The following is a 144,179-nucleotide window of genomic DNA, read 5'->3' as shown; positions in this document are numbered from 1 at the left end:
CGGAGAAGGTTCAAACGTTTTATTGGCCAAAGCAAACTCTACAAAGAGGAGCCTCATCGATCCTCACCCATCAGGTGCGACGAGGAAGACTGCTGGCTCCTTGACAAAACCACACTTATATACATAACGGATTCAGCATACAAAGCCTTACAAGTGGAAAAATACCATTTAGTCCATGGGCTCCTGAATGAGCTCATACAGTGTTCAGTTTCAGCCTTACACAAAGGGTTGCTATCTATACAGAGGAGGTCGGCAGGGTGAATCCCTTTTCGTCCCAGGGCCTGAAGGAATTTCGCTTGATACTCCCTACAGCAGATGTGACCTTGGGCCTCGGCCATAAATAAAACTAACCTGTCTCTGGGCTGGTACAAACTAAATCATGAAGATGGTAGGCAAAGGAAACCACGTGATCTGAAACGTGGTCTATCACAAACCAAAATGGCTACAGTATGGTTTTCGGCCCTTTTGTCGTGCAGTGAACAAGTGAAAAGAAATAACGCTTCTTCTAGAGCGTATCAATATATGTTTATGTGATCAGAATACCGTCATAGATACATTGTGCTAACTTTACATGGTGTGAATAAACAGAACAAATGATTTTTATCCTTCAGGTGTAAAAGACACACTAATGGTTTGATCATTGGTACCACATAATTAACTCCGGTGATGGTTTGCCTTTGTAAATATTGAGATAATATTTGTGTTCAGGGTTGTATAGTTCTTGAAGCTTTTGAACATAAGATCTCCTGTTTTGGTGGTATGTGTTAAGTAAAGGCCTGGTGGTTTTGAATCATTGCACAGCTGTGTGGCATCACTGAATCATGTACTCTTTATGTCACTCCTTTCATAACCCACATGACCGTCAAATGAATGTATTAACAGCTTTTTAAAGGTGTGAGCCCAATTCTGAATACCATCAACAATTCCACATCAATGGCAAGCTATCTGCTGAATTCAGATATTTCTTTGTAGGGGGATGTGTCCTTCCATCTCTGCATGAAATCAAAATACTAGTTACTGTGTTGAACTCCACACTCCACTGTAATGGCAAATAATGCATTTTAATTTGCAGCTATTAATAGAAGCTCTTTTTTATGCTTCAAATATTACTATGGTATAATGACAGGGTCACTGTAACTGGGACTTTTTCCTATGATAAAAATAATGTATCCAGCATATTGTACTTGAGATTCCAGCATTCACAAAATTAAGCAGAAAGGACATTTGGCATGATGGTTATGAGAAATCATTTTCCGTAGGCTCAGTTTGTAGTGATTTTGGGTTGCACTGTAGATGAAATTAAAATGGAAGCAGTCATTCACAAAGACATATGGTAGAGGGAATTGATTAATTTAACACATTTATTTTCTTAAGAGTCTCCACTGAAGTGCTATGTGCAGTATTAGGTCCCATTTTGAACATGGATGCATTTATTTAGGTGGCAAGTGGTTCAGGATCTCTTTCAGCTGCCCGGATCAAGTTATGGAAAGGCTTCCTCAATAATTTATGGAAGGAAAAAGAAATTAAAAACATCCCTTTATGCTTAGTGGTTGTTTAGGAGAAAGGGAAAAAATGTGTACTACAGTATGCAATCGAAAAACACTTTGTTCACCTTCAGCATTCAATAAATACCACTTTACTCTAACACATACTATTGAATACCATAGATATAGTTCAGTATAAGCGAATGCTAATACTTGTATGTATTCTCGTATTTCCTCTAGGATTCAAATACATCTCTGAAAGACTACTGTGTATCTGTAAGAAATTGATTATTTGTTGAGAGGGGTGGAAGCTCCGCTCAAATAATAAACACAATTCTTGTTAGGGTGAACCACAAAAAGTCGCTAAATTAACCTGTGTTTAACTCTCTGGTAACTTGACACAAAAGCAGTAATAAAGAGTCAACACAATAGAAGAAACATCCCACACCAAATTAGAAAAATAGAGTCAGTGGTATTAAATGAATTGACACCAAAAAGAAAAAACTCCAATCAGTTGAACCAGAGTTTTATATATATATATTTTTTTTTTCAGTAAAATTAGTGCAAAAAGAACAAAATGGCAACTGTGGTTAACTGTTGCACCACATTGGGACAAAGTTACAAGTTACAAAATTTCATCTAATTCGGACAAAGTTATAAGTTACAAAATTACAAGTTCAGGCTAACCTCAATGGAGCATGGGCTGGATGCAGGGATGAGGTTAGTCCCACTGACAGTTGTACCTTTTGTCATTGGTGCAAGACTTTGCGATGATCAGTGCTGGTTCTGATTAGGACTGGCGCAGTGCTGCTATGCAAAATCCTGTGTCTAGTTGTTTAGCTCTGCATTGGTTCCAATTAGGAGCTGAGAGGGCTATGATGGGAGGTCCTGCGTCGAGTTGTGTCATGCTGTGTTGAATCCAATAATGAACTGGGAGGGCTGCAATGCGAAGTCCTGCAACAAGTTGCATCACACTCTGTTGCTTTCGATGAGGCTGCTGATCATGAGCTATGAAGGGCTGCAATGTGTGGTCCTGTATAAGACCGGGCGTAGTGCTCCGCACTGCCCAGGGAGTATACGTAGCGCTGCCTGCTTCGCGGTCTACGAAGTAGGCGTAGCAGGCAGTGCTACACACACGCCATGGCGAAGCAGAGCTGCCCGCCCGCCCGCCCGCCCTCATTTTAAAATAATTTAAAGAATTTTAAAGTAAGTAAAATGCCTTACCTGCGGTGCGGCGTCCCGGGGCTCCCTCTTCCTGGTTGACGGCAACTTCTTCTCACAAATGCGCATGCGCGGACGCCCGCGCATGCGCATTTCTTGCTACTTTACTGGGTGGCACAATGAATGCTGTATGCTCACTATTAGCATTTTATTTATAGGCCCTGGATACTTGTTGTGCCGTTTACCAGGAAGTAAAGCTAATGTGCCAATTCAGTTTAGGTCAATCTTACCATGTTTTATGAAGAGGACACAAGCACTTCAGCACTGGTTAGCAGTGGTAAAGTGCAAAGAATTAAAAAGCCCCAAAAAATGAATTGAGTAAAAAAAGAGGAGGAGGGAGAAGGCAAAACATTTGGGGGACTAACACACCAGGGAATCAGGTATAACAGTTTTCTTGATATATGGAGTGCTATTAGAATATCAGACAAAATAGGATTAGAGATACATACATTATAATTCTCTCAAGATATACTAGATTTATATTACTCAATATATTGCATTTGGACGACTTGAAAATCTCTGCTTAGGGTGAAACACATATCAGCCTAGTGACAGCTACTATATCAGTTATTAACAATGAGATACATTAACCCAATGATAAAATAGGAGCGAAATACACTAATTAATAAAATTTAATACGCTGTTTTATTCATTTTAACACTCCTATTTACACAATACGTGATTACAACACTAAAGCACCGTACTGCGTGCCATTAAAAAAAAATTATATTTCTTGTACCACGAGTCTACGATTTTGAATATTTTTGTTATAGTAAATCACACCCACTTCTGGTGGGAGCAGCTCAGCTAAGTTCCACATCTGCCTTTCTTGATTTTTACTGATATGATATTTTAGAAACATAATAGATACATGTCTAAACAGGAAAAACTTTTTCCTGTTTCAGACAGTACTAGGATAATAGTGACTGGATTCTAGTAGCACCCTCAGGGCTATCTTGCACAACGGGCCTCTGCACCACAGGTGGCCTCCAGAAGTATTTTCCCAGTCCTAATGTGTATTTCCTTGTTTGCACAGAGAAAAATCCCAAGCGCCCATAAAGTTAGTTAATTATCCTGAGCTTACTCTGCAGTTTCCAGGCCTGGGTCCCCCTTTAGGGAACTAAACAACGGGATACTGATTACATGAGTATTCTCACCCAGAAACACTGGTCTATGATTGACCCAGCAATTTCAGATTAATGGCCATGATGGAGAAGGCAGGCTTAGCATATTCTCATCGTTTCCCCTTCCTTAATGTCTGTGATGTGAGGTGGAATACTGTGCCTGATCATGATACGCTTAAACAATGGCTAAGGAGCTTGATCTAAAATAACGTCACCACTGAAAATAATGTCATTTTTTCCCTGATTATTGCTATGACCTCGGATAGCCACAAGATGTGAAGAAGATAAATTATATTTTGAAGAACAGTAACCGGGAATGGAGAAAATTTGCTTTTGACTAAATCATTGCAGGAGATAGCTATTGAGCATCTATTGTTGTAAAGTCAAATGTATGTGACCAGAATCTGTACATAAAACCCAAACTGCAGTCATTATATTTCCATGTGATGCTTTCATACGTGGCCAAAATGGTTGTTTCACTTTGTATGATGGTACATTCTTGCTCATTGCACGCTTGAGCATTCTTGTTCGTTTACTTATTTATCTATTTTCATGTGGAACAGGTAGAAGATGCAACATATTTCCAAAGCCTCCGAGGCCCTCACCATTGTAGGTCAGGTATGATAAACAGAACAGCAGAGGCGAGAAGGGAGAGAAAGAAAAGCAGATTTGCTGACATTTGTGATAGACGAGGAGGAAGCTTTTTTCTTCTAGATTTTGAATAAAGGAAATCCAGAGACAGACAATTCTGAACAAAAACCCATTGCCAGCATCAGAAACAGACATGATGTTTATTTTATATCAGTATGTTATTTCTTCTTTATTCTCACCTCCAAGTCTTGGTGCTAGATAATAGCTCGCTTTAAAGAGATATGGTCAACTTTGCATGTTTTCCCTGTACAAATTGAATGTAAGTGACAACTCGTTTTAAAATTCCTTATATCATAGATCCCAAAGTTATATCTCAAATTTTAAACCAATCCAATCCAAATTTTCTTTATTTCGGCCAATTAGGCCATAAAAGATGCAATCACACAATACATTTAAAACAATCAGTAAAAATACAAGCAATTAATAAAATCAGTAAAATCAGTATACAAAAGGTTACGGACATCTAGGCAATGGAATTCATTAAACAGAGCAGTTCTTATTTAAATTAGACCTTATATGCCACATAGCCGTTAAAAATTTTGCAACTGCAAAGACTATGTGCGGATCAGTGTTCGTTTTCAGTATTCTGTACACCTGCAGATGTCTCCTAATGCCCAGATTTCTGCATAGCGGGGCTAGCCAGTATCTTCTTGGTCTATTATAAGCTGGGCAAAAGAACACAATGTGGGTTTCTTCCTCATCATGAATGCAGCAGCCTGGACAGATTTTATCATTCTTTTTTGTCCAGTTGCGGGTAAAAATTTTAATAGGGAGAGTCCCTAGCCTCCATTGTATAAACAGTTTTCTAGATAAAATGGGAAAAATAATGTCCATAAATCCCTCAAACTGGTAATAGTCCTTGAAAGTCAAAAATCGATCAGTCAAGGTCCCTTTGTTAGATGCAGAGACCAGGGAGGCATAACGTTGCTCCCTGTATATACCCACAAGGCGTTTGCGAGAGACCCCAAGACAGCCTTGCTCGGGCGATTCCCATAATTCGGGGAGTCCCAGCCGATAGAGTTCTTTCTTTATGGAGGCTAGCCAGGTAATTTTATCGCAGGAATTCAGATTCATAACATGTACAAGCTCTTGCCTATAATGTGAAAGCTCAACAGTAGACCAGAGCCTATGCCAGAACCTTAATGGCATAAGTTCCAGGTCCTCTTTTATAGAGGGTAGACCCATGTCCATTCTTAGGGGAAGAAGGGGTGTGCCTCGGGGGAGGGCCAGGAGACGCCTTAAAAAATAGTTTTCTACATTAATAATTCCTGTGCCCGCCGTGTATCCCCAGAGTTCTCCACCATAGGATGCGGCTGCTTTGGCTTGCGACTTGTACATTACGACTGCCGGGCTGATTGGTTTGTAGGTGGAAGAATTTGCCACCTTCAGAATTCCCCCCGACAGTTGTGCAAGTTTCAAGCGACTGATTGCTACGTGAGGTTCCCATGATAGGTTCTCATGCAGCGTTACCCCTAGATACTGAAAGGTTTTTACTCTCTCCAGTGTTACTGAACTCAAGGATGGGTTTGGTCTAGTTTTGGCTGTAGGGTTGAATATCATAAACTTGGTCTTCCCTGTGTTTATTTCCAGGCCATGTTGGCTACAGAAAAGGCCAAAACCATCTAAAATCCGTTGGATCCCCATCGGAGATTTGGACAGCATTTTCTGTTCCTGGTGTTCCAAGTGTGCATTCATAAAAATGCCATAAAACATATTCATTTTCTCCGGGTAATGCTAACATTTAGCCTTGCTGAGCTGCTAGGGTAAAGGTACTTTGGGGTTGATTACGATGGCGGAAGGACCGCCACCGCCAGCCATGCGGTAGCGGTCCTTCCGTACGCTGACTGTGATTTTCCCCAGCCAAATTAGGATGAAGGCTGTGATGCCAGAAACCGGTCCCCGGAAGCTTGTTTCCTTCCCAGTAAAAGAATTGGCTTGGTAGTTTGGTTTGCCCTGTTCCCATCATGCACTGGGACAGGTACAGACTAATTTGCATGTAGCCGGGTTCTGAGCTGGGATGGTGCAGTGAGCTAAAAAACGGTGATGGATTAAAACCATGATCTCTTGACTTGGTAAGAGTATTCTGCATCATTCAGAAACTCTGTCCATCACCACCCCCTTTTTCCCAAATCAATTTTATCCACACTCAGTGTGGGAGGGTATGCTCAGACGTGAGTCCCTTGCTCATTGCACCATCAGGATTCAGGCAAGCCGGGCTGATGAAGGCTGTGATGCCAGAAACCGGTCCCCGGAAGCTTGTTTCCTTCCCAGTAAAAGAATTGGCTTGGTAGTTTGGTTTGCCCTGTTCCCATCATGCACTGGGACAGGTACAGACTAATTTGCATGTAGCCGGGTTCTGAGCTGGGATGGTGCAGTGAGCTAAAAAACGGTGATGGATTAAAACCATGATCTCTTGACTTGGTAAGAGTATTCTGCATCATTCAGAAACTCTGTCCATCACCACCCCCTTTTTCCCAAATCAATTTTATCCACACTCAGTGTGGGAGGGTATGCTCAGACGTGAGTCCCTTGCTCATTGCACCATCAGGATTCAGGCAAGCCGGGCTGATGAAGGCTGTGATGCCAGAAACCGGTCCCCGGAAGCTTGTTTCCTTCCCAGTAAAAGAATTGGCTTGGTAGTTTGGTTTGCCCTGTTCCCATCATGCACTGGGACAGGTACAGACTAATTTGCATGTAGCCGGGTTCTGAGCTGGGATGGTGCAGTGAGCTAAAAAACGGTGATGGATTAAAACCATGATCTCTTGACTTGGTAAGAGTATTCTGCATCATTCAGAAACTCTGTCCATCACCACCCCCTTTTTCCCAAATCAATTTTATCCACACTCAGTGTGGGAGGGTATGCTCAGACGTGAGTCCCTTGCTCATTGCACCATCAGGATTCAGGCAAGCCGGGCTGATGAAGGCTGTGATGCCAGAAACCGGTCCCCGGAAGCTTGTTTCCTTCCCAGTAAAAGAATTGGCTTGGTAGTTTGGTTTGCCCTGTTCCCATCATGCACTGGGACAGGTACAGACTAATTTGCATGTAGCCGGGTTCTGAGCTGGGATGGTGCAGTGAGCTAAAAAACGGTGATGGATTAAAACCATGATCTCTTGACTTGGTAAGAGTATTCTGCATCATTCAGAAACTCTGTCCATCACCACCCCCTTTTTCCCAAATCAATTTTATCCACACTCAGTGTGGGAGGGTATGCTCAGACGTGAGTCCCTTGCTCATTGCACCATCAGGATTCAGGCAAGCCGGGCTGATGAAGGCTGTGATGCCAGAAACCGGTCCCCGGAAGCTTGTTTCCTTCCCAGTAAAAGAATTGGCTTGGTAGTTTGGTTTGCCCTGTTCCCATCATGCACTGGGACAGGTACAGACTAATTTGCATGTAGCCGGGTTCTGAGCTGGGATGGTGCAGTGAGCTAAAAAACGGTGATGGATTAAAACCATGATCTCTTGACTTGGTAAGAGTATTCTGCATCATTCAGAAACTCTGTCCATCACCACCCCCTTTTTCCCAAATCAATTTTATCCACACTCAGTGTGGGAGGGTATGCTCAGACGTGAGTCCCTTGCTCATTGCACCATCAGGATTCAGGCAAGCCGGGCTGATGAAGGCTGTGATGCCAGAAACCGGTCCCCGGAAGCTTGTTTCCTTCCCAGTAAAAGAATTGGCTTGGTAGTTTGGTTTGCCCTGTTCCCATCATGCACTGGGACAGGTACAGACTAATTTGCATGTAGCCGGGTTCTGAGCTGGGATGGTGCAGTGAGCTAAAAAACGGTGATGGATTAAAACCATGATCTCTTGACTTGGTAAGAGTATTCTGCATCATTCAGAAACTCTGTCCATCACCACCCCCTTTTTCCCAAATCAATTTTATCCACACTCAGTGTGGGAGGGTATGCTCAGACGTGAGTCCCTTGCTCATTGCACCATCAGGATTCAGGCAAGCCGGGCTGATGAAGGCTGTGATGCCAGAAACCGGTCCCCGGAAGCTTGTTTCCTTCCCAGTAAAAGAATTGGCTTGGTAGTTTGGTTTGCCCTGTTCCCATCATGCACTGGGACAGGTACAGACTAATTTGCATGTAGCCGGGTTCTGAGCTGGGATGGTGCAGTGAGCTAAAAAACGGTGATGGATTAAAACCATGATCTCTTGACTTGGTAAGAGTATTCTGCATCATTCAGAAACTCTGTCCATCACCACCCCCTTTTTCCCAAATCAATTTTATCCACACTCAGTGTGGGAGGGTATGCTCAGACGTGAGTCCCTTGCTCATTGCACCATCAGGATTCAGGCAAGCCGGGCTGATGAAGGCTGTGATGCCAGAAACCGGTCCCCGGAAGCTTGTTTCCTTCCCAGTAAAAGAATTGGCTTGGTAGTTTGGTTTGCCCTGTTCCCATCATGCACTGGGACAGGTACAGACTAATTTGCATGTAGCCGGGTTCTGAGCTGGGATGGTGCAGTGAGCTAAAAAACGGTGATGGATTAAAACCATGATCTCTTGACTTGGTAAGAGTATTCTGCATCATTCAGAAACTCTGTCCATCACCACCCCCTTTTTCCCAAATCAAATTAGGATGGCAGCGGGAATTTCACCGCGACGTGGCAGTCGCAAAGACCGTCTGCCATGGAACCGGATTTCCTGGTGGAGTGGTCTTCACCGGTAAAATGGCGGCAATGCCTAGCAGGCACTGTCTGCCAAATTATGATGAAGGCTGGAGACAGCCTTTCCGTGGTGGTGGAACCGCCCTGGAAAGGCTGGCGGGGATTGGATTTGGGAGCCCTTTGCGGGCCCCCTTTGTGTTGGGGGAGGCTAGGGTGCAGTTGGAGGGTACCCATGGTACCACCCTACATTTCACAGCACTACGTGACAGGCACCGTGTGGTGCCTGCCACGTAGTGCAGTGAAATGTACAACATGGCTTTTTTGCATCACAGCGGGTGCTGCTGTCAGCAGCAACCGCCACAAAGTTAAGATGCAGGATCCGACCGCCATGGTGGTGCTTGCATACTGATCCAGTGTGCGGGACTGCCGCATGCATGGCAGACGGTCCCGGTTTACACCAGGATGGCGGATGGACTCCAGTCCGTCCGCCATCCTAATGAGCCCCTATGTTGTAACCATGTGATATGGGAATTCAGTGCCACAGAGGGGACTGTGAGAGGAAGGCTGATGTTTGGATGAAAATTAAGGTAACAGAATGCAGAAAAGTTTTAATTTATTAGAAATTAATAATTAATTTAGGAACCCTAGTTAGAATGCTGCATTGAAAATCATTCACATGTATTGAAAAATAAATATGTTAGCTTATTTTCATGAACAAGCTTTCTATGTGCATATGTCTCAGAAATTCATCGAAAATACAGCCTCAGTCATGGACTAATCTAATGTCCTTTGTTCTGGGAAGAAGAGAGAAGGGTACTGCTTGTAACAATGTCAAGGCCTCTGGAAGCCACTAAAGCTGTGTAGTCAAAGGAAGCTATTGTTCATATGGTGTGAGCTCACATCCTCAGTTAATTATGCACTGCCATAACCAATAGGCTGTAATAGGAAGTAGGTGTTGCAGGGATGTCAAAGAAACTAATAGTGTATTTGTCTATTGTAATTAAAACATTGGTTCTTTTGACAATCATGTTATGAAATGCATGAACCTGCTGTTCCAAATTTATTATAAAATGACATCCTATTTAGAGATGAGTCAGACTTTTGACTGCAGACGTTTTAGACTTTTAAACTTTTTTTGCTATGGGATAGCTGCTCAGAGTCCTTTGATTCGAGATTTACTGCTCTGCTCTCAGGACTATTAAAGCTTATCTCCGTAGAAAGCCTTTCCATCAGTCTGCTTGCTAATCTATTTACTTTATTAACTTGAAACACTATTTTCCTTCAGTAGTGAGTTTGATTTTCTACCCTTTCACCGGTAATTAGACACATGTTATGTGTTATTTGTTTTTGGCTTTATTGAATTATTGTGATTGAGTAGTTGTTTGAAATACTATTGTTATTAATCATGAGTGTATTATGAAGCTTGTTTTACTCTGCAATGGGTGCAATTTTGGTAAAGCCTAACAATTCATTGTCACAAGAAGAGGTTTTACCCCATATTGGTAGCCCTGCATATGAGATGCTCTTAGATAATGGTTTTCATTCTAGTCTGCGGATCCTAAACTGGCAAAAAGCTAATGTGAATGATAAAAAAAGAAACTCGATTATCTGAGGTATGGGAGGTTTAAAATGGAACCACAAATCTACACAGTTTGAAACACTTAACCCCTCCTATGCGTCAGACGCGCAGGAGACTTTACCCCCCTAGAGCCTCGGGAGCTGGGGAAGATCTTCCCCAGATCCCGAGGCCCCCCTGGTTTTCCTGAAATGACGATCAGCACGCACGTCATTTCAAAGAAATCGAAAATGAAATGAGCCAAGAAGGTAGAGGTATCATTGGAAATGGGAGAATCTCCCCTCCCCAATGGATCCCTGCTTGTGTATCGCCCCAGGAGGGCGATCCCCAAGCAGGGATCCACCCACTAGGCATCAGGGAGGGGGGAGCGGCCCCTTGGGCAAGGGTCTTTGCTCTCCCATATGAAAATGGCCACATTTAGTCTTTCTGCCCCCCCCTGGGGGGGCAGATGGGGCAGTTGCCCCCAATCTGTCCCCCCTGGGGGGCCAGAAAGCCCACTAGATACCTGGGATTTTTGTTTACATATTAATTAGGGGTGGGGGCTGCCCAATATGGGCATGCCAATGCCCCCACCCCCACTGCAAAGTACAGTCTTTCTGTCCCCCGAGGGGCAGATCTAGCCAGTAGATCCCAATCTGCCCCCCCTGGGTGGGAGAAAGCCCAGTAGATACCTGGGATCTTTGTTTACATATTAATTAGGGGTGGGGGCTGCCCAATATGGGAATGCCAATGCCCCCACCCCCGCTGCAAAGTACAGTCTTTCTGACCCCCCTGGGGGGCAGATCGGTACAGTAGCCCCCAATGTGCCCCCCCGGCGGGGCAGAAAGCCCACTAGACACCAGGTTTTTTGCACCCCGAAGAATTTAGGGGTAGGGGTTGCCCAATAAGGGCATGCCAATGACCACACCCCTCCCCCCACAAAATTCCAGTCTTTCTGCCCCCTCCGGTGGGTAGATGGGTGCAGGAGTCTCCAATCTGCCACTTCGGGGGGACAGAAAGCACCCTAGACAACAGGGATTATTTTTTGTAGGCCCGGGGTGGGGCTGCCCAGAATGGGCATGCAAATGCACCCACACCACCCCCCAAAGAAAACAAAAGAATTTCTGCCCACCCAGGAGGTAGATGGGGGCAATAGCCCCTGATCTGCCCCCCGGGTTAGCAGAAAGCCCACTAAGCGCCACAGATGTTTTTTTTTAATATAGTTAGGGGTGGGGGCTGCCCAGAATTGGCATGTCAATGCCTCCACCAAAATAAAAAATGCTAGCCTTTCTGCACCCCCCTGGGAGGCAGATGGAGCAATAACACCTTATCTGCACCCCCGGGGTGGCATAAAGCCCACTAGCCACCAAGGATTTTTTTTCTCCAAAGTTCGGGGTGCGGGCTGCCAAGAATGGACATGCCAATGTCCCCACCCACACCAAAAAAGATGTCACAGTCTTTCTGCCCCTCCCAGGAGGCAGATGGTGGCAATAGCCCCTGATCTTCCCCCCCGGGTGCAGAAAGCCCACTATGCCCCAGCAAATATGCTGCCTTTTTTATACGCAGGGGTGGGGGCTGACCAGAATGGGCATCCCAATACCCCCAACCCCCCAAAAGGATAGCCACAATCTTTGTGCCCCCCTCGGGGCCATATTGGGGCAATAGCCCCTGATTTTCTCCCTCCCCAGGGCGGCAGAAAGCCCACTAGGCACTGCCTATTTTTTCAGAATGTGCCTACGTGTGTATTTTGGGTCCTAGCGCAGCCGGCACCTAGGGATACATAGCAAACCTATATATTTTTGAAAAATAGACACTGAGGGAAATCCAGGATGGGGTGACTTGTGTGGCTCTCACTAGGTTCTGTCACCCAGAATCCCTTGCAAACCTAAAAATTTGTCAAAATAAACACATTTTCCTCACATTTCTGTGGTGGAAAGTTCCGGAATGTGTGTGGATCCACAAAATTTCACGCACCTCACGTTCAACAAAGTCTTCCGAGAAAAATGGTGCCTCACGTGTGTGGGTAGGCTTAGAGCCTGCGACAGGAAACAGCCCAAAACGCAACGTGGACACGCCACATTTTCACAGTGAAAACAGACCCTTTGTTTGCAAAGTGCCTAGCTGTAGATTTTGAGCCCTAGCTCTGCCGGTACCTAGGGAAACCTAGCAAACCTATACATTTTTAAAAACTAGACACCCATGGAAATCCAGATTGGGGTGACTTGTCTGGCTCACACCAGGTTCTGTTACCCAGAATCCCTTGCAAACCTCAACATTAGTAAAAAAAAAAGACATTTTCCTCACATTTCTGTGGTGGAAAGTTCTGGAATGTGTGTGGATCCAAAAATTCAACCCACCCCACATTCCCCAAAGTCTTCTGAGAAAAATGGCACCTCAGTTGTGTGGGTGGGTCAAGTACCAGCGACAGGCAAGGGCCCAAAACATATTGAGGAGACATCAAAATGACCTATCACAAAACAATCTGGTTTTGCAAGGGGGGGTCACCTGGGTTTTTGGCCCCGGGCTCGGTGGCCATCTTGGGAAACTATCAAACCTACACGTTTCTGAAAACCAGACACCTGGGGGAGTGCAGCGGGGTATGACTTGGGTGGGTCCCCTAACATTTCCCTACCCAGAATCCCCTACAAACCTTCAAATTGTGTTGAAAAACATAATTTTTTTCTCACATTCCTGTGTGGCGAAGGTGTAGGATCACCGGGTAGACACAAATTTCTTACCACCCAGCATTCCCCCAGGTCTCCCGATAAAAATGGTACCTCACTTGTGTGGGTAGGCATAGAGGCTGCAACAGCAAATGGCTCAAATCGTACTGTGTAAACTTCAAAATTACCTATAAGAAAACTACCTTGTTTTGGGGGAGGCACCTGGTTCTTTGGCCCGGACTTGCCACCATCTAGGGAAACCTACCAAACCCACACATTTCTGAAAACTAGACACCCTGGGGAGTCCAATGAGGTATGGCTTGCATGGATCCCCCAATGTTTCCCTTCCCAGAATCCCCTGCAAACCTCAAATTTAGCTGAAAAAACACATTTTCCACATGTCTTTGTATGAAATCACCATGCCGGCACAAATGTCCTACCCCACAGTGTTCTCCTTAGTGTCCCGAGTAAAGTTATACCTCACTAGTGTGGCTGTCCAATGCAGAATTGGCTAAAAACATATATTTTTTAAAAATGTAGCACTTAGAATTCTCTGTGCTATACCATTATTCCCTATGTTTTGGGCTCTTCCCAGTCACAGGCCCTTGCACCACCCACACAAGTGAGGTATCTATTTACTCGGAAGACTAAGGGGAATGCAATGGGGTAGGGCATAAACAGAACATCTTCTGCTCCCATCTCTCCTCGCCCTACAGCTCAACTCACCTCCATACACTCCATCAAACCTGTCAATGCACCAGTGATCATGGGCATCAATAGAATCCCTTCCCCTCCCATCTCTCCTGTACCCTCAGCTCAACTTTTGCAAACCTGTCCGAGACAACCCTAATCCCCTCTCTTGCTTTCTCATTAATTGCCACTCGGCAGTACGACATGATATGGAAATAACAGAAACTATCCTCAGTGAGGCTATTGACATTGCCTTCCTTTCAGAAACCTGGCTCAATGATCACTCGACGGCTATCCTGGACTTACTCACCCCCCCTGGTTACTTCATCATTAGGAAAGACAGACCCAACAGAAAAGGGGGTGGACTAGCCATAATCTATAGTAAAGGAACTCCATCTCACCACCTTAGAAAACTCTGATCATTCAACTTTTGAATACCTTGGTGCTGAACTCACCACTCAGGGCTCCCCCGATTAGATTTCACAACATCTAGCACCCTCCCAGCGAACCCTTTCTCTTTGCTGACAAATGTTACGACCTGCTTTCCTCACTCCTCCCTTTCTGACTCAAAAAATCTTTTACTAGGAGACTTCAACATCCACTGGAATAATCTCGAGGATCCCACTGTCAGTCGCCTCACTAACCTTCTAGAGATTAATGACCTACAACAACTATGTCACGAACCAACCCACAACAAAGGGGCCACACTTGATGCCATCATCTCCAACCCAGACCTGACCTCCTTTTATAATATCATCCCCACGGACTAGTCTTATAATCACCTTATCCTATTTAAGATAGCCTCCAATGTCCCTCATCCCCCAACTACACACACAAATCACTTGAAGTGGACCAGAAACCTCAAACTAATCCCCCTGGTGTACTTGAAACCAAACTCCAAGCACACCTTCATCCCCCCCGCTCCCATAACCCTAACAAACTCACTGAACACTTTAATAAGACCATCAGTGATGCACTAGACCAAATTGCCCCTCTTAAATTGAAGCAACAAAGAAAAATTCACTCCAAATCTTGGTTCAACCCTGAACTCAACCATGAAAGATGACAACTTAGACTGACAGAGAGAACATGAAGGCAACACCCCTCTTCCGCTCATCTCACCCTCCTCAGATCAGCCAGATCTACCTATAAGAAACACATTTTCACTGAAAAGGCTACCTTTTTCTGAGCTCAACTTAAACGTATGAAAAATAGGCCCAGAGAACTGGTCAACATTGTCAGAGAAAACAAACGACATCCACCCCTCCTGAGTTATTGGCATCAACCGAGAGATGCAAAGAAATTGCTAACTTCCTCACAGACAAAATCTCCAAAATTGACCAATCCTTCCATCTACCTCCTGTCCTGTGACTGTCTAGTCCCCATTATGCCCTTACTGCTACCAATAACATGCTGTAGTAATCAGGTCCACTCAGTTGAGATGATTCAAAGAGGTTTATTTCAAGTTAGTAAAAGATCACAGGTAGATTATAAGTAGATTGGATCAAGTCTAGTTCAAGACTATATCAAGACCCCACCAGGAGCAGCCAGCAGGCAGCTCAGCCCAGTCAACTGTCCCTTCTCTGACAGAATCCCCAACGTTCTGATAGCATCATCACCTTAACATTCCAATTGTGGTAGAATAACATTGGATTAACATTAACAGGATATAACATATCTCCTTTTCTTATACGGGAAACAAAAAAACTAAAAGCATAAGAGAAAAACCTGAGAAAGTGAGAAGTGAGAAAAGCAAAAGAAACAACAATAATAAACAATCCATCAAAAGAAGCACCGTGTGAGAACAAGCATAGAAATGAAAGCAACCAAGAGAGAAATCCAGAAACAGAGAAGAAAGAAATCAAACATAGAAACCATCCTCCCTTCTTACACAACAGCGAAGAAAAACAACAGCATTAGAGAAAGACAAGAAACAGAGAAGAAAGAAATCAAACATAGAAAAAACAACGACATTAGAGAAAAACAAGGAAGATGAGGAAAAACAATTAAGGATAATCCTCACCTACAAGAAACACCATCATCAATAACATTTTCAAAATACAATCTAAAGACAACAGTGTATAATAACATTCTAAACTAGATGTAAGTGTTTGAAAAACCCGCATTAATGCAACAGGACTGTAACCTTTGAATGGGTACACCCTGTAGACGGGTACATTTGAAACCGTAGCGGTAAAAACCCACAAAATGACTAATACGAAAGAACCTACGCATAGACACACAATGTAGACCGGTACATTAGAAAACATACGAGTGAGAACCCGCAAATTGATTAATGCGAAAGGACTGTAACCTTTGCATAGACACACCCTGTAGACAGGTACATTAGATAGCGTACTGGTAAGAACCCGCAAATTGATTCATGCGAAAGGACTGTAACCTTTGCATAGACGTACCTTGTAGACAGGTACATTAGATAGCGTACGGGTAAGAACCCACAAATTGATTCATGCGAAAGGACTGTAACCTTTGCATAGACGCACCCTGTAGGCAGGTACATTAGATAGCGTACGGGTAAGAACCCGCAAATTGATTAACGCGAAAGGACTGTAGCCTTTGCATAGACACACCCTGTAGACAGGTACATTTGAAGAACATTTGAAAGTGTACGGGTAAGAACCCGCAAATTGATTTATGCGAAAGGACTGTAACCTTTGCATAGACACACCCTGTAAAGAGGTACATTAGAAATAAACAAAGGTTGTAGCTTGTATAAATCAGGTGTATATAGAGATAACATTGCTACAAACGTAGATGTTATTGTGTGTGAGAAAATATTACCAAAGAAACATGTACAAGTGGTGTGATGACACGCTCAGTCTAAGAATTTGATTGAAGAAACAAAATCCTGGCATCAGAAGTCATGGATACCAAGGCTTGCACAATGTACTATTACAGTTTCGAAAACCACACAACCTGGAAATCAAGTACAATGTCAATATATGGGCAGCTGAAACATGCACCTGGAATCATGCTCGATGTAACTAACGTTGAATCATAAATGATGAAGAGCCAGTCCGGTGCTGCTGGCATTGACACGCTGCATTTTTCCCATAGTGACGAGTTAGTCTCCACAACACATGAAAATTGAGAGCCAGAAAGTTTGTATTCCACAAAATTGCAGCTTGCTTCTTGGCACGACATTAGAGTTGAGCATCGATGAGCACGAAACAACATGAAAACCAGGCGCGTTCTGAGTAAACGTGGTTGGCAAAAGCGGGAGACAGAATACAACAGAGTGGTTGCTAAACGCAAGATGGCGGTACGTTTTTGACGCCATGCAGGGTGGCTCAAGGCACGCTGGTGCATGCGGACGTGAAATGACAGCAGAACAGGACACGGAGTGACGGGCGTCATCGAGAACTGAGGAGAGCAAAGCGCAACCAAGCCACGCTTCCTGCACGCGACTCAAGAAGTCAGGTGAAGCGCGCACACATGTACTTTAAATTTGAAAAATGCGCTGCCGTTTGTTGAAGTGGAGATCCACCTCAAATCTTTAGATAAATAAAATAAAATGTGGAGACTCACAGAAAAAGGTACAGCCCTTGCCACCACAAATATTGACCTCACGAATATGCACATATGCTCACCGAAAGTGCCGGTCCTCCTGCAACCAGTTGCACGGCCAGTACCTCTAAGAAGGCCCCAGGGCTGTTGAAAATAAACACCATCACAGTCCCAAACACATTGCCCATCGACAAACACTGACGCCTCCATCTCTGAATAAAACAAAGCCCGCCGTCAAAATCCAAACAACCAGAGAAAACAGCAGGGTGATCAGGCCAACTGCGTCTCTGAGTTGTATCTGAAAAGGCTGCATAAAATGGTAGACTCCAGAGATGCTCAACACAAAGATGACGATTCCTGTGTGAAAAGGCAGCAATGAGGGAAAGCTTCACAGAGCACAAAAGACGCTGTAGAAACAGAAGGAACTGCATGTAAAACATCACATGTCGATAGAAACACTTTCCAGCATGTAAGAATGTCACTAGTAATAGATGAATGAAACGCTGTCACTTGAAGTAGATAAACAAGTTCCAGGGTACCCTAGAACACCTTTTCTTGCATGTTGAGGTGCTACGCTAGGAACCAGGTAGAGGAATGAGTTGCTTTGAAAATTGAACTGGCACTTGTGATGTTATTGAAAAAGCAAGTAGTGACAGGAGTTGCTAATAGACTTGAACTGGCACTTAGCTTTGAAGGCACTCTGTGCTGTGCATACAGGAACTGGTACTTTGATATGAAGACACTCTGTGCTGTGCAGATAGGAACTGGTACTTTGATTTGAAGACACTCTCTGCTGTGCAGACAGGAACTGGTACTTTGATTTGAAGACACTCTGTGCTGTGCAGACAGGAACTGGTACTTTGATTTGAAGACACTCTGTGCTGTGGAAACTGGAACTGGCACTTTGATTTGAAGGCACTCTGTGCTGTCTATATTTGAACTGGCACTTAGCATTCAGGGCGACCGATGGCAGGTCACTGGTGGGGTCAAGAGCGTGAGTTGAAAGCGGTGCCAGCTTGAGATGATTGAAGATTGTTGAGGTGGAAGTAGCAGGCTCTTTAAGTTCAAATCGTCGCCAACATTGGATTAACATTAACAGGATATAACACATGCCTCTCTCTTTAACTCCACCCCAAACTCTCAATCTTCCCACTTTCCCACCCACCACTAATTCTCCTGATGACAACCCTTCCAACGTTCCTCTGAAAAGCGATGCCTTCTGGCATAATTTTTGCCCTATGACTGAGCACGAAGTGTTCAATATCATCTCCAAACTAAAACCTACCTCACATAATAAGGATCCTCCCCCTTCCATCCTTGTTCAAGAACTAAATCACATCATTGCCCCTGTTTGGACTAATATCATAATCTTCTCCCTTGCCACTGATTGCGTACCCGACTCTCTTTAACTCGTTCAAATCACACCCATTTTAAAAAACTTCACTGCTGACCCCACGATCTCAACAATCTCCGCCCTATATCTAACCTCTCACTTTTATCTAAAGCCCTTGATAAATGCTCACTGCTTCAACTGGACAAACACATTGGTACTTTCAATTTACTTGACTCCCCTCAATCCGGCTTCAGAAAAGGTTGCAGTACAGAAACTGCTATGCTTAACATTGTTGAAGACATTCAAGGTTCCCTCGACAATGGTAAGACATGCCTTTTACTCCTTGACCTCTCTGCAGTCCTTGATACTGTTAACCACTCCTCTTTACTGAATTCACTTAAAGCTTGCTTCGGCCTCAATGGCCAGGTCCTCAAATGGTTTGCTTCTTTCCTTCAACATAGAACTCAACAAATCAAAATCAAAGACTGCTTCTCCAACCCCACACCTGTCTCCCTGGGCATCTCCCAGAGCTCTATTCTCTCCCCCTTCCTCTTTACTCTCTTTATGGAACCCCTCGCCCTCCTTTTGTAAAAATCTGAAATCAACTACCACCTTTCAGCCAATGATACCCAAATCTACTACAAGATTAGATCCCACTCTGACATTCTCCATCTCAACAGCACTATGAGTAGGATCTAAGCCTGGTTCTTCTCGAACCATCTCAAACTGAACCCCAAAAAAACAGAAATTATTCTCTTCCCTCCAAAAAACAACTGAATCCCCATCCAAAGCTGGTTCACGGACCTTAATGCCCTCAATTGGCCGCTCTTCTTATCCAGTTCGGCAAAATCACTTGGTTTCACTCTTGATAAAAACCTTACTCTCAATGACCATATCAAAAACTCGGCTAAAGGAGCCCTTTTCACCCTCCGATACCTGAAGAAAATAAAACCCTTCATTCCATCAGATGACTTCAAAAAGTTGTCCAATCTCTAGTTCTCTCCAAACTCGACTATGGCAATGCTATCCTCACCAAAACCCCCAAAGTACACTTAGTCCCCTTTGGGCTGTGCTCCACTTGGCTGCTAGGCTCATCACTGACTGTAAAAGATTCAACCACATCTCTCCTTCCCTCAAAGCCCTCAGCTGGCTTTCCATTGAAGGTAGATGCCTCTACAAGACTGCATGCATTACACACAAAGCCCTCTACCAGCTAACCCCTCCTTATCTTACAAACAAACTCAACAAAGTAGGATGCTCCCTACCAATGAGAAGCACCAATGCTCTCCTCCTCATCCCACTTCTGTATAAAAAAAATCCACCCAATCGCTCTCCTTCTCAGAGAATGCACCGATGATCTGGTACTCACTCTCTAAGGACTTGTGCTTTAACTCCTCCTACGTCAACTTTAAAAAAGATATTAAATCCTACCTCCTCAACAAATACTTTGATCCTTAAACCCTTCTCTGAACCTACTCTCTACCTCCCCTCCACTGATGATCCCTCAGGTCCCCCACCCCCTTGCTCTCACTTTTCCTCCCACACCTCACACCTATCCTCCTAACATCAACCTGCTCCCCCACTCTACTCCTGCCCCATATTCTCTTTCCCTACCCCCTTTTACTTCCTTCTATCTCTTCTCCACCATGTATCTCTTCTACTCCTTAAGCTTGTTCTCGCCACGTATTCTCCTAAAATGCTCATTTTACATTTCTCTGCCCAGACTTGTAGCCCCCTCTTTATTCAACTGCTTGAGCTCTACCTGCATATTTTTATTACATTTGTAAAATTACCTCACCTTAATCCCACCTCTCATGTAAATTGTTCTTCCCTGTCCCACTCTGTTTACAACTTGTTTTTCTGTTTTAATTGATTGTCCGTGACCTACCCTTATACCCTCTCTCTTGTAAATTTCTTTCTCCCCGTCCATGTTTTGTTTCTAACGCAGGTGTGTTGTTGTAATTCACTGTTTATGATTTACCCTGATCAAATGTTTAAAAAAAATATTTATTTTTTATTTTTTTTATTTCCTGTACTGTGTTCAGCTCCTGGTAAGCTCCCTTTTATTATCTCTAACTCAGGTGTGTTGTTGTAATTGACAGTGTATGCTATACCCTGATCAAATATTTGTATTTCCTGTTCTGTGTTCTACTCCTGTAAAGCGCTCTGATACCCACGGGTCTAGCCAGCACTATATAAAACCTTTCAAATAAAAATTACGCAGCAGTGCTTTACTCTTTGTAGTGATATGTTTAGATTTCAAAAAACATACATTTCAAAGTGTGAAAATTGTTAGAGAAGTGTAATGTTTGAAATATTTTATGAAATGTACAGATGTGTATTGTAGTTTGTTTTATTGTAATGAAATGATCTATGAAATAGATTGTGCAAAGTTACATGTGTACATTGGCAGATGGATTAGTGATTATGGTAGTTTGTATGAGTGTGTGAGAAGGAGCAGATGTAGTATGCCACCTAATTCAAAGTCCATTATGGTCTAGTGACTGAGGTATTTCTCTACTTGCACATGTATGCTGACATGTGTTATGCCTATGAAGATGGTAGAGGGATAAAAAACAGGTATACCTCTATTTGCATGTTTCTTTTAGGTATGATGTCACGAGTAAAGGGACAGAGATATGCATGCATACTTTTATGAATATAGTGAGAGTTACAACACACACATGCAAAGGATTGCTATTTTATATTGGCTAGGTGCAACACTCTAAGCAGTTGTTCAATAGTGAAGCTGTAGCAGAAACGTGAGGTTTAAGACATGTTGGTAGAGGTATTAGTGATAAGGTTACCTCGTGTCACTCTATGTAAAAGAACAGTCCAAGTACACCTTACTAACTTAGATGTCTCCTTGAAATGTGAAGTGCAGTTTGTCAGGTTTCAGGGACTTTATGGTCTTATGGCTGAGATACGTCTCTACTTGCACATATATTCTCACACATGTTATGCATCTGAAGATGTTAGATGTATAAAACACAGGTATACATCTATTTGTATGTTTCTTTTATATATTATGGCACATGCAAAAGGTACAGACACATGCATGCATGCATGCTTTTAGGAATATAGTGAGACTTTTAACAGACAGATTGAAAAAGTAGCTGTTTTGCATTTGGCTAATCTCAACACTCTCAATGGTTGCAGAATAGTGAAGCTGCAGCATAAAAGTGAGGTTTAAGACATGTTGATAGAAAGATTAGTGATTAGGTTAGCTCGTACTGGTCTATGGAAATGTACACTTTAAGTATGCCACATAATTTTAGGTGTCTCTTTGAAATGAGAAATGCAGTCTCTCAAGTTTCAGGGACTTTATAGTCTTATTACAGGTATAAGTCTGCTTGCACATGTATTCTCACGTATTATACCTATAAAGATGTTAGAGGTATAATACATGGGGATACATGTATTTGTATGATTCTTTTATATATGATGCCACTAGGAAAAGATACAGACACATGCATGCTTGCTTTCTGGAATATATATTGAGAGTTACATCTTTGTACTCAAACATTAGCCATGCACTGATCTAAGGAAGCAGGTTTTACTCTTGGACTCATGAATTCACTTAGGCATTCTTCTAATCACTCAAACATTAACCATACATACATATAATCACCCAGACATTACTATTCTACTTTAACATTCACTCACGTAGTACCTATGCATTCATCTATTCACTCAGGCACTACTGATGCACTCATGCAATGGCCCAAACATTACCCTAACACTCATAGGGCCATATTATCAAGAACGGCGATAAGGGGCTTGATTATATGCCCTTGAGAATTCCAATAGAAGCCCAGGTTTGATGTCCTTCACACCAGAACCAGAGCTTCTATTTGAATTCTCTATGGCATATTATCAAGCCCCTTATCGCCGCTTTAGCGCCAGTTTCCTGCGGCTAAACCGGCGATAATGTTCTCGCCGTTCTTGATAATATGGCCCATACTTTATTTCAGATATTTCCCATACACTCACACAATAATTCAGCTACCACCTCTTCAGTGATATAATCACTCAGGCAGTACCCATGCACTCATCCATTATCTCAAGCTCTACCCATACACTCATGAATTAAACCATGTATTAGCCTTGCACTCATAGTTTCTCTCAGGTATTTTTCAAGCACTGATCCAATCACCCAGGCAGTAACCTTGCGCTCATTTCAATCATCCAAGCACTATTCTTGCACTGAACTATTAACTTAGGCACTACCCATCCAGTTATCCATTCTCTCAGGCACTACATATGCACTCATCCAATGGCCCAACCATTACTCCTACATTCTTCCTTTTAGTCAGGCACTAACCATGCACTCATGCCGTCAAGGAGGAACTATCTATACACACATTCAATCAATCAGGTATTACCTATGCAATTTTGCAATCACCCAGGCAGTACTTTTGCACTCAAAGATCTACTCAGACAATATCCATGCACTCATCCATTCCCTCAGAAACTACTGTTGCACTCATACAATGACCCATGGATTACTTTTTGAGCCAACCTTTTATGCAATGATCTGAGGAGGCAGATATTACTCTTGCACTCATTCATTCATATAAGCACTACCAATGCACTTACCCCTCATCCAGTCGGTATCCCTGCACTCATGGAATCACCCAGGCACTAGTCCTGTACTCATGAAATCACTGACGTCCTACCCATATACTCATACAATTAGTGAATCAGTACTGTTGCACTAAACCATTCTCCTACACAGTACCCATGCACTCATCAAATGACCCAGGCATTATTCTTACAGTTATCCTTTTACCCAGATACTACCCATGCACTGATGTAATCACCCAGACATTACTGTTCAAGTCATAAACTCACTCAGGCAGTATATATGCACTCATCCTATCACACAGACAGTATTTCTCCACTTCATGTAATCACTCAAGCATTACTCTTAAACTCAGCCATTCACTCATAAACCACCTATGCACTCTTTCAATGACCCAGGCATCAGCCTTCCACTCATGCAATCATTCAAACACTATTCTTGCATCTTTCTGCACTCCTCTTTCCTCTTTCTGTATCCCTGTTGCTCCTTTCTGTAATTCTCTTGCCTCTTTCTACATTTCTGTTTCTTCTTTCTTCTTTCTGTACTTCTCTCGCCTCTTGCTGCATCCCTCTAGCCTCTTTCTGTACTTCTCCCACCTCTTTCTGCAACTCTGTTGCTTCTTTCTGCACTACTCTTCCTTATTTTTGTACCTCTCTTGCTTCTTTCTGCACTCGTCTTGCCTTATTCTGTACCCCTTTTACCCGTTTCTGCACCTTACTTACCTCTTTCTGCACCTTTCTTCCTCTTTCTGCACTTCTCTTGCTTCCTTCTGCACATCTCTTGCCTATTTCTGCACCCCTGGTCCCTCTTTTTGCACCTCTCTTGCTTGTTTCTACACCTCTCTTGCCTCTGTCTGCACATCTGTTGCTTCTTTCTGCATTTCTTAAATGTTTTCAGTAGCTGTGCTTTTTGAGTATTTCATTTCACTGTTTCTAAACCTTTCTTTTTTCTGTCTCTTTCTTTGTCTGTGAGCACCTTTTCTTCTGGTTTTGAAGTTGTTTTACTTCTTTTTACACTTTTCTCTGTTTATTTATTATAAATGCAATAGCAATGTAATTGTAATTAGGTGCTTAGTTGTTATTTTCAATATTGATATGTTAATAATTTTAAATAGTAAATTGATGTAGCAAACTAATCACACTATTCTTTGCTTTTTTTTAAAAAAAGCATTTTGATTGGATTAGAAATAGAAGATGGCAAGAAAACATGAAAAGAGAAGAGAACAAAGAAAACAGAAGTTCCTTAATAAAAACTAGAAAGAGTGGACTAGAAAAACACCAAAATGTTACTGAGTATAAAGTCTCTTCCGGTAAGAGCTCTAAACAATTTAGTTAAAAAGTTGCAGGCAGATTAAACAAAGACAATAGTAATCAAATGATTTTTTTTTACCACAAAGCACAAGCAAACAAAGAGATGCAATGAAAAAAAAACATTCACTTTTGGAAAAAGAACACATGTCACAAATAGACAGAAACTATTTAAAGACATACGTGTACGTATGTTTCAGAATCGAGTACTTCAAAATTTATAAAAAAGATTGTAAAAAGTATAAAAAGAAGATCAGCAGCATATAAGAAGAAGCAACAGATTGAAAGTGTAGTAGATCCTGCTTTTGAATTGAAAGGAACATTATTTAAAGTGGTATTGAAGAGAATGGAAAAATTGAATAAAACAATGCACTTTATAAAGGAGAAAAGCAACAGAAAAAGATTGGTTAATAGAAGCAACTTTTGCAAAACTTTTACTGGTGAATGGAAGCATACTTCTCGTACCAAGCCTTTCTTTACTGAAGAAAGCTATTTTCAACAGAATACATTACTTCATGTAGTTGATACTAGTGGTCGATGCTATGAGATGAAAGATGGCTGTCCCATTGCAAAAGAAAAAATGGTTCCTAGGAATGTTGAAGAAGTAATAACTGGAGAAGTTCAAGGGTGCTGTGTATACAAGCTCCGGTATATAATTCAGATTGTAGTAGTATTTGTAGTATTTGATAGAAATCTATTGCTATATTATGAGTTTTGTTACGAGAGTATGCCAGAAAAGTCTTAAACAGAAGATTAAGATGTTACAAGGACTAGAGCCATGTTAGTTAAGAAAATATACTAAGTTGCAGGGTCATTCTCTAGCTTGTCTTTCTAGAAAAGTGTGTAAAAGTACATTTCATCATTTAATGATGTTAGCAGTACACCACTTAGAAATGCGGAAGTTAGTAGGGAGACTGTGCTACGTAAAACATCCTGCATTATCTTTAAGTGAAATAAACACAGCTCTTTTGCATGGTTCAGCATCGGATGTAAAAAACAGTTTGTGATGATATGCAATTTTGTTCTTTGGTTCACAAGAGGAGTGTAGAGAAAGGAAGAGCTTGATAAGTGTAGGTGTTGAAGTGCAGGTGGAAGATATTAGTACTGACATGTTTGCATAATAAATTACAAAGTTTAAGATAGTTTCATCTGAAAAAACAAACTTTGTTTGAATTTGTTGTCAACTTACTCACTATAGAAGTCAAATTAGGAATGTTGATGTATATTTAAAAAGTGAAAAGGAAAACAATGATGAGTGGGAGCAATTTGATGCTTATATGTTGGTGTAAGGTCATTTTGAGTTGGATACTGACCAACATATTTGTAAATATTGTTACAACAAATTAGTAGAGAACAAAATGCCAGCTAGAGCCATACAAAACAACTTAGAGTTGGTAGCTATTTCTCCAGAACTGGCAGATTTAAATGCATTTGAATCAATTGTTATTCAATCTGGGAACCTGTTTCAGGCTATAGTTCATAAGGAGCCTAAAACAGGTAAGCTGCCTCCGACAGATTTACAAAGAAGTCTGAAAGGAAGAGTTGAGTACTTAACTTTAGATTTTAAGAAAAATATTGAAATTGTTGGTATAGAGAGGAAGGAAAGTGAGTCTGTAGTTATTCCAGGTAATGGTGTACCAACAAAGAGTCAAAAAATATGGCAAGAGTTAGTAGATGTTAACAAACTTCAAGAGGCTACATTATATCTTGCAGTGGACAATATTTATTATAAAACTGTAAATGTGGAAGAACAGGAAATAAGTTTAGAAGATGAAACAGAAATTTCAAGTGGCCAAATACAAAAAGTCCAGGAGTGAAGAGATTTATGAACATTACAGTATACATCCTCAACATTTAAAAAAAGTGATTGGAAATATTATTGAATTATTTCAAATGAAAAAAGCAAAGGGAACTCCTATGAATGTATGGGGAAAAGTTTAAAAACACATTGTTTTCCACAGCTGTTCCACACTAGAGAAGGTGGACAATATGATGAACAAGCAGTGCAGATTCCAGCTACAGAATATCAGTCAACAAGATTGTACTCAGAAGATCCAAGATTTTGACATTACATTCCATATATATTTTGTATTCTATTTGAAAGTGATTTGTCTGCACTTTCATATTCAGTGAACCACATATTAAAAACAGGAGTTCATCTGTAATATGTTTTAGCAAAATAATTCAGGGACAAAGTTCAACAAAGAGATGAACATTTAGAATCTAAGTTAATTAATTTGAAGGCGTGTCAATGTGGTACCAATGAGTATTGGTATAATCATCACGGAGAACTTAAATGTATGTTAAGAAATGTAGGTACCCCTACATGATTTATAACACTTAGCTGTGCTGAATATGCATGGGACGATTTACTTGCATTTCTATTAGAAGCAAATTAAATTTGTTAAACATATTGAATTGAAGACACCTGGAGAACTCTGTTCCTTGGATCCTGTAAATGTGTGCAGGTATTTTAACCATAGATTTTGAAGTATGATGTAAATTATCTGCAATAAAAATATTCCTCCTCTTGTAGAAGTTACTGATTTTTTTGGGCGAAAAGAGTACCAAGCCTGAGGTGCTCCTCATATACACATGCTATTATGGATCAAGAATGCTCCAAAATGTTGAACTGATACTGACGAAAGTGTTTTGTCTTCCATTGAAGAGTATGTTACCTGTGCCATTCCAAAAGAAGGAGTAAAAAACTGATTGAGAGAATAAGTTTTACGGTTTCAAAGTCATCGATGTAGAAAATACTGTAGACAAAAATACAGGTCTAAGGGAACATTTTATACAAAGTGCTGTTTTGGATTTCGACTTCCAATAATTTCAAAAGGAAGAGTAAATAGTTTTATATCAGCAGTGAAGCACACACTAACTTGAAAATCTCCAAAGAATACATACAACTAAAAAAGAACCGAAGATTCAAAGTATTGTAATGACTACAATCCAGTGAATTTGAAAATGTTGAATGCAAACATGGATAGTCAATATGTTGCAGATAATTCATTTGCTGGTGCTAGCTATCTTGCGTCATATATACCCAAATCTGAAAAGACAGAGAATAAAGAAATGTGGGAAGAAATTTCACAGGAAAAGAGTCTTAGCGAGAAATTGTACAGATTTAGCTTGAAAATGCTTTCCCACCGAGAGATTGGGTCCTATGAATGTTCGGATCAGTTGAGCTCTGCCAGTTTATATTCAAAGTCAAGATGAATAATTTGGGTGAGTTTAGGTCTTGCCTGTACACCACTGAAAACATTGCTTGAAATCGCATACTTAGCATTCAATGTACCAGAGAGTACAGATATTGTGAGAACTAATATTTTGGATACATACTATCCCAAAAGTAGTCCACATCTGGAAAACCTATGTCTCTATGAAATACTTCAACATTACAGCTTTAAAAGAAATGTCACAGAAAATATAGATGAACAAAAATATGCAGTAATTGAATGTGATGGGTGTTTGGTAAAACATGCCAAAGGAAATCTTCTTAACCACAGAAAACTCAGCTGCCAAAGTCCAGATAAGCGGGAATGTTTGTATTTAGCACTTCTGCAACTGTTCAAGCCTTGCCATAGTGAAACGGAATTACTTGGAGATTTTGACTGCTTTGAAGATTCTTTCAATGCATGTAAAGATAGCATTCAAAGCACAATTTTCCCAACTTATCTACAAATGTTAAATGATGAGATTGAACATGAAACTACTATTGCAGGTGAAATAGCCAGAGACAGTTCTCAAGATAGTCAAAGTTCGGATGCACTAAGTCAAGATCTACTAGGACAACCAATTATCGAAAATAAAGCAGCAATTGCCATGACTGAAGTAGAAACTGCAATGCAACAAGCACAACAGGATATTATCCAGTTAGAAAAGTTAGAATAACAACATAGAACTTAAAGAAATAAATCAACACGTGTCACAATAGATACAACATGGTTTGCTGCATGAAAAAATAAATGCCATTGTTCATCATTTAAACCTATTCTAATGTACATCAGTGGTCAAGCTGGAACAGGAAAAAGTTTCTTAATTAACGTTTTGAACAGTTCTCTACACAAAACTACAGAATCACATTTATCTTGTGTTGTAACAGCTCCAATTGGATTAACAGCACACAACATTAAAGGGAATACTTATGCTACCAATATCAGAAGCTATCTGGAGAAGCTTCTTATGAAGTTTCAAGAGAATTGAAGAAAATGAAAGTTCTAATCATTGATGAGCTGAGCATGGTCTCAAAGTTAATGCTTGCCTTTGTACAATTGAGGATGCAACAGATTTTAAAAACAGATTACGATGTTCTGTTCGGAGGTAAACATGTAATTGTATTCGGAGATCTCCTAAAACTAACTCCTGTAAAAGTAAACCTGTTTTTAAAACACTTGTCCACGAAGACACTAGGAAATCTTTGTGAAATATTGGAAATGTGAACATTTGGTCACATTTTGAATTTAAAGAACTTACTAAGAACATGCAACAAGCAAGTCATGAACATTATGGAAATATTCCTCAAGATATAAGAACTGGTGTATTGACTATTGACAAAACATGGTAAACAAGCTTTGGAAAGTCAGCTACTAAGGAACTTTTTTACAACTGGAAACACAGCGGATGAAATAATGTACAATAAGCTTGGAGAAAAAAAGTCTATAGTTTGCCTAATGCCTACACTGCAAGAGTGTTCTACATTTAATCAATAACTTTTGAAACTGGAAAAACTGGAAATAGTGAAATTAAAGCTATTGATAAAATTGAACACCAAGGAGTGACTGTTCTTCTCACAGACAAACTACAGTCTAAGTTGGATTCTCTGGAAAAGCCTGTATCTAAAAAGTCAGATTTAGAAAAGACTTTACATGCATGTGTAAACTGTCAGGTAATTTGATGGCATAATTTGAATGTAGAAGAAGGTTTAGTAAATGGAGCAATGGGAAAAGTTGTTGAGTTTGTTAATTTTCAGAACAGAGATGGAATGGAATTTTTGAAGAAAAATGTGATCATATTAAAGAGGTAAGACAGATTGGGCATTGTGTTGTATGTTTTTTGCTTTCAAAAGACTTCTATGTTCGCAGAAAACAGTTTCCTCTGCCTTTAGCATATGCAGTAACTATTTATAAATCTCAAGGTTTAAGTATAGACAGTGCTTTTGTAACTATCAAAAGTACAGTGTTCAAAGAGGGAATGGTATATGTTGCATTATCTTGAGTAAGAACATTATGTGGTTTGTATTTGATAGATTTTGATAGGAAAAAGGTTAGTGCTAATGCAAATTGTGCAAGAGATTATATTTGTTTAAGAAGACTTTATGCTCCTGTTTAGGTGAATATCCCATATATGAGAAATGTATAGTCTGTCCAAAATAGAAATATGTCAAAGATGGAATTGAGGTTGAAATAAAGAGAAATAAAGGAAGAGAAACTTGAAAACGTAAAGAAAAAAAATAGAGACTGTTGATGACATTGTAGGATTTCAGTTGGAAAAAAGTTCAGGTGTCAACTGCTATGCAAATGTGATTCTGAATGTTGTGTTTTATCTAGAAGAGCTTTGTTGTGAAATCATGGAAAATAATGAAAAAAGATGTTGTTCTTTATTACATCATGTATTTCAAGAGTTGGTAAATGACAGAAGTAAAATCCATACAGCTTCTGGCGTTTGGCTTCTTTTGGATATATTTAGTGGTTAACTGACATTTACTCTAATGTACAACACGATGCACAAGAACTTTTAACCCCTTCTCTGCCACGCCCTTTCCCCCTCCTGTGCCGGGCGTTACATTAGTGGGTGGGATTCATGACGAGATAGTCTCGTCATGGGCACAGCGCGACCGTGCTCCATTACGAGACTATCTCGTCATGGGCACTGAAGAGGTTAATGCTTATGATTGGATTGTTAGAACATGAAGTAATTCAGATTGAAAACTTATTTGGACTAAGTTACAGATGGGATCATAAATGTGAAGTGTTTTCATTTACTACCATCACTGGAATAGAAAAAGAATGATTCATATACTTGACGATACCAGACAGTAAATCAGTGCCTTTTAACAAATTGATTAAAACAGCCAATCAGGACATGCAATGTTTACATCATAGATGTTGTCTACATTACATATAGAAAGATATGGGAAATATCTCATTTTAATGCTACAAGGCTATAGAGGAAATGGAAGAAAATTGGAAACGAAAATTTTAAATTTTGTTGCAAGTCAAATATCTACTTCAGGAAGAAATTTTATAACAGTGGCTATTATTTTCCATGATGGACCTACTACAATATCTGGACACTATACTGTGTACTTAAAGTGTAATAAAAGATGGACACATTGCATTTCAAATCTAGGTTGCCTTACGAATAACCTAATTAATATTTGAAATTTGTGAAACCAAAGTTTTGAATACATCATTCAGCCTATTGGGAAGATATGTACATGAATTAACAAATTTATGTTGGCTATTTTCTAAGTGAAAGTTTTAAATACAATATTCGGCCTATTGGGAAGATGTGAACAGAAATTAGACAGCATTAAAACAATTACTATTTATAAATAGTGTTAATTGATATTGCATTTGTTTAAAAGCAAATAGTTGATATGTTTATTGTCTATATTGTACCAGATGCAAATGAGAGAGTACATTTTAGCAAATGTAGTTGAGAGAAATTATAGACTTAATGTACCAGACGAAGGTAATTAAGAAACTGTGGAAAGGTAAACACATTGCCACGCATACTGACAATAATGATCTGTGCTGATTTTCTTTTTTTTTACAATCTTGTTGATTGTTATTTCCCCACTGTTCATTGATGATACTATGTTGAAATCACTGGTTATGGTGAAATTCAGTAGAATGTGAGAACAGCAAAAAAGGGAAACTGAAAATGTTATGTGATTCTAAAATTATAATGTTCTTAAAAACATAATATAATTTCTGTAATACATAACAGTTTTCTTCTTCTTGTTTACAGTACGCAATGGTGAAGTTTGAAAAGAGTTTTAACGCTGTTTACAACAATACTACTCTAAAATATTTCAACACAGTTATGTATCTAAATTACTTAAAAAAAGGTAAGAATACATAACATAATATGCATGATAACGTGAATCAATGTTTAAAGTTCATTTATATGTGATTTATTTCTAATGAAATTAATGTTGATCCTTTACACTATTTAAAAACTTTTATTATGTTGCTGATGTCATCGGCCAAATAGTCATCCTTTCACACGAACATGTGGAAGTGTGTGTAGACCTAGGAATCAGCGAGTGGGTATGTAGTAACTGGTATTGGTGTTTCTATGATTCTGAAAATGGTAGTCTTTATTTTAGAGTTTGTATATTCAAAGTTATATTTGAGTGTGTCAAGGCGCATCAGATTATAACGTGGATGATGTCATCAGTGATGTCATCAGTGAATTTGTTTGAGATGTCATCAGTGATGTCACTAACCATGTCATGAATGATGTAATATGTAATATGTGACATCATCAGCAGTGCTGAAAGCCCACTGTTCCCACATTTCTGTGCCAGTGATCAAGAGCAAATAAATGCTCGAAATGCTTATGGCCAAGGCAGAATTCTGATTAAGGAGGCATGAGGGCAGACTGGATATGGCGGCTGTCAGTGGGGTGATAGCGGTAACCCCTTCAGGTGTGATGTCTCCTTAAGGGCAACCTTCTTTGAGTGATATTTAGCGGCTAACACGGTCGCGGAGATGTCCTGCCACCGGAGAGGCGAATCTAAGGTGTTTGGACTGTACGAGCACCAATAAGAATGAAGGGGAATCTGCTGCTGGATTATGTTGGTGCACTCAACAGCTTGTTCCTACCTGCCTCGACCCACTGTGGGGACATTTGTTTTAATATTCCCATTCAGGTATCTAATTAAGTTTGAAGGATCAAGTGGCACCCACTGGGGTTTCGGATGAAGCTGAAGTCTGGCACTATTTAAATGGACTACCATATCCATCAGGCATTATTGGTAATGCCCACATGGGTGGGACTTTGTTGTCAAATAAAATTCAGTCTCACTGAAAGCCTGCTGTTACCGCATTTCTGTGCCAGTGATCAAGAGCAATCAAGTGCTCGAGCACGTACGGCCAAGGCAGAATTTTGATTAAGGAGGCATGAGGGCAGGCTGGATACAACGGCTGCCAGTGGCGCGAGAGCGGTAACCCCCACATGATTGATGTCTCCTTAAGGGCAACCGTCTCTGTGTGATATTTAGCGGCCAGCCAGGTCACGGAGATGTCCCACTGCCGGAGAGGCAGATCTAAGGTGTTTGGACTGTATGAGCACTGATAAGAATGAAGGGTTCCCGCTACTGAATTATATTGGTGCGCTCGACAGCTTGTTCCTACCTGCCTCGACCCACCGTGATGACATTTGTTTTAATTTTCCCCATTCAGGTATCTAATTAACTTTGAAGGATCAAGCGGCACCCACTGCGGATTTGCATGAAGCTGAAGTCCGGCACTATTTAAATGGACTACAATCTCCATCAGGCATTACTGGTGACACCCACATGGGCGGGACTTTATTATCAAATAAAACTGCAGTGTCATTGAAAGCCCACTGTTCCCACATTTCTGTGCCAGTGATCAAGAGCAATCAAGTGCAATCAAGTTCTCAAAACGCATATGGCAAAGGCAGAAGTTTGATTAAGGAGGCATGAAGGCAGCTGGATATGGCGGCTGCTGGTGGCGTGAGAGCGGTAACCCCTTCATGTGTTATGTCTCCTTAAGGGCAACCTTCTCCGTATATATGACTCGTTTCTACTAAGTGACTATCATTATTGAAATGAGATTTACGAGTATTAAGGCACACTCACTGAGAGATTGAGGATGAACTATGCATGTCAAAATGGCGGACTGAGTAATGTTCAATGAAGAGGAGACAGGAGTGTTTTAAGTTGGGCAATCCTCGATGTTTGGAACTTTGTGGATTCCGGAAGTTTCCATCACAGAAATATAAGGTAAATGGGTGATTTCAGGCAAAGGGTAAGGTTTTCAGTGCACTGTGTTCAAGAAAACCTCATGGGGATCACACAAGGAACACCATGCTAAAATATCCTGGTTTCAACTTTTAAAAATGTCTGTGATTGGTAGGTTTTCATGGAAGGCTGACAAGCATAGCCCCAAATCCCGCAGAAACCCCTATTGCTAATCTCTCCATGTAGCACTTTAGGGTCTGTTGTGTCAAGGTCTCTTTTCCCAACCACACAAGTGAAGTACAATTTTTATCAGGCGACTTGGGGTAGTGCTGTGTGACAGGAAATTTGTGGTTCGCCACAGATTCCAGAAGTTTTCCTCACAGAGATTTTGAGGTTTGGAGGGCATTTTGAGTAAGAGAATGGTGTGGGAAGCATGTGAAGCACACCACCCTTGACTCCCCTGGGTATCAAGTTTTGAGAACTGTCTGGGTCTGGTAGGTTTTTCCAGTGGAAGCTACCCAAACCCATAAAGTGCAACCCTTCACCATTGAAAGCGGGATGATACTGGGAGTTAGCCAAACTTTCCTGGTCCACATCTAAAAACAACACCCAAAAGAACCAAGTATCCTCTTGCTTGCCATTTGGATGGGATGTTTTAGCCTGCAGGGGAGCAGAAAGACTTTTAAGGTTTTAGGGGTGAGGATGAGGTGTGATGTAGGCTGGGAAAGACCAACACCATTATTTTCTTATAAATATATATTGTTACCATACAAAGGCTTTCTGCCCCCCCTCTGGGTGATGGATCGGAAGTAATAACCCCATTTGACCTCTGGGGGAACATAAAGATTGGTGCCCCAATTACTTGGGGGGCATGCTCATGCCCGTGCATGGCAGCCCCTAATCCTATATTTAAAAAATACATTCCCTGCCATTTAGTGGGCTTCCTGCCCCCTCATGGGGGCAGATCAGGGGTAGTTACCCCAATATGCCTCCAGGTGGGCAGAAATAGTGTTTACCCCTTTAGATGGGATGGGGCATAACCGTGCCCATTGTGGGAAGCCCCCAACTCCATATTTAATAAAGAAAACCTTCCCCTGGAGTTGAGTGGGCTTTCTTGGGCCGGGGGGGGGGGCAGATTAGGGGAAATTACACACTTCTTCCACCTAGGGTGGCAGAAATATAATTTCCACATTTGCTTGGGGTTGGGGGACAGTCATGCCCATGCTGGGCAGGACCCTCCTCTATATGTAAAAAAAGAGCACATTCCTGTCATCTAGTGGGATTTCTGCCCCCTCTGTGGACAGATATGGGGTAAATACCCCCATCCTCCCCCAGGGGCAGAAAGACTGGTTCGCATTTATTCGGGGCTGGGGCATGGCCATGCCCATGCTGGGTAGCCTCCACACCTAAAATCTTATAAAAAAAATGGGGCAGAAAGACATATATATAAAAATAAGCAAGGAGGCACAAGCCCTTGCCCAAGCAGGGATGCATTGGGCAAAGGTGCCTTTGGAATAGGGAGACTCTCCCCTGTCCAACGATACCTCGGCCATTAGAATCAGATTTTAATCCGAGCACTGATTCAGTGAAAGTAAAATGAGTCCATCGGCTTGTTTTACTTTTAGTGCACCCTGCAAGCCAATCATTTTTGCAGTTAAAAGAAATTAGACTGCTCTGGAAGCTTTTTCCAAGCAGTGTGATGTTAAAAAAACATAAAGAACACCATCTGTTGCGACACACCAGACAGACCTTTATTTACCTCCCCAGTGTTGGCCAATGAGTGACACATGCACTGGGGAGGTGGTGCAGGTGTCGGGCATTGGCTGACATCCACACCTAAAAGGTTAAAAGTTAGCTGTAGAAGTGTATACTAATATATTTATTTGTTGTTTTTATGTAGCAAAAACAAAAAGAGGTGGATGGCAGAGCAGTTCTATTAACAGTTTCTTAAAAGTAAAAGCTGATAGTGACTATACAAACCGAAAAATGGAACATACAAACTAAATACTGCATAAATAATGCAAATTGTCATAGGCTGCCCAGCATGAGATTGTTTCACAATTCAAAATGTTGTTGAAAAAGAAATGCTTTCTGGTTTCCTTCAAAGGTTATATAGGATGCAATAGCTCTTATCAATGACGTCTGATATTGCTAATTTTTGTGCACTTTAGATGGAGTTTCTAGAAATACAGCCTTGTCATTGATGATGGCAAGTTTAAAGATCATTCTTGCTTCAATTGGGATTTACTTCAGATAAAAAAGAATTGGTGATATGAAGTCATATTCTATGGTGCCCGAGACCAGTTGAATGGCAATTTTTTATGGAAATAAATGTATGGTAGGTATTCCAAATAGGAAGGCATTTCTATAGCTGATGCTCAAAAGCACAAGCAATTGGATGATTACTTTAAACTCTTTATCCACTACGATAGATTTGTTTCATGCAGCAGTCTAATTTGCAAACATCATTCTAGTGAGCTTGAAAATTACGTTTTGTTTTAAGATAGATAGCAAATGATATCACCCACTGTAGGATTTCAATTGAGTATTCCAAGTGAGTTGAACCAGGATTGAATTAGGGTAATTCCGCAGATAATAAGCAATTCATTGTTTGTGGGATAGGTTGTAGGTGAGTATGTAAAAATAATGTTTAGGATCCTCCAGTACCTGCAACTTGTGTTTAACATCTTCTGAGGAAGTGATTCACAATTAGAGATGGGTATCATCAGCTTAGAAACAGAATGATATTTTATTATTGCTGTGGATGGAGGCTAATGCACTCTGTATAGATTGAAAAGTGTGGGTGAGAGGATAAGAAAACCCTGCAGGACAACTTGCTGAATAGTTACAAGGTAAGGTATCACTTTTGGTGTATTGTCTGCAATTTTCCAGCTAGGAGGAGATCCACTTAAGGACAGTGCATTTTTCAGCACCATACTCTCATGAATTAAATTTGTGATGATCATGTTGTTTACTGTGTTAAATGCATGTGCAGGGTCAGGAAAGTTAAGGAATCAGAGGTCAATTTCGTCTGGAATACAGAAGGCATCATGAACTATTGTGAACATTACAGCCTCAGTACTCAAACCTCTAGAGAATAAAAGCCCAGTAGAAATCTGTGTATATCCTTTGGGACAGCAACTTACTTTTTAATCAGGGCAAAACATATTTTTAAGTACTACAGGAATTTGTGCCAGGATTTCATCCCTGGTAGAAGCGTGGCAAAAGGGAGCAAGGTGGGGAACATTATATTCCCCAATATAACAAATGTATCGTATATCACCAATGGCCCGGAATGGAAACTTTGAAAAGACAGGGCAGTAGCATGCAAGGCTAGCTAGACATCTAAGCTACTTGAAGGTAGTGGTACATGGTGTGGTATCCCCTTTCGGATTAGAATGGTCCAAGAGAGTACTTAGCCTCATTCTGAACAATGCTCTCTGCCTGGCAACATTTCATGACTGCAATTAACTTACTTGCTTTTGCTAGTTGTTGCTCACCAGTAGCCCTGTTTCCTGCTTGTTTGTTGGTCTGTCTTATGTTATCCTGTTTGGAGCAAAATTCCTGCTCTTTGACATTCCTGGGGTCCACACTGGTATCCTACTCAGCATTTGAGTTCAACCCAGCAACTACAGTTGAGAACCAGGGTAAGCTGACTACACTTTTGATTTTAACACTGGGGTATTTCTACTTTACGGGTAGTACTACATATTTACCATCCATTTGGGTCTTCCAGCTTATCCTCCAAAAAAACCCTCAACTGCTGTCCAGACTTTATTACTACCACCCTGCAACCTGAAGAGCTCCTGTGTTCCTCCTTGACCCAACCCTTAAACAGTAAAGACACAAATAATAATGACAAAAATAACATTCAAGATTATCTAAAATACATAAATATCTGAACCAAAAAAAAGAACCATCAAATATCGCCTACACATTAAAACTAAGAAAAAATAATACTTATGACAAAAATCTAAATTACTTTAATAAAATTACTCTGATAAAACAAAACAGTATTAGATAAAAAACATATACATATAAAAAAAAAGTCCAGTGAAATGAATGTACATTAAATACATAACAAAATCTCTAATTCCAGTTTACCATAAAGAGTGAAAGTGAAATTCTAACTAGTCTCCATCCAACTGATGAAATTAAACTTAAAACAGTTAACACATAGAAATAGAAAAAAAATATTAAAAGAAGTATCAAAACCATAAAATCACAAGAAGCTGCTTCATAAAAAGAATTACAACAAGATCGCTTTCCTCTGCCAGATTGCAAACCTACAAAAAAAGATTTCAACACTGCAATTAAATCCTGAACACTACAAACAAAGTACATTTGACAATAAATGAAAGTCAACAAATGTAATAAATAAAACAAGCTATGGTAAAATAGGAAATAATTAAACTATGCTACATGTATATTTCTTCAAATTGCAGGTGCATTCTCTATGAGACGGAAAACAATTCTAAAATGAAAAAAAAAGTAGATACCGACACAAAATCACTCAAAGTAAAAAAAGCCATTTTGAAAGTAGGTATTGTACCAAAACCCAAAACTAAAATTAAGGTAACAATAACTCTTTAACATATTAAAAAGTAGATAAAACAAACTCTCAAATAAATGTTATAACAAAAAAGAAACCAGCACAGCTAATAAGTTTATAAATCAACCAAACAAACAAGTAAAGCAAATATCTTCAACTATAATGAAATAATGACAATATTAAAAACATGAGTTAAAATCTGCACCTGCAATGTAAAAATGTTAAATTAAAAATATCATGTAATGATTCTTCAAATAACTAATATGTAATTAACATGTATTTTCTAATCTTTACAAACCAATGTTGAAATGTTTTAAGCAGCGAAATACATCAAATCCCAAAAAGAGAATGTGTTATTAAATTATAGAGGATACACTTAAAGTAATGAGAGCAATACCAGTGAAAAAACACTCCAAATATTAATTAAAAGCATGCTATTGAACATCTGACACTAAAAATAAAAGCATAGAATGGGTTAAGGAATGTAACTATCCTCCAAATATTACTGTACTAGAAGTATGAAATATTTTACAAGACCTGAACGAGGCCAATATGAGCTCACAAGAGCCAACAGGATCAATACTTAAAATCATTATGTATTCCTGAACAAGCACCCTGACATACGATTTTATTTTATGCTATCAATAAAAACGTACTAATGTTAACGCAATATGACACATGGAATATGAATGCCCTTTTTAAGTCATGCCCACCACCATTAAGTCAAATATACACAATGCATGGTTAATATCAACATGCAAACATCTTATTAGTGTGAATACACTGTTACCTAACAAACAAACAAAGCACAACTTACAATGAAAGGCAAACACATGTGAAACAAGAAACTAACAAATATAATACCCCAAAAATCATTATAGATTTTGAGCAGGCAATGATTTTGACCATACTTAAAATATACTCAAACACTGCAATTTGGCGGTGCTACTACAAGTACAGGCATGAAAGTGGAGCAGCAGGGTCTAATGCAAAGGAAAGTCGCATTTTTGCATTACATCAACAGTGTTATACAATTTTTATTGGAGGTTTGAGACGGCAGTCCACATGGGCTCCACATGGACTAAAGATCCCAGAATCACTTGGCACACGTCGCATACTCACCTGAGTGAAATGAAAATAAAAAAGGGGATGTGTACTGAAGTAGCCGTTTATAACCCTGGGCGCGACACTACGCTTCGCCCACGTAGTGTACGTAGCGCTGCCTGCTTCGCAGTTTTCGAAGTAGGCGAAGCAGGCAGCGCCTACGCACACTACGTGGGCGAAGCGTAGCTGCCTGCCGCCCACCACCCGCCTCCCGCCCGCCGTACTTTTAAAAGAAAAAATTAATTTGTAATAAAGGAAATTAGGCACTTACCTGACGCGCGGCGTCTCCCGGGGCTCCCTCTTCCTGTTTTTCAATTTTCCTGACTAATGCGCATGCGCGGACGCCCGCGCATGCGCATTTCTCACAAGAAATGCGCATGCGCGGGCGTCCGCGCATGCGCATTTGTCAGGAAAATTGAAAAACAGGAAGAGGGAGCCCCGGGAGACGCCGCGCGTCAGGTAAGTGCCTTTAATTTGCTTTATTACAAATTAATTTAATCTTTTAAAAGTAGGGTGGGTGGGTGGCGGGTGGCGCGTAGTGGGGCTACGCGAAGCGCGTAGTGTGCGTAGATTTGGGCACACTACGTGCTGCTTCACGTAGCCCCACTACGCCCACTACGCCCACCCTTAGCCGTTTATACCAGCGTGCCTGTGATAAAGGGCACAATGCTCGAAACGCGTTGACTTTTGAACTGCTGTTAGATGTGGGAAATCCGAATAAAGTGCTTTCTTACAGAAAACAACCTGCTGAGAGTGCACTCTATCTGGGGGCAACCTTCTTCTGACATAATTACGGCCGGCCCGGCCGTTGTGTGCACCGCCGAAAGAAGAAACGTGGATCCACAGCTTGTTTATTGGGACAGGCATTAAAGTGGAGCAACAGGGTTCCATGCAAAGGAAAGTCAAATTTTTGCATTCCATCAACAGTGTTCTACAATTTTTAGTGGTGGTTTGAGACGGCAGTCCACATGGGCTCCACATGGACTACAGATGCCAGAATCACTTGGCACACGCCGCATACTCACCTGAGTGAAATGAAAATAGAAGAGGGGATGTGTTCTGAAGTAGCCATTTATCCCAGCATGCCTGTGATGAAGGGCGCAATGCCCAAAATGCTTCAGCTTTTGAACTGCTGTTAGATGTGGGGAATCCGAATAAAGCGATTAATTACAGAAAACAACCTGCTGAGAGTGCACTCTATCTGGGGGCAAGCTTCTTCTGACATAATTACGGCCGGCCCGGCCGTGGAGTGCACCGCTGAAAGAAGAAATGTGGATCTGCAGCTTGTTTATTGGGACAGGCATGAAAGTGGAGCAGCAGGGTTCAATGCAAAGGAACACATTTTTGCATTCCATCAACAGTGCTATATAATTTTTAATAGTGGTTTGAAACAGCAGTCCACATGGGCACCACATGGAATACAGATCCCAGAATCACTTGGCACACTCTGCATACTCACCCGAGTGAAATGAAAATAAAAGAGGGGATGTGTTCTGAAGTAGCCGTTTATCACAGCATGACTGTGACAAAGGGCGCAATGCCCGAAACACGTCGGCTTTTGAACTGCTGTTAGCTGTGGGAAATCCGAATAAAGCGCTTTCTTACAGAAAACATCCTGTTGAGAGTGCACTCTATCTGGGGGCAACCTTCTTCTGACATAATTGCAGCTGGCCCGGCTGTGGAGTGCACCACTGAAAGAAGAAACGTGGATCCGCAGCTTGTTAATGAGACAGGCATTAAAGTGGAGCAGCAGGGTTCCATGCAAAGGACAGTCACATTTATGCACTCCATCAACAGTGTTATACAATTTTTAATGGCGGTTTGAGACAGCAGTCCACATAAGCTCCACATGGACTAAAGATTCCAGAATCACTTGGCACACTCCGCATACTCACCCGAGTGTAATAAATATAAGAGAGGGGATGTGTTCTGAAGTAGCCATTTATCCCAGCATGCCTGTGACGAAGAGCGCAATGCCCGAAACGCGTCGGCTTTTGAACTGCTGTTAGATGTGGGGAATCTGAATAAAGATCTTTCTTACAGAAAACAACCTGCTGAGAGTGCACTCTATCTGGGGGCAAGCTTCTTCTGACATAATTATGGCCGGCCCGGCTGTGGAGTGCACCACTGAAAGAAGAAACGTGGATCCGCAGCTTGTTAATGAGACAGGCATTAAAGTGGAGCAGCAGGGTTCCATGCAAAGGACAGTCACATTTATGCACTCCATCAACAGTGTTATACAATTTTTAATGGCGGTTTGAGACAGCAGTCCACATAAGCTCCACATGGACTAAAGATTCCAGAATCACTTGGCACACTCCGCATACTCACCCGAGTGTAATAAATATAAGAGAGGGGATGTGTTCTGAAGTAGCCATTTATCCCAGCATGCCTGTGACGCGTCGGCTTTTGAACTGCTGTTAGATGTGGGGAATCCGGATAAAGCGCTTTCTTACAGAAAACAACCTGCTGAGAGTGCACTCTGTCTGGGGGCAACCTTCTTCTGACATAATTACGGCCGGCCCGGCTGTGGAGTGCACCACGAAAGAAGAAACGTGGATCCGCAGCTTGTTTATTGGGACATATTTTAAATAACAAGAGCAACCCATATGTCCCTGTGAGCCGGGTAAGTACAAAGTACACAACAATGTTCACAAGGAACTGATTTCGAAAAGATGTGTAATCTGCGACTTAAATTGTCGCTCAGAATTAATCACACTCATATATTTCAATTATGACCTTATGTTAAATCGTAGTATTAATCATGTATGTATAACATTCATAATAAGCCCACACATAACCTTTTTCCTTTAGAATTATACCTAACTTCAGCCGAAGTTGGTATTTTTATTCTTCAATTGTCGCCTGTATCACGAACCTAATATAAAAAATTACATATACAAAAAAAATATACATTTATTCTTAACATTTACAGTGATTTTGTGACCCCAAGTGAAAGAACCATAACCTATTATAGTGAAATTATGTGACAAATTACAAAAAGCTAAAACCGTTATTGGAAAATTATACAAGGACAGACTTAATACAATCTACAATAATTAGATCAAAGCTGTCTCTTTTATATATTGTCGACGGCGTTTCGACCCACTCTAGATATCGGGTCTCTTCAGGACTGTATTTCTGGGGACTAAATAAGGAAAGGAGATAACCTTAATGATGTATTTTAATAAAAGGAATTATTACTTTGGGGGGCAAATGATTGTGGCTTACCAATATAGTGCATACATGTGTCCATGTAGGATCCAGTATGTAGTTGATAGGTAGATTGATAAATATCCAGACCTGTAATCATGGAATAGAATATTTCAGTTCTTAACTTAATTCGATTCAATTCAAATGGCCACCCAGGTGAAATGGAGGATCCGACTTACTTTTTAGTCTTATTTTGCCACAATATATCTGAATGATAAATGTATTCCCTGTTGCAAAAGGAATCTTCCAAGATATAGATTCCTTAAGGAGTAATCACTCAAGCGCTCTGTAACAAATTAAACGAGGGTTAGAGTATTTCCTACACCTCTCATTATCGGAGGACACATAACTCGAGCATGTACGCTAGGCGCTGTACTTACTCGATATCAGTCGCCTGTCTCCTTATTGCATAGGAGTCTTCCAAATGTAAAATTTCCTTCAGTAGATAATTATTTGGAACGCTGACTCACTGAAATAAATTGGACGGGGGTTAGCGTGTGTCCTCCAACATTCAATATCGTAAGACACAGCATAACGTTAGACGCTAAACTTACTTAGTCTCAGTCGCCCGTCTCACAGTCAAGATACTTCCGTATATTACTCCGGCCGGCAGACTGACGCTATGTTTACTGGAAGCAGGAAGTTCCTATATATATGAAACCTAGAGTGGTTCTTCTAGATAAATTAGAGCGGGCAAAGAAGAAACATGTCCGTACAGAATTACACGCTCGAATGTTAACTGACTATCTACGAGCAAATATTATCCCGCAAGGGCAAATAGTGAGAAATATTCCAGGAATTTTTAGAGAAGACAAGAAATTTAAAGGAGGCTTCTCCCATATATCAACTACATGCTGAAGACATTGGATGGTCTTGGGCATAGAGACTGCCTTGGAGCACAGTAAACAAGAACTGATTGAAGTTGAGAATCTAGAAAAAGAGCTCTTTGTATGTGACAATATTGAAGAATCCAAGTTAGCCCTTGACAAATTGAATAGAACTATACAAGAGTTTAACTCTTTTGAACTAAAGAAAAAAGCCGACAAGGTCCAGAAGGATATTAATGCCTACAGCAAAGAAAAAGCCTTCCCCTATTTACAAGAAGATTTTTATATTCAAAAGCAGCAATTTAAGAAAAGTGTAACTTGGGGACGGATTAAGAATAATAACCTTGTAGGTTTCTCGGATTCTTCAGCAGGGTCAGAATCTTCAGATGACGCGGGTGAAGGCATACGTGTACAACAATGGAAACAGCAGCAGCCTTTTTTAGGACAGGTACTGAGGGGCAGAGGTGCCAACCGGAACCAGAGAAGGGTTTGGCACCGGTTTGCAGGAGAAAGACAAACGCGCCGCCAATATTACACATGGGGACCAGAGAGCTAGTGACCTGTGTAAGAGAAGGGGGTCAGGAGGAGAATATGACTTCGGAGAATAAGACTTCAGATGGTATGGTGGACAGGGGGTCTGTGGAAGAAATAAGACATGTATTGAGTAATAACATAGAAAGACCAACTAACATTGACACAGTAGATCCCGTATGTCTGGACATAGATGGTACTATACCAGTTTTTAATTTGTCCACTCACATAATGAACAGTCTTGAACTATCACTCTTAAGTAAGGGGTTATCATTTGTTTTGACTGAAGCAACAGATTTTTTTAAACTGCAAACTGAATTACATAAATTCATTAGGTCCCTGCGACTTAGAGTGTTCTTCAGTAATCATGATGAACCTTTGCCTACCCCTAGATCACTGATGCGCCCTAAATCCAATTTCATACCTACCAATGGTATGATGCCACCTGAAATCTTGGCATTTGAAAAAGGCGTACTAGAAAATGTCCTGAAACTAAAGGAACAGAGAAAATGTACTCCTTTCAATATTTCAAAACCTGAACGTGATGCTTTGATTTCATTAAAAAAATAATGAAAACATTATTTTAAAGCCAGCAGATAAAGGGGGAGGGATCGTAATTCAAGAAAGGACTAAATATGAGGCAGAAATAATGATACAGATTAGCAACACAGAGCATTATAAACAACTGCCACGTGATCCCCTCATAGATGTTCAGAAGTCGATACAGGTAATTACCAAAAAAGGACTAGATGAAGGTTTCCTGAGAAAGTTGGAATTTGACTTTCTTTACAAAAGCTGCCCCGGAACTCTGGTCCTATATACTTTACTGAAAGTACATAAGGACATTGATAATCCACCAGGAAGACCGATCCTTTCAGGATGTGGGTCAGTAATGGAACCATTAGGTCACTACATTAACAGTTTCATCAAAGAATATGTTCCTATTCTATTCACCTACGTTAGGGATAGTACCTATATGATTAATTTGGATGAGGGTATGGAGTATGATCCCACGGAAGAGACCCTGGTTACCATGGACATTAATTTGCTATATACGAGTATTCCACAACAGGATAGTATTAATGTCATAAAAACTATTATTGATTTGTTGAGAATCGCATTGACAAAGAATTATTTTAAATTTAATTCTGATTACTACCAACAATGTTCGGGAACATCAATGGGAGCAATTTTTACCCCAAATCTGGCGAATCTCTATGTTGGTGACATAGAAGAAAAATACATCAATAATGTTAACAACCCCTTCTTTACAAACATAAGATGCTGGAAGCGTTATATTGATGATATTTTCTTTATCTGGTCTGGAATTGAGGAAGACTTGGATTCATTTGTCACATATTTACATACATGTCAATCAGCACTAACCTTTACATGTCATAAAAACAAAGAAATGGTACCATTCTTGGACCTGAAAATAAGATGTCGTGAGAACCGCTTGAACGTAACACTGTATCAGAAACCTACAGATAGGAACACCTTGTTGCAGTATACTAGCTTTCACCCAAGGTCTCTAAAGGATGGCCCACCCTATGGCCAATTCTTGAGGCTTAGGCGCAATTGTACAGAAAAAGATGACTATTTCATGGAAGCTAACATATTGAGCTCTAGATTACGCGATAGAGGTTATCCGAAAAGATTGGTAAAAACCTCGATGAAGAGGGCTTGGTTTTGCCCCCGGGAGGCGCTGCTAGACAAGACTACTAGAGAAAATACGAAAAGAACTGTGTGTGTAACTACTTTCTGTCCTTTGAGTACACAGATACAGAATACGATTAAGAAACATTGGTCTACACTAAATACTCTTGACTCTTGCCGTGAAATGCCTATGTTTTCCTTCAAAAAATGTAAAAACATCAAAGATCATCTGGTCCGTTCAGATACCAGCATATACCATAACAAAAGGACCATCCAAGATCTATGGTCACTACCTGCTCCAGCAGGTCACTATCAATGTGGGAATTGTGTGGCCTGTGGCTTCAGTATGGATACCAAATTTTTCATACATGGAAATGTTAAAGTGAAACTGTATGATTTGACAAACTGTGCCACAACGAATGTCATCTACTGCATTTGGTGCCCCTGTGAACTGATATACATAGGCCAGACTACCCAACCGGTGAGAGCGCAAATTGGCCAACATAGGAGCCTTATTCGCTGTCAAGTAGAGAATGCACCACTGGCGGATCATTATAAAGAGAAAGGCCATTCTGCTAATGATATGCGATGGCAGGTGGTAGAGAAAGCTAAAATGCCACCTAGAGGTGGAGACATTTCGCTCATTTTACAATCATTGGAGTGTAAATGAATCGAGAAGTGTGGATCCATTCGCAATGGACTTAATAGTCTTGAAGAATGGCATAGATTTATAAGTTTACACTAGGATCTCTCATGTGGGCTTATTCACCTACTTCCTGAATAGACAGGGCTCTGTCTAGGTATAATGAGAATTATATACACAGTAGTAATGCCAGGAGATATACTGTATACAGGGTATTCTGTCTAGAGTGCACTGTAATCCTAAAATTAAATTGTATGTGGAAGACTTGGTATAACCTTATTGTTCACGGTATATATTTTGGCGCTTAATATTAGATATAGTTGTTTAAATGTGTAAGATGAACCCTTATGATTATGTAATACAGCACATAAGAATAACGATTTAGATACTCGGTCCTTAACACATGTCCGCATAATGGATCTGTTTGTCTTATGTTTGAAATGGAATATGTTACTGTGTATATCATTAATATACCTGAATGTCATGATGGTTATATCACCTAGAAAGCTGATAAATAGAATGTGTAAAATTGAATTTTATGTTACTCGTGAAATTGAAGCAATATTGTATATAAAAAAACTGTACATTATGAAAAGAATATCCTTTAATATCAGTTGTATAATGTACGTTGGTGACTGAGATGAGCTTTGTAACCACTCCAAGATGGCTGCCGACATGATTGTTCAATTGGCTTCGGAGGAACGCATAATACATGTATGTAGGTACCGTCTTTTTCCGGTTAATAGAGTGATAAATGTAAGCTGTAGGATAAATTGGGATCAGCATCAAGTGAGAAAGGTGATTGGGATTCATTGAGTTCAGTGTATACCTGAATTCATGTTTTACAACTATGAGTGCATGGGTTACCCAGAGGTGCTTTATAACCACTATAAGATGGCTACCCATTCCTCTGATTCCGTTACTCCACGGTTCCCTAGGTTACATATATATAGGAACTTCCTGCTTCCGGTAAACATAGCGTCAATCTGCCGGCCGGAGTAATGTATGGAAGTATCTTGACTGTGAGACTAGCGACTCGGACTAAGTAAGTTTAGCGTCTAACGTTATGCTGTGTCTTACGATATTGAATGTTTGAGGACACACGCTAACCCCCGTCCAATTTATTTCAGTCGGTCAGCGCTCCAAATAATTATCTACTGAAGGAAATTTTACATTTGGAAGACTCCTTTGCAATAAGGAGACTGGCGACTGATATCGAGTAAGTACAGAGCCTAGCGTACATGCTCGAGTTATATGTCCTCCGATAATGAGAGGTGTAGGAAATACTCTAACCCTCGTTTAATTCGTTACAGAGCGCTTGAGTGATTACTCCTTAAGGAATCTATATCTTGGAAGATTCCTTTTGCAACAGGGAATACATTTATCATTCGGATATATTCTGGCAAAATAAGACTAAAAAGTAAGTTGGATCCTCCATTTCACCTGGGTGGCCATTTGAATTGAATCGAATTAAGTTAAGAACTGAAATATTCTATTCCATGATTACAGGTCTGGATATTTATCAATCTACCTATCAACTACATACTGGATCCTACATGGACACATGTATGCACTATATTGGTAAGCCACAATCATTTGCCCCCCAAAGTAATAATTCCTTTTATTACAATACATCATTAAGGTTATCTCCTTTTCTTGTTTCGTCCCCAGAAATACAGTCCTGAAGAGACCCGGTAGCTAGAGTGCGTCGAAACGCCGTCGACAATATATAAAAGAGACAGCTTTGATCTAATTATTGTAGATTGTATTAAGTCAGTCCTTGTATAATTTTCCAATAACCGTTTTAGCTTTTTGTAATTTGTCACATAATTTCACTATAATAGGTTATGGTTCTTTCACTTGGGGTCACAAAATCACTGTAAATGTTAAGAATAAACGTATATATTTTTTTGTGTATGTAATTTTCGATATTAAGTTTGTGATACAGGCGACAATTGAAGAATAAAAATACCAACTTCGGCTGAAGTTAGGTATAATTCTAAAGGAAAAAGGTTATGTGTGGGCTTATTATGAATGTTATACATACATGATTAATACTACGATTTAACATAAGGTTATAATTGAAATATATGAGTGTGATTAATTCTGAGCGACAATTGAAGTCGCAGATTATACATCTTTTAGAAATGAGTTCCTTGTGAACATTGTTGTGTACTGTGTTTATTGGGACAGGCATGAAAGTGGAGCAGCAGGGTTCCATGCAAAGGAAAGTCGCATGTTTGCATTCCATCAACAGCATTATACAATTTTTAATGGTGGTTTGAATTGAGACGGCAGTCCACATGGGCTCCACATGGACTACAGATCCCAGAATCACTTTGCACACGACGCATACTCACCTTAGTGAAATGAAAATAAAAGAGGGGATGTTTTCTGGAATAGCCGTTTATCCCAGCATGCCTGTGACAAAGGGCACAATACCCGTAACGCGTCGGCTTTTGAACTGCCTTTAGATGTGGGGAATCCGGATAAAGCGTTTTCTTACAGAAAACAACCTGCTGAGAGTGCACTCTATCTGTGGGCAAACATCTTCTAATACATATATATATATATATATTCACTGAAAAATACATAGGTTTTACAGACGTTATAGTTAGGAATTAGGATTTAAAAAACCTTAGAAATTCACTGAAAAAAAACATAGTGTTCATGGACTTTATAGTTAGATGGGCATTTGACTCATATAAAACCAGAGAAATGTGCCCGTTATAGTTAGTTGAGCTAACTATAACTCATGCGCCCGCAATGCACTGGTGATGACGTGACATATTACATCACTCATGACATGGTCAGTGACATCACTGATGACATCATTGATGACATCTCTAATGACATCACTGATGATATCACTGATGATATCATCCAGTGAAAGTGTGTTTCTGTAAATGTTAAATATTTTTCATATATATCTGTGCCAAGGTGTATTGAAGAAAGAGTGAATTTACAAGTCCCTGAATGGATTATTTATTATGTGCGTGACTGACTGTATAAGTGAGTGATTGAACATGTGTTACTGAATGTATGGGTTAGTGACTAAACTGTGTGAAAGTCTGTATTAGTGTCTCAGTTGGTGTATACGCGGCTGCATGGGTTGCTGAGTAGCTACATGAGTGTCTATATGGGTTATTGATTTGTTGTCTGTATGAGTGCCTAAGTGTCCGTGTGGGTGGATGGGGGGGTGTGACTCTGTGCATACATGTCTGAGTGGCTGATTTACTGGTTGAATGGATTCAAATGTACATCTGGGAAGGGCTGTATGGGTGAGTTAATGTGTGTATGGGTGTGTTGGTGAGTGAATGAATGTCTCACTGGTATATGTGTGAGTAACTACATATGTTTTAAGGCAGTATATTTGAGTGTTATAGTATATAAATGACTACGTGAGAGTAAGTTATTTGAAGAGTGGTTGTATTAAAGAGTGTCTGCTTGTATCAGTGAGTGTATAAGACAGTAAGTATGTGTTAGAATCTGCATAAATAAGTGATGTGGTGTGTGTATAAATAACGCAGTTGGTGTGTATAACTGTATACATGAGTAAATGGGTATGTGATTGATTCTTTGCATGACTGACTAGGTGTGAGTAACTCTATGGATGAGTAGTGGACTGTGACTGCATGTATAGGTGTATGAGTGCATTTTATAGTACTGTATTGATGAGTAACTGCATGTATAAGTGAGTGTAGACCTAGGAATAGTGGGTGGTATGTAGTATCTGGCATTGTTGTGTTTATGGTTTTAAAAATAGTAGTCTGTATTTTAGAGTGTGTGTATCAAAGTTTATATTAGGACATCAGTATGAGCATCAGATTATCAGGTGGATGATGTCATCAGTGATGTCATTTGAGATGTCATCAGTGATGTCATCAGTGATGTCATTGACCATGTCATGAGTGATGTAATATGTGACGTCATCACCAGTGCATTGCGGGCGCGCGAGTTATAGTTAGCTCAACTAACTGTAACGAGCAAATTTCTCTGGTTTCAAATGTCCAACTAACTATAACGTCCCTGAAACCTATGTTTTTTTCAGTGAATTTCTAAGGTTTTTAAATGCTAATTCCTAACTATAACGTCTGTAAAACCTGTGGTTCTTTCAGTGAATTTCAAAGGTTTTTTAAATGTTAATTTCATATTTTAATATTTATAAAACCTATATTTTTTCTATTTTTTTTGTAAGATTTTGGAACTCTTTTATCCTTTTTTTTATAATTTCTTCCAAAAAAGTATGTATTTCGTATTTTTTGTTGTTGAGAAAACTGAAGTCCCATACTGGTAGTGTACCAAGCTCAATCAGCACGTGAATCCTATCTGCCATATTGCTAAACTCGTAAAGGATGCTCATTTCGTATCCGACGGGTTCGTGGCACCGCGTCCCGCGTAACATCATATAAATATGCGGTTGCGCCAGCTGCTACTTTGGTATGTGATGGGTACGCAGTACCAAGCCGCACCTTACGTCATGTACGTATGGGGTCATGTCTGCTGCGCGACGACTGCACGCTGCCAGGCCTTATGTTACATCATAGACGTATGGTGTCTCGCCGGGAATGCCATTCCCTAATTTTCTTTTGTCTCAAAGCTATATCTAAATACGTTTAAAGTGTATGGGCCCGATGCACAGAATTAACTTAAGACAAAATCCTAAACTTACTACTTTTGGTATTCACAGAATGCACTTACTACTTTTGGTATTCACAGAATGGATTTACGACTACTAACTATACGTCCGCACTCGGGCTGGAAATTCCGGCCCGGAGGCGGATTCCAGCCCGGAGGCGGGACTTCCGGCCCAGGGGCGGAGCTTCCGGCCCAGAGACGGAGCTTCCGGCCCGGAGGTGGGAATTCCGGCCGGTGGCGGAGATTTAGCCATGGCCGAACTTCAAGTAAAATACTCTCCCTTTTAAATATGAACCTCCCATTACACTTTGGGAATTGTTACACAATTTTCAACACATCTGAAATTTAAGGTCTGGCACACTTTTTTAACACTGTCTCCTCCGGCCGTCTCACAGGTTTTCAAACTGTTTTTAGTCTATTACCAGATTTCATTCATTTCATCATCTCTGGAATAACAGGAGCAGTGCCCATAATTCTCGCTCTGTTTGCAGACATCTTACTACTATTTTAGTTTGTTAAAAATGGCTGCGCTCCCTGTGATAACAAGCATGTCCGACAGAATACGCCTCTACGCGAAGCTACATCAATACCATGAAAAAATGCAACAACTTTTCGGCTGCCTGCCTCTATCTATTATCGGAGCCAGCTACAACATGACATTTATTTACACATATACAATCTGCGTGCAACCATCTTTTTATTGCAAAACTTGTCCAATCGACTGGTGAATGGATCTATGCCTTGCCAACATCACAGCAAACGCTCCCGATGTCCAGCAGGTAATGGAGTATCTTGAAAACCATGAACTTGATTGTTCGGGCAGTGGAGCAATGGCGGATGCAACGCAAAAAGGTATCCTGGCGGAATGGGATTTCTGCGCAGCCGCGAAAGATCTCCTGCAACGTGCGACCTTTGACAACATCGCAGATTGCCTGCCAATTCAAATTGCCGCTCCATTATTCGAGGAACATTACTGTCCCTTCGAGGAAATGAATTGGATCGCTTTGCTTTTCTCACACGATGGCAACAATCGCCTCTTGGAACATTACGTATCTCAAGCCGCTGAAGAACTACTCCGGACTGCAATCTCCAAGACTTGTAAAAAATTCACTTTCTCCTTGGATTGATTTTTCCAACTTTTTTGACTTTTTCCTATAACATTTTTTAATACTATTTTCATATAATAACTTTCTAAGTATGCTTAGGCATTTGAACTGTGTTTTCATTATTTGCCCTTACGTCTTCACACTAGCCAGGGATGGATGAAGCATGGCCTATGCAAATACGCTATTTACTTGCTTAATTAGCTTAAACCCGACATCCATTTTGAAACCATATCTATTCCTTGTATACACTTCTCTCTGCCTGCCTGTTATCAACAAAGCCCTTTCACACAAATTAGCTCATCCTCAGCCTCTGCTCACGAGCTGGCGATCAAGATCAAAAAACACGGCATTGTTTAGGAACTGGTTGGCACAGTGTGGTAATACTATCCTACCTTTATTTTCATTCTACAATTTACAGTCATTCATGTCGAATAGGTATTGTTTATGTCACATGGAACTGTAACATGTAATGTGGAATTGACTGAAGCAGGAGCTTAGGTTTGAATACAGCAGAAGCGGTTGGAGTTGGCCTCAGCTGGATGCCTTAGCTCTTGCACCAGTGGTTCCATTTATGGCACTTAAATAAAGACACTTTTTATATAACTTGCAGACTCCATTGCTTTATCCCACACAGCCACTTTCTTAAACAAAACACACTGGATTTCACCATTTGTCTTCTGTGGCATTGCAACCTTCTACATTATATTCTTCATGATTATTTCTTTATTCTTGCTTGCTAAAACACTCCATTCAAGTCTTCAGACCGGTAGGGGTGAGTAGTTTGCGTCCCACTTCTATAGTCTAAACCCATACTAACACCTCTTGCACAGCTATGCTAGAGCAGCCAGTATGCTACAGCACCCAGAGCACATCAGTTTACAGCAATCAGCTCATGGTTTCATCCCCGAGTGTTCCGGCACCTCACCTCAGCACCATCTCACTGTGTGCAAAACAGCACTTTCACACCGCTAGGGGGTGAATACTTCGCTTCACACTCCCTCTATAGCACACCCTAACCACCCCACAGAGCTCACAGTGCTACAGTCTAAACCCATACTAACACCACTTGCACAGCTATGCTACACAGAGGCCAGTATGCTACAGTGCCAGGAGCACATCAGTTTACAGCAATCAGCTCCCGGAGTGTACCGGCACCTCACCTCAGCACCATGTCACTCTGGGCAAAACAGCACTTTCACACTGGTAGGGGTGAATACTTCGCTTCACACTCCCTCTATAGCACACCCTAACCACCCCACAGAGGTCACAGTGCTCATACCCTCCTCTTTCCTACTCTTTTCACCCATTTTTCCCCTTACTCGCTTCAACGGAATCAAAAGATGGCTGCCAACACTTCCTAGTTGCAACCGCTCGCACCGTTCGCAGCCAATAAGTAGCAAGCTCGTGCTCGGCACCCCTCAGCCAACCAGAAGGCAGAATTCCCAAATATCGATATCTGTAAATTTCGATATTTCTCCAAAACTACTGAACGGATTTACACCAAATAAACAAAAGCGTGCTGTCTAGACCAAGAGCCTTCTCTCAAATTTGGGGTAATTCCGTTACCCCGTTCGACCTGTAGCCTTGTCTAAAGTTTCCTATGGAAATGAACATGGAGAAAACACATTTTGGGACCCCCTTTTTTCTCGCCCCCCCCTTGATGAATCACCCCCAAACTTTCAACATAGGATATGAACAAAGAATTAGTTTGGAAAATTTCATTAAGCTTCATCAAACAACACCAAAGTTATAAGCAAAACAAAAAATGCTCTTCCTATGGAAACTTGGTCCTAACTATAACTACCTACTGGCGACCACCAGTAGGTTACATATATATATGATGTCATCAGTGATGTAATTAAATTGACCTCATTTATATATTAGCAATGAGAACAAAGAATTGCTAAAAAACGGTGGTAAAGTGGGAGAAAATAAACAACAGGCACTTTCAGTATGTTATTACAACCTTTATTGAAATTTGTGCAAAGTTAAATTGTTTATGCTGGCCAACTTATTCTATAAATGTTTTGGTATCAATACTTTCCATTTAAAACAACAAAATGTACAAAAATATGCACTCAAGCTAAGTATTATTGTTGAAAAGCATTTCAGTCATGTATTTTCTCTTTCTCTACAATCATGTGCAAACTATCTACCTATCACTGAGCACTGTCACTTTATAAAATGCAAATGATGACAATAACGTTACCATGTGATCAAGACTCTTAGGAGTTGAAACGTGTAATGGCGGCGGCATCAAGAGAATAAATATTTAAATCTTGCACCAACTTTGTGGTCCGTGTGTGGCGAGAGGAAGCTGAGGACGCTGCGTATATATATATATATATCAATCCAAATGTATCCGCAAATAAGCAACGCACTCTCAGTAGCAGTAACGAGTAACGAGTTTAATTCACACTGTTACGCGTTTCGGGAGTCGCGCTCCCTTGGTCACACACATATATATATATATATTATCTACTGGCGGTCGCCAGTAGATAGTTATAGTTAGGACCGTGTTTCCATAGGAAATCTGAAAATTCTATTTTGAATAACTTTGGCGCCGGTTGAAAAATCCTCGCAAAACTTTCAAAATAGGTGGGGTGCTCCGCTCCGCTCCTACCCTGAAAGTCTCGGGGGGATTCGTCAAGCGGGGGCTGAGAAAAAAGGGGAGTCCCAAAACACGTTTTCCCCATGCATTTTTCCATAGGGACCTTTAGTCCAAGGTACAGCCCGAACGGCTGAACAGAATTACTTTAAATTTGGCAAAGAGGTAGTCCTCAGGTCAGGGATGTGCCTTTTGGATATCTGGAGTCAATCTGTTCAGTAGTTCCTGAGAAAATTGCAGTTAAAAGTACATACATATCTATAGGCGCACACCACGCGCGTACGGTAAGCATACCGTACGCGCACGCTGCCGTACGCGAGCATAATTCTGATTGGTGGTTACATGACAGTAAACATTCCAGTCGGTCAAAATCAGGAAGTGTCGGCCGCCATTTTGTGTGTCTCACACTGAAATACAAAGGTAAAGAACGTGAAAAGGGGGCAAGGTAGAGAGTTGCAGACCCCCTTTGTCAGGGGGTCTAAGAAGGACCCAGAAGTGTGAAAAATACATTTAAATTTTTTTTAAAAAAAATTGCGGGGTAAGCATACCGTGCGCGTACGGTAAGCGTACGGCGGTAAAAAAACATAAACAAAAAAGAATTAAAAATCAAAAATAAATGTTTAAATGTTGGTTGGCTCTAAAAAGAGCCGTTGTGTTTATTGAGTTTTTTTTTGTACCTACAAGTAAGTACTGATGCAGAGTCTAAAGTTCAAGAGGAAGACTCTGTTCCCTTCATCATTGAAATGTACACCGTCTCCTCTATAAATGCCTTGCATGTTGTAACGCAAGTTGTTGTGGTATATAGAACCCATACCATAGTCTCTGAGGAAAGCAGAAACAGACTTATTGACATGCTATCTTGCTTTGTCAATCTGCGGACAATGTTGGTAGGACCAGTTCCACTTTTGCCTTTGGCATATATTAGAATATACAAAGGCAGTTTGTGGAAAAAGTGACATCAATTGCACAAAGGTGTCCTTAATAAGCATTTCCAGACCTACCCCAGTTAAAGTGCCTAGGTCATTTCCACCACAGTGCACAATAATAAGGTCAGGCTGTGGGAGATGTAGAAAGGTTTTCACCAAAGGAATTAATTGGTTCCACTTTAACCATCTCTGACCAATCCATTTAATGTCTACGTTTGGCAAAGCAAGATCTTTCACAATACCTCTTTTTTCTGCAAACTTTTCACTCCAGAAGACATAGCTGTGACCTACAATCCACACTGTGAACATCTTTCAAGGAGATCTGGATTTACTCAGAAGGTGTCTTTCAGTAGAATGGCAATATGAGAAAAAAGGTAGTTGTAAAATGGAGGCTAACACACTTAAAAAAAAAAAAAGAACTGATTGGCTGATTCAAACCATTTTACAGTTAAAACTAGGCTGTATGTTTAGATTTTTACAAGCATGTTTTGTATTGGTAAAGAAAAATGTGTTCCCACATAACATTACTTTGGATTTGCTGTTAGGTTTGAAAAGTCAAGCACTCTTGCTCTAAGGAATAGAAACATTATGTGCTGAACTTCTGACCTCTATGCTCACCCCAGTGTTCCATGACCTGTTGCTATGGTAGCAGGCAGAAGTCATGTTGGGGGAAGGGATCATTTGGAAAGGGTTGAAATTTGCAACCAATAGAAATGTGTGTTTCCATTTGAAATAAATGTGGGAAGCACTGTGATTTGGAGTTAACCTGTATATGTGTGAAAAAAGAGAGGGAAACATTGCCATTAACTGGTTCTGGTGAGAGGAGAGAGGTGTACAGCTCAGATATTCTGGCTCTGATAATCTGCTGTTTGAGTGCCACATTTCTTTCTGAACTAACTACTTTTAAAGGTGAGTTATGAATTTGAGAGGGAATGTATGTGGTGCATTTTCATATAAATAATAGAAATGTGATTGTTCTTTTAAAGTTGTTTTTCACATTTTGTATTTTGGGAGATATTTAACTGTCTTGAACTTGTAAGATATTATTGAGAATGTCTTCACCATAAGTTAAGGTGTACTGGTATCACCCAGGAATAATGTTTTCTGCCTAGAATCACACCATGAGTCTGTGTGCACACAGGAATTGTTATCAGGGATTTAATTCATGTTGCTCTTGCTCTGTTAGCCTTGCACTCGCAGGAAAGGGGCAGTTTGTTTTCTAGAACTGTGATGGTTAGCATTCAGCAGAAATCACTTTCTCACAAATGAGAGGCAAATGCAAACACATTTGAAAATAGCATGGTAAATTTTCCAAGCACTTTAAAAGTTGTGTTTTACATTTTATGTTAGGGAGATATTTAAGTGCCTTGAACATGTCAGATATTATGGAGTATGTCTTCACCATAAGTTAAGGTGTACTGGTATCACCCAGGAATACTGTTTTCTGCCTACAATCACACTATGAGTCTGTGTGCACAAAGGAATTGTTGTCAGAGAATTAATTTGTATTGGTGTGGTTCTGTAAGAATGGCATTCATAGGAAAGGCGCAGCTTGTTTTTTAGAACTGTGATGGTTTGTATTCAGCATAAAACAGCTGTTCGGGCATGTGTTATTTTTTGTTTCTGAAAAATATAATGAAAATGTGTCAGACTATTAGAGTAATTATCACTTCCTCTACCACAGTAGTAAGTGTGCTTTCAAATTGCAAATTAAATTTCGTTTTATGTCTAGAATCACACCATGAGTCTGTGCGCACACAGGAATTGTTCTCAGAGATTCAATTCATGTTGCTCTGGTTCTTTCAGAATTGCATTCGTAGGAAAGGGGCAGCTTGTTTTATTGAACTGTGATGTCTACCATTGAGCACAAATTAATATGTCACAAATGTGAGGGCAATGCAAACACATTTGACATCAACATGGTAGATTTTCCTTCCACTCCTGCAATGGGTCATGTAGTTTGTACATGTTCAAAAGTCCTATTAACCATTACCACACATCTAGTCTTACCTACATGTCTCCAGTGTTTATGCAGTTGTGCATGTGTCCATGCAGATCTCTCTTGCACCTGACAGTAGACAGTCTCCAGAAGCACAGTCTTAGCAGAGAGCAAGCTGTTTCTCATGTACAGTCATGCTTACTATTCAGCGCTGTGTCGTGTTTCAGATAGCAGTGAGTAATGCTAATACATTGAACATCACCAAGGCTCATTTCCTTTGCTAGAGTGTAGTACGTCCTTCAGGTTGCACATGTTCATGGTCTGAAAAAGCAGTTTGGGCATGTGCTGTTTTTTGTTTCTGAAAAATATAATGAAAATGTGTCAGGCTGTTACAGTAATTATCACTTGCTCTACCACAGTAGTAACTGTGCTTTGAAATTGCAAATCAAATTTTGTTTTCTGCGTAGAATCACACCATGAGTCTGTGCGCACACAGGAATTGTTCTCAGAGATTCAATTCGTGTTAATCTGGTTCTTTCAGAATTGCATTCGTAGGAAAGGGGCAGCTTGTTTTCTTGAACTGTAATGGCTAGCATTGAGCACAAATTAATATGTCACAAATGAGAGTGCAATGCAAACACATTTGATATCAACATGGTAGATTTTCCTTCTACTCCTGCAATGGGTCATGTAGTTTGTACATGTTCATAAGTCCAGTTAACCCTTATCACACATGTAGTGTTACATATATGTCTCCAATATTTATGCAGTTGCGCAAGTGTCCATGCAGATCTCTTTTGCACCTGACAGTAGACAGTCTCCAGAAGCACAGTCTTAGCAGAGAGCAAACTGTTTCTCATGTATAGTCATGCTTACTATTCAGCGCTGTGTGGTGTTTCAGATAGCAGTGAGTAACGCTAATACTTTGAACATCACCAAGGCTCATTTCCTTTGCTAGAGTGTAGTACGTCCTTCAGGTTGCACATGTTCATGGTCTCAAAAAGCTGTTTGGGCAAGTGCTGTTTTCTGTTTCTGAATCAAATAATGAAAATGTGTCAGACTGTTAGAGTAATTATCACTTGCTCTACTACAGTAGTAAGTGTGCTTTCAAATTGCAAATAACATTTCATTTTCTGCCTAGAATCACACCATGAGTCTGTGCGCACACAGGAATTGTTCTCAGAGATTCAATTCATGTTAGTCTGGTTCTTTCAGAATTACATTCGTAGGAAAGGGGAAGCTTGTTTTCTTGAACTGTGATGGCTACCATTGAGCCCAAATTAATATGTCACAAATGAGAGGCAATGCTAACACATGTGAAATCAACATGGTCGATTTTCCTTCCACTCCTGCAATGGGTGAGGTAGTTCCTACATGTTCAAAACTCCAATTAACCCTTACCACATGTACTCTTACATACATGTATGCAGTCTTCATGCAGTTGTGCATGTGTCCATGCAGATCTCTCTTGCACCTGACAGTAGACAGTCTCCAGAAGCACAGTCTTAGCAGAGAGCAAGCTGTTTCTCCTGTACAGTCATGCTTACTATCCAGCGCTGTGTGGTGTTTCAGATAGGAGTGAGTAACAGTAAGCTCATTTCCTTTGCTAGAGTGTAGTACGTCTTTCAGGTTGCACATGTTCATGGTCTCAAAAAGCAGTTTGGGCATGTGCTCTTTTCTGTTTCTGAAAAAAATAAAGAAAATGTGTCAGACTGTAAGAGTAATTATCACTTGCTCTACCACAGTAGAAAGTCTGCTTTCAAATTGCAAATCAAATGTTGTTTTATGCCTAGAATCACACCATGAGTCTGTGCGCACACGGGAATTGTTGTCAGAGATTTAATTTGTGGTACTCTGGTTCTTTTAGAATTACATTCGTAGGAAAGGGGAAGCTTTAATTCGTGTTGGTTTTATTGTGTTTTTCACTTGTAGGAAAGGGGTAGACAGTATTATAAGATTTGAAAAGCACAAAAAAAATATAGTAAAAATTTAAATTACATAAAGGAATTTTTTTTTTAGTTTCTTTCAGATATTGCTGCCCAACAGTGAAATAAATTAAAGATGCCCATAAAAACAAGGAAGAGAAAAGAACAGAAAAAACATTTATATTTGAAGACAACTGGAGGACTCAAATTAGTTGAAGATGCTCATGTTGGAAAAAAGAAAAAGTCTTCTGGTAAGCAAACTAAGGATTTTTTTTAAAACATCTTCTAAAAAAGAACACATTTGAAAAATGTCCCCACTACAAATAGAGTTTCAAGTAGAAAACAACAGGACAAAAGTGAGAAATTACTAAATGCTAATGTCCAATTAGAAGCAATAAAGATTGACTTAAAAAGAAAAACAGCATTTAAAGACATTCGTAGAAAAATGTTTCAGAGAAGAGTGATGTCCAATTTGCTAAAGGATGTGAAAAAATATAAGAAGAAAGCTACATTTTATAAGTGAAAAAAAGATATTGAAACAATTGTAGCTAAGGCTTTAGATTTAAAAAGAAAACTATTCATTTTAATTTTGAACAGGATCCGTACATTAGATAAAATGGTCAATGTAATGAAGTCACAAAGCAAAACGAAAAGAGTAGTGAAAAGAAATAACTTTTGTAAAGTGTTTTTAGGAGAATGGATGCATAGTTCAAGTACTGAACCATTTTTTAATGAAGAGAGTTATCTTCAAAGTAATAGTTTGCTGCATGCAGTTGACACCAGTGGCCGAGCTTATGAAGTTAAAGATGGTTGTATAATGGAAAAGGAGAAAATGGTTCCCAGAAATGAGGAAGAAGTGATAGCTGATGAGGTTATGGGGAGACGTCCTAAAGCCCCAGTGTACACTTGGAATTGTAGTAGTATTTGCACTGTACGACAGGAATCTATTGATAAATTACGTGCGTTTTTAAGAGAATATAGTAAAAAAAGTGTTAAACAGAAGATTAAGGTGCTTCAAAGACTAGATCCATGTAGAGTGAGAGAGAATACTGGTTTGCAAGGACATTCTCTGGCTTGTCTTTCTAGGAAAGTTTGCCAAAGTGTTTTTCACCATTTTAGGATGCTGGCAGTTCATCATACTGAAATGAGAAAGTTTGTGAGAAGATTGAATTTTGCTAAAAGTCCAGCACTAAAGTTAAATGAGTTGAATAGGGCTCTGTTCCGTGGATCTGTATCAGATGTAGAGAAGGTTACTGATGAAATTCAGGTTTGTTACTTTGGTCTGGAACAGGAAAGTGCAGGTAATGACACAGTTATTGAAGAAAATGTGGAAGAGAATGTAGAACCCACTGTTAGTAAAAATTTTGAAGATCAAATGAGAAAATGTACTATCATCTCTAATGAAAGACCAAATATTATTTGTATTTGTTGCCGGAGAAGCCATTATAAAAATCAAAAAAGATATGTTGATCTCTATAAAAAAAGTGAAAAAGAAAATAATACTAAGTGGTTGGATTTTGCTACATATTTATTTCTGGAAAATTGTTTTGATTTGGGTGAATATCACCATATTTGTAAATACTGTTACAACAAGTTAGAAGAAAATAAAATGCCAGCAAGAGCTGTACATAATAATTTAGGATTGGTTGAAATTCCTGCAGAACTTAGTGATTTAAATACGTATGAGTCTATACTAGGCCTGGGCCAAAATTCAGTTCCGTTCGCGGAAATTGCGATATTTTGGCATTTTTGCGTTCCGCGGAAAGCGCGAAAATGTCAAAATTTCCGCATTCCGCAGCTTAGCGATAATTTGTTTCTTGCTCGCGCTGTAAAATAATACATTCTCGCGTGCGCTTGATCGCCTTACCTGAATCCCCGCGTTCGCCGACAAGTTTTCCCGACCCGGTCGCGTTCTCCACGAGATGTTGGATTGTTGGTAGCCATTTTGCGCTGTCTCGCGACAGTTCGCGGCCGCATTAACGTCATTTGTCGCGCGATCACGTAATTTGTCGCGCGATCACGTCTTTCTTCTCGCGATCATGCACCGCGCGAGTATGAGAAGATTGAGATCTCGAACACGTCATTCTACATCGCGAGCGAGAGGGTGAGGATGCGGGCACGTCTAATCGAACGCGAACAGGAGAAAGAGACCCCGAACACGTCATATCCAACGCGACAGGGACAAAGAGAACGCGATCATGTCATTTTCGACACGCCGGCGGAAGTAATGTGAAGCTCGAGAACTCGAATATGTAAAATTTTCAATTTGGAGAGGAATATCAGCTCTAGCAGCATGAAACCTTCTGCAAATGCTGATTTTGGATGAAAACAACTCCTTACATTGACATTTGGCTGTCCTTTTTTGTGCAAGGAGTCCTTTTTTTAAAAGGTGGGGAGAGGGAGGAAGTGACACAGAATCTCCAACTTCCTGTTCCTGTCCAGCAGGCTCCTCCCAGTGCTTTGTCCATCTCCTGCTCATTCTGCCTTTGGATTTGGAGCTGGAAAGATAACTCTTTTTGTCTGCTGCATCATTGCAATTGGATTTGAGGATTTTTGGAATAGGATATTTTACAAGTAAGTGGTTGTTGTGTCTGTTTGATTGTGGGCATTGCAGTTGTTGTAACTACAATTTATTTTTGATAATTAATTATCATCATTCCTTTTTTTTATTTTTATTTTGTGGGTAGTAGTAGTAGGCCCGAGCTAGCCATGGGCATGGCCTCATGGGTGTGTGCATGATGAAGCAACTGTTCCTTTTGTTGTTTTTTGAATGTATTTCATTTTCAAGCACATTTAGGGCATGGATGGCATTGGATTGAGTTGGGGAAGTGTGCTTTTTGGGGGTGGCCTTTGTGATGTTGTTGGGCCTGGCCATGTGGCTGGTGGCCATTTTGAAGCCTAGGCCTGCAAGCTTGCCTGGCCTTGTCTGCCAACAGGCCTGCTTTTTCATCCACTAGGATCAGAGCAGGTAGCCACAGCTTTATTAATCTTTGTGTTTTCTGTGTGGTCTGTTGAATTTAGACATCATTTAGGGCATGGATGGCATTGGATTGAGTTGGGTAAGTGTGTTTTTTGGGGGTGGCCTTTGTGATGTTGTTGGGCCTGGCCATGTGGCTGGTGGCCATTTTGAAGCCTAGGCCTGCAAGCTTGCCTGGCCTTGTCTGCCAACAGGCCTGCTTTTTCATCCACTAGGTTTAGAGCAGATAGCCACAGCTTTATTAATCAAGTGTTTTCTGTGTGATCTGTTGAATTTAGACATCATTTAGGGCATGGATGGCATTGGATTGAGTTGGGGAAGTGTGTTTTTTGGGGGTGGCCTTTGTGATGTTGTTGGGCGTGGCCATGTGGCTGGTGGCCATTTTGAAGCCTAGGCCTGCAAGCTTGCCTAGCCTTGTCTGCCAACAGGCCTGCTTTTTCATCCACTAGGATCAGAGCAGGTAGCCACAGCTTTATTAATCAAGTGTTTTCTGTGTGCTCTGTTGAATTTAGACATCATTTAGGGCATGGATGGCATTGGATTGAGTTGGGGAAGTGTGTTTTTTGGGGGTGGCCTTTGTGATGTTGTTGGGCCTGGCCATGTGGCTGGTGGCCATTTTGAAGCCTAGGCCTGCAAGCTTGCCTGGCCTTGTCTGCCAACAGGCCTGCTTTTTCATCCACTAGGATCAGAGCAGGTAGCCACAGCTTTATTAATCAAGTGTTTTCTGTGTGATCTGTTGAATTTAGACATCATTTAGGGCATGAATGGCATTGGATTGAGTTGGGGAAGTGTGTTTTTTGGGGGTGGCCTTTGTGATGTGGTTGTGCCTGGCCATGTGGCTGGTGGCCATTTTGAAGCCTAGGCCTGCAAGCTTGCCTGGCCTTGTCTGCCAACAGGCCTGCTTTTTCATCCACTACGATCAGAGCAGGTAGCCACAGCTTTATTAATCTTGTGTTTTCTGTGTGGTCTGTTGAATTTAGACATCATTTAGGGCATGGATGGCATTGGATTGAGTTGGGGAAGTGTGTTTTTTGGGGGTGGCCTTTGTGATGTTGTTGGGCCTGGCCATGTGGCCGGTGGCCATTTTGAAGCCTAGGCCTGCAAGCTTGCCTGGCCTTGTCTGCCAACAGGCCTGCTTTTTCATCCACCAGGATCAGAGCAGGTAGCCACAGCTTTATTAATCAAGTGTTTTCTGTGTGATCTGCTGAATTTAGACATCATTTAGGGCATGGATGGCATTGGATTGAGTTGGGGAAGTGTGTTTTTTGGGGTGGCCTTTCTGATGTTGGTTGTCTTAAAGACATGCTTTTGTTGTATGTGTCTGGTGTGTTGGTGTGCAATGCATGCACCCTGCTGACCTTTTTGGGGCCTGTGAATGTTCGTATTTCCATTTTGTTGCATTAAAAAGGCAGAGCAGTGTGCTTTAGCATGCATCCTTTACCTGGCATTTATAGGCCTTTTGTCAGCTCCTGGTGTTTCCCAGGCCCCCGGCTTGTTTGTGATTTGTGAGTGTCCATGTGGTTGGTGGCCTTTTTTGGTGTTTGGACTGTGAGTTATTAGTGTCCTGCTTTTGCCATAGGCCTGCATGGTTTTCCTATTGGCTATTTGGCTTACTGCTGCCTTCCATCCACCCCCTTTGTCAGCAGCAGCTCCATGGATGCTGAGATGCTCAAATAATTTAATGGTCCACCCCACTTTCATTACATTTTTATTTTGGTGGTTATTATTAACTTTCCTATCCTTCCTGAGAGTGTAGTGTGTGGCTGTACACAGTAGTATAACATAGCTCTAGTTAAAAAAAAAAGTCATAAATGGCTAGACTATCTTTTGTTTGCACTAGTACAGTACTAAGTAACTGAACCACAACAACAAATGCAACATTTCACTGATGTTCTTCTCCTGTCTTATTTGCTTTTAGGTTCACAAAAGACAGAGTAGGAGGTGTCATCAGCATCAACCGGCTACCCGTTGTACTGCCAGCCAGACAGAAGTCCTGCTGCGCATCACATCAACGTGTGACCAGAACTTGTTGTGCATCTGCATCCTGCCTGACATCTGAAGAAGATGGCCCCAAAGAAAGGTACCAGGTCCAGTACCAAGAATGTTGCCGGTGAGAAGAAGGAACAGAAAAAGGAAGTGCCATTAATCACAACTGGTGGTGTTCCGGCCAATGTTTTTTTTGGCACCAAAGCGCTGTCCGGAAACCAACCTGGGAGCAGCACAGCGGTCCAACCCCACCAACCTAGGCCCAATGGCTTTAGTGTCGCAGAGGTAGCCAGTCTACTAACGAGCAGCGATGTTGAAGAAATGTCATTACCGCAAAGTAGTACACAATCAAGTTCAACGCAGGCGCAAACTCAGCAGATCAGTGTCAAGCCGCCGCAACAAGAACAGCAGCAGCCGCCGCAACAAGAATAGCAGCAGCCGCCGCAACAAGAACAGCAGCAGCCGCCGCAACAAGAACAGCAGCAGCCGCCGCAACAAGAACTGCGTGCAGCCGCCGCAACAAGAACAGCAGCAGCCGCCGCAACAGCCCACCATAGTAGTTGTTGCTCCTGACGTAGGGGCATTTCAGGAAATCGAGCTTCCTGCAGACAAAGTGGAGCAAAGTCAAACCACTGTTTCAGAAGATCTATTGTCTTCCAGACCACCAGCAAGGAAAAGGAGGCTTAGTCCATCATCTTCTTCTTCAAGCCCCGCTTCTGATGATCGTGATGACACTTGGGTCCCACCAGCTTGGTCTGAGAGTGATATACGCCACAAGACAATGCTTCTGAAAAGGAAGGTCCCAGAAAAACTTAGAGTTATGGAGGTAGATGTAGAAGAGGGGGGTGATGATGTTGATGAAGACGAGCCAGTTATCACGCACATTACTCCTGCCCCAAAGGGATTGGAGACCGACATTCTCACCCTATCCAGAAAGGCTGCTACTGAGCGGGATGTAGCACGGATCTCACCAACACAGGTTACACCACCAGTCCCTCCAGCTGCCATATTTTCCAAGGCCCGGTAGGGACCTACATCCAGCTCAACCATCTCAGTAGGAAGTGGTAGTAAAAGTCACAGTGTAGGTGGAGAGGGTCACATATTTTCAAGCACCCCTCAAGTTCATCTGGTGTTGAAAGTGGCACATCCAGCAGTGCCAGAAAGTTCTCCTCCCCAGTTTGGGACTTCTTTTCTGTTAGCGCCAAGGAGGAGAACGTTGCTATATGCTCAATTTGTCGGCAAGGTGTTCGGCGTGGTAAGCTTGGTACAAACTATGGTACCGGAAGACAAGCAAGTCATCTAAAAATACACCACACTATCGTGTGGGAGGATCACCTACTTAAGTTAAAAGAAAGTAGAAAAACTAAACCCATTGAAGTTGGTCAGGAATCAGGGAGCGATATTATTGTGGTGGCAGGTGAAGAACAGGGATGCATTTCTAGCCCTGTCTCCAGTAGTGCAGTCACTGCAGTGGTAACGCCCACATCCTCCTCAGTAACATCAGAGTGGCATCGCAGTAAGAGCCATACTCAGAGTGTGGGTGAGACACCAAGGCGACCGGCGAGTACCTCAATGAGACAATCTGTGTCGTTGAGCCTTAGTGGGTTAATGAAAACAGCACCACTAAGGAAAGTAAGCCAGCCTACCATTGAGAGCATGTCTAGGTTGGAGGGGCAGATCCAACACAACCACCCAACGGCACGATTGTACAATACGAAGCTGGCTAAAATGTTAGCGCTGGACCTTCTTCCTTTTTCATTTGTGGAAGGGGTGGGTTTCCTTAAATTTGTGTCTGCCATCTGCCAGAAATGGAAAGTTCCCAGCCGGTCCTATTTCGCAAGAATTGCTGTTCCAGCACTACATCATGATGTGCTGGAATTGGATGATCAAGGTTTGCAGCAGAGTGCTGTGCACAATATCCACCTGACAACAGACATGTGGAGCAGTTGCCAAGCCACAAATTACATGTGCATCACTGCACACTGGATCTCTTTTGTGGGGGTTAGAGATAAACTATCTGCACGAGGTGTTGTTGACACAGCTGTGATTTTTAAAGGTACTCGGAAACATGCAACTGTAGCCATGTTCGCCATGGAGAAATCTCATACGGCTGAAAACATTTTAGACGAGTTTCGCAGCAAGGTTTTGGAATGGCTGCGGCCCAGAGGGCTTGGTATTGGTTTTGTTGCCACAGACAATGGCAGTAATGTACTTAAGGCCATGGAACTTGGTTCCTATTTCAGGGTTCCGTGTTTGGCACACTGCATAAACATTATAGTGCAAGACTTTCTGAAAAAAGAACCCATAGTCAGCAATTTACTGGCCATCTGCTGAAGAATATGCACTCATTTCAGCCATTCTTTTAAAGCTCGGAAGCAGCTGAGGATCATCCAACGTGAATTTAGGATGCCAGACAAGGCACTCATCCAGGAGGTGGCAACACGTTGGAACTCAACGTATTACATGCTTGATCGTCTGTACGAACAGCACAGGTCCCTCCATGAATATGTCTGGTACAGAAGCAGTGTTGCTAGTGTTAAAGGCATGACCCTTCAGAGGGAGCAATTGACCCTAATTAAATGCCTGACTGAGATGCTGTCTCCTTTTGAGGTCTTCACACGTGAAGTCAGCAAGGAGGACTGTACAATGGGCCAAGCTATCCCATTGTTGCAAATGCTAGAGCATGAGCTGAATAATGTGTCTGAATCCTACAAAGGTGTAGAGGACAGAAGGCAAGCCCATGACTTGGTGGAGAGCTTATCCAGGCGCTTAACTGAAAATGTAAGGATACCAAATAAAATTTTGTCACAAGAACATTACATTTGTGCCACAATTCTGGATCCACGTGCAAAATTGGGACTAGTGAAGACATTCCTTGCTTTTTCCGACAATGATGTTGCCCGCTACAAAAGTTGTATAGCTGAAGCAGCCATTAAATTTGAAAACGAAGGGCTGCTAATTAAAAGCCCGCCACATCAACCCACAAGTACTGATACTGAAGCAGGCCATGCAGAATCAAGTGCAACTTCGTCGGCTGAGGGCAGTGCGGTTGTCTCACAATCACAACACTCACCATCACTATCGACTACAGAAACAAAACTGGATCATTAGGCTGAGTACAATCATCATCATTACAGGATTGGTATGTAAAGATGGGCTATTGTAAGCACAGTGCTGATGCACAGAAAAAACAGCACAAAAGCTTACCATCAGCAACCCTGAACATTGAGCGGATGGTCCAGGCCTATCTGGACGAACCAACAGAGGTGTACATTGATCAAAACCCATTGCAGTATTGGTATAGGAAAAGGTCTGAATGGCCACAGCTCAGCAGGCTGGCGATAAGCTATCTGGCTTGCCCTGTCGCAAGTGTCTCTTCCGAACGTGTTTTCAGTGCTGCTGGTTCCATTGTAACATTGAGAAGGACCAGTCTATCTCCCAAAAACGTGGAGAGGTTAACAATGATCAAAATGAATCAGCACTTCATACCACCGAATTACACAATACATGAATCAACAGAGGAAGATGAGGACAGCGGCTCAGGTGACAGAAGTATTGTGTCAGATGATTACCTACTACTGGAAGAACCCCCAGAGTTTGAGGACGAGCTATACTTCCCTGACAATTAGGCTCACACTTACTGTCTTCCTCCCTTTTTTCCCCCTTTGTTTATGTGTCTGTCGTTCCGGTTATAAACTTGTGAATCGCAACAAATCCATTATCAACGTCTTCTACTCTTCTAATTTAATATGCAAGTTTCAGGTGTCTGCCATTTGACAGTACAGTCCTCCGAATCCAGCTCCTCTGCTCGATCATACTGAATCTCCTGCTCAATTCCATTTTCCTCATGAAAGATGATTGGATGATGGTAACAACAAATTCAAACTTTCTCGTCCTTCCAAAACAAGTGGACCATGAATCAGATGACTGCTATAGCTATCCTCCTTTCAGAGCCGAGAGAGACTGGCCATTAACTGAAAATAAGATGGAACAGGTAATGATTGATGCCATGCATTGGACGCAGAGTCGCAGACTGAATGATTTAGATTTTGTTGTGTTTGTTGCGCATGAATTTATGTAATTGTGCACTGCCACTAATCAACTTTCTACAGAACACACTCATTTTCCCCTTCTTGCAAATAAGAAATTTGTACTTCTCCTGCATCTTGGTGATACATTGCTTTTAATTCAATACAGGAAGGGGACTCACTCAATCTGCGCAATGCGTATGACTGTGACACAACAGCACCGTCCATGATGATGATGGCGAAATAGACGGCCCGTTAACTTAAGATGAGAAGGAACAGGTAATGATTGATACCATGCATTGGCCGCAGAGTCGCAGACTGAATGATGTAGGTTTTGTTGTGTTTGTTGCGCATGAATTTATGTAATTGTGCACTGCCACTAATCAACTTTACAGAACACACTAAACTTAACTCAAGGTGAATTCAATTTTCCCCTTCTTGCAAATAAGAAATGTGTACTTCTCCTGCATCTTGGTGATACATTGCTTTTAATTCAATACAGGAAGGGGACTCACTCAACCTGCGCAATGCAAATGACTGTGACACAACAGCACCGTCCATCATGATGATGGCGAAAGAGATGGCCCGTTAACTTAAGATGAGAATGAACAGGTAATGAATGATGACAATTAATGGCATGCATTGGACACCTGACTCTGAGCTATTGGTCTTTGTGTTTGCGTTGTTTGTTTGTTGTGCACAAAGTGATGTCAAAGTGTACTAGTAGTAATCTATCTTTCTGTACACAATAAAGAATGACTCAAGTCAGTAATATTTATATTTCTACTCTTGTTGTGTCATAAACATTTTACTTATACTGCAGGCCGATCTTCACAGTCAGTCAGTTAAAGTATCAGAGATGATGATGAAGTCAGGAGGATGTTTCAGGAGTGGCATAAAACGGAAAAGCCTAAAGGTAAACACGTCAACAACAGCCACAGCAGACCCAAATGTCTGTGTAGAAGTTGAATAGAGTGTAGCGGTGGGATGACTGCAGTGCATTGATTTTACTAACTTAAACTGTAAAATGCTATGTTTGGAATGGATAATGTGCTTTGCGTTTGTCCAACTCTTTGAGAGAAAAAAAAGGACTCTAAAGTGTTAACGTAGGATGTGCTAATGCTAAGCACTGTGGGCCTGCTCTCTCCTGTTACTGTTGAAGGTCAATGCTGGAAACAGACTAGAGTAGAGATGATGCATACATGCCACCTCGGAAAGTGTTCTTGTTGCACTACACCATCACTTGTGCATTTGTTTTAACTTTCTTTCTCAATATCCCCTTTGGTTTTCCATCTACAATTACAGGCCGGGCCTTGCCCTAAACGTTGTAAAACATTACAATGCATATTAATTACCTTACCAATCCATCACCTTTTTTTTTCCAGCCGGGCAGTGGCGAGGCAACACACCCAAGATTGATGGACGAGAGGAGCAAGAGGAATGCCGAGATGCAAATCCAGTCCACATTTTTGACCGGGATAAGACAGTAACAGTATCCACTTATCTTCTTTTAAATAATTTGATTAATATCTTGTATACAATCTTTACAACAGTGTGTTTTTGGAGTTGTTATCATCATTAGGTTTGCTCTGTGTTTATGTTTCTTCCCTACCAATATTTAACATTTCTATTTGCTATGTGTTAAAGTATTAAGGCCGGAACAACAGAACAAGAACTAGAAGTGTATGTAATCCGGGTCTCTCATCATCATGCATGCATTGCCTTTTTCTCCCTTAACATATGGATATGGTAGTCTTCAATGATTGTCGTTTGTTTGTCTATGTATGCATACTGTTTTTCTATGTCAAACCTTTCCCAAAAACCCCCTTCCTATCCATTCAACAAACCCTAACACTCTTCCCCCGGGCTGTGTGACTTATTGTCGAGGTGTAACTAAATTAAATGTACACTAATACTTAATCACACACTTGCTGGGGCGGATGTGGTGAAAGCAACATTACTTCAATTTCAAGGCAGAGCGATGATCTTCTTCTGCTTGGCCACCCATGAGTAGGATATTTCAGAGGTTATTTTATTTAACAAAAGAACATATACCTCAGCATGAATTGCCGGCATTGATTGGATTTGTTTGTTGTCATTCCTCATATACAGCACTAACTGTTAGACTGTAGGCATAGTCAAGTGACTCGACACAACTATAGTTTGTAACTCTGTCTAGTAGGCTATCCTCCTAACCACCATTCAGCTTTTTTGTCAAATATTTGAGCATATTATTGTTTCTCGGTAATTTCTGTACTGTACTTCATTCAACTACTCCTCTAACAGTCTCTCAAAGGCGATTGACTGTCTCCTTTTCTTTTTTTGGAAATGCTGCCGCCCTGCCAGTGTCTACTACTACTACTATACTACCACCACCACCACCACCACCCCAATCATGGCATGTATGAAAAAGGAAACCATCTTCACCATCCAGCCAGTGCTGTGACACAGTTGGACATAAACATCAAGCACCGGTAAGAGACAAGTTTGGGGAGGCAGAATTAATCATGGACATGTCAATGAATTCGTTTTCACACACCAGTACAAAGAATGCATAGACTAGACGACAGACTGAAAGTACTAGAAGGACCAGTCAATGAGTGAGGTGTGTCTCTCATCTATCTGTTTGTGTCTTATACAGTCAGCCAATTATTGAAATCAAACACAGGCTATGGGCGGCCATGCACCAGCAAGGAAACAGTGTGATGTTAAACAGTTACCCCACCTACAAAACATTAACAACATTGCATGTAACATAGAAAAATATATTTAATTTACCCTAACAAAAATAAACTAAACCCACTAAAGCTGACCCACCCCCCTCCCTAACCCCAACCACTGTCCATAGTAGAAAAAAGTCTGTAACGCCCAAACGAGTTAAGAACAAGAATTAAAAAAGGGGCAGAACAGATGACAGGGACTAACTGGTGGAGCGGGACTCGAGGAGGACACGCATCTGGCGCATCTCGCCCTCTAAACAGGCGACGCGGCATCTAAGGGTGCGGCAGTTGCAGCCACAGTGGGGGGGCACCGGAGATGGCACGGTGGCGGCGGGCAGCCGCCAGACGGTGGCGCCGTACCGCTGGAGGGTGGTGGCTGGGGCCCAGGCCACGGGAGGAGGCTTCCCCAATTGCAGCCGCAGTCTCCTCCTCCTCCTCTGCTACGACCACCAGCCGCCGGTATTCTCGCTGGATTGCCTCCAGCTTCCGGCGCCGTGCCTTGGCGGCCAACTCCCTTCGATTTAGTTTAGGAGTAGCTGTGTATCAAAAAGAAAAAACAAGACAATTGTAAAATATACTCTTAGAAAAACAGTAAGACAAGTTAATTATTTATACACATAGTGGCATGGTAGAGTAGCACTATAAAGCACAGTAGTACATAACATTTTAAATCGCGCCCGTCCTTCTTCCTTCCACCCGTCTTTCACTTTTTAGTTGAACAGTGCACCAGGTGCTCTTCTCCATAAAACTTTCAAAGCGGAGTTGAAATTAGATAGATGAGGCCATTGTTTACTCAATACTCCCGCTCCTATGCCAATTAAAGGGATTTTAGTCTTATAGTTCACACTTCAAACGTTCACAACAACTCATACTTACTACTTATGACATCGTCCGCCCGCCATCCTCATGCTAAAAAGGGTGGGGGTCCCGTGGGGACAATTAATTAGGATGATGCGCCTGGCACAGTGGCTGGCGCATCCTGTTTTTTTTACATTCTGGTTGGCGGTGCCAAAAACAATGCTAAAAATACATGTTGTGCTGCTTTTCCAAGCACAACATGACGGGCCCCGCACGGAGCCTGTCACATTTTGCTTGGAAAGGCGGGGGGTACCATAGCATAGGTAGGTACCCTCCATGGGGGCACCCAAGCATACTCTGCAATGTCTGCATGCCTTTCCGTGGCGGACGGCAATGCCGCCACGCAAAGGCATTCGAAAATGCAGATTATATGGCTGGCGGTGTGTTCAGAGAGACACCACCGGCATATTGAACCCTTTTCCGCCTGGTCGACATGTGGGGGGTCTGAATAATTTCTTCAGGGATGGCGAAGGTTTGCCCCTGCGGTGTCGGCAGTGAATTCCAGTCGGCCCGGCGGGGGCAATACGCCCATCCTAATGGGGCCCTAAGTCACAACTGTACAGTATACATATACATACAGTACACCCTTGCAGTGAGTGTGCTGTCAAGTTCAACAATAGTTAAGGATTCTGAATCTAACTTACCACCGCCTGCCACTGGTGCTGCCACTCCCCCTACCGCTCCATCATCGGTATCGGCAGCAACTGCCGCATCCTCGCCCTCCGCGTCGCCTTGTTCGCTGGCCCCGGCACTGGTGGTCGGTAGTGCGCCTAGAAAACATTACACATTTATTAGGCGTCATATACACCTCCCCCCTATTGATCAGTTGCAAGGTTGAAAAATTAGTTAATACTAACATACATCACTAGTACAAATCAGGTAGTAGTAGAGTAGATAATAATAGTTATATATGATCATTGTAGCCTTTGCTTAATTAGCCCTAGCCATGCTACCATTTTACCTTTGTGGCTTTTATTTTTGCACATGTGACGTTACCTTTACCTTGCAGCTTCTTAAGACACCTTTGAGCCCACATGACCTGCCTCACACTGCTACTGTCTAGTCTACGCGCTGCGTACAAGCGGTCCACAAACATTAACAAGCCACTTTTTTAGGAAGTACTGGTGTACTACTGTTACTGTTAGTCCATATTGCTTATCCATAGATGCTGCACTTTTTGGCACGGCTGAGAAATGCTTGCAAGTTGCCATATACTAACGCACACCATTTCTTTTTTCGCATTACAGACGCAAGATTCCCTTCTACGAACCAGAGCTTCTGAATGATGCAACAACTACCAGTACTAGGTTCTTCTAATGTGAGGGGTCCTTTCACTCACATCTTCTTTTATAAATTTATATAAACTAAATTGCTATAGGATGGTGGTGCTGCCTTCCACCACTGTTCAGTTATCATGATTTAATTCCCAACTGTATAACTGTAACAATGTATATTGTATTGTTTTAATGTTATTGATTTTCCGGTTGGTGCTGCTAAGAAAACAGTGTCCAGACCTTCTCAAATTGAAATAAACATTTTGAACTTACATAGACTTGGTGGTATTTGGTGTGGACTAACTTACACGAGTGAGCAAATTAAAGTAAGGGTGTGCATGTGAATTGCTTCCACGACTGAGAGGTTGGGTGTGTTATGTTCTGGGTTGTCTACTTGTTGGGTATCTTGGGGGGAGGGTTCCGAGACCTAATAGTTATGACAAGACAGTACTATAGTCAAGCAGTCGAATTGTGGTGGGTGCGGAATTTCTGATTGAGGTGTGCAAGGAAGGTCCAACCTACCATCACCATTTTCTGGTGCAAATGTAGGTGCAAGATACCTACAACAGTAGTATGTCCTATAGGGTATCATATCAAAATAGTAATAAATCTGGTAGGGCTGTTGTTGCTGTGAATTTTCAAAACCTCAAGATCAATAAGAGTAAAAGTAGTACAAGACGACGACCCAACGGATTGGACTCAATGGCTCGAGCTACTGGTGAATATGAGTTTTATATTACAACCTTTCACAAAGAGTGGCACTGGCCAACTGGGCAAGACTAGCTACTACAGTACAGACAGACTGATAGTATGTAGTAGTAGTAGTACTCAGAGTCATCATAGCGGAGGCAGGGATAAGATTTTTGAAACCGTACAGATCGAAGGATAATTGGTGGTAAAAAAATAGCATTTGGAAACAAACAATAGTTCAGGAAAAATATGGGGCAGTAAAAGTTATGGAATAAGAAATATTATTAAAAACAAGAAGATTTACTGGGGCCAGCAGAGGAGCCCTCAGCGGTTTCCTCCTGGTGGTGTTGTTCCTGTCCCGCCGACTGCCCAGTCCCTGTCGGTCTGCCCCTGGGTGCTGATGAACAGGAAAGATATAAGAAAGAGACAAACATTGATGGATGGTGTCAAACAAATACAATATTTTTCAACAACGGTCAAAAAACACTTATGTAAACAACAATTGCAATAACTACATTGACCGATCTCATCTGGTCAACATGTAATATCGGGGGATTCGCAGTTCGACTACTTAAGTTACTATTTATCAACAGTAATCCAGTCTTCCATTCTGATTCCAGAAAACTAAGTTACAACTAAGCCTAAGTACAACGTACCACCCAACCTAACCCACCTATTCCAGGCATGCCAATTGTACATTAAGTATGCATTTCCACTGTATTCCTCAACAATGCGTATGGTCAAATCATGGAGGACACATGAAAATGACTACATTTTTTGTATACACCAAATTTTGGTTTGATTGATGCTGATCTGCTACTGCTAAGTAACTGCTAAGCCTACCACCACTCATTGAACAAACTAGAAAAGGTTCTAAAGACTGCCGTACTAGCAGCACGTCATGTAACTGAGTGAGGGGGCATCATGCATACCACTAACAAATTAGAAGCTCATACAAAGTAGTGTACCTAAACATCAATCCGCCCCTATCTATTAGTGATGGGACAAAGTAAGGAGTGGACTAGAGTCACTGTAGCATTACGTAACTTAATTTCTCTAAAATAAACTTGTAAAGAATCACGCTAAGCAAGCGCAAACGCAAAGCTGCAAACAAGTAAGATTAGTAGTAGCGCAGAAGAACATCATAATCACAGAAGACTTTTAAACGTTATTAACCTGGAATGTATTGTAAGCAGCAACATTCTAGTTGGTTGGAAGGAAAAAAAATATTCGCAATATATAACACAGAGCAGAAGAACAGACACAAAGTTGTAGTAATTAAATATGTACTCACCAAGCCCCGGGACCTCCACTCCTAGCAGGTCCAGCAGGTCCTGCTCACGGTCCAGGATGTCGGACCACCGGTGCGTCAGCTGTGCCTGGGTGCGCCGGACCCCAGAGATGCGCGACACTGCCCGACGCACCTTCCCCCACCGCTGCCGACGCTCCCGGAGGCCTTACCCAGACCCAGGCCTGCCACCTGCTGCCAGGGTTGAGGGGAGGTGGCGCTGCACAAAGAAAATTAGTGCAGCCAACTCCTCCTCCCCAAATAAGGCCCGTGCCTGCACCCCTTGTGGGCGCCGCCTTCCGCAAGGAAGGCGGTCGCGGCTCTGGCTGCGCCGGCGAACAGCCCTACCCTTGGACATGGTTCTGGGGACGGGGCGAGAAAGAAAAGGTAAAATAAATAAAGGAGTAAAGGTAATAAATAGCAGGCAATAGAAAGAGAAAAAGTAGCAAAAAACCAAAAAAAAAGTAGACAAAAACCAAAAATATAGAAGCAGGAAAATAGTTAGAGAAATAATAAGTAATAAAGATCCAAAAAAAGTGGCTATAAACAAAGGGTTGAAAAGATTTTGGGAGAATTGAAAATCAGGCCCCAGAACCATGCAATAGAGTGAAAAACAAGATGGCCGCGCCCATTGCGACCACGTGCGCAAGTTCGCGCGATATTTTCTCCCCGAGCAAGCAAAAAGCAACGCGATCAAGTAAAAGCAGTCGCGAACAGGAAATATCGACCGCGAACGGGCGCGAACATGCATTGCGCGACCCGGAACAGGAAGTAAGCATCGCAAGAGGGCGGGACAAGTGAAAACAAGATGGCCGCGCCCTTGAGCAACTGCATGGGTAAGTTGGCGACCCGCGATCACGCAAAAAATACTGCGAACAGGCGGGAAAAAAACTTCCGCGTCTTCGCGATATTTCCGGCGTGTTTGCGGAGATTTTCAGCATTTTAGCGATAATTTGCGAAAGTTAATTTCGCAAATTCCGCCCACCCCTAATCTATACTCATTCAATGTGTCCATCCTTTTCAGACTATAGTTCGTATGGAGCCCAAAACAGGCAAATTACCTCCTTCGGATTTACAAAGAGGTTTAAAAGGAAGAGTTGTCTATTTGATGTTGGATTTGAAAAAAAATATGGAAACTATTGATGCATATAGATTGGAAACTGAACCATTAGTTATTCTGGCTAATGGAGTACCAACAAAGAATAAGAAAATTTGGCAGGAGCTGGTAGAAATAATAAATGGTATGAAACAATTTATATGGATGAAGATGAAGAAGTTTTACTACCATACTCAGGAATACCAGCTGGGCAAATTGAAAAAGTGGATACGTCAAAAGAAGAAGAAATTTATGAACATTTCAGCATACATCCTCTTCATTCAAAAGAAGTTATGGCAAACACTATTGATCTGTTTCTGATGAAAAAATCACAAGGAACTCCTGTGAGTGTATGGGAGGAGAGCTTGGAAGCTCGTTGTTTTCCCCAGCTGTTTCCTACAGGAAAAGGTGGACGATATGATGAACGTCCTGTACAGATTCCTGCTTCTGAGTATCGGACTACAAGATTATATGCAGAAGATCCCAGATTTCGTCAAAGTATTCCTTATTTGTTCCATCTTTTATTTGAAAGTGACTTGTCAGCACTATCCTATGCAGTAAATCACATTTTGAAAACTGGAGTACATCTACGTAATGTGACTGCAAAGGATTTTATGAACAAAGTGCAACAGCGGGATGATCATTTGGAATCTCAATTGATTAATCTAATGGCTTGTCAGCGTGGGACAAATGAATATTGGTACCGACGCCATGGAGAATTGAAGTGTATGTTATGGAATTTAGGAACTCCAACATGGTTTCTCACCCTAAGCTGTGCTGAGTACGCTTGGGATGATCTTCTGGATTTTCTTCAAGAGGCAAATTCAAATATTGAAAACATCCAATACAAGACAGCAGGAGAATTGTGCTCATTGGATCCGGTTAATGTTTGCAGATATTTCAATCATAGATTTGAGGCTATGATGTCCTTCATCTGCAATAAAAAAAATCCACCTCTTGGAGAAGTTGTGGATTTCTTTTGGAGAAAAGAGTACCAAGCAAGAGGTGCTCCTCATATTCATATGCTGTTGTGGATCAAGGATGCCCCAAAATTTGGAACAGATTCTGATGATGCAGTTTTAAGTTTCATCGAAGAATATGCAACATGTGCTATACCTAAAAGCACAGAAGAGAAAAATTTAAAAGAGCAAGTTTTACGTTTCCAAAGTCATCGGTGTGGAAAATACTGTCAACGAAAGTACAAGAGTAAAGACAAATTCTACACAAAATGTTGATTTGGATTTCCACGACCTGTTCTTTCACAAGGAAGAGTCAACAGTTTTATGTCAGCTGTGTGACATACTATTACAAGAAAATCGCCTAAAAATACTTACAACCTAAGAAGAAAAGAAGAGTCAAAATATATAAATGACTACAACCCAGTCATTTTATCCATGTGGAATGCTAACATGGATATACAGTATGTTGCTGACAATTCTATTGCTGTTGCTCGGTATGTCACATTTTACATCACTAAATCTGAGAAAACGGAATTGAAGGAAATGTGGGAAGAGATTTCTCACGAGAAGACTGTCAGTAAAAAGCTATACAGTTTCAGTTTAAAGATGTTATCGCATCGAGAAATTGGATCCTACGAATGCTCAGATAGGTTATCATCTGCAAGTCTGTACTCCAAATCCAGAAGAATAATTTGGGTAAGTTTAGGCCTTGCAGGAATGCGAAATCGGGTACTGAAATCTGTTGGAGAAATTGAATATTTGGCAGAGAATGACCCGGAAAGTACAGATATTTTGAAATCAAACATGTTGGACACATATTACCCAAAAAGAAGTCGTCATCTTGAGAACATGTGTCTCTATGAAGTGCTGCAGAACTATATTTTTACACGGAAAGCCACAGAAGACATCAACAATGGAAAATATAAAGTCATTGGTGAGGAAGGATGTTTGGTGAAGCAAACAAAAGGAAGTTTGATTAATCACAGGAAGCTGAGTTGCGACACTCCCGACAAAAAGGAATTTTACTACTTAGCACTTTTACAGCTGTTCAGAGGATGAATTACTTGGAGATTTTTATGAAGAGCTTGGACAGAAATTGCGCACTCCAAATTTCTCCAGGTCAATGTTTTAAACAATGTTTAGTTGGTGCAAACAAATTAATCCCCCTGAGTAGGGAATTCAAATCGTAGATAGTGATAGCACGTTCCTGAATAGGAAAATGTCTTTCGTTTTGCACTCAATCTCAGAGATATGATCTCTTTTGTGAAATTAAACTCAGGTAAATCGAAGTTTATTCAAGCATAACTTGGGTTTATTAACCATTGTTCAAAATTAATGAAGTCAAAGAATTGTATTCATTCTTTATCAATGCATCATATATCCAACTGCCCAATGCATTTCGGGCTTTTTTAAGCCCTTCTTCAGGGGCGGTACTCTGAAAGGATAAGGTATAGGGTTCAGTATGTGTATACATTTTGTAAACACTCAATAGAAAAGAGAAATCTTTGCCCAAACAATTATACAGTAGATGTTGATTGTAACAAACATAATCATGTTAAAACAGTATTAAAAATAATACGTTCGTAATAGGTAGAAAAACACAATACCAGTATGAGTAATTACCAAAATAGAGGCACGCTACACATCATGGTGATATGAAAATATCCACTTCTTTTACATGTTAGAACAACATACTGTGGTGTGCATTTACCAAAATCGTAGGAAAAAGTGAAGCCGAAATGGACCAGGAAAGTTTGGGTGGTAGTGTAAGTAAAAAAATGATAAACCAGATTGGTCGCACACTGCTACACCTACCAGGCGTGTTCCCCCAATGAAAATGGTCCCTGAAGGTCAGCGTCGGCGGATACACCTATGCTCGAGTGTGAATGCAAGTATGCGTGGCGTGTGCCATCCCTGGACACGTGTTTCGAGGTAGTTGCCTCTCGTCAGCAGGGAGTAGGAAAATGTGTGGGGTTGCTGTGTAAGCTGCTAAAATCGTATCAGGTCTAGTACCTCTCGTAGCGCGCAGGTGCGTAACCATGAGTCCGTCGACTCCACCGGCTCAAGGGAGCCTGAATATAAAGCTAAACCAGATTGGTCGCACACTGCTACACCTACCAGGCGTGTTCCCCCAATGAAAATGGTCCCTGAAGGTCAGCGTCGGCGGATACACCTATGCTCGAGTGTGAATGCAAGTATGCGTGGCGTGTGCCATCCCTGGACACGTGTTTCGAGGTAGTTGCCTCTCGTCAGCAGGGAGTAGGAAAATGTGTGGGGTTGCTGTGTAAGCTGCTAAAATCGTATCAGGTCTAGTACCTCTCGTAGCGCGCAGGTGCGTAACCATGAGTCCGTCGACTCCACCGGCTCAAGGGAGCCTGAATATAAAGCTAAACCAGATTGGTCGCACACTGCTACACCTACCAGGCGTGTTCCCCCAATGAAAATGGTCCCTGACGGTCAGCGTCGGCGGATACACCTATGCTCGAGTGTGAATGCAAGTATGCGTGGCGTGTGCCATCCCTGGACACGTGTTTCGAGGTAGTTGCCTCTCGTGATGTATAGATTCTCCTGAAACCGGGAGAATCAAGTCGGAAACCCTCCGGTAAGTGTAATGGATAGTAATCATGTGATATATAGACATGTGATAAGGAAAAGTGCGGGAAAAGGTGAACTACAAAGAAGACAGACTTGTAGTTCCAAGAGGTCAATGAAGTTTGATGAAACTACACGTAATCATGTGATGTGTGATAAGGAAAAATGCGGGAAAAGGAGAACTACAAAGAAAACAGACTTGTAGTTCTAAGAGGTCATGTCTATATATCACATGATTACTATCCATTACACTTACCGGAGGGTTTCCGACTTGATTCTCCCGGTTTCAGGAGAATCTATACATCACCATACCAACCGTAAGTTTGATCTTCCGTTACTTGTCAGATATTGATTGAGTTCTTTTAAAAGGCCCCACGCTGCATACATTTTTGTTACCCATACCACCATCTAGATTTTTCTTTTTATCTCGTCTTTACTTCTTCTCACAATTTTGGCAAAAGCACACCACATTACTTTGTCCTACATGGTATTTTCATTTTCATTCATCATTTTTTTACTTACACTACCACCCAAACTTTCCTGGTCCATTTCGGCTTCACTTTTTCCTACGATTTTGGTAAATGCACACCACAGTATGTTGTTCTAACATGTAAAAGAAGTGGATATTTTCATATCACCATGATGTGTAGCGTGCCTCTATTTTGGTAATTACTCATACTGGTATTGTGTTTTTCTACCTATTACGAACGTATTATTTTTAATACTGTTTTAACATGATTATGTTTGTTACAATCAACATCTACTGTATAATTGTTTGGGCAAAGATTTCTCTTTTCTATTGAGTGTTAACAAAATGTATACACATACTGAACCCTATACCTTATCCTTTCAGAGTACCGCCCCTGAAGAAGGGCTTAAAAAAGCCCGAAATGCATTGGGCAGTTGGATATATGATGCATTGATAAAGAATGAATACAATTCTTTGACTTCATTAATTTTGAACAACGGTTAATAAACCCAAGTTATGCTTGAATAAACTTCGATTTACCTGAGTTTAATTTCACAAAAGAGATCATATCTCTGAGATTGAGTGCAAAACGAAAGACATTTTCCTATTCAGGAACGTGCTATCACTATCTACTATTACTTGGAGATTTTCACAGCTATGAAGATTCCTTTAATGCATGTAAAGATACGATTGAATGCAGTACTTTCACAAATTATGAGCAAATGTTAAATGAAGAAATTGAACTGGAAGCTACAATTGCAGCCGAAGTAGCTAGAGACAGTTCTCAAGACAGCCAAAGTTCTGGAACGCACAGTCAAGATCCCTTAGGACAACCAATCGTAGAAAATGAAGCTGCAATAGCAATGACTGAAGTGGAAACAGCTATGAATCAAGCTCAGGAAGATTTAATAGACTTACCAAATTTTGAACAGCAACTAAATGAAGAACAAAAACAAATTTATGAAAAAGTCACAAAAAAAATTGATCATGGATTACTACATGAAAAGAAAGAGTGCTCATGTGCATCATTTGAACCAATCAGGATGTATGTGAGTGGACAAGCTGGAACTGGGAAAAGTTTCTTAATTAAAGTCATCCGAATCTACCTACAGCAAAAAACAGATTCAACTTTGTCTTTTGTTGTTACTGCTCCAACTGGGTTAGCAGCATATAACATAAAAGGAATTATCTTACATTGCTTGCTAATGTTACCAGTGGAGCATGAGAACAAAATAGAATATCACAAGCTAACAGGAGAAGCATGCTTCAAAGTTTCAAGAGTGTTGAAGAAGATGCAACTTCTCATTATTGATGAGGTAAGCATGGTATCAAACTTAATGCTTGCCTTTGTGCATTTAAGAATGCAGCAAATTCTGAGGAGAGACTATGACGTGTTATGTGGAAGAAAACATGTTATAATTTTTGGGGATCTTCTGCAGCTCACTCCAGTTAAAGGACAACCAGTGTTTAATACTGTGACACATGAAGACACAAAGAAGTCATTAGGAAGTATTGGTAATGCGAATATTTGGTCATTCTTTGAGTAAAAAGAACTCACTACCAATATGAGGCAAGCAAACGAGAAGATTACGCAAGAATTCTGAAAGATATCAGAATTGGACTACTCACAGATGTTGGCAGAGAAGCATTACAGAGTCGGTTGCTACATAATTTATTTCCAAATGAAGAAATAGTTGCATAGAAAATATACCAGAACATTGCAGAAAAAAATACTGTAATCTGCTTAATGCCAACACTACGTGAATGCTCGATATTCAATGAGGAACTTTTGAAATTGGAAAAGGAAGAGATTAAGAAAATGGAAGCAGTGGACAAAATTCAGCATGAAGGAATTACTATTACATTAACAGGCAAACTGAAAAATAAATTGGATTCTCTAGAGAAGAACATTTCGAAAACAGCTGGATTAGAAAAAAATCTTTCTGTTTGTATGAACTGTCGAGTATTTTTAAGAAGAAATTTGGATGTAGAAAAAGGTTTAGTGAATGGAGCTATGGGTAAAGTAGTGGGTTTTGTGAAATACCAGAAAAAAGATGGAGTTGAATTTTTAAAAATAAAATTTGATCAGATTGAAGAGGTTAAAGACATTTGTCGTTGTTCAGTTCGTTTCCTGCTTGTGAAAGACTTGTATGTACGTAGGAAGCAGTTTCCGTTTTCTCTAGCATATGCTGTAACTATTCACAAATCTCAAGGATTAACTGTAGATAGTGCTTTTGTAAACATTGGTTCTACTGTGTTCAAAGAAGGTATGGCATATGTTGCTTTGTCACGAGTGAAAACATTATCTGGCCTATTCATGATAGACTTTGATGACTCAAAAGTTAGTGCTGATGCAAATTGTGTAAAGGAGTATAATAGATTAAGAAGAACCTATGCTCCTCATTTAGGTCAGTATCCTGTGCTTGAAAAATGTGTTGTTTGTCGGAAAAGGAAAATTGAGAATATCTGTAATGAGGATGTACAGAAAAGAAAACAAAAGGAGAGTGATGTGATTGCAAGCAAAAAGAAAAAGGACAGTGTTCAAGAGGTTGTTGGTTGTCATTTTGAAAATAGCTCTGGTGTAAACTGCTACGCTAATGTAGTGCTCAATGTTGTATTTTATCTTGAAAGTTTGCAAGAGCAGATAATACTAAATCATGAAAAAAGATGTTGTTCTCTGCTGAGTTTTCTTTTTGAGAAGCTGAGTAATGATAAAACTAAAATAGAAAGTGCTTCTGATGTTAGAAAACTTTTAGATGTATGTTCAGGAAGTACACAGTTTACTCAAAATGTCCAGCAAGATGCACAGGAATTCTTGATGTATATCCTTATGGTACTGGAAGATGAAGGGGTAGAAATAGAAAATATATTTGGTGTCTCTTATAAATGGGAACATAGTTGTGAAAACTGTTTCAACACATGCAGCTCTACTGTTGATTCTGAAAGGTTCATATATTTAACATGACCAGAGACTCAATCAGTCACTTTTAGTAAATTAGTTAAAGATGCCAATCACAGCATGGAATGTTCTAAATGTAAGTCAGACATGTTTTAAACGTTATTTTTAAAGAAATATGGACAGTATGTAATTTTAATGATGCAACGTTGTAGAGCTGATGGTTCAAAATTGGACACTTTAATAAAGAAGTTTACAGGACATCAATTATCAATATCAGGAAAAACTTTTGTTGCAGTTGCACTAATTTTCCATGATGGACCTTCGATAACTTCTGGTCATTACACAGTTTATCTTAAATGTGAAAAAGGCTGGACACTGTGTAATGATTTTCAATTGATTTTCAAGCAACGTTTGCCTGCAGAATTACCAAATTCCTATTTAATTTTTCTAAAACCAAAATTTTAGATACAAATTGCTACATCTGAACAAATTATTTTTGCGATTTTATTGGATTACCATTGGATATTTTATCAAAAAATAATTTTAAAAATTACCATTTGGCCTCATGGAAAGGTAAAAATTTCTCTTGTGGACTTCTTTGACAGATATTATTTTGGTGTATGTGCTTAGCAAAAAGATTTACAGACGATATTTATTGAAAATAGTTATTGTTTTTAGATGATGTTTTTCTTAAATATGTTACTTTTGTATAAAGGTATGTTTTACTGAGAAGAGATTCAGGGCTTCTTTTAAACAATCTTTCAGATTGTTAATTTTTTTGCCCGCTGTTAAGTGATGAATGCAATTGGTTTCACGATTTACAGTGAAATTCAATATATTCTGAAAACAGCAAAAAAAAGGGCAAAATATTGTTTTTTTAAATAAGAAAATATGTGTACTGTATTGTAAAATGTATTGTTAAATATTAATACTTTTTTCTTTTTTGACAGATTGAGAGAAAATTTAGAAAATTAATACTTTTTTGTAGCAATAAAAAAAAAACAAGTTATTGATAATTAAGTTATTTTGTTGGTCAGGTAAGTTTAAAATATCTGTATTTATCACACATTTACTTTTGTACTCCCTTGTTTTCACTTCTCCTCACTCTGCTTTTCTCATTTCCATTGTGGTTCCTCAAGTACATTGAAGGGTGAAATAAATATTTTTTTTTTTTATTTTTTTTTAAAAGGTGCGTGTACCTTACGCACACGGCAACATTTTTTTTAAAAATAAAGTGATAAAATAAATTAAAAAATATTGTGAGGTAGGGTGGCTCTTAAAAGAGCCCTTGTGTTAATACAGGGACAGAGGAAAGAAAGAATGGGAATATTAAAAGGTACCGCACTTGTGCTGCTCAATCTTATTGTCTATTAGAGGAATACTAGTCTCCCCCATAGCAATAAGAGAGTAACAAGTGTTGCACCTTATATGTACTCTCTGAAACCGAGGGTAGATGTCCAGAGGAGCAGAAGAGGGTGATGCTCCCACCGCAGAGGAAGGGCTCAGCTGATCTGCCGAAGATGTACTCGGCTGAGCTTCTGCGGATGTGCTGGGGTGACTTACTGGAGGGTTTGCTTCAGTATGTCGAGCAAAAGTCCTGGGATGTACATCCCTAATGTGTCTAAACATAGAGAAATTTCCAAAAGAATACTTCTTCCTTGGATTACCTCTAGATAAGACACGGCTACAAAGTGTGCACGTGACCAATGGAGCATTGACTTTTTTCTGCCCCTCTGGAAATGTGAAATATTCCCATACAAAAGAATTCTTCTGTTTCCTCCTTCTCTGTCTAATAATGCTGTCCTGCCCACTCTCAGAAGAGGACTGCTGCTCTGCCATTGTATCCCAAAGACAATTCAGCTCCTTCTCCTAGGGAATCACAAGCAGTAATGAGGGGAATGGGTGTGGTGTTGCAAGTTTCTGGAAATGAAAGTAATTTAAACCAATCAAAAGTGTTGTTTCTGAATCACATGACCAACCGTACGCGCACGTTAAGCTTACCGAGTGCGTACGGTAAAAGTACGCATGCACGTATGTAAGACACGCGCGCACGCGCATTAGAGGCACGCACGCGTGCATGCGCATTAGAGGCACGCGCGCAGGCACGTGCGGTGCTTCCGCGTAACGTGCGCGCGTGTGTGCGCGTAGGGAGCAAGCGCTTACGCGTTGCACAGGAAGTACGGACGCGTACGTAAATCGCGTACGCATGCACACACAGAGCATAAATATTACGTACATAAACAAAGCAACCCCAATGACGGACCACAGTTAAGCACTTAAATTCCAAAAGTTTATCTTCTTAATTGTGTACACTAAATTTGTATACGTGGTGCAGCAACTTCCAACATCCGTCGTTGTTAGATGCGAAACAAAACCAGAATTTTTTACATAACGGAAGGTGCACTCAAAAAGCAAAGTCCAGATCAATATGTATTCCAAAAAGTTTCTTAGTCTTCTTTTATTTATGAAAGATAGCGGACAGCCAACGCGTTTCGTTCCTTAAACACAGGAACTTCTTCAGGGCTGCAATCAATTATAGAACAACATGTATAAACAACAACATATATACTGACAATACATTTAAAAAACAACATATAAAAAAATTACTAATAATTACAACATTAAAAACAAATCCAAAGATAACAAGACCAACCTCACATACATATATATAAACATATCATTGTGTTAAAATTCTGTGTGCATAGAATCTTTCTTATCTGAAATCTTCTATCTCTAATAAAACAAGATATATAAAATGACTGTATATATCAGAATGATAGTGCAAAGAGAAAGGAAGAGAGAAAAATCAGAGACAAGAGAAAATATCTCGAGATCACAAATACAGTTGCTAATATTAAAGAGTAAGACCTAAAGAGTGAAGAAAAGAACAAAAACAATTTCATATAAACCAAAGTAAACGAGAAATATGACCACAAACTGTAAATAAATAAAGACAGAAAGGATTAACAGAAAGAAAAAAGTGTGAAGAAAGGCTCACCATAAAGTTGGTTGCATGAAAATAAGCTCATTCCATAATAGTTGATTCAAAATATTCACAAATCACAGTGATGTATCACACGTTCGATATACAGAAAAGCATCTGAAACATAAAAATAAAAATAAAGAAGCCAATGGCATCATGGGTACACAAAAGACCAATGGCCTCATAGAAGAAGAGTGTAGTACACGGCACAAGTGCACAATTCAAGAATGCATAACCACAGTGAGATACACTCACCTTCAAATATGAAGGTCTAGATGATACCACTTGACGGTATTTTATTGATATATTGCAACGAATACTCACTCACAATAGTAAAAAGATCCTATGTTGGACTAAAATATCTGAAGTAAAGAGAAAGAGTGTTCCCACCACACCTATTCATCAAGGCGATACAAGCAAAAATATTAAATCATCAGAGACAAATATATCCTGTCTTTAAATTTAAAAAAGTTTGTTGTCAATGTACGTGTTAACACCACAACTATTCATCAAGGCAATACAAGCAAAAATATTAATTTATAAGAGACAAATATATCCTGTCTTGAAATTTGAAAAAATTTGTTGTCAATGTACGTGTTAAAAAAGTAAGCGTGTCATTCGACCAAGGTAGCAAATTCCTCATGTTATTCTCTTCCGGCATTTCCAAATAAAGGCCACTTAATCATTTAGAGCCAGCCGAGAGATCCCGTGTCACAAACAAAACCGTTCACATATATAAACCACGCAATATATGAAGACCGTTTCAACAAAGGCAGCATTGCGCACAATTGAAGAAACATCAAACGATCCCCATTCATCATAAGTTAAAAACCATAGCATTCAATACAATAACGTTCCTGTGGCCACAAATCGAGTCAATCATTTAGAGCCAGCCGAGAGACCCCGTGTCACAAACCAAACCGTTCACATATATAAACCACGCAATATATGGAGACCGTTTCAACAAAGGCAGCATTGCGCACAATTGAAGAAACATAAAAAGATCCCCATTCATCATAAGTTAAAAACCATAGCATTCAATAAAATAACGTTCCTGTGGCCACAGATCGAGTCGGGCTTAAAAGGACTCACCTCAGAAATCAGCATATGCCAGACGGCATAATAACCGACAGTGACACGACACAGCAAACGGACCCAAATCTTCTGGTCGGTTTAAATATACCGTTCAAACGTGACCCTGCGTAACCATAGGGCCGTGTTATGAAAATAGTAAAGGGGCAAATATAGTATGACTAATGAAGCGGCCATCTTAGAAAGGGCATACATAGAAGCGTAATAGTACACCAAGTCCATATATGTCCACTGACAATCCTATAGAAATATAACAATATGCCTCCATAGACGAATATATCGATAGTATGCATTAAATAAACAGGCGACATAATAGCCACTAAGCTGTCTGTCGATTTAGAGATTAGGGCTAGTCTTAATAAGATGTATTAATAGCCATGACGCAGTATGTGGAAAAAGAGGATAGAAAGGTTATAATGGCTCACCCCGCGGCCATCTTAGAATGGGCATACATAAAAAACGAAGTTGTATACGGCCATCTTGGAATAAGTGTAACTGCCAAATAATATAAGTATATATAAGAAACTGCAAAGTACCAGTTACGACGGCCATATAAATAGAAAACCAAGTAGGCATAGTATGAATGCTTATTGCTAATATGTGAGGCTAGACACATGATCGCATGATTAAAAAACGAACCCACAGAGCAAAAAAAGTGTGATTCAGTTAGCACGGCCTGTTTGGTATGCCGAATTCATCTGCGCCAACACATGGCAAGATCGTAGTAAATATATAGAACGCAATGTATTGAATACTATGGTCACTCATAAAAATGGAAGGAAGATCATCGAAGAGAGAAAGAGGGAAAAGAGAAGAAACAAGAGAATAAGAAAGAACAGACAATCATTTGTCACATACAAATATGTGTACTATACAATTATTTTAAACACATAATCATGGAATTTTAGAGTATCTACATAAAGAGAGTTGAGAGCACATTCAGAAAACAGCAAATCCAATCAATCAATGTCATTTTGATCCAAAACAAGCAAATTGCATCCTTGTCAGTTTCAGAGACAATATTAACCTAGGAAATAATGTAATTCCTTATCAGTATTGTGACCCACATATGTGGCCCTCAATCTACAAATCCATTTTGCCTCCTTTTGTCTGACCAAAAGTTCCCTATTGCCTCCTCGATTACTGATTGGGACATGGTCTATTCCGCGGAACCAAAACATATCATTATTAGGGTGCATTGACCTGTAATGTTCACTCAGGGGATATCTCCGATCTTTGTTTAAAATAGCCCTACGATGCTCCTATATTCGAATTTTTAGAGGGCGGATTGTACTCCCTACATAAATGATGTCGCAATTACAACCTATTACGTAGATAACGCGAGTAGTATTGCAGTTTATAAAATGCATGACATCATATTTTACACTAATATTGTAGCAAAAGTTGAGAGTTTTATTTTTCCCATGTGGACACATGTTACACATTCCACAGGTGAAAAAACCCTTGGGTTTAGTGGGCAACCACGTTTCCCTTGAATTAGTCACAAAACTGGGACATACGACATTCCGCAGTGATCTACCTCTTCTGTATGTTATTGATGGAGTATTCGTAAGGCAACTCCTTAAGGATGGTATATCTCCAAGAAGGCTCCAATTTTTCTTTAAAATATTAAAGATTTTGGAGCTATTTACATTGTATTGTGTAATAAACCTGACTGGAGTTTCGTTTGTCGTATCCCTTTTGTGTGATGGACGCAAAGTGTCGTCTCTAGTGCGACATTTAACTTTCTCAATGGCCTTATCCACAACTTCTCTAGCATATCCTCTCTGCAAAAACCTTGTTCTGGATTCTGAGATGTTATCAAGGTATGTGTCATCATCACTACAATTTCTTCGTATTCTTATCATCTCCCAATAGGGGATGTTGTTGACAACAGACCGAGCATGAGCGCTATCAGCGTGAAGGATCCCATTACAAGCTGTGTCTTTCCTGTGAAGAGTGCTGTGTATTTTCCCATCCTTCACAAAAAAATTTATGTCCAAAAAATCAATACATTCTCTACCAAATGTCATCGTAAATTTGACATTGTATTGATTATCATTCAGATATATCAGATATTCCTTCAACTCTTCCACAGACCCTGACCAGAGGCAGATTACATCATCGATGTACCTCCCCCAGAACACAATAAAATCCGTCCAGGGGGAGGCACCTCTGCCCCAGGCATGCTCCCTCTCGAACCACCCCATAAAGAGGCAGGCGTACGAGGGAGCAAACCTGGAACCCATCGCAGTACCAAGGATTTGCTGGAACCAGCATCTGTCAAAGTGGAAAAAATTATTACAGAGGATAATATTGATCATCTCCATAATCATCTCATTAAAGGAAAACTGATCAGCATTCTCTTGATCCAAAAAGGACTGAATCGCCAAAAGCCCAAGTTCTTTGCGAATACATGTGTATAAGCTTTCTACATCAAATGTAACGAAGAGTAGTTCTTCAGACCATTCAAAATCTTTGAATTTAACCAAAATATCCTTACTGTCCCGGATATAGCCTCTCGGTGGGTGAGCCCACCCCCAAAATGATAGGACGACCAGGTGGAAATGCATTAGGTTTGTGTATTTTTGGAAGGATGTATATGTAGGGAAAGTTGGGACAATCCACTCTAAGATATCTAAATGTATTTTCCGTAAGTAGCATAATATCCTTCCATTCACTCAATTTGATGTTAATCATGGTGGTTAATTTGTCAATCGGGTTTCCCACAACTCTCTTATAGCAGGATTCATTGCTAACTTGGCGGTTAATCTCATTCATATAGTCACCATGGTTCATAATCACAACATTACTGCCCTTATCAGCCTCCCTAATGACAATACTCTTGTCATGCTTTAACCGATCGAGGGCCTTTCTCTCTTAGGTAGTAATGTTGTGATTAATCCAAGGGGTGAATTTTTTGGTGGTCTCCATATTGTATAGATCCTCACTTACTTTGTCATAAAAAACATCTATATTATGATGATAATTCATGACTGGTATGAATTTGGATTTTGGTTTTAACCCACTATCCAATGCATAATTCTGTGATATATCCAAGTTATTGATTAAAGAGAGCATATCACATTCCTCATTGTCATCAAGTGTCATAAGACAGTGAATATCCCTTATATCTGGGACCGTATGTGTCATGAGTCGAGGAGGAACAGATGGCTCAGGATTCTGGGGAAAAATGTGAGAAAAATGGTCTTTTAATTTGAGGATTCTAACAAACTTAAATAGATCTATGTGTACATTGGTCATATCACCACTTTGGGTGGGACAAAAATTCAAACCCCTACGTAACACCGCCAATTCATCCTTGTCAAAGATTTTATTAGACAAATTAACAATTTCCAAATCTTTTTCACCAGATTGGACATCATTACATGAAGAACTTGAGGCATGAATATCAATTATTTCTTGACCTGTCCCACTATGTTCCCTTTTCCTTTTGAACCTGCCTTTGCCCCTCCGACCTCCCCGCCAGGTTTTGGCATTTCTCTTTTTTGTTGTAGTCTGCTGCTGATTCGCAATTTCGCAAGCTCCTTCTGAAATGAAGAAGTTGCTTCTCCTAAAGGGACCTCACGAGACAGATCTGATGTGGTGCTTTCTAGGGAGGACGAGGAGACACCACTAATAGAACGAGTGTCATCACGTTCTTCCCTAATTTCCCTTATTCTTTTCTTTTCTTCTGTGCCTTGTATATTGTCAAATTTTCTTGCGAATGTATAAACTTGGCCATCTTTATAGTCTTGATCGTCTCTCTTTATTTTTTTCAATTTTTTATCTTTCAAGTATAATTGATGGTCCTCCATAACCTTTTTTAGAATGGCAACATTTTTTTCTATGAGATCCTTTTGTTCTACTTCATTGATCGCCCTTTCCAAATTCTCTATCTCAGACTGAAGCTTCTCACCTTTCTCTTTAGCATGTTTAATTAATATCTGCATCATAGTGACCGATGGACTTTCAAGATTACCCTCCCAATCTTTCAAAAGATCACTGCTGAGATCCTCAAAGGTCGGGAAGATTAATATTCTAAGTCCTCTTGGGACTTTCTTATTCTCTAAATACTGTCGGCGCGTGACACCATCCCACCAGTGGGATAGTCCTTGTTTTTTCAAACGCTCCAATCTAAGGAATAACGTTCTAAGGCTAGTACTAGTCAGAGTATTTGGTTGTGTTGTTGGTCTTGTATTTTCGGTGCCAAATAAGTTGAGGGCCATTTCCTCCCTCCCATCTTGAAATTTCTGCATTATAATACTTGAATTAAAGAAACGGAACAAGTGCAGAACAGTCCAGCGAAAACATACATAAACAAAGCAACCCCAACGACGGACCACAGTTAAGCACTTAAATTCCCAATGTTTATCTTCTTAATTCTATAATTGATTGCAGCCATAAATATTACGTACGCGCACCGTACATAAAGCGTACCGTGCGCTTACGGTAAGCTCACCGTACGCGCACGGTAAAAAATCCATAAAAAAACACAAAATAAAAAAAATAAAGGTTTGTAGAAGATATTAACTATGTTATTCAACTATATCTAACCATTTTTTTAAAAAAAGGTGAATCTTTCTATATTGCAGAATGCATTAAATCAATGAATATATACATAGGTAGCATATTGTTTAAAAAACAAAAAAAAAAAAGAAAAAGATAAAAAAAGGATTTAAAAAACCTTACAAATTCACTTAAAAAACCATAGGTTTCACACACGTTATAGTTAGGAATTAGCATTTAAAAAACCTTGCAAATTCACTGAAAAAACCATAGGTTTCACACACTGATGATATCATCCAGTGAATATGTGTCTTTTCTGAAAAATAAATATTTTTTATATATCTATATATAAAGGTTAATGGAAGAATAAATGGGTAAATAAGTGTCTAAATGGATGTTTTTTTGTAAAATTTATTGTATAACTGCTTTATTAACAGTATCTTAGTGAATACAAGTATTAGTGATTAATGTGTAAATATTTAAATATCTGTGTCAGTGTCTCACTTTGTGTAGAAGTGGCTGCATGGGTTGGTGATTTGCTAATTGAGTGTGTATATGGGTTATTAGTTCGTTTTTAGAGTATCAGTATGAGTGTCTGTATGGTTCAGTGGGGGATGTTACTTAGCGTATAGATGCATGAATGAGTGACTCACTGTTTGTCTGTGTTTTGAAGACAGTATGTGAGCAGGACAGTATGGGTGGATGAGTGTGTGTATGGGTGAGTAAGAGAGTGAATGACTGTCTCAATAGTGTCTTTATGAGTAAGTCGATATGTTTTAAACTAGTATATGTGAGTATTGATGTATATAAGTGTGGATAAATGAGAGTGAGAGATTGGAAGAGTTCCTGTATAAATAAGTATGTGTTTCTATAAGTGATTGTTTTATAGAGTAAGTATGTGTACGTTTCTGTAGAAGTAAGTGTAGTGGTGTGTGTATAGCTGTATATGCAAGTAAATGGATGTTTATTTGCAAGTGTGACTATGTGTGTGAGTAACTCTATGTATGAGTGTAGGTGTGTAACAGGATGTATAGGTGTATAGTACATATGATGACTAAGTACATGTATGAGTGACTATATAGAAGTGTTGATGAATTAGTGGATGCGTATGTAGATTTTTGAATTACTGAATAGGTTGTTCTAACTGTTATTGGTATCTCTATAGTTTTCAAAACTTTAGTTTGTATTTTTCAATGTGTGTATCAAAGTTTATATTAGGATAAGAGGAGGTCTGCCACTCTTTCACAAGGATGATGTCATCAGTGATGTCATTTGAGATGTCATCAGTGATGTCATGAGTGATGTCACTGAGCATGTCATGAGTGATGTAATATGTGACGTCATCAGCAGTGGATTGCGGTCGCGCGAGTTATAGTTAGCTGAACTAACTATAACAGGGGAATTTCAATGGTTTTGTACGAGAGAAATGTCCAGCTAACTATAACATGTGTGAAGCCTATGGTTTTGTCAGTGAATATATATATATATATATATATATATATACACACACACACAAGAATTCCCCGATTCTGGAGTCCCTAACCCTTCAGGGCAGCCTCACGGAAATGGGCTCAGAGTAACCCATCAAAACACCATCCAGTGGAGAACAAAGAGAGAGGCCCAGTACTGGAAACAAGGCTTTTATTCCGGCATTATTAGCAGCACAGTATGCTTCCATTCGCTAACATTTCGGCAATTGCCTTGTTCACAGCTCGAAGTTAAAACACCTGATTTGCAAAGTGCGTCCGTGCGTGCTTTTGAAATGTTGATCACATGACTAACATATACATCACTGTATTTAGACACCTATTTACCCATGTCTTCTTCCATTAATCTTTAGCTATACATATACTACAAATATTTATTTTTCAGAAAGACACATATGTAATCAGTGATGTAATATCTGACGTCATCAGCAGTGGATTGCGGTCGCGTGAGTTATAGTTGCCTGCACTAACTATAACGGGGGAATTTCATTGTTTTTTTACGAGGGAAATGTCCAGCTAACTATAACATGTGTGATACCTATGGTTTTTTAAGTGAATTTGCAAGGTTTTTTAAATGCTAATTCCTAACTATAACGTGTGTGAAACCTATGGTTTTTTAAGTGAATTTGTACGGTTTTTTAAATGCTAAGTTATGTATTTATTAATATATTTTTTTTCAGGTTTTTCACCCTGCTCTGCCCTCTCACCAAGTTTGAGGCTCGTATCCCTCGTGGGGGTTGCAATAACCGAACCCCTGTGCACCAGGTCCAAATTGCAGTTGCAAAGGCTTGCTGGCTTCTTTACAAGAAGATCTTCGGGCTCCGAGTAGCCACAACCACGAGCACCTCGAGTGACCAGAATCTTCAGCCCACCACAATGTGTGTACCGTGGCTTGCATCTTTTGTTGAGTTGCATGTGGTCCTCTAGCGATTTCAGTGCCTCCAGCCTGTGGTCCACTTGAGGGTCACACTTGTTTCTTTTGGGCTCCCCTGATTGCTCTTGCTGGTCCCAGTGTTGCTCCTTCTTTGATTCCTGCATGGCTTGCCTTTGCCAAGGCTTGTTGGTGGTCCCGCCAGACACCAACCCCTCAGCACTCAACATCTTTCATGGGACAGCTTGTGCATGGCTCCTGGACCTCCTCAGTATCACCTGGTTCTCACAGCTGCAGAGTCAAGGGCATCATCATCCATCCTGCAACACCCGACATCGGAGAGCATTCCTCTTCCAAGTCTCCTGGTGACCCCTGAGTGTCATAGACTCTGTCCCCTCTGCTTGCAGGTATCTCTCATCAAGAATACATCCTTGGATTCCACCGAACACTTTCTCCTTCTTCGCCAATGGCATTTACCTGAAGACCTCCATTGGGTTCAATGGCGGTTTCTGACACCACTTCACACATATGCACCCAGATTCCCTGGTGCAGTTCACGTGGGTACTAGGGTATCCATGTGTGTGGTGGCTCTCCAATCTTCTGTCTTCTACCGGGTTTCTTCAGGGTCCACTGGGAAGAGTCCTTTTTCTTTAAAAATCCAACCGCGACTTACACATAGAGTTGTACGGAGCGCGCAGTCATGTTTCCACACTGCACACGCTTTCTATGGGGTCCCTATCTACTCACCTTGGGTGGTTCTTTGGGGTCCCAGCAATTCTACTGTCCCTTAGACACTGTCTTGAATCGAGTCGTGGTTCTTATACCACTTTCTTAGTATATGGTTTGGTCCTCCCCAGGGGCCACTGTGTATTTCATGCTATTTACTGTGTTTCTTTGCTAAGTATTGTGTGCATTGTGTTTATTTCCATGTTGGAGATACTGGTACGTACTAGAGAGTATTATATAATAAATACATATTTAAAAAAATACTTGGCGTGGTTCTTTTTCACTCAATTTATACTATAAGATGGCATTCCGGTAAAACAATCTGCTTTAGACTCCTTCCGGACTAAGCCTGAAGGCTGCTCTCCACATCTACAACTTAGAGAGATTTCTAAGGTTGTCTAAGACCTCTTAAATCACCATAAGGGTTGTCTGGACTGGTGCAAGGTGCCCACTTAAATGAGTGGACATCATATACCCGGCCAGCCTTTCACACTATTTAACAAACCTGATGGAACTAGGCACTGCTTGCACTTTTGCAGAGACGAGACACACATTTTTTGCCCTTTATTGATTGCCTCATATATAAGAGACAATGGAAATGCTTTTTAATCTCAGGAAGGGAATAAAAAAAACACAATAGAGTTCAGATTGGTTGTAATTTACAGCAATTCGAAAAAGAAAAAGATAAAAAAAGGATTTAAAAAACCTTACAAATTCACTTAAAAAACCAAAGGTTTCACACACGTTATAGTTAGGAATTAGCATTTAAAAAACCTTGCAAATTCACTTAAAAAACCATAGGTTTCACACACGTTATAGTTAGGAATTAGCATTTAAAAAACCTTGCAAATTCACTGAAAAAACCATAGGTTTCACACACTGATGATATCATCCAGTGAATATGTGTCTTTTCTGAAAAATAAATATTTTTTATATATCTATATATAAAGGTTAATGGAAGAATAAATGGGTAAATAAGTGTCTAAATGGATGTTTTTTTGTAAAATTTATAGTATAACTGACTTATTAACAGTATCTTAGTGAATACAAGTATTAGTGATTAATGTGTAAATATTTAAATATCTGTGTCAGTGTCTCACTTTGTATATAAGTGGCTGCATGGGTTGGTGATTTGCTAATTGAGTGTGTATATGGGTTATTAGTTCGTTTTTAGAGTATCAGTATGAGTGTCTGTATGGTTCAGTGGGGGATGTTACTTAGCGTATAGATGCATGAATGAGTGACTCACTGTTTGTCTGTGTTTTGAAGACAGTATGTGAGCAGGACAGTATGGGTGGATGAGTGTGTGTATGGGTGAGTAAGAGAGTGAATGACTGTCTCAATAGTGTCTTTATGAGTAAGTCGATATGTTTTAAACTAGTATATGTGAGTATTGATGTATATAAGTGAGGATAAATGAGAGTGAGAGATTGGAAGAGTTCCTGTATAAATAAGTATGTGTTTCTATAAGTTATTGTTTTATAGAGTAAGTATGTGTACGTTTCTGTAGAAGTAAGTGTAGTGGTGTGTGTATAGCTGTATATGCAAGTAAATGGATGTTTATTTGCAAGTGTGACTATGTGTGTGAGTAACTCTATGTATGAGTGTAGGTGTGTAACAGGATGTATAGGTGTATGAGTACATATGATGACTAAGTACATGTATGAGTGACTATATAGAAGTGTTGATGAATTAGTGGATGCGTATGTAGATTTTTGAATTACTGAATAGGTTGTTCTAACTGTTATTGGTATCTCTATAGTTTTCAAAACTTAAGTTTGTATTTTTCAATGTGTGTATCAAAGTTTATATTAGGATAAGAGGAGGTCTGCCACTCTTTCACAAGGATGATGTCATCAGTGATGTCATTTGAGATGTCATCAGTGATGTCATGAGTGATGTCACTGAGCATGTCATGAGTGATGTAATATGTGACGTCATCAGCAGTGGATTGCGGTCGCGCGAGTTATAGTTAGCTGAACTAACTATAACAGGGGAATTTCAATGGTTTTGTACGAGAGAAATGTCCAGCTAACTATAACATGTGTGAAACCTATGGTTTTTTCAGTGAATATATATATATATATATATATATATATATATATATATATATATATACACACACACACACAAGAATTCCCCGATTCTGGAGTCCCTAACCCTTCAGGGCAGCCTCACGGAAATGAGCTCAGAGTAACCCATCAAAACACCATCCAGTGGAGAACAAAGAGAGAGGCCCAGTACTGGAAACAAGGCTTTTATTCCGGCATTATTAGCAGCACAGCATGCTTCCATTCGATAACATTTCGGCAATTGCCTTGTTCACAGCTCGAAGTTAAAACACCTGATTTGCAAAGTGCGTCCGTGCGTGCTTTTGAAATGTTGATCACATGACTAACATATACATCACTGTATTTAGACACCTATTTACCCATGTCTTCTTCCATTAATCTTTAGCTATACATATACTACAAATATTTATTTTTCAGAAAGACACATATGTAATCAGTGATGTAATATCTGACGTCATCAGCAGTGGATTGCGGTCGCGTGAGTTATAGTTGCCTGCACTAACTATAACGGGGGAATTTCATTGGTTTTTTACGAGGGAAATGTCCAGCTAACTATAACATGTGTGATACCTATGGTTTTTTAAGTGAATTTGCAAGGTTTTTTAAATGCTAATTCCTAACTATAACGTGTGTGAAACCTACTGTTTTTTAAGTGAATTTGTACGTTTTTTTAAATGCTAAGTTATGTATTTATTAATATTTTTTTTTTCAGGTTTTTCACCCTGCTCTGCCCTCTCACCAAGTTTGAGGCTCGTATCCCTCGTGGGGGTTGCAATAACCGAACCCCTGTGCACCGGGTCCAAATTGCAGTTGCAAAGGCTTGCTGGCTTCTTTACAAGAAGATCTTCGGGCTCCGAGTAGCCACAACCACGAGCACCTCGAGTGACCTGAATCTTCAGCCCCACCACAATGTGTGTACCGTGGCTTGCATCTTTTGTTGAGTTGCATGTGGTCCTCTAGCGATTTCAGTGCCTCCAGCCTGTGGTCCACTTGAGGGTCACACTTGTTTCTTTTGGGCTCCCCTGATTGCTCTTGCTGGTCCCAGTGTTGCTCCTTCTTTGATTCCTGCATGGCTTGCCTTTGCCAAGGCTTGTTGGTGGTCCCGCCAGACACCAACCCCTCAGCACTCAACATCTTTCATGGGACAGCTTGTGCATGGCTCCTGGACCTCCTCAGTATCACCTGGTTCTCACAGCTGCAGAGTCAAGGGCATCATCATCCATCCTGCAACACCCGACATCGGAGAGCATTCCTCTTCCAAGTCTCCTGGTGACCCCTGAGTGTCATAGACTCTGTCCCCTCTGCTTGCAGGTATCTCTCATCAAGAATACATCCTTGGATTCCACCGAACACTTTCTCCTTCTTCGCCAATGGCATTTACCTGAAGACCTCCATTGGGTTCAATGGCGGTTTCTGACACCACTTCACACATATGCACCCAGATTCCCTGGTGCAGTTCACGTGGGTACTAGGGTATCCATGTGTGTGGTGGCTCTCCAATCTTTTGTCTTCTACCGGGTTTCTTCAGGGTCCACTGGGAAGAGTCCTTTTTCTTTAAAAATCCAACCGCGACTTACACATAGAGTTGTACGGAGCGCGCAGTCATGTTTCCACACTGCACACGCTTTCTATGGGGTCCCTATCTACTCACCTTGGGTGGTTCTTTGGGGTCCCAGCAATTCTACTGTCCCTTAGATACTGTCTTGAATCGAGTCGTGGTTCTTATACCACTTTCTTAGTATATGGTTTGGTCCTCCCCAGGGGCCACTGTGTATTTCATGCTATTTACTGTGTTTCTTTGCTAAGTATTGTGTGCATTGTGTTTATTTCCATGTTGGAGATACTGGTACGTACTAGAGAGTATTATATAATAAATACATATTTAAAAAAATACTTGGCGTGGTTCTTTTTCACTCAATTTATACTATAAGATGGCATTCCGGTAAAACAATCTGCTTTAGACTCCTTCCGGACTAAGCCTGAAGGCTGCTCTCCATATCTACAACTTAGAGAGCTTTCTAAGGTTGTCTAAGACCTCTTAAATCACCATAAGGGTTGTCTGGACTGGTGCAAGGTGCCCACTTAAATGAGTGGACATCATATACCCGGCCAGCCTTTCACACTATTTAACAAACCTGATGGAACTAGGCACTGCTTGCACTTTTGCAGAGACGAGACACACATTTTTTGCCCTTTATTGATTGTCTCATATATAAGAGACAATGGAAATGCTTTTTAATCTCAGGAAGGGAATAAAAAAAACACAATAGAGTTCAGATTGGTTGTAATTTACAGCAATTCGTAGTCTGTAAGACACTGCTATGAAAAAGTACTGCAGAAATGGTCAATTCATATTGCAAATAACTTTACAACAAATTGTTGATTACGAGTAAATATGCTGCTATATGGAAAAAACTGTAGATGAATTTATTGTAGCTAGAGATTTGGAGATGGGTACTTTCTTTTAATGTGAATAGACAATAGAAATTGATATTGTCAATAGTAAGGTTTGCATATGAGGTTTGTTTTCCAACAGTCATGTAGAGTTAACAAAGGTTAGTTCACTGACATTTTAAGGCTAAAGTAAGGTCAGAAATGGATTTTAAATTGTGGGTGGAATTAAAGAAATGGAGGGGAGTTTCCCTTTAATTAGACACTCTGCACCATGAAATTTTGTTGCACCAGTAGAAGGAATTTTTCCGAAACACGTCGGCCAGATCTATGAGCATGAAGCACTTTTGAAATGCTGTAAAAATCAAATAAAAAACGTGTGGAAATATGTATATATGTGTGTGTGTATATAAATTACATCATTCATGACACGGTCAGTGACATCACTGATGACATCACTGATGACATCATCCAGTGACTGTGTGTTTCTGTAAAGTTTAAATATGTATTATATATATGCCAAGGTGTATTGAAGAATGTGTGGGTGTATACGTGTCTGGATGGAGGATTTAGTAGGTTTATGACTGACTATATAAGTGAGTGATTAAACGAGTCTTACTCAATGCATGGGTTAGTGACTAAACTTTGTGAGTGTCTGTATCAGTCTGTCTGTTATTGTGTAAGCTGATGCATGGGTTGGTCAGTAGCTACATGAGTGTCTATATAGGTTATTGATTGGTTGCCTGAGTATTTGTATGGGAGACTGAGTGTGTGTGATTGTGTGAGTGGTTGATTCACTGGGTGTATGGGTTCAAGAGTACAAGTGGAAACAGCTGTATGGGAGGGTGAGTGTGTGTATGTGTGTGTTGGTGAGTGAATGGATGTCTCAGTGGTATATGTCCAAGTAAATACATATGTAAAAGGTAGTGTATGTGAGAGTTGGAGTATATAAATGACTATACATGAGAGTCAGTGATTGTGAGACTGGCTGTATGGATGAGTGTGTACCCCAGTACACTGCAGGAGCTGGCCATGGGGTGTGGCACTCCCCAGGGCCATCGAGGGCTTCAGGAGGTGGGCCGTGCGCCCCCCTCCTTTCAGTTTCAAAGCTCCGGGAAGGTGGTGGTCCCCGGGGCTTGGGGGTCCGTAACAGACCCTCAATTTCAATATTTGGGGGGTTATTCAAAAAGAGCCCCAGGGAGGTGGCGGTCCCTGGGGCAGAGTGAGGGGGAATGGGACACCCCACGTATTTTTTTATCAGCCCCGGGAAGGTGACGGTCCCTGGGGCTGCGAGGCTGGGGCTGGGGCTGCAGTTGTTATTAAAGTCCCGGGGAGGTGGCTTGGGACCCCCTCCATGCATTTTTTCACAGCTCCGGGAAGGTGGCCCCCACTAATAAATTGGCAGTGCCCCCGGGACCTGGCCCACCCAGGGGCTATTTTTAAAGAAGGTGTGGGACCCTGCGCTTTATTTTTAAAACAAACATTTAGGTGGGATTTGCGACCCAATCGCGATTTCCGCCAATTTTTTTTTTTTAAATGCTTGTGGGACCCCCTGAGCAGGCCTAGGGGGTCAGGGTGTTTCTACCCTGCCCCCTTTTCTTGTTTTTAAATGTTTTTTCTTGTGTTCTACTGAGTCACAAGATAGCTGTCAACACTTCCTGGTTTGGAGGGTTGGTAGCCAATTAGAATGAAGCTCGTGGTCAGGAGGGTTCATGAACCCACCGCGGACATAGATATCCAGGGCTTTATTTATGAGGCCTTGCGACAGTTTTGCACTTCCGTTGCGTCACTTTTTGTTACGCATCAGTGGCGAAAAACATGCCTCCTGTTGCTCCCTATTTACAAATTACGCATCTAAGCAGATGCGTCACTTTGCAAACACCTGCGCTACATTATAACTGCGTCAGATATAATGTATGCAGGGTGGGCGTTCCCATGCAAGTAAGCCTCGTAGAAGTGGCGCAGTGAAATCTAGGAGATTTCATTGTGCCACTTCTAGGACGCATGGCAGGCGTAAGACTGACGCAGGCATATTTCATATGGGACTTGCCCATGTGTAATGACCAATTGCTGGAATTGCGTCACTTTTGTGACACACTCTAGCAATGCGTCATTTTTGCGCCTACAGATACGTCAGCAATACTGACGTATCTGTAACTCTTTGCGACATAATGCGTCATACTGTAAATTTGACGCATCATTGGTGTCGCAAGGAGGGCGCAATGAAAATTGACGCATCGCTGTTTTCTCGCAGCGAAGCGTCCCTTTTCATAAATGAGGCCCCAAAACTTTTTCTTTCTTTAATTTCTCAGGAACTATTGAACAGATTTACACCATTTAACCCCTTCGCTGCTGCGGACATTCCGCTGCAGCGCTGGGGGGGGGCAGCGCGGTGGGCCTGTGCTCATGACGGAGCCGCTCCGTCATGAGCCACAGTTGAGCTGTGCTCATGACGGAACGGTTCCGTCATGACTCCGCCCATTTGCGTTGTCGCCCCGCACAGGCGGGGAAACAGCGCCGCGCAGGCGGAGCGGCCGCCAACAGGATTGTCATGACGGAACCGTTCCGTCATGAGCACACGGCAACCGTGGCTCATGACGGAACGGTTCCGTCATGAGCGGGGAAGGGGTTAACAAAAAGGTCACTTTCTGAACGAAGATCTACCTGTTTTCCAAATTTGGTGTAATTCCGTTCAGCAGTTCGGGCTGTAGCTTTGTCTAAAGTTTTCTATGGAAAATAACATGGGGAAAACAAATTTTGGGACCTCCCTTTTTTCGCGGCCCCCACTTGACTAATCACCCCAAAACCTTCAGGACAAGAGCTTACCAGAGCTGGTCACTTGTTTTAAAAATTTCGCGAAGATGCGTCAATAGGCGCTAACGTTATTGGGAAAACAAAATAAAGCTTTTCCTATGGAAACTAGGTCCTAACTATTACTACCTACTGGCGACCACCAGTAGGAAATATATATATATATTATCTACTGGCAGTCACCAGTAGGTAGTTATAGTTAGGACCTAGTTTCTATAGGCAAAGTGTTTATTGATTTGCCAATAACTTTGGTGCTGTTTGACGAATCTTCATGAAATTTTCAAAAAGAATGGCCTGCTCAGGTTAGCTACTCTCTTGAAAATTTCAGGTGAATCGACAAGCGGAGCAGAGAAAAGGGGGGGTTCCCAAAACACGTTTTCTCCATGTTAATTTCCATAGGAAACTTTTATTGCAGTTACACCCCAAACTACTGAACGGAATTACACCAAATTTGTCAGAAAGGTAGCTCTTGGTCCAGAGTGCACTCTTTTTGTTAAATGGTGTAAATCCATTCAGTAGATCCTGAGAAACGTATATTTTTAGAAATATTAGTATCTGGTGACCACGTGGATCCAATAACCCTCACGATCTAGAGCTTGACTCTGATTGGCTGCCAACACTTCCAACCAGGGGATTTTTGTAAATTAAAAAGAATGGGGGCTCCTGCCCCAATGCTGCCCTGGAGACCACGAACACCCACTGGCATTTTTTTATTATGAGTGGGGGGCATCAAGGGCCTCCCAAGCCCCAGGGACCTTCACCTCCCTGGGGCTTCAATTTTTAAATGAAGTGTGTGGGGGGCTCCTGACCCCCACACTGCCCCAGTTTAAATACTGGGGTCCATTGCAGACCCCGGCCCCGGGGACCACCACCTCCCCGGGGCTGCACAGAAGATGGGAGGGGGGTCGTGCGGCCTCCCTGCTGGAGGCATGGCCCTAAGGACCTCCATTGCTCCCGCCTGGCCATAGCAAACATCTGCTTTGCTTCATGCAAGAAAGAGCAGGAAAACTGCACTCACTTCCATGAAGCCAATCAGATTTGCTTTTGGGCAAAGGAAGCTGCATATTTGCAGCTCCCTTTGTCCAAAAGCAATGCAGGCTCCTGCGGGAGTCTGGGATCTGGCAGGGACTGCGGGGCATTGGGGCTCCCCCTGCAGTCCCCAACACAGAGGCCTTGCCCCAGGGAATGGGGTCCTCAGGGCCGAATATGACCCAGGAGAGGGGCACTCAGCCCCCCCCCCCTTTTTATTTGTCAATTTGTCTTTTAAATAAGGCTGAGCCCCGGGCAATGGAGTCCCCAGGGCTAAAATCAGCCTGGGTAGGGGGGTTGCACTGCCCCCTCCCCTTTAAAAAAAATAAATGAAGGCCTAAACCCAGGGGCTGGGTTCCCAGGGACCATAATCGGCCCTCCTCCCTTTTCAATTTAAAATACATTTGTCAGGCTATGGGAATGGGGTTCAAGGGGCCCAAAAAGGTCAAGGAAGGAGGGCCACACAGCCCCCTTCCTAAATTTGTTTTCAAAAAAAGATACCGGCAACTCACCAGAGGCACCGCTCCCTCCCTACACCACTCTGCAAGCGCACCTCCTGGCATGCTCTAGGTTGAGGGATGAAGCCCCAGTCACTACTGATGGTCTCTAGGGGTCAAGTAGCCCACTAGGTACCTCCAGTAAGCTCCACACAGAGGAATTGCTGAGAGGTGGTCTGACGCCTCTTGGCACACTGGTGGTGGGGCGATGAGTTCCCCTTGTGTCCTGAGGACTTCAGGACTAAAGTGGATTTCATCTCCCAAGCAGCAGTTCACCAGAAGGTGTGTTTGCAGAGTGGTGTAAAAAGGGGGTGTGGCCTCTGACCACTTTGTGGGGCTTACTAGAGGTAACAGGAGGGCTAGTTGGACCCCAGGAACCCTCAGGAGGCAAGGGGACTTCATTCCCAACCAAGAGCGCACCAGGAACTGCGTTTGCAGAGTAGTAGAGAAAGGGGGGGCATGGCCGCTGAAGACCCCTTAGCAATCCCACTGTTTGGGACTTATTGGAGGTAACAGGAGGGGTGGGTTATGAGGACCACTTTACTCCTGAGGGACTTTGGCGGCCAAGAAGCTTTCCTGGTACCTCCTGTAAGTTCTATGCAGCGGAATTCCTGAGTGCTGGTCAGAGGTCCCAGTCCCCTTTCTCCACCACTCTGAAAACGTAACTACTAGTTAAAGAAGCATTTGCAATGTATTAGGTCTCACATTTGTGAGAGTTACAGCTCTTGGCATTGTAAATGTAAAGTTAACATTTTTACTTAAGTTTTTAGGAGTTGAGTGGATGTACGTTGTGTGTAGTGAAGTAATGTGGTATGTTGTGCAGTGAAATTATGTGGATAGAAAGTATGTGGTATTTAGTGTATAGAATTATGTAGAGTGAGATTATGTGTTATGGAGAGTAATTATGTGGTATGGTAGTCTATGTTGTGGAGTGGTAACCTCAGGTTTAGTCTTCCTCATTTCCATAGAAGCTAAACTATGCACTCAATGAGACAAAAAAAAGAAGGAACCACTGTGGAGCACTTCTTGCCCTGAAGAAGTTCATTTGTTTGAACAAAACGCATTGGCTGAAAGTTTCTAAAATCTGGATCTTCTTAATAAAAGACTGTTTGAAACATCAACACCAACAAGCTATGAGACTTATTGAATATCATATTATCCTACACCTAACTGGTGGTGCACCTCTCCAACCCATGGACTCTGTATCTTTCTGCCTCGCAGATAGCACCAAACAGCGGCCGGTGCTGGAGTAGCTTGTGCACACCGAAACAACTACACTAAGGGAACACTACAGGTTAAGCGCGGTCACTGTGTCCGCCGTTGTTTGCTCCTACAAGTCACTTGTAACTTCTGGACCTAGTCACAGGTATGAGCAGGGCCACTGGAATTATGCACCTGTTTGGCTGCACCGACGTTTGCCTAATTATACTTTTTCCACTTTTGCCACATAATTCATCATCTGCTGCATAAACTGCAGATTAGAAAAAAAAAACTTGTTTCTAGCTGAAACGGCTCAAACGTTACAAAAAAAGGCAGCAACAAGTGTTACAGCATGGTGAAAGGCCCTTTGCAAACCTAGAATTGTCACCTGTTACTTATTGTTAAATGTGGGTGTTACATTGCTACTAATGGTGTGCAAACCACTCTTGCTTCTTTCTGCACCTCTTCATGCATTTTTCTTGCTTCTTTCTGCACCTTTCTTCTTTTTTTCTGCACTTCTCTTCCCTCTTTAAGTACATCTCTTCCACTTTCGGCACCTTCCTGCTTTCTGTACCTCTCTTGCTTCTTTCTGCTGCACCTCTCTTGCCACTTTCTGTTCTTATCTTACCTCTTTCTGCACCTTGCTTGCTTCTTTCTGCACTTCTCTTGCTTCTTTTGGTTCCTCTCTTCCCTCCTTCTGCACTCCTCTTCCTTCTTTCGGCACCTCAATTGTCTCTTTTGACACCTCTCTCGCCTCTTTCTGCACCTCCCTTGCCTCTTTCTGCACTTCACTTGCATCTTTCTGCACTTCTCTTGCTTCTTTCTGCACCTCTATTGCACATTTCTGCACCCCACTTGCCTTTCTGCAAACCATCTTCCCTTTTTCTGCACCTCTATTGCCTCTATCTGCACCCCTGTTTACTCTTTCTGCACTTCTTTTGCCTGTTTCTGAAACTATTTTGCTTTCTTCTGTAGTTCTCTTGCCTCCTTCTGTACCTTTGTTGCTTCTTTCTGCATATCCCTTGTCTGTTTTTGTAACTCTCTTACCTCTTTCTGCAGTTGTCTTGCTTCCTTCTGCACTTCTCTTGCTTCTTTCTGTACCTCTCTTGCAAATTTCTGCACCCCTCTTGTATCTTTCTACACCCCTCTTCCTGCTTTCTGCCCCTCTCTTGCCTCTGTCGGCATCCCTGTTCCCTCTTTCTGCACCTTTTTGCCTGTTTCTTCAACTGTCTTGCCTCTTTCCCACTTCTCTTGCCTCTTTCTGCACCTTTGTTGCTTCTTTCTGCACTTCTCTTGGCTCTTTTTGCACCCCTCCTGCCTCTTTTGCACCTCTGTTGCTTCTTTCTGCACTTTCTTGCTTCTTTCTGTACCTCTCCTGCCAATTTATGTACCTCTCTTGCCTCTTTCTGCACCTCTGTTGCTACTTTCTGCACTTCTCTTGCCTTAATCGGCACCCCTCTTGCCTCTTTTCGCCCCTATAGCTTCTTCCTGCACTTCTCTAGCTTCTTTCTGCACTTCTCTTGCCTCTTTCTGTACCCTTCTTCCCTCTTTCTGCACACCTCTTCCCTCTTTCTGCACCTCTCTTGCCTTTCTCTGCACTTCGCTTGCCTCTTCTGCACCTCTGTTGCTTCTTTCTGCACTTCTCTTGCTTCTTACTGTACCTCTGTTGCTTCTTTTTGCACCTCTGTTGCCTCTTTCTGTACTTGTCTTCCCTCTTTCTGCACCTCTCTTGCCTCTTCCTCCACCTCTGTTGCTTCTTTCTGCACTTCTCTTGCTTCTTTCTGTACCTCTCTTGCTTCTGTCCGTAGCACACTTGCCTCTTTCTTCACCCTTTTTCCCATTTCATGCACCTCTTTTGCCTCTTTCTGCACCTTTCTTGCCTCTTTCAGCAGTTCTCTTACCTCCTTCTGCACCTCTTTAGCTTCTTTTTGCATTTCTCTTGCCTCTTTCTATACCCATCTTCTCTCTTTCTGCACCTCTGTTGTTTTTTTCTGCACTGCTCTTGCTTCTTTCTGCACCTCTCTTGCAATGTTCTGTACCCCTCTTGCCTTTCTGTACCCCTGTTCCCTCTTCCTACAGTTCTCTTGCCTCCTTCTGCACCTCTGTTGCTTCTTTCTGCATATCTCTTGCCTGTTTATGCAACTCTCTTGCCTCTTTATGCAGTTGTCTTGCCTCCTTCTGCACTTCTCTTGCTTCTTACTGCACCTCTCTCACAAAATTCTGCTCCCCTCTGGTCTCTTTCTACATCCCTCTTATTGCTTTCTGTACCTCTCTTGCCTCTGTCTGCACCCTGTTCCCTCTTTCTGCACCTCTTTTGTCTGTGTCTGCAACTGTCCTGCGTCTTTCTCACTTCTCTTGCCTCTTTCTGCACCTCTGTTGCTTCTTTCTGCACTTCTCTTACCTCTTTCTGCATCCCTCTTGCCTCTTTCTGCACCTCTGTTGCTTCTTTCTGCACTTCTCTTGCTTCTTTATGCACCTCTCTTGCTTCTTTCTGCACCCCTCTTGCCTCTTTGTGCACCTCTCTTGCCTCTGCCTGTACCTCTCGTGCCTCTTTCTGTACCTCTTGTGCCTCTTTCTGCACGTCTTTTGCTTCTTTCTGCACTTCTCTTGCCTCTTTCTACACCCCTCTTGCCCCTTTCTGCACCTCTGTTAGTTCTTTCTACACAGCTCTTGCTTCTTTCTGCACAGCTCTTGCTTCTTTCTGCACCATTGTTGCCTCTTTTTGCACCCCTCTTCCCTCTTTCTGTACCTCTCTTTCCTCTTTCTGCATCCCTGTTCCTTCTTTCTGCACCTCTCCTGCCTCTTCCTACCCCCCCTATAGCCTCTTTCTGCATCCCTCTTACCTTATTCTGTCCCTCTCTTAGTTCTTACTGTACTTTTCTTGCCTTTTTCTGCACCTCGCGTATCTATTTTCTGCTCCTCTCTTGCCTCTTTCTGCACTTCTCTTGCCTCTTTCTACACTGCTATTGCTTCTTTCTGTAATTCACTCACCTGTTTCTATATAGTCATAAAGTCATCAGTTAAGGTGGATGAGAGTGAGGTTGAAATCGTGAAGGATATCCAAAGAATACACAGAGACCCTTTCAGGAAAAACCCAGGTAGAGTGAAGCCAAGAAAGATTCTCATCAACTTTCAGACATATGCCCTAAAGGACAAAATCCTTCTCTCTGCATTAAAATCTAAAATCCCTAAAAGGTCCAGATTTCTCATTTGAAGTTAGATCAGATTTATCTCCGGTGACTTTAGATAGACAGTGGGAGCTGGGAAAGCGTATGGAGGGTTTTAAAAAAGAGGGGCACAATAACAAAAATGCATATGATAAGAAGCATAAGGGAAGCAGATGAGGTACTAGAACTCATTAAGAGAGGTGGAGGTGGCTGTGGCGGGGTATATAAATAAAAAAGAAGCTATATTTTGTTACTCATAAAATATATGTATAGCAAATCAAATTCAAAAAGCTTTAGTTTGACAGTTAGTCATAAAAGCACAACAATACAACACATATCGCACAATAAATAACACATAATACAATACAAGGTAAAAAAAGAATTAAATTCCATATACTGTCAGATATCTAAAAATTTTTAAGAACAATTAAAAGAAAACAGGCAGCAGGTGAAGAAACCCTGGATAAGAAATAATCTTAAGAGGAGATAGCAGCAATATTTGTACTTAAAGTGCGAGTGCGTATAATCCAAAACCAGCCCAAGAATTTGGCAACTGCTATAGCTATGCTAGGCCTACAGTCAGAGCCCAAAATTCTCAGTGCAACAGCACATCTCCGAACACCCAACAGGCTACAGATCGGCCTCAGCCATCTCCGCCGTGGGGCCGCATATAGCGGACAGACAAAAAAAACATGAGGGATGGATTCTGTCAGTGTCAAACAGCAATGGCATTTATCATCATTTCTAGGGGCCCATTTGCAGGTATAGGTCTTGATAGGCAAGCTACCTATCCTGAACTGAAAGTAAAGTTTTCGATCAATGGGCCTCTCAATCAAATCCCAATAGGCCTCACACACTGGCCAGGATTTAAAATCCAGAAAACGACCTGTTAGGCTAGTTGGGATGCTGATGTGACCTATAGATGTATAAACCATTTCCCAGTATTTCTGCTTCAGTTGCACCTTTGATGGGAAAACTGCCGTCTCGGGGTTAAGCCAAAGTGTCTCCAAATCCAGTTTAATAAGTAGGGATCTAATCTCTTTTAGCCAACCTATTCTATGGAAGCAGTCACGTAGGATCACATCCTTAAAGCCCAGAGTGTATTGCACAAGTTCTGGAGTGACCCATAGACGCCTCCAGTAGAGGAGTGGTCGAAGCTTTGCTAGGTTCACTATATTTTTCCTCCCAAGATCTAGATGAAGAGGGATAGTAGGAGTACTTTGTGGGACACTTACAAGATTACGTAAGAATTTATTTTCTAGTCTTGCTAGTTGTTTTATACCATTGAATCCCCAGAGCTCAGCTCCATAGAGGGCCGAGCTCACTGCTTTAGCATTATAAATTTCTAGTGCAGGAGTGACTGGTTTGGTAAAAGAGGATTTATATTTCTTAGTTAAGCACCCTGTATGCTGGTGCAGTTTTAGAGCTGTGAGATCCAAATGGTGCTTCCAGCCCATATCTTTTTGAAGAGAAATACCCAGGTATGTAAACGCGCTCACCTGTTCTAAGGGCTCATTATTTAATAAAATACTGCCTCTAAAAGATTTATGCTGATTAAAAGCCATAAACTTGGTTTTTGAGGTGTTTATTTCTAGCCCTCTTAAAGTACAAAATTCTGCAAATGCATTAATGGTCTTCTGGAGGCCACTCGGAGTCCTGGAGATGAGCAGAGTATCGTCCGCAAACATGAGGACAGGGACACGATTGCCAGCCAGGAGGGGAGCATCGGTGGGGGCCGCCGAAAGATACTCAACTACCCCGTTGATGTACAAGGAGAACAGGGTAGGAGCCAACACGCAACCCTGTCGGACACCCCGCCCAACAGGGAAGGAATCGGTAACCTCCCCCTGTGCCCCCCACCTAACTTTTGCAAAGTTGCCCTCATGTAAGCGGACGAGAAGGGTTAACAGTTCCGGGGCCATTCCCAGGTCACCGAGCACACCCCACAATTTCCTCCGAGGGACCAAATCAAACGCTGATTTGAGATCTACAAAAACAGCGTAAAGTGACCCCTCATTCAGGAGCACGTTCCTCCAGTAAATAGTTATAAATCGAAAAATTTGATCTATAGTACTGGTACAGGAACGAAACCCCGCTTGAAGTGGAGACAAAATGTTAGCTTCCTCCACCCAGGTCTGTACTTTTCCTAGAGCTAGACGACCTATAACCTTTTGTATTGAGTCGATGAGGCTTATAGGCCTGTAATTACTGGGGAGGGATTTGTCTCCTTTCTTATAAACGGGAATTATCTCGGCACCTTTCCAAGATGGGGGCACTAAAGCTCCATTAGCCACTGCATTAGCAAGAAGGGCTATATATTGACACCAAGTTGGCTTATCGCTTAAAAATATATCGGCCGGGATTCCGTCCATACCTGGAGCTCTTCCCTTTGCCACACAGTCGAGTGCTATCTCAACATCCTTGATAGAAAACACTGTACCAGATTAGAATTTTTCATAATGTGATGGTAGAACCTCTTCACTGGATGCTCTACCAGCATACTGAGGTCCAAAAAATTCAACCCATAGTGCCTGGGGAACATTATTCTGGGGGGGCTCCGGACGCCCACCCCTATCCCAATTAACAATGCTCCAAAAAATTCTCGAATCCTTTGCTGCACAGGCACTTCTTAAGTCCTGCCACCATGATTCGTCCCAGTCTTTTTTAGCTTTTTTTAGCACATCCCTATAGTGATTCCTTGCGCTCCTAACCCCCGATCGATCTCTTGATCTAAGAGCTTTACTTAGCTGCTGGCGAGCCACTCTACATGTGGTATTAAACCAGGTTGCGTCATGGGTTTTCAAAGCCTGTCTTCCTGGCTTAACATCCTTTAGAAAGTAGGTTTTCAAGTTATCAAATAGACTGGTATGGGCTTCTAACACAATTTGTGGAAAACCATCATTATTGACTTTTGACATTAGGGAGTTGGTACTCTTAACTACTTCAGCTTTAAGAGCTTCCAACTTTTCTGAATGTTCAGCTATTTTGTTCCATTTTACATGGCGTTTGTCATTTGCGATCACTAAATCCAAGGTAATAGTTCCCTCAGGATGGGTCGCTTCTCCCTTCCTAGAAGTTGCCCACAAATCAATACATAGAGGGTTGTGATCACTTTCGAGCCGCCATGTTACCTTCATGTCATCAAGCCTATGCCATATCCTAAGATCAATTAGTATATCGTCGATACGGCTAGTGGAACGCCCATTATCAAAAGTAATTTCTCCTTTCAGATCTGATCTGGTACGCCCATTTGCAGCCCTAAGACCTCTTTCGAGACACAACGCCTTAAGCTGGATTGCAGCGTTTGACCATTTTTTAACAGGGGGTAGATCAAGCCTCGGGATTCCCCATCTAAGGTCTTGTTCTGTTGAAAGCTCCTGTACCTCGTTACCCAATGGTTCAAATGTAGTGTTAAAATCCCCTGCTACAATTGGAATAATGTGATTGGGAAGATTTTCTAGTTGTAAGTCCAGAGATGTTACAGTCTCTGAGCTAAGTCCTCCCCTCTGACCCCTAGCATACACATTGTAAATAGCAAGGGTACTCTCATTAGCCCTACTGAATTTCAACACTAAGATATCTTTATCAGAGGATTTTAACATTACTACGCTGTAGTCTAGGTTTTGCCGAACCCATGCCACAAGGCCACCTACAGGGCGCCCTTTAGGGTTTTTTTCCGCAGGTATATAGAAATTAAGATATCCATCCCTGTACACAGGATCAACAGCCCATGACTCTTGGAATAAGCAAATATCGTATTTGTCAATAAAATTGCCCCAATCAGGAGACGACATTTTCTGGGCAATACCTGCAATATTCCATGATATCATGGCTATTTTACAACCACTATTAAAAGTATTTCTTGGGGACCTACACCTTTCACTTACCAAGGAATTAATAACTGTGTTGTCTGAGGGGATCACTTGTTCAGGTGGACTATTACGAGCAGATACCCCTATTTGATGGTTATTCGTGGGGGTGCATGTGACAACTCGGGTGCTGGTATAGGCAATTATTTCATCCGAGGATTTGTCACTAATCAATATGTTTACTTGGGGATACAATTGAGCAAAATATATATCACACCCCCTATGTCAGTCGCATTCCTCCAGATCGGTCAGGGCATTAAATCTATTTTCTAGCCTAAGATCACTAGAGTAACTTAGAAGTGCTCTCCTATCAGTAGCTAAATATGGGTCATTATATATTAGTGGCATCACATTGTGTCTTAAGGAACTGTGTTTACCAATAAAGAATTCCAATGTGAGTGGAATTATATCAGAGTTCCTTTTCTGAGGTGGCAGTAAATTAACAAGAATATTGGGTAGAACATACATATTAGCAAAGTTTATAACAACACAGTCTCCGCCAAATTTCTTCACATTATTTCCAAGCCATGGAACACATCTGGCCATTATAATTTCTCTTGCCAGTTGTTGATGACCACCCACTCCTCCAAAGATCATATTCCTGCTAAGCCAATGCAAAGCTTTGTCCATCAACGCAGTTGTTGACTCTACTTGGCCTGGCCTTAGATGGGGAACGTTGGCAAGGACGAGAACCAAAGGGATGGCCTCTCTAACAAACGGGAGGCCACTCCCAGTATGGGTTTTATTCACATTCATAGTAGGGGTAGGGACAATGGGTGGAGGGTTGTCATTACAGACATTATCGATCTGAGGATTTTGGGTAGGCATGGTTGATGTAGGAAACAGGATGTGAGTGGAAGAGCTTGCCACCACTGGGGGGGGCAAATGAGCAACATTCAAGGGAGCTTCCTTCGTTAACACAGGCACAGAGCACTGAGGTTGGTCATGATTTCTTGCTACCAACAACTCCAGAGTAGAATGTTGCGTAGTTGTTGGCATGGCATTAAGCTTCGTTTCCAATGAAGAAAATCTGGCCTCAATTGATGTCAGTCTCTCAGTAATGGGGGCCAATATACCATCCAATTTTTTCTTAATTGCTGCCCAGAGTTTGTTAGGTAGAACCTCCACTTGAGGCTGGGGACCCAAGCCTATTTTAGCAGAACGTCCCACAGTCGGTTTCTTTAGTCGCCCAACTGCAGCCAAGCACCCTGCTCTTGTACGTCTTGTCTGCATCGGGACTGGGGGGGAAGGGGAGACCTCTACGACCAGGGGCTCTTGGGCATGAGTAGAGGGGGTGGTCGCACAATTCTCGATGGTAAATGGTGGAGACGGCATGTGCTCTGCCTGATCAATTAGGTCCCTGGGGATGCCTGGTGATTGCTGCTGCGTGTTTGAGGCTGGGGTGTTGGGATTGACGTGGATGAGGGAAGAGGTCTTATTCCCCACTCCCATCGACAAACGCCTTTCAGTTCTTTCTATTTCCTCAGTCAGAACACTAGCAGCTCTAACCAAATATGAGTCCAGGGTTGCCCCTACAACCCCTTTTGATTTACTTCCTGTGGGCTTCTTTTTCACCATGATAGTATCTAACAGATGCCACTAGGCACAGTACCTTATTTATTACGTCGAGCGTAGAGGGGGTGCCCAGCCCGGCCTCTTCCGGCCACAGACGGCCCGCCCTTTGCCCGGGCTTAGCCCAGCGCGTCCCGCCCGCGTCCCGCGAGGCGGGTCTCTGCGAGTCTTAAATGCGCCTCCGGGCGCTGTGGTGTCGTCAGCAGGTGCGCCGCCGCCGCAAGGGACCTTGGGCAATGTGGTCCGGTGGCGGCAGCGCGGGTAGCAAGGCAAGGCAGGGGCTCCTGGCGTGACCTGCACGATTTTCTGACTCTCGGCGGTGTCGGCGGTGTCAGAGATCCCCCTACGGTATTCTGGTCTGTCTGTCTTTAAAGAGATCTTCGAGAGTTCTCTGCGGCGTCTCCAGTGCTCTACTGCTGATTTGGCCGCAGAGAGGGGCAGCGGCGAGGCTCTCCCTCAGGGACTGGTGAAGGTGCTTGGTATCAGTGGCGTTCGTGGCTTTCCCTGCGTTCGGTCCACAGACTTTACTCGGATGCTGACTGTTGCCTACGTGGCGTCCGACGCATCATCGTATAACGCACATAGGACCATTAATGCGCAGAATGAAAACCTGCGCCGCGTTCCACCTTCCGTCAGTCAATAGGCGCTCGACTTTTTACTGGATGACTTTTGCCACTCCGACGGTCTCAGTGAGCGGCATCCGGGTTTGAGGCGGCTAGAGGATCACGAAGACCCATGCAAACGGGACCGGTGTTGTGGTCAGACTTCAGCTCACGAAAGCCACCCGGCCTCTACGCACGCGTCGCTTCCTGCTATATATGTATAGCTATTATTGGTGGCAGGTGCCCGTGGTGCAGAAGAAGAAATTTAGACTAACATCAGGTCCAAGAAGAAGAAGCATGGGAGGGTTCTTCAGGGAAGGGTGGAGGGAGGGAAGCATTGCGGGGTGCACTGGGTGGGGAGCATATGGGTGAAAATGAACAAAAAAATCCTCAAACACCTCAAAAAGATTCATTGGACTCAGGAGACCCAGCATGTGAACGCTGTCTCCTCCTCCTGCTTCAACACCCTCCGCCTGCTTCACAAGATCTACAGATGGATCCCCACAAAACCAGAAGGACGGTCACCCAGGCCCTTGTCAGCAGTAGAGTGGACTATGGCAATGCCCTCTACGCAGGAACCACGGCCAAACTACAGAAAAGACTACAGCGCCTCCACATGCCTCATCCTCGACATCCCCTGCCACACTCACATCACAGCCCACCTGAGAAACCTGCACTGGCTCCCAGTCAAAAAGAGGATCACATTCAAGCTCCTCACCCACATACACAAAGCACTCCACAATGCCGGCCCAGCATACCTCAACAAACGACTCACCTTCTACACCCCGAACCGCCAGCTTCTCTCTGCTGACCTCGCCCTTGCCACCGTTCCACTCATCCTCAGGGTAACCACCGGCAGAAAATCTTTTTTCGACCTCGCCGTCATGACATGGAACACCCTCCCCTGCTGACCTTCAGGAGACTTCTCAAGACCTGCATGTTCGAGCAGTACCTGCACCCCTCACCCTCCTCAGCGCCTTGAGACCCTCACGGGTGATTAGTGCGCTCTATAAATTATTGATTGTTTGATTGAACCACTTAAAACATTTTTTCAAGCTTGTTAGAATTCTCCAGAACGGTAATTATGGCAGGAGATTTTAATCAAGTAATGGATCTAAAGTTAGATAAATCAAATAAAACTAAAGCCTAAATCACGAGCCCTTTTAAAAGCTATGATGATTCAGCACACGTTGTGTGATCTCTGGAGAGAGAGAGTTGGAGATCTGCAAGGTATCTCATTTGATAATAAGAAATATGGGAATACATCAAGAATAGCTACTTTCTAGTAGATTGGAGCCTTAGAGAAGATATCTTAGATATTGGATATCATGTAGACCATCTATCAAATCATTCAGTGGTTATATTAACAATTAAAGACAGCAGCAAACATACAGAAAAAAGTGGACACTAGACCATACCATACTGGCAGATAGGAAAGTAATGAAAAGTCTAAAGATAGAAGTTAGGAAATTTATTAAGATTAACAGTGGTTCTGCTCCAACTGAGGTAGTTTGGGATATGTTAAAGACATTTATGAGAGGTAAGATCACTAGTGCAGTATGCCACAGAATTGTTTTTATATAAGTGAAATCTCTCGGTTAGAAGATGAAATGGAAGGAATAGAAACCGAGATAAGAAGATCAGGAACGGAAGATGCCAAGTTTGTGTCTGAAAGGAAACTGCTCCTGTTAAAGAACCAAATGGCAGAAATCCTCCAATCTCGGATTACAAAGAGATGGGATGCTAGCAAGCTAGCATATTTTTGAGTACTGAGAGGGGGCAGGGAAACTTCTAGCTTGGAAGACCAAGACGGATCAGAATAGGAATAAGATTAAGGAGATCAAGGAGGATAAGTCCGGAAATATTCTGAAGAACAATACTAAGATTGAAGAGGCATTTAAGAAATTCTTCCGGCTCCTATATATGGAGGAGGAGAGGACAGCAAAAGCAGTGTTAGCAGACCCTATCCAACATATAGATGCCAGTCAGCAAAAGATCTTAAACCAGGGGATCACCCAAGAAGAATTTGCTTTGGCCATTCAGTCAAGTAAGGGGGGTAAAGCCGCCGGGCCAGATGGTATTCCAGTGGAATTGTATAAAACCCTTGGGGAGGTGCTATCTCCATTTTTGACACTAGTGATAGGTGAGATATTAGATCGTGGAGTGCAAGTACCAAGTTCTTAGAATGAGGCCACTGTTACTCTCATCTTGAAACCAGGAAAGGACCCGGCTAGGTGCGAATCATATAGACCGATATCCCTCCTGAACTCGGACTACAAAATCTTTACAAAAATGTGGGCAGGAAGATTGCATAGGATAGCAGAAGTGATAAATAAAGATCAGAGGGGCTTTGTAAAGGGAAGGTATCTATATGAGCTTACCAATGAGTAAATAGAGGCTATTGATCTTGCAACAACTTACGAAACCCCAGTAGCAGTAGCAACATTAGATGCCGCTGAAGCCTTTGATAGGGTGAGGTGGTCCTATCTGTTCTCTGTCATAAAAAGATATGAACTAGGAGATACAATTTGTAGAGCCAATCAATTAATATATCAAGAACCTACAGCAAGAATCTTGGTGAATGGGAACTTATCATCATCTTTTAAAATACTTAGGGGTACAGGGCAGGGCTTTCCTCTTTCCCCCTGCCTGTTTAATATTTATATAGAACTCTTTGCACATAAACTCAGAACCACAACTGACATTCCCCCCTTTCATCAGGGAGAATGGGTGAGGAAGGTCGCCCTATATGCAGATGACCTCATGGTTTTTTCTTCTGATCTTGGGGCGGCCTTACCAACCCTTCTACGGATGGCATTGGAATTCGGAGATGTGTTGGGATATTTAGTAAATGAAAACAAATCAGAGGCCATGGTATGGAGTCAGGGAAGTGAAAATCAGCTGATTAAGATGGAAATGCTATATTTGGGTTTCAAGGTAGTACGAAATATAAATGATATAACAGAAATTAATATGAGGAGAATATTAAAAGAGATAGTGCAACTAATGAAGGGATGGGAACAATTTCCACAAACGATCCTGGGGAGGGTGAACTTGGTCAAGAGGACTATATTGACAAAGATCACTTTCCTATTTAATACCATACCACTGTATTTTGAAAGGCTACCATACATAAAATCCAGCAGGCGATAAATGCTTTTATTTGGGCATATAAAGGGATTAGGATTTCTTGGAAAAGCTGCAGAGAAAAAGAGAGAAGGGAGGATTAACCCTCCCTGATATACAATACTATGCATGGGTCTTCCAACTGACAAATTCTAGAATGCTTGCAAAGACACCAGATGGTTCTGTAATAGGCTTTATGTTTTTAACAATGCTAAAAGAAAGTAAGGCGGATGTAGACAGCTTCCTCTTTAAATTCGAGACCTAAAATACTCTAAAAGATCAAACTAAAGGTATTACAAACAATGGTGTGTCTATGGTACCATAGTAGACGACTCTCAAAACTAGACTATTATTCCCATTATGCCCCAATTTGGGATTCACCAGGGGCTCCAAAGTGCATTAACGATAAATTGGCAGTACCCATAAAAAATGCGGATCTAAGGATCTGGGGAGATCTGACATGGGATGGGAGTCTTATACCTTGCTATGCTCTAAATCGGCTGATGAAGGGCAGTCTTTCAAAGTTTAAATATATCCGATATAAAAGCAGGGAGCAAATTCAAAAATTGGCGTTGGGAGTGGCCAATACTTTGGAGGAACAACTGGTCACAAAACCACCAGAAAATAAGGAAGTCACATTCTGGTATTGGGAAATACACAACATTATGGACAGAGACTTTACGCTGGCAGAGGAGCTGTGGGGAAGACACTTGCAGAGGCATAGTTACAGAATATTTGGCAAGTATCAATGCGCACACTTTACCTCATTGTCAAGCCTGCTTTTTAAAGGAGAAACCACATTTCTCACTCCACATGGCATACATAACACCTGAAAAATTGTCAAAGATGGGGAAAGGAAGTCGAACCAGCTGTGCAAAATGTGGCCTGGAAAAAGCGACAGATGTCCATATGTTTTACCAATGTCCTGTAATCGGAGAGTTTTGGGATGAAGTTGAAACACCTATATCAGGTATTTTGGGATTGCAAATTAAGGTAAGCCTAATATTGGTTATCTTTGGTGTGATGGATATCCTTTCGGTTTTCTTAGAGACTTGTTGTTCTATGCAATTTTACTTGTTAGAAGAGAAATCTGCCATAAATGGGTGGGAGGGACACCGCGACAGCGTTCGGATTGGTTGGAGTCTCTCCTATATATGTCTAGGATGGACCTGTTAGGGAAAGAGTCCAAGAGGAAAGGGTTTCGGAAGCCCTTACAAGTAGGGAGTGTGGGTCCAGAAAGGGAGCCGCAACATGCGGGGGATACTGAAGATATATGAATTATATGATTTATATATCTGTCCAGTGATTATACTGGAATAACTCTCTGGTCTGCTGCAGGGCCTCTCAGTTTGTACTTAAAGCAGCTGGTGGTGTGTAGTTAACACCGTGAGAGAGAGAGATAGATGCAGAAAGAATAAGGTTAATTGTGGAATGCCTGCAAATGGTTGGTTCTCTCAAAATAAGGGTGGAAGGAATAGACATTGCTTCTGAAGTGAATGAGGACACAAATTAAAAACATTTAAAAAAAAATACACCCATACAGACACTCACACACCACCACTCACCCATAGAGTAACTCCCACACCTAGTCAGTCACCCAAAGACGGATGAACAGCTGTTGCTGAGTGCATCCTCATGCCTTTCGACAACTCTTTGGAAATAAAATACACAGCAGTCCAAGCAGTGGAGGATCGCACCACCGTCACGGTTCATATGGTTTGAATTACGTGAACCTACCTTGTGGAGTAGCAGAACACTGAATCAGAACTGTATCTTTGCCGCCCTGAGGCCCACCAGAGGGCAGAAAATATGGACAATATTAATGTTCTTCGCGCAGGACCCACCAAAGGGAAATAATTGGGTTCAGGTTAACTACAAAGCCCAGCATGCATTAAAAGAACAGCGCACCGGCAGCGGCCCACTGAAGGGTAATTATTCAAATTAATTAGCATGCAGCTTTAAATTGTCTGAACAGACCTGTGGATTACAGCCACGCCTTTGAGAAAGGAGCAGGGGGCTCTGAAACCGGTTAGGCAACATTGTTTCAGAACTGCAATATCGGTTCCCCTCACAAATAAAGGTTCAGATGAACAACTGTTGCTGAGTGCGTCCTCGTGCCTTTGGGCAATTCTTCGGAAATATACATATATAAATATGTAACATTCTTAAACTTTTTAGAAGTGAGTGATGTAATATGTGACGTCATCAGCATTGCATTGCGGGGGCGCGAGTTATAGTTAGCTCAGCTAACTATAACGGCTGAATTGCTCTAGCTTTGTGTGAGTGAAATGTCAGTCTAAATGTAACATGCCTGAAACCTGTGTGTTTTCAGTAAATATATATATATTTCAGCTGTCATGTTGAAAGTGTTGGGGTGATTCATCAAGTGGGGACCGAGAAAAAGGGGGGTCCTAAAACGCTTTTTTACCATGTTAATTTTCATAGGAAAATTTAGACACGGCTATAGCCTCAACTGTTGAACAGATTTACACCACATTTGGCTAAAAGCTGGCTCTTGGTTCAGAAAGCACTCTTCTTATTAAATGATGTAAATCTTTTCAGCAGTGTCTGAGAAATTTACATTTTTCGCAGATATACAACTGTGGTAACGAACACTCTGGATCTCGTGCTTGAGATTTGATTGGGTGCAAACACTCAAAAACAAGAAGTGTTGGGTGCCATCTTGTGACTCAGTTGAATTGAGTCACAAGAATACAAAGTGAAAAAACAAGAAAAGAGGTTAGGGTAGAAACACCCTGACCCCCTAGGCCTGCTCAGGGTGTCCCTCAGGGACCCCCCAGGGCCAAAAAAGCATTAAAAAAATAGAAGCAGGACTCATGATGGATCTGTGAATGTCACTGAAAACGTTTTAAAAAAATGATGCACCGGCTCCCGTACTTCGTATTCTTTAGTACCCTGGGTGGACAAGGTCCCAGGGCAATGAGAAATAGAGAAGTGGGGGCCCACACGGGCCCTCGCAGCCCCAGGAACCACCACCTCCCTGGTGTTGTATTGATCAAAAAATGTGTGTGGGGCTACTGCCCCCCCATGTAGGCCCAGGGACCACCACCTCCCTGGGGCTATGTAGGTAATCATGCGTGGGGGACTCCCGCCCCCATGCAGCCCCTTCAGACCACTACCTCCTTGGGGCTACTTTTGAAATGGGAGAGTGGCTAACGGCCCCCTCCTGGAGCCACAAATGGCCCTGGGAGCCGCCACCCCCTAGGGTTAACTCCAGCAATGTGTCAGGGTACCCACCACCGGGACATTGTAGTTTGCTTTGGGATAGTGGGAGCACATCCCATAGCAAACAGTGTGCTCTGCTTTGACCAAGTGAGAGCACTTTGCTCTTGCTTGGTCAAAGCGGAGCACACTTTGCTTGCTGGCTCCCACAGGAGGCAGGAGCTGGCCGGGACTGGGAGGGGGGCCTTCAGGCTCCACCTGCGGTTCCCAACCAGCTGGCCATGCCCCAGAATGGGGTACCCGTGGCTAAAAATGGCCTGGGAGGGGGGCCACGAAAATCATTTAAGAAATGGCCATGCCCCCGGGGATGTGGCAACTGGGGCAAAGATCAGCCTTGGGATGTGGGCCGCATGGACCTCCTCTGGGCCCATTTTTTTACACCCAGGGACCCCATCCATGGGGCATGGCCAGCTGGTTGGGGACCATGGCGGGAGCCTGAAGTGATTATTGTTATTGTGGGTTTTTAGATGGTAAAGCATGGATGTAGTCCCGAAAGAATATTTTTTATTTTTACCCCTTGACAATGTCTTATTGTGCATTGAGCAAATCTGCTCACTTCTCCTAAAAAATGTTCAAGATAGATAAATGGGTGCATTATTCTTATTTTAGTTGAAAAGTGTACTATCCAATGTTATTCCTTTATTTCCCAGTGACATGATCTTCACAATGATCAGCATATGTTTGTCAAAATAGAGAAAAAAAGTTAAAAACCTGCACAATTTTCAAAATGACTAGGGGCCACATGCATCAACGAGAAAACGGGTCGCAAACGGGCATATTAGCAGAATCTGCCCCTTTGCGACCGGTATTTTTGAATTTGGGATGCATCATCCCAAATGCAAAAATCGCAATTTAAGGAATCTCTAAATAGCGATTCCTTAAATTGCGCTTGCATTTAAGGAATCCCAAATTGAGATTCCTTAAATGCAATGCATTAAAGTTAAAAAATTAGCGATTTCGCTAATAGGGGGAGCAAATTACCATGAAGTTGAACTTCATGGTAGTTTGCAAAAACTTTGAAAAATGCACTTTTGTGCATTTTTCAAAGTTTCATGTTGCGCACACACATGCCCTTAGAGCATGTGTGTGTGCAACATATGTGCACAGATCAATTTCAGGGGTGCAAAAGGGTGTCATTTTGACACCCTTGCATCCTTGAAATTGCATGAGCAATTTGCGAGTACCTACTGGTACTCGCAATTTGCTCATGCAATCTCCAATTCATTCCTGTGGGCCTGGAGGCCCATAGGAATGAATGGGACAGCATTCCTTAATTGCGACTCGCAATTTGTGAGTCACAATTAAGGAATTTGTAGGAATCGCTATTTTTATAGCGATTCCTACATGCATAGGCTTTTGCAATTCCTTAATTGCGATTCCTTAAAAATCGCAATTAAGGAATCGCAAAAGTCTTTGTTGATGCATGTACCAGTATATTAACAATGGGTATTTTGATGGGTGTTTGGTAACCCTGGGCGTAGTGGGCGTAGTGGGGCTACGCGGAGCATCACAGATTGGGGGAAATCTACAAACACTCCACACACTCCGCGTAGCCCCACTACACGCCGCCCGCCTCCCTCCCGCCCTCTTTTAAATGCCCTTACAATCATTAGAAGTGTTTGAAAAGTAATTCAAATGACTTAGCTGAGCTGCGGCTTCCCGGGGCTCCCTCTTCCTGCTTTATCGCCGACTTCTGCCTCACAAATGCACATGGTGGGTGCCCGCGCATGCGCATTTCTCAAAGTACCTGTATGACTATATGAGTGTCTGTATGGGTGGGTGAGCGGGTGTGTGACAGCCTGCATGGATGAGTCAGTGATGAGTCAGTGGGTGTATGGGTTAGTCAGTGTGTGAGAGAATGGCTGTAAAAGTGACTGAGTGTGTGTATGGCTGTGTCAGTTAGTGAATGGATGTGTCAGTGGCATATGGGTGAGAAAGTGGATATGTGGAAGGCAGTATAGGTGAGTGTTGAAGCATGTGAGTGACTGTATGTGTGACTGAGGGATTATGATACTGGCTGTATGGGTTAGTGAGTGCATGTGTGAGGGGTTGAATGGGTGAGTGTGTATGTGTTAGCCTCTGTTTGAATAAGTGAGTGAGTTTGTGTATTACTGTATTGGTGAGTATATGGTTGTCTGATTGACTCGATAGGAGAATGTGTGAGTAGTTAAGGACAGTGTGTGAGTGGCTGTATGAGCGAATATATTAGTTGATGTTTTAGTGAGTGAGTTGGTGTACGAGTGGCTGTATGAGTGGCTGAATAAATGTGTGTGTAGACATATGAATCAGTGAGTGAGTGTGTAAGTACTGGTATGGGTGTGTCAATGGTTTTGAAAATGTTAGAGTGGATCATGGAGTGGGTGTATGAAAAGTTATATGGGGTGTGAGTGGGTGCATCTGAGATTCCGTGGATGATGTCTTTTGAGATATCATCAGTGACGTCACTGAACATATCATGAGTGATGTAATATGTGAGATCATAATCAGTGCATTGCGGGGTGCGAGTTGCTGAATTTCACTAGTTTTGCACAAGTAAAACTTGAGCCTAACTATAACGTCTCTGTAACATTTGCTTTGTTCAGTGAATATATTAAAATATATATATAAATATATATATACATATATAATATATATATGTATTTGTTTATTTATATGTATATGTATATATGTATTCACTGAAAAAAACATAGTTTTCAGGGGCGTTATAGTTAGCTGGACTTTTCACTCATACAAAACCATTGAAATTCCCCCGTTATAGTTAGTTCAGCTAACTATAACTCGCGCGCCCGCAATGCACTGCTGATGACATCACATATTACGTCACTCATGACATCGTCAGTGACATCACTCATGACATCACTCATGACATCTCAAATGACATCACTGATGACATCACTGATGACATCATCCAGTGAATGTGTGTTTTTCTGAAAATTACGTATGTTTTATATATGTATATCTAAAGGTCGATGGAAGAATAAATGGGTATATAAGTGTCTAAATGGAAGATTTGTTTTTGAAAAATTGATTGTATAACTGGCTGATTAAGTGTATCTTTGTAAATACATGGCTTACTGAGTAATGTTTAAATATGTAAATATCTGTATCAGTCTCTCACTTTGTGTGTAAGTGGCTGCATGGGTTGGTGAGTAGCTACATGAGTGTCTATATAGGTTATTAGATGGTTTTTTGAGTATCAGTATGAGTGTCTGAGTGTCTGTATGGTTCAGTGGGGGGTATTACGTAGTGCATAGGTGCATGAATGAGTGACTCACTGTTTGTATGTGTTGAAGACAGCATGAGTGCAGGACTGTATGGGTGGATGAGTGTGTGCATGGGTGTGTTAGTGAGTGAATGACTGTCTCAATAGTGTCTTTATGAGTAACTACTTATGTTTTAAACTAGTATATGTGACTATTGGTGTATATAAGTGAGTATATGTGAGAATTAGAGATTGGAAGAGATCCTGTATGAATAAGTATGTGTTTCTATAAGTGATTGTTTAAAAGACTAAGTATGTGTACGTTTCTGTAGAAGTAAGTGTGGTGGTGTGTGTATAACTGTATATGCAAGTAAATTGATGTTTTATTCTTTATTAGCATGAGTGACTATGTGTGTGAGTAACTCTATGGATGAGTGGCATTGCGTAACAGGATGTATAGGTGTATGAGTACATATGATGAGTGAGTACATGTATGAGTGACTGAATAGGACTGTTGGTGGATGAGTGGATGTGTATGTGGATCTTAGAATTACTGAATAGGTTGCTGTAACTGGTATTGGTATGTTCATTGTTTTGAAAATTTTAGTTTCTCTTTTTGAATGTGTGTATCAAAGGTTATATTAGGGGGAGAGGAGGTCTGCCACTCTATCACAAGGATGATGTCGTCAGTGATGTCATCAGTGATGTCATTTGAGATGTCATGAGTGATGTCACTCTGACCATGTCATGAGTTATGTAATATGTGACGTCATCAGCAGTGCATTGCGGGCGCGCAAGTTATAGTTAGCTGAACTAACTATAACGGGGGAATTTCAATGGTTTTGTATGAGTGAAAAGTCCAGCTAACTATAACGCCCCTGAAACCTTTGGTTTTTTCAGTGAATTTCTAAGGTTTTTTAAATGCTAATTCCTAACTATAACGTGCATGAAACCTATGGATTTTCAGTGAATTTCAAAGGTTTTTTAAATGCTAATTTCTAACTATGCCTACAGAGATAGGACATGTGAAGAAAGAAGAAAAAACGCACAGAAAGAAAAAACAGAAATGTAGAAAGAAGCAACAGAAGTCCTCAAAGACGAAGAAAAGTGCAGGAAGAAGGATAACGTGCAGAAAGAACAGACAGAAGAGCAGAAAGAAGCCTTGTTGCAAAATCATCCTGTACCCTCAACTTTTTCAGACGGATACTGGTGGTAACTGAGTCTGACTAACCAGTCCTAGAGCCAGTGCTATGTTAAAAGACACTCAGAATACAGTGAAAACACCTACATACTCTAGGGAACACTAAGCGTTGGGGTCCCCCTGTGATTAGCATGAACTCCTCTGTAAGCCCCTATTATATAATAGGGCAGGGGATTAAAACTACCTCTTAAAACGTGCCACAGAGCGTGTTTGCACACGTCACCTCAGGCCCCGTCCCCTCCCTTCCCCACTGTGTAAACATGCCCTGTGGCCGTTTTAAGTTGGGAGATTAAGTCCCCTTGAATCCTGAGGGTCCCTAGGGTGCAACTAGACCACTAGGTACCTCCAGTAAGCGCCACAGAGCTGCGTTGCAGAGAGATGTAAAAAGGGGCGGGCCTAGACCACCTCTCTGCAACACAGCGCAGTGGCTCTTACTGGAAGCACCTGGTGGGCTAGTTGGCCCCCAGGGTCCCTCAGAATTGAAGGGGAATTATTTCCCCAACTTAAAACGCGCCATAGGGCGTGTTTGCACACATTAACTCAGGCCCGTCCCCTCCCTTCACCACTGTGTAAACACACCCTGTGGTCGTTTATAGTTGGGAGATTAAGTTCATTTGAATCCTGAGGGTCCCTAGGGTCCAACTAGCCCACTAGGTACCTCCAGTAAGCGCCACAGAGCTGCGTTGCAGAGAGGTGTAAAAATTGGCACAGCCTGGACCACCTCTCTGCAACGCAGCTCAGTAGCACTTACTGGAAGCACCTGGTGGGCTAGTTACCCCCCAGTGGCCCTCAGGATTGAAGGGGAATTATTTCCCCAACTTAAAACGCGCCATAGGGCGTGTTTGCACACGTCACCTCAGGCCACGCCCCCTCCCTTCCCCACTGTGCAAACACGCCCTGTGGCCGTTTTAAGTTGGGAGTTTAAGTCCCCTTGAAGCCTGAGGGTCCCTAGGGGCAAAATAGCCCACTAGGTACGTCCAGTAAGCGCCATTGCAGAGAGGTATAAAAAGGGACACAGCCTGCACCACCTCTCTGCAACGCAGAGCAGTGATGCTTACTGGAAGCACCTGGTGGGCTAGTTGGCCCACAGGGTCCCTCAGGATTGAAAGGGAATTATTTCCCCAACTTAAAACGCGCCACAGGGCGTGCTTGCACACGTCACCTCAGGCCCCGTCCCCTCCCTTCACCACTGTGTAAACGCGCCCTGTGGCCGTTCTAAGTTGAGAGATTAAGTCCCCTTGAATCCTAAGGGTCCCTAGGGTCAAACTAGCCAACTAGGTACCTCCAGTAAGTGCCACAGAGCTGCGTTGCATAGAGGTGTAAAAAGGGGTGTGGCCTCAGAGCAACGCAGCTCCCTAGCGCATACTGGAGATACCTGTTGGGCTAGTTGGCCCTGAGGGACCCTCAGTATTGAAGGGGAATTAATTTCCCAACTTACTGGCCAGGGGGCGCGTTTGCAGAGTGCTGCAAGGAGGGGCGCGATGTCTGTGTTTTTTTTTTTTTTAAGAAGGAGGGCTGTGTAGCCCCCCTTCTTTTTCTAATTTCTTGGCCCTGGGGACCCCATCCCCCAGGGCCAGCACCCTAATTTTTTGTTGTTGAAAAAAATACGTTTGGAAGGGGGCCTTGTGGCCCCCCTCCCAAGGCCTTAATCGGCCCGGGGGACCCCAACCCCCGGGTCATGGCCTTTTTTTTTATTATTCTTTAGGAGGGGGGCTGCGTTTGTTCTCTCTTCAGGCACTTATGGCACCAGGGACCCCATCCCTCGGGGCCGGCCTTTGTTTTTTTTATTTCTTTAAAAAATATATATATAGATATATATATAGAAACACCTAGGACATGCTAGACAAACCGTATGTACCTATCACAATGACGATTAGCGTGATATTAATTAAAAGGCGACACTCTAACATTTTCAAAACCATTGACACACCCATACCAGTACTTACACACTCACTCACTGATTCATATGTCTACACACACATTTATTCAGCCACTCATACAGCCACTCGTACACCAACTCACTCACTAAAACATCAACTAATATATTCGCTCATACAGCCACTCACACACTGTCCTTAACTACTCACACATTCTCCTATCGAGTCAATCAGACAACCATATACTCACCAATACAGTAATACACAAACTCACTCACTTATTCAAACAGAGGCTAACACATACACACTCACCCATTCAACCCCTCACACATGCACTCACTAACCCATACAGCCAGTATCATAATCCCTCAGTCACACATACAGTCACTCACATGCTTCAACACTCACCTATACTGCCTTCCACATATCCACTTTCTCACCCATATGCCACTGACACATCCATTCACTAACTGACACAGCCATACACACACTCAGTCACTTTTACAGCCATTCTCTCACACACTGACTAACCCATACACCCACTGACTCATCACTGACTCATCCATGCAGGCTGTCACACACCCTCTCACCCACCCATACAGACACTCATATAGTCATACAGGTACTTTGAGAAATGCGCATGCGCGGGCACCCACCATGTGCATTTGTGAGGCAGAAGTCGGCGATAAAGCAGGAAGAGGGAGCCCCGGGACGCCGCAGCTCAGCTAAGTCATTTGAATTACTTTTAAAACACTTTTAATGATTGTAAGGGCATTTAAAAGAGGGCGGGAGGGAGGCGGGCGGCGTGTAGTGGGGCTACGCGGAGTGTGTGGAGTGTTTGTAGATTTCCCCCAATCCGTGATGCTCCGCGTAGCCCCACTACGCCCACTACGCCCAGGGTTACCAAACACCCATCAAAATACCCATTGTTAATATACTGGTACATGCATCAACAAAGACTTTTGCGATTCCTTAATTGCGATTTTTAAGGAATCGCAATTAAGGAATTGCAAAAGCCTATGCATGTAGGAATCGCTATAAAAATAGCGATTCCTACAAATTCCTTAATTGTGACTCGCAAATTGCGAGTCGCAATTAAGGAATGCTGTCCCATTCATTCCTATGGGCCTCCAGGCCCACAGGAATGAATTGGAGATTTGCATTCAAAGGGGATTCAACAAAAAATCGACCAAACTATGCGAGAAACCCCCTCACGGTTAATAAAACACACATCCACCGCCGGATGTGTAATACTTTTTATTTTACTCTCTGGAAAGTAGACGAACCTCACTTGAGAGTCACAGCATGCTCCTGGCGAGCCCAATGGTGTTACACCCACCAGTGCCCGCCGAGTGCCACACACCTCTGTGTTGTATTCCACCAGCTAGTGCGTATGGAATGACACTCTCTAGCCCATGTGCACTGTAACACCACCCCGTGAATATGTCATGCCACACTTGCCTTCGCACGGGTTATATTGCCCCATCTAACGTGCCTTCCTCGATGCCTATGTTATAACGCACAGTGCTATGCCATACATATTACAATCTGGGATCCATATCTTCGTCACAGTGCATATGCAACGTTACACTCCCCAGCACATATTTTATATTACAACTTTAGAGACTAGTTAGGTTACACAACACTGCCCTGTGCATATTACACTCCAAGGCGCCTATCTCATAGCACGCGCTAGTGCCTGTGCTATCTCGTGCTCTCCAATGAATCTGTCACTGCGCACAATGTATTGCATATTATATTTCACGCCCCGGTTCATCTTATATCACACTTTTTGGTGCATAGTTTATACCATATACTATATCTAGTTTTCATTTTCAATCATGCTCTCAGGACTATGTTCTATATAACACTGTGTCCACCTACCCTTTTCACGGGCATTACATTTTGCAATGGGGGGTGGAGGGTCAGGGGGTGTTTCTGCCAAGTGAGCCCGGAGTCACAGTCACAAACGTCCTCTTCTTCCTGAATAAAAGTGAGATTATGCTGCATACTTGTTCATATTTTAAGTAACTTGCACAGACACACATTTTAAAAACAATAAAGTTCCTAATACCCACCTTCTCTGAACAGTAAGCTTGCTGCCCCATCCACCTCCTCCCTATCCTCTGTTGTCTGAATCCATGGACTAGCCTCCTTCCTCCTGCCATGCATGGTCTGATGTGCTGCCACTGCCCTCCATTTAGCATGATGTACCAGTCCATTCCTCATGCCCTCCATTGCCCAATTCTATGGCCCATCATTGACCTCCTGCTTAGCCTCTGTGCTTAGCTTGCTGCCCCTATTCTCCTTCCCCCTGCCTTCCGATGTCTTTGTGCATGCCCCTGCTCAATCCTTTTTGCCCACCATGTTCCATGGACCTGCCACTCCTATCTACTCTGAGTGTTCTGTTGAGCTGCCACTCCCCTCCCACCTCACTAGCATTGTCAGATGACTGTAACCTGTCCCTGCTACCTCCACCCTGCCTGTCCACATGCCAGGCCCCTCTTCCCTTCCTCCTGTCCTCCATGGTCCATTTTACTGCCACACCCTTCTGCCCTCCCTGGTCTGTTGTGCTGCAACTGCTCCTCCGGCCTGCCCCACGCGGTCTGTTGTGAGGCCCCTTCCCCTGAACTCTCTTGTCTATGCCCAGGTCCTGACCCTCCCTTCTATCCTCCATGGTCCTTTGTGCATGCCCCAGCACCCTCCTTCTTGCCCATCATAGCCATTGTGCTGCCACTAACCCTCCCGCTTGCCATGCATGGTCTTCTGTGCTGCCATGGCCCCTCCCACCTTCCCTGTGTGGTCAGCTAGCTGCCCCTGATCCCTCCCACCTTCCCTCCATGGTCTGTGTGTATGCCATCATAGTCTCACTGTTGCTCTCCATGGTGTATCTTGTTTCTAATGCCCAACCTGCCTGACCTCCATGGTCATCTTGCTGCTCCTGCCCTGCCCCCTTGCCCCCAGCCCTCTGTTTCCATGTGTAGACCCCTATTCCCTCCCTCCTGGCTTGTCTGTTCCATTGTAATGCCCCTGATCCGTCCCTCCTGCCCTTTATGGTCTGTTATGCTGCAGCTTTCTCTTCTGTCTGTCCATTATGGTCAGCTAGCTATCATTGCCTCTTTCCCCTCTGTTCTCTGTTGTCCATGTGCATGGTCCTGTCCCCTCCCTATTGCTTTCTATGGATTGTTGTGCTGCACTCCCGTCCCGCATGCCCTGTGTGGTGTATTGTGCTCATGCAAACCCTGTTGCCTGCCCTGTAGGGTCAGTTTGGTGCACCTCTCCATGTCCCTCCTGTCCTCTGTTATCCGAGTCCATGTCCCTACCCCAATTCCTCCTGCCTACCATGATCCAATGTACCATACTTGCGAACATTTTGAAGTTGGTAAGAGGGAGATTTAAAAAAAAACTGGGGTATTGATTTTCCCCTTTGAGTTACATTGAAAAAGAGGAGATTGTAGACAGGAGACAGATCAAATAAAGCCCATTTGAGCTTAAAAACATTGGACGTTTCTTGGCTGAAATGGGTCTGTTGGCATGTATGGTTGTACTACCACTGCCTCTTCCTTCTGCCCACAATGGTCTATTATATTGCCACAGCCTCTCTTGCCAGTCCTGTATTGTTTGTTTGTTGCCCCTGCCCCCCTTTCCAATGCCCTCCATAGTCTGTTGTGCTGCCACTGTCCTTCCTGCTTGCCCAGTGTGGTCAAATTGTTGCCTCTGCACTCTTCTACCTGCCTTCAATTTTCAGAGTCCATGGCCCTGGCCTCTGCCTCTCAACAGTATCCCAATGAACAACTAGATTGCTAACATTCTATATTTATTACAAAAGTGTGGAACGCCTGACGTCATCTTGATGTAATCAAAACTGTAATACCTAGAGCATTTCCTTTAGAAATTACATATATGAGAGGGTCTTATTTGCATCAAAATTATGGTTAGTGCTCTAAAAAACTAAAATGAGGACATATTTTCTGAGTTTTCAAATAGCGACAAAGAACTTTTAAATTATTTGTAATCTTTATGTTTTTTTATCCAGTTGACCACTTGATTAAATGTTGCACTTAGGGGAGAGGATGTGGTGTTACTTCCCGAGCTGCAGACTTTACAACTGGGGAACCAGGTTGGAGTTTCTGCTTCAGCTCAACATTCTGTGATTCTGGTCAAATCACTAAATCTCCCCATGTCTACAACCAAAATGAATTTGATCTTGTGTGATGTAACCATCATGTAAAGCACTCCAATACCTGACAAGTCTGCACTATATAAAACTGCAAATACACAAAAAATAAGTGTTTTGCACACTTCTGTCATTGGGCTACATGTGGGCTACATCTGGGTGATATTTGGGCTGCATTTGGGCTCTTTTGTCTCTGGTGGCCTTCTTGGGAGATTTATTTGTTATGAAGTTTCCTAATTTCCTCATTTACTGCAGTCTCCTCAGTAGGAAATGCTTTCAGTTTTTTACTTTGATTCCATCAAGAAGGTATTCAGATATGTCACACATTTGCCATAAATTCTGAATGTCAGCACTCTAGTTGCTCATTAGATCACTGTAGTAAAGCTGCTGCTCACCAAAGATGTCTGCTGCTGGTATTAAAAGTGCATGTTTCAGTCTGCATATCAGAACTTTTTAATGTAATAGAAGAGGATTTGAGAAATCACTCAAAATGTGCCCTAATTTTTGTTTCTTCAGCACTAATCATAACTTCTATGGCAAAACGAACCCCCTCATTGTGTTCCTATTTAAATCAAATGTTTTAAGTGTTACCAGTTTTTTCCAATCAAGATGGCTTCAGGTGTGCCATACTTTTGTCATAAGTAAGACAGTAAGCGCTCTAGTAGTTTTTAAGAACACTCTGGGACATTCTGTCATTGGGCTATACTTGGGCAACATCTGAGTGATATTTGGGCTACATTTGGGCTCTTTTCTCTCTGGTGGACATCTTGGGAGATTTAGTAAAGCTACTGCTCACCAGGGAAGTCTGCTGCTGGTATTCAAAGTGCATGTTTCAGTCTGCATGTCAGAATTTTTTTATGAAATAGAAGAGGATTTAAGAAGTCAAAATGTGCCCTAATTTATCTTTCTGCAGCACTAATCATAATTTCTACTGCAAAATGAACCCCCTCATTGTGATCCTTTGTAAATTAAATGTTTTAAGTGTTACCACTTTATTCCAATCAAGATGGCTTCAGGTGTGCCATACTTTTGTCATAAGGAAGACTGTTAGCGCTCTAGTTGTTTGTTAGAACACTCTGGGACATGCTGTCATTGGGCTATACTTGGGCTACATCTGGGTGATATTTGGGCTACATTTGGGCTCTTTTGTCTCTTGTGGACATCTTGGGAGATTTATTTGTTATGAAGTTTCCTAATTTCCTCATTTACTGCAGTCTCCTCAGTAGGAAATACTTTCAATTTTTACTTTGGTCCATCAAGAAGGCATTCAGATGTGTCACACATTTGCCATAAATTCTGAATGTTAGCACTCTAGTTGCTCATTAGATCACTGTAGTAAAGCTACTGCTCACCAGGGAAGTCTGCTGCTGGTTTTGAAAGTGCATGTTTCAGTCTGCATGTCAGACCTGTTTAATGAAAGAGAAGAGGATTTGAGAAGTCACTCAAAATGTGCCCTAATTTTTCTTTCTGCAGCACTAATCATACTTTCTATGGCAAAATGAACCCCCTCATTTTGTTCCTTTTTAAATTAAATGTTTTAAGAGTTACCACTTTATTCCAATAAAGATGGCTTCAGGTGTGCAATAGGTTTGTCATAAGTAGGACTGTTAGCGCTCTAGTTGTTCTTTAGAACACTCTGGGAAGCTGCAGTAGAACACAAAGGAATCAACTGACAGCCTCTGTCCTTGTTGGATGTACATGTTTTACTGAGAATGTCAGACTTCATTCTCACATGACTGAGAAAGATAATGTGAATTTACAGAAATTATGCTCTCAGTTTAGCTTATAGATCACCTTCCAAACCTCTGTGGGAAAAGCATGAGAAAATAGTTTTCTCTCAAACATGATTCATGATATCACAGCAGAAGGCTTTTTCACATGGTAAAATCACCTTAGAACACACCACAATTCCTAAAATGAGTATGGTACCATCAACAAATGATTTATAATGTAACTAAAGTCATAAAACCTTCTATTAACTGCAATGCTTTTTAATGATGTGCTATCATGTATATTGGTCCCAAAATGGCTGCCAATGCTGGAGCGGGTTTTATTTGAAAAAATTTGTATACCCTCTCCATTTTGCATGTTTATATTACCAAGATTAATTAACTAATAGTAATCGTATTAATTGGTTTGCTGTGGAAACTCACCAACCTTACTAACATAAAGAATACACGTGGGAATTGCATTTGCATGGCCTAATTATTACGTGAACTAAATGGTGTACGCATATTGATCATAGATAAATAGAATATTACATGTTATATGTTGCTTCCGTGATGTCTTTGTGATTTGTGCTTTATTAATGTGAATATAACCCGCATTAAGTAAAGGGGATAACATTTTACTAGTCATTTCCATGTATTAATTACGTTTTTGTGTTTCTTTGCTTAAGTTGACCATTTGTAGTGGCCACAAAATGTCTGACATCCCTATTTGACGAGCTGACTTAATTGAGAAGGTCTCTGGGTGAAGTGCGCATGCGTCACCATCAGCAGCAGTGGCCTTACTGTGACCCTAACTCGACTGTGCCTACCAAGGACATTCCAGGCGACAAGCCAGCTTCCCTGAAAGAACAATAAAAAGATACATCAGACTGGGAAAATATGAACTACATCTAAAAGAGACATTTTCCGCATGGGAAACCGGTGGGACAGATCTGATCGACCAATCAGAAGCATTAAAAAATATTACTCATTACTTTTGGAATGTAATTTTACTATAAAATATCATAGAATAGAGAGGTTGGTAGCCTGATTTTCGATTTCCTGATGTTATGCTGACTGAGAGGTCGGTGACACTGCAGGACAGCTGTTTCCAAAGACTCTGACAGATTGAACTGATGACTTAGAAGACGACTTTTAGCCAGAATAGGTAAATATGATGGTCAGCTGCTTGATTAAACAATGATTTATTTTGAAATTATTTAGATAAAATTATTATTATTATTACAAGAACTGTGTCGGGTTGTTTATTATGAGAAAATGTATTAATGTAAATAAATTATAGATTTAGAAAATCACTTCAACCAGCAGCTAAGCTGATCCATGGCCTATCCATGGGAGGAGTACTAAAGGTGAAGCTTAGGCCTTAATGAATAGAGAAGGGTAGGAAAATCTATTGCTCATTAGGGATAAGTGGGTACTTCCTTTCATTACAGCGAATGGAACAATCAACTCCTTAGAAAAACAGATTAATAGATAATGAATGTTGGTGTTATGGCCCCACCAGCGAATGTAGTGATTAAGTGTGTCTGTGTGATCTATGATCTGTGACGAAGAGAGGGATTTTGCATTCTGCGCTGCATCAGTTTTTCTTGGTAGCAGAGATATGGTTAGCTACTGTTTTGGTTTGGAGATCATTGCTTGTAAATAGCTTATTGATTATTGATTATTGATTGGTATTGATTTATGTACTAACATTCTATGTTGAGTTGCGTCGAGTTATATGTTGTTTGCACGGCTTCCGGGATGTAGGAAGTCGGAAGATTGTAACAGTTCCATAGTAGAGCAGAGGTAAGTGCTGCTCTCGGGAAAGATGGAATTGTTGTTGCCCTGTAGGTACACAGGGAAAACATGTAACAATTGAAGTTGCACGGCGCATTATCTGGGTTCGATTCGGTGTCATCGTCGTGTGTTGCCATTAGAGACATTTTCTGTGTGAGAGAAGTGTGTATGATAGGGAAGGTTACCTGTGAAATTCTGGTCTTAGGTGCCAGGGATCCTACTGGCATTCCGATAACGCTTATCACTGGAAAGGTAATAGGTATTCTCTGAGCTTGCTAGAAGGACAAAGTAGAGCGAAGTGCTGCTTTGTTAACGTATGTCATAATTCTGTAGTAGGACAGACTGTTCGCTGTTCTCGGGAAAGACAGGATTCTGTGCGAATGTACTACATTTTCTTGTGTGAAAGTGCGGGAATGAAATAGCATTCGGGTTAATTGTGAAACTCTGGTTTTATTTCTCAGGAGCATTGGGTCTCCAACTATGGGGCCGATTCCGATCCTGGAAAAACCGGGTACGAATCGTTGGACGGAGCGTTTTCTCCGTCCGACTCGTACCCGGGAAAAATACCTTACAAACACGCAAGTACGATTCGTACGGAAACACCATTTCCGTACGAATAGTAAAAAACACCGACCGGCAAAAAAACACATACAAATCGGATCCGGGAAACCGCGTACGCGACATTCGCACGGAGTCAGGCAGCGTTTTACGGATCAGCAAGTACGATTCGTACCCACAGCACTTCGCATGGCAAAATTTTTACGGGACCCAAAAAGTGCCGGAAAAGCTAAGTAAGCCGCGATGCACGACGAAAAGGGGGCCCGGTACGCACCGTACCCCCATCCCTACACGTCCGCACCGTACCCCAGCATCCCACCCATGTCTGCACCATACCCCCAGCCCCCCCATGTCTGCGCCGTACCCCCACCCCCGTAGGGTAGGTACGGAGCGTACCCCCACCCCCTTAGGGTAGGTACGGAGCATACCCCCACCCCCGTAGGTATGGAGCGCACCCCCACCCCCGTAGGTACGGAGCATACCCCACCCCATAGGTACGGGGCGTACCCACACCCCTGTAGGTACGGTGCGGACCCTCACCACACCTCCGTAGGTACGGAGCGTACCCCCACCCCTGTAGGTACGGAGCGTACCCCCACCCCCATAGGTACGGTGTGTACCCCCACCACACCCCCGTAGGTACGGAGCATACCCCCACCCCCGTAGGTACGGAGCGTACCCACACCCCCATAGGTACGGAGCATACCCACACCCCCATAGGAACGGTGCGGACCCCCACCACACCCCCGCAGGTACGGAGCGTACCCGCACCCCCTGTAGGGTAGGTACAGAGCGTACCCCCATAGGTACAGTGCGTACCCCCACCACACCCCCATAGGTACGGAGCGTACCCCCACCCCCGTAGGTACAGTGCGTACCCCCACCACACCCCCATAGGTACGGAGCGTACCCCCACCCTCATAGGTACGGAGCGTACCCCCACCCCGTAGGTACGGAGCGTACCCCCACCCCCATAGGTACGGAGCATACCCACACCCCCGTAGGTATGGTGCGGACCCCCACCACACCCCCGTAGGTACAGAGCGTACCCGCACCCCCCATAGGGTAGGTACGGAGCATACCCCCACCCCCGTAGGTACAGAGCGTACCCCCACCCCCGTAGGTACGGAGCGTACCCACACCTTCGTATGTACGGTGCGGACCCCCACCACACCCCCGTAGGTACAGAGCATACCCCCACCCCCGTAGGTACAGAGCGTACCCCCACACCCATAGGTACGGAGCGTACCCACACCCCCGTAGGTACGGTGCGGACCCCCACCACACCCCTGTAGGTACGGAGCGTACCCCCACCCCCATAGGTACGGAGTGTACCCACACCTCCGTAGGTACGGTGAGGACCCCCGGGTCCGCACCGTACCTACGTATGCGGGCACATGTTTGGACGTCTCCATGGTTGACATGGGAGTTCGCTCCGTACGGTGTTTTTTCCATACGGTTGTGCATTCGGACGGACGGGAGGCGCTCGGACTGCAGTTTACCGATTTGTACGTAAAACTGTCCGGGGACATGCCGGAAACTTTTTCCGACCCGAGGACGTGTCGGGGAATTTTCCCAATGCGATTCGTATGGATTTTTTTACATACGAATTGTACTTGCCAGTTTGTACGGGACTTGTACGATTCGTACGTAAAAAAATCCGGATACGATTCGTACGGGGAATATTTTTAAGGGATCGTAATCGGCACCTATGTGTCTTAAATACTAGAGAAACGTTTAGCTGATGCTTGTTAGAAGGGTAAGGTAGAGGGATGTGCTACTTTATCAACGGAAGTAACGATTCCGTAGTAGGGCAGAGGTAAGCGCTGCTCTCGGGAAAGACGGAATTCTCGTGAGAAAGGTCTATTACTATTCTTTGGTCAGCGAAGCGGACAATGGAGATGTTTCTATGTTGTAACTAACTGACGTGTAGAAATTGAAACAAAAACCTACCGAGTGGATTTGTGAAGGAGGGGTAGACAGGAGCAGGAGCTGCCGCAGCTGCTGCTGACGTCAGAACGACCGCGCTGGGATTGGACAGTTGGTCAGAAGTGGAAAACGCTCCCCATTGGTGCGTTAGTGTGAAGCCGCGCTAGGAGTGGAGAAATACAGGGTGACGTAAACGCTCCCTATTGGTGCGTTAGTGTAAGTCGCGCTGGGATTTGAGGATTCTGACAGTGACGTGGACGCTCCTGATTGGTGCATTAGTGTGAGTCGCGCTGTGAGTGGACAGAATAGCGGTACAGTTGTAGAGAGACTAGCGATACACGAAAACCAAGAAAATGTATTACCAGCCGCCAGACAAGGAAAAGAAGTCATGGTTTGGAAGAATTAAGAAGTGGTTTAAGAAAGATAAACAGGTCAAAACTAGGGAAGGACAGTTACTTCCTCCACCGAAAACACCCGCATCTTTGATGATTGCGAAATACGGGTATCATACTTGTATTTGGTTAGACAATTGGGTAAAATATACCCAGGACGATGGAGTCCTGGCATTTCCAGAGCATGGTTCCTTTAATTTGGCTGTTTTAAGGAATCTACGGGAGAAGATGATGTATTTAGAGCCAAGACCTAGACCAACGCAGTTTGAGGCATTGACGGAGTGGGAAGACGAAATGCATGAACGAGAAAGACAAAGGTGTGGTAGAGGATATAGACATCTATTTGGTATACCATATGAACATGAAACGCATGAGGATCAAATGAAATGGTGGCGGAATGCAAGTATGACTGAGGGTGTGTTTCCCGTAAGAGAGGTAGGAGAGAATGAAGGAAGAAAATGTTTGGAAAAAAGGAATAGTATGAAATCAAGAGGTTACGGAGCAAATGAATCAGATGATGATGTGCTGGATGATGTGTTTTATAAAAATCCACCACCGTACCGACCAGACCCAGAGATGTTGACACCAAACGCTCCAATGAGAGAAACATTACGAGTTATCAAGACTGAGGCTATGTCACCAGATTTAGAAAAGAGAAACTCCATTAGAGAAGTAGAAAAGAAGTCAGAGAATAGAATAAATAGTGAAAATTCAGCGGAATTGGCCAAAACTACTCTAGAATTAACAGAGAAAATAAGAGAATTGACTACAAATCTAGAATCTGTAACAGTTCCAATGACCATAGGTCCAGTAATGCCTATATTTGAGAAGCAAAAGGATAGCGAACATTGCTTGACGGTACCATACAGGAACCATAATTTGGTTGAGAGTCCAGAATGGAGTCAAAATGAGAATCCGTGGGGACCGACAATAAATATGTTTGAACCAAATGTTTCAAATAATCCATTTATAAGTCAGAATTATACTAAAAAGAGTAGAACAACAGTACAAACATTGTTAGAACCCCAGAAAAATACAGAACAAGGTAATAGAGAGAACCCAGTAGGACCTTCTGTGGAAGAACTAAGTGAATGGTTAAGAGGGTTGCAGAAACAAGATAAGGAATCCCAGTCAATTGATGTAGCCAAGTTACGAATGGTATTGGAAGAATTAATCGTAGGGACTATTCCCATAGAGAAATAAAAAAATTATCAGGATGAGGAATTGTTATTCTTGTGCAAAAGTGTGACATGGAGAGCGAAAAACCTACATGAAAGTCTAGGGGAAGTTGCGAATGAAATGGGAATAGACATTGATACGGTAAAAGCCTTACAGAAACCCTATCGAGTAGATTTCACTGAAAAAGACATTGAAAACATGAATACTACAGGACGAATAGGTCAGATTAAAGACATAATCATTTTATTGAGAAAATGGGGAGACGTGGATAAATGGAGAAGTAGGTGCTATCGTAAACAAGGTGATGCCCCAGACAAGACAGTTACAGCATTCCCTGTTAGAGAAAAAGAAAAGGTAGCAACTGAATACCCTATGAGGGAGATTCCTGGAGGAGGATATTTACATGTCCCCTGGACAAGACAAGACATTTTGTCTTTTACGAATGATTTTCCTCGATTGCGCGAAAAGCCTGTCGAGTGGTAGACAGATTTGTGAAATTGTCAAAAGTATTATGGATTGATTTGAATAGTCTATTTGATATAATAGTGCCAGCAGACTTATGGACAGAGTGCAAATTAATGATAAATTGGCCAAATCAGGAGTACCCTAGGGATCCTAAGACAGGAGCCCCTGACCCAGAGGTAATGAAGAAATATGAACAGGTTATGGTATTTTTGAAAAATAAGTTACCCCCCCAAAGAGACAGATTGGGTAAAAATTGACCGAACACATCAAGAAAGCAAGGAGTCAGTACATGCATACTATGAGAGGTTAATCTTGGACTTTAAACAGTTCAGTGGAGATGAGAATCTGAGTGATAAGGATTTGAGTCATTTCGTATACAGATTTGTATATGGTTTACGTCCATACATTGGTGATATGATAAAACAGCATACGGTAGATTGGCAAAATAAGAAAATAGATGAAGTTTTGAGACATGCCAAATATTTTAGTGATGAAATAAAGGCTAAACAGCGAAAATTAAAAGAAAAGGCCATGTGGGCACAGGTGAAGGTAGCTGAAAGGCAGGAAGCTCAGTTAGTCGAACAAGCAAATAACCCAGGAACTAAACCAAGATTTGGCCCAGGAAAAGGGAAAGGTAATATAGAAGAAGCTAAAAAGAAGTTCCCATGCCATAATTGTGGTAGGTTAGGGCATTGGAAATCCGAGTGTAAATTTCCTCCGAGTACTAATAATGAAAATCCATCATTGAATCCACAGGTGCGGAATGAGGTGAGTGGTCAACTGCAGCAACAGCAGCAGGTGGTTACCTCACAGAATCAGGTGCCAAAACCACCTTTCCCGCAGAGCAGAAACACTCAGAAGTATAGTAATGAATCAGGATTCTACAATGAAGAACAGGTAAATAAACCATCATGCGCTTGCGCAGTTTCACAGTATTGGCTGCAACGCGATGAAAGTGATTCAGAAGAAAGCTATTGACGGTGCCGAACGGAGGAAGAAGAGTGCGTACTTGGCACAACTCTAGAAGTAGACCAGACAGGACCATTTGTCGATGGGAAGGTTAATCATGAAAATATTACTTTCCTAGTGGATACTGGTGCTACTCGATCAACTGTTAGATCAGCTGATGTTAAGAATCTTCCTCTTTCGGATGAAACAATCCAAGTAGTTGGTGTATCCAACAGACAAATAAAGACATATTTGACAGAACCAGTAAAAGTTAGTATAGGGAAATTTTCAGAGATGCACTGCTTTGGTGTGTGCGACACCAGTCCTGTAAATTTATTAGGTAGGGACCTGCTGTGCAAAATGAATTGCACTATATTCTGTACTCCAGATGGAATAGCATTTGAAATGCCAGATGAAGATGTACTGTATAAAATGACCATAGCTAACAGAGAGAATGAGGTTACTGAAACGTATGCAGTATTCAACCCTGATGAATTACCCAAAGAATTGAAGCAGTCTGTGAAAGCGGAAGTATGGGATTTTACCGGAGAAGATGTAGGGCTAATGAGAAATATAGATCCAGTGAAAATAACTGTAAAAGAAGGAATAAGCTATCCAAATGTTCCTCAATATCAATTGACACCTGAGATAATTGAAGGAGTAACTCCAATAATTGAGAAAATGATTAAACAAGGAATACTGAGAGAAATAATGAGTAGTCCATGTAATTCACCTATAATTGGACTGAAAAATCCCAATGGAAAATTCAGGAGAGTACAGGATTTGAGAATGGTAAACAAAATCGTTGTGTCATGTTGACCCATTGTGCCAAATCCATCAGTAGTTTTGTATCAGATTCCGCATGATGCGGAATGGTATACAGTAATTGATCTATGCCATGCTTTCTTTTCCATCCCATTACATCATGACAGCCAGCACATTTCTGCATTTCATTTTGGAGAGCGGATTTTGTCATGGTGCCAAATCCCACAGGGGTATACAGAAAGCCCCTCAATATTTAATCAATTGTTGAAGAAATCATTGGAAAGTCTGCAAATGCCCGAAAGTTCAGTACTAGTTCAGTATATCGACGACCATTTGGAGGCATCGAAAACAAGTGAAGCTTGCGAGGTAGACACTATAGCACTACTAAATCGTTTGGCAGATGGAGGACTGAAAGTGTCACCAGCAAAATTGCAGTATTGTAAGAAGGAAGTACAATATTTGGGACATAAAATTGAGAAAGGACTGAGGAAAATAACGATAGACAGAATCAGTATCATAAAAGGAATGAGAGCTCCCATGATTCAAAGAGAGGTGAGAATGTTTCTGGGAATGGTAGGGTACTGCTGTCAGTGGATTAGTAATTTTTCCCTGATCGCAAAGCCCTTGGTGCGTTTGACCAGGAGTGATGTAAATATCCCCTGGAATTGAACAAGGAAGAATTGGCAGCATTCAAACAATTGAGAGATGGTTTGTGCGAAGCACCAGCACTAGGCATGCCTGATTACGAGAAGGAGTTTGAGTTGTATTGCAGTGAGAGAAATTGATGTGCACTTTCTGTGTTGATCCAGAAACATGGAAGGTTGAAGAGACCAATTGCATACTTTACATCAAAGTTTGACCCAGTGGCTGCAGCTTTACCTGGGTGTTTGAAGGCAGTGGCTGCAACATGTCGAAGCTTGGAGCACAGTGAAGGAATCGTGATGGGATATCCATTGAGAGTGTTTGTACCTCATGATGTGGCGATTCTTTTAACAAGGAGTCGTACTCAGTATATGACACATAGTCGGCTGACTAAGTATGAAAAGGTCATATTAGGTGCAACAAATGTGAGCCTTGCGAGGTGTTTGAATGTGAATCCTGCAACTTTGTTACCAGATGCCGAGAATGTCGAAGTGAGAGATGAAGCAGATCATGATTGTTTGGACGTGCTTGAGTATTGCACAAAGCCACGACCAGACATAAAAGATGTACCTTTACCAGAAAGTGATTTCGTGTTGTTCGTTGATGGGTCATGTTTGAGAACAGATGAAGGAGTACTAAGTGCAGCATATGCAGTATGCACGGTTGCAGCAGTTATGGAAGCATCTTACCTGAAAGGAGTGAGATCAGCTCAAGTAGCTGAACTTGTTGCTTTGACTAGTGCATGTAAAATTGGGAAAAGTGTGAGAGTGACTGTGATAACTGACAGCCAGTATGGCTTCGGGGTCGTCCATGATTTTGGCCAGCTTTGGCTACAAAGAGGTTTCCTGACCTCAAGTGGAACCCCTATTAAGAATGCTGAAGTGGTTGGAAAATTGATTGAGGCGATACAGCTGCCTAGACAATTGGCTGTGGTGAAATGTGCTGCCCATAGTCAGGGTAGTGATTACATCACTACCAGGAACAGGTACGCCAACGATATGGCACAGTATTGTGCACAGAATCAGAATTCTGTCTATCGGGCAAAGGAAAAGGAAATGTTTTCCTGCTCCTTAATGTTAACTAATGTTGTGGGGACTTGGGAAGAAGTGAGACAATTGCAGGAAGAGTCAGGAGATGAGGAAATGAAACAGTGGATAAAAGCAGGGTGTGCACCAAGAGAAAAGGACCGTGTGTGGGTCTATCGAGATGGAATACCAGTAATGCCTGATAGCATGATGTCTACCATGGCACGGATGTATCATGGCCAGTGACACATAGGCAGAGACGCCATGATCAGGTCCTTTAGCAGACCTGGTACAACCCAAAATTTAGACTTGTAGCAGAAAGTCTATGTCAAAGATGTCTGATATGTCAGCAATACAATCCTGGGAGGCAGACAGTGGTGAGTCTAGGAACCATAGGCCGAGAAGGAGGGCCTTTCACTAGAATGCAGGTGGATTTCATTGAAATGCCTCCTTGTAACAGTTTGAGGTATGTTCTGGTCATAGTCTGCCTATTCTCCAGGTGGGTGGAAGCATTTCCAACTAGAAGAAATGATGGGATGACAGTGGCAAAGCTTCTTTTGAGAGAGTTCATCCCCAGGTTCGGGTTCCCAGTGACCCTTGAATCAGACAGAGGAGGACATTTCCATAATGAGATCATAAAATTGATTAGTGAAGCATTGAATGTACAACAAAAATTACATTGTGCCTACCGACCAGAGGCATCTGGTGTGGTTGAACAGATGAATGGTACGATCAAAAATAGGATTGGGAAAATGTGCTTAGCCACAGGTATGAAATGGCCTGATGTCTTGCCTCTAGTACTAATGACAATTCGAGCAATACCAGACAGAACTACAGGGTTAAGTCCTCATGAAATAATCATGGGACGCGCAATGAGGCATGTGTTCATTCCAGTCAACGAGCTGATGACAATAACTGATGACATGGTGTTGGAATACTGTAAAGGCCTAGCTGAACCAGTTCATTCTGTGTTTCATCAGGTTGGAGCGGATGCCACCACACTTGAAAGGAAGCCAGCCCATGATCTGAGCCCAGGACACTGGGTAAGGATAAAAGTCCACGGAAGAAGAAACTGTTTGGTTCCAAGGTGGGGAAAACCTAGACAAGTCATTCTGACCATGACAACAGCTGTGAAGTGTGCTGGATTGAAAAACTGGATCCATGCCAGTCATACTTTGAGGATACCAAATCCAGTTGACAGCAAAGAAAAGGAGTATTATGACGAATCAGAGTCAAGTACTGAATCAGATAACGAAGAACCAAAAACACAAGAAAACTCCGAAAGGGGGGACACAGAACCAAATCAAGATTTGGTCCCCAGAAATATCTCTCTGAGAAGAAGATTGCAGATTTCTTATACTAGTTCAGATTCTGAAAATGAACAAGAAACACGAGGTTCTAGAAAAGAACACAGAAAGAAGAAAGGAAAAGATAATGAAGAGGCAGTAAAAGAAAGTCGGGAGAAGGAAGTTTCAGATGAAAGGCTGAGAGAGATTCCACCAGAAATAACCAATTCAAGTGAGCAAGGGACAGGTACAGAGAGAGAGGGACAGATTTCTGAGGAAGACCCCTGAGGAGGTGTATGGAATTGCAACACCCAGTTAGGTGAAGGGACAAGTAGACAGCAGGAAGATTGCATGTCGGAGACCTGAGGAGGGACAGAAGTAGGGAAAACAAAACAAGTGGTGGAAAAAGAAGTTGAAAAGGAAAAGCAAGTTGAGGCTGAGTCTGAAGAAAGTGAAAATGAAATACCCGAAGGTCGAGTGCTAAGGAAAAGAGCTTGGAGAGAAGAAAAGAATAATAAAGGAGATAAACAGAAAAGAGTTAAGAAGGATGAAGTGTGGCCAAACAAAATAAAGAGATTGAGAT

Source organism: Triturus cristatus, chromosome 7, assembly GCF_964204655.1.
Source record: "Triturus cristatus chromosome 7, aTriCri1.1, whole genome shotgun sequence".
In the NCBI taxonomy this organism is placed as follows: domain Eukaryota; kingdom Metazoa; phylum Chordata; class Amphibia; order Caudata; family Salamandridae; genus Triturus; species Triturus cristatus.
Note: the sequence above shows the minus strand (reverse complement) of the source record.